Here is a 109,005-nt window from a genome sequence, read left to right as displayed (position 1 = left end):
TATCTGAAGAGATTTTGTTATGGTTCTACGGGCTCGCTGTAGAGTCCTTGATTGTAGGTAGATCTTGCTTTTTGTTGGGGCCCCATATTCTTCTTAAACCTTGTTCACTAAAGGAGACTTTTCTCTCTTGGGGTTCATGTGTCTTCAGTGGGTTTTGGAGTTCCGTGAGAAAGAGATGGGAGCAGACAGGAGAGACTGTAGCAAGCCAGCCAGGAGAGGTCTTTTCAGTCCAGGAGCAAACAGCCTTCTGCAGCCTCTCAGTTCAAACTGTTCAATTCAGAAAAAAACCCAAAGGGCCAAGCAGGTTAGTTATGTGACTAACTGGTTTCACCATGTCTGTTGTGGATTGTATTGGAGCAGGGGATAGCTCCTTTGTTTCAAGCACTATCTGTTAATATGCAAAAATGTCTTTCCAGCCAAGGGCCTGGCAACCCCTTGTCACAGACCTTCTCTTCTTCCCAGCAACGATGTGAAATTTAATGTCCATGTGGCAAAATTAATGCGCCTCATTCTTGGCAGGTGGGGGCCTGCATGACAATGGTAAAAGATAATTTCTTTCTTCAGTAATGTTAGTTGGGCATACGTTTCAGCCTTAGACGCCAGGACAATTCCCGTTTTCCAAATAGTGATGGCATTCTTGTATGCTCATCAGAGATGGCGCTCAGGGGCTATATTTAACATTTCATCTAAAAACAGCACCTCCAACAATGTAGCAAGTCTCTGGTGTGGGCATAACCCATAAATTTTGATTCAGGGACATGAATGCTACAACTGAGTCAAGAATGGCACCATGCTGTTCCTTTCTTTTTATCTTTGAATTTTATACCATCATCAGTTTACAATTTATATATTTCTTTCAATTGATCGTGTCTGTCCTATTACAAGTTTAGCATGGTAATAAATCAGGATATGCTTGCTATCTGTAGATGAAAAAAGATAAAGTGCATTATTAGGGTTAATTAGAAGATCATTTCCAAAACAAAACTTGTCTCAAATATAGTATCCAGAGCAGTCAGATGCTTGGATCACCTTTTTGAATGGGTAATATTTTGAATATGTCTAGAAATCTCCCCAGCTGTACAAGGGGAACAAGTGGCTGGCAATAAAAACAAGAGAATGCCAAACAAATATGGAGGCAGGAAATCAGAGTTTGTGCATAAGTGATGAAGCTGTGCAGCAAGCAAACCTCCTGTTTAATGGCTGGCAAAATGGAAATGCAACTGTATGAATTGGGTGCAAGGAAGATTGCCCTGTTTGGCATTGCAGGGCACCCTTCCCAGAAGTCTGCAATGTGGCACGCCTGGCAGGAAATCCTGAGCAGGCTCGACACTGTCCACATCACCCAGGAACAGATGCAGAAGATGATGACACAATGTATGGAATCTGGCTAGTATGATTACTCAGCAGCACCATTTACCAGGTACGTTGCACATGTAAGCATGTCATCTGTTAACCTGTTACACACTACCGCTGCCCATGCCAAGCCTTCACATAACCTTATTATTTGTCACATTACTTTCATAATGGATACCCATTCTTCAACTGAGCACAGATTCAAACTGCAACTTACGTTTAGGATAGTATGGCACACTCACATCTTCAATGAGTTCACACATAACAGTATTGTAACACAACTTGCTGACACAAAGTACAAAGACAAAATACTGCAGATATTGGAAATCTGAAATAAAACAGAAAGTGCTGGAAATATTCAGCAGGTCAGACAGAACTGGCGAGAGGTCACCGACCTGAAACATGAACTCTGTTTCTGTACCTGCTGAGTATTTCCAGAATTTTCTATTTATACTATTGGCACATAGAATGGACTACATTGGACACATGTCTGACACTGCTTTGGTGCTGCCCAATCTCCCTGATATGCATTCTTTCATATACGCATATGAAAAAGAAAGACAGGAGGAGACAACTGGTCCATCTTGCTTGTCCCATCCAGTCATCAGCCACCACTCCACTCCCACCACTGCCCAAACCCTCCCCTCCCCACACCAAGTCATGCAATCTTCTGGGACAGTCAAAAAGAACTTCACACCAATTGAGAAAAGAACTCTGGGGAACTCCTCTCCAACTCTGGATGGCAATCAAGCAAACTTCAAATGACAGGAAGAGATATCACCAATTATAACTAACTGTCACCTATCTTCTAGCACTTGAAAATTCTTCCACTCTCAAGAACTTATCTAGGCCTCTTTTAAAGGCCTGTAGCAAATCCATACTTACCACATGTTCTGGCAATCTATTCCAAAGGTGGATGACTGCAAAAAGAAATACTTGCTTGCATCTAACCTAACTCCATATTTAGAGGCTTTGGTGTTCCAAATGTTTAACAAGAGGAAATCATTCAAGACTGGAAGTCAGACAAGTAGTTTGACAATTTAGAGGCAGTAGAAGTGTTGGGAGAAATGGTAGTGAGGTAGAGTTGGGTGTTGTCATTGTACATATGGAAGCTGATCCTATGCCATAAAGGAGTAGGACACAGATGAGAAAAAGGATAGATCCTTGGGGGATTCCAGAGGTAATGATGTGGGGAGGGTTGCGAATCTATTGCTGGCGGAACTCTGGCTACGATTTGATAGACAGAATCACAGAATCATTACAGGAGACCATTTGGCCTGTCATGTCTGTGCTGGCTCTCCGAAAGACAAATTTACCGAGTGGCACTCCCCCGCCTTCTCCTCATAGCCCTGCACATTCTTCCTTTTCAGATGACAATCCAATTCCCTCTTGAATGCCTCAATTGAACCTGCCTCAACCACACTCCCAGTCAGTGCATTCCAGATCCTAACCACTCACTGTGGGAAAACGTTTTTCCTCATGTCGCCATTGCTTCTTTTGCCAATTACCTTAAATCTGTGCCCTCTTGTTCTTGATCCTTCCAACAATGTGAATAGTTTTTCCCTATCTACCCTGTCGAGATCCCTCATGATTTAGAATACCTCTATCAAATCTCCTTTCAACTTTCCCTTCTCCAAGGAAAACAGTCCCAACTTCTCCAATCTATCTACGTAACTGCAGTTCCTCATCCCTGGAAACATTCTCATGAATCTTTTCTGCACTCTCTCCAATACCTTCACATCCTTCCTAAAGTGCGATGCCCAGAACTGGACGCAATACTTCAGCTGAGGCTGAACTAGTGTCTTTTACAAGTTCAATATAACCTCCTTGCTCTTGTACTGTATGGCCTTATTAATAAAGCCCAAGATACTGTATGCTTTATTAACCGCTCTCTCAACCTGTCCTGCCACCTTCAACGAATTATGTACATATACATTCAGGTCCCTCTGCTCCTGCACCCCCCTTTAGAATTGCACCATTTATTTTTTATTGTTGTTACGACCAGGTGAGCATTGTGTCTAGGGGTCCCTTGCTGTCTTCACCTGGTCTTATTGTAACAGGGTTTAATTTTAAACACACTGTGTTTTGAGCTCCCCCTTTGTGAATCTTTGTTCACAACTTTCCAATTATAAGGCAAATAAATGAGCACAAACAGGCTTTCTTTAGTTTAAAGCAATTTATTAAACCTTAAAACTTAAACTCTAATACGGTTCATGCCTACAGATATACGACACGCTCACGCTAGCATGCACACGCAATATAAACATGCAGATAAGAATAGAAAAGAGCAGAAGAAAAGATAAGTAGAACAGTTTAAGGCAATATCTTGTTACTGTTTCTCGAGCTCGCTGTAGTCCTTGATTGAAGATATGGTCTTGTGATTCGTTGGGGCCCAGTAATCTTCTTAAAACTTTGTTCACATGGCAAACTCTTCTCTCTTTGAGTTTCGCGTGTCTTCAATGGTTTCAGTTCCTGGAGAAGAGATGAAGGCAGGCAGGCAGGCAGACAGACAGACGGGCAGGGAGGCAAGAGAGGAGATGTTTTCAGTCCCAGCAGGAGGTCTTTACTCCATTGGCACCCGGCTTTGTCTCAGTTCAAATTCCTGTGTTTGGGAGTTCAAATTCAAAAAGCTCCCAGGATGCTCAACAGGTTAGTCATGTGACTAGCTCCTTATATGGAACAGTCTCTTCAACATCCTTGGTTGGAGGTTCAAATTTCTCTGTCACAGCCAGTCAGCCATGTGACCAAAACTGGTCTGACCACTTCTGTGCATTGGAGGAATAGGGATTAGCTCCCTTTGTTTCTACATTGTCTGGTACTATGCAAATGTCCTTCCAGTCAGAGATGGTAATTTTTAAAGTTTGCCTTTAATGTGTGCCTCAGTCTTGGCAGGTGGGGTTGGCCTGACATTGTCTTTCCACGTTCTTCCTACCAAAATGAATTACTTCACACTTTTCTGCATTAAATTTCATCTGCCGCCTGTCCATCCATTCCACCAAATTGTCAATGTCCTTTTGAAATTCTACACTATCCTCCTCACAGTTCACAATGTTTCCAAGTTTTGTATCATCCACAAATTTTGAAATTGTGCCCTGTACACCAAAGTCTAGGTCATTAATATATATTAGGATCAGTAAGTGTCCTAACACCCACCCTTGGGGTGTTCCACTACAAACCTTCCTCCAGTCCTAGAAACATCCATTAACCACTGCTCTCTGTTTCCTGTCACTCAGCCAATTTCATATCCATGTTACTACTGTCCCTTTTATTCCATGAGCTATTACTTTGCTGTCAAGTCTGTTGTCCGTCACTTTATCAAATGCTTTTTGGGAGCCCAGGTACACCACATCAACAGCATTACCCCGATCACCCTTCTTTGTTACCTCATCAAAAAACTTCAGCAAGTTAATTAAACACAATTTTCCCTTCACAAATCCATGCTGACTTTCCCTAACCTGCATTTGCCCAAATGACTAGTTATTTTATCCCGATTCATCGTCTCTAGAAGCTTCCCCACCACTGAGGTTAAACTGACCGATCTGTAGTTACTGGGCTTAACTTTACAGCCTTTTTTGAACAGGGGTATAAAATTTGCAATTCTCCATTCCTCTGGCTCCACCCCTGAATTTAAGGAAGACTGAAAAATTATGGCCAGTGCCTCCATAATTTCCATCCTCAATTCCCGTAGTATCCTTAGATGCATCTCATCCTGGTGCCTTATGAACTTTAAGTACAGCTAACCTATCCAATAACTCCTCCTTAATAATTTAAACCCTTCAAGTGTCTGAATGTACCTGCTCAACATCTTCTTCCTTGGTAAAGACAGATGCAAAGAATCATTTAATGCTTCAGCCATGACCTTGCCTCCGTGTAAATCCACTTTTTGGTCCCTAATTGGCTCCACTCCTCCTTTTACCACCCTTTTACTAATAATATGCCTACAGAAGACTTTTGGATTCCATTTTATATTAGCTGCCAGTCTCTTCTCACACTGTCTCTTTGCTTCTCTTATTTGCTTTATCACTTCCCCTCTGAACCTTCTATATTTAACCTGGTTCTTGGTTGTATTATCCACATCTGTCATAAGCACACTTTTTCTCTTCCATCTCAATGTCTATCCCTTTTGACAAGCGTGGATCTAAACAAGGGTTGTCTCACTGAGGTCGATAACGGAGGCGAGGTGTTGGAGAAGGATAGTGTACTCACCCATATCAAGGAGGAAAATACAGCACAATCACAGTCACAGTTAATGAGAATGTAATTGGTGACTCTAATTACTGCCTATAAATTTGGGAAACAATAACATGTTCAAGGGCTTTGCAGAGGAAAGAGAGTTGGAGATGAGTTTGTACTTTGCAAGGACAGTCAGACCGAGGGTTGGTTTTGTGAGGATGCTGGCACGTGTTTTGTAAATGAAGGGGGCAGTATCTGTGGAAAGGAAACTATTGACAATGTCATCTAGCATGAAGGGACATTTGGTGGCCAGCAGTTTAGTGGGAATAGGGCCAAGGAAGCAGGAGGTAGACTTCATGGACAAGTGAGCACAGGGAGGACATGAGGAGAGATAGGAAATACATGGGTTCATGGCTATGGCATCAGGAACCTTGGGGGAAGTTTGGCTTGGTGGGCAAGGGGAAAGGCAAGGAACCAGTAAAGGTAGCTAAAGAGGACGTCTTAGTCTTAGTCTTAGTAACAAAGAGGTCCAAGAGCTCATTGCACTTGTGTTGAAAGTGAGGTGGAGGAGACAAGAAAGAGGGGTTTAAGGAGACCGTTTGTAGGTTTAAAAAGAAGTTAGCAGATACTGATGTTCTCAAGCATCCTGGAATAGTAGATGGCAGCCAATGACACTTAGAAAGCTGCCTTTACCAATATGTCAACACAAGGGCAAATGGGGCACAGAATGTTGCACCCCAAAATTGTTCCTTTTTAATCCCAATTGTGCGCCTGAGAAGTGGGCACAACAAGGACCGATGGCTCCTCCAGGAACTTCTGCAGGATTTAGAGGGAACATCACACTCAAAATTGGTTTTTACTTGAAGAACATCTGTGAGGTCTGTGGGATGGCAGAGAACCCCAGAATTCACAGCTGAAGCTGTACAAATGCTTCTGGATAAATTTCAGCAGAGCACAGAGGCACTGTTTAGTTCAGAGTAATCCAGACTCTCAAGAAGAGCAGCACAGCAACCATGGCAGAGGGTGTCCAGGGTATTAAATGCCAATATGACCACCCACACAAAAACTCACTACCAGAAAAGGTTTAGTTATATTCCCAGGGATACGAAGGTAAGGGAAGACAACTGTACCTTCCAAGAATGCACAGTACTAAGCATGCTAGTTAGTTAGAGTGACCTCCCCTTACTCAGTAGTAAAGTATTTCAATTCCCTATTAATACTTAGGATACAGCATAGCATTCATTACACCCACAGCCTTCCTCTGGAAGTGTTCTTCCAATCATAGCCACATGTGTAATTGCAATCCCCAAAGCAAAACCTCATGTGGAGCTAATTATTTGATGTCTGCATGTGTAATAATACACAATATGGGCTGCATGCTGGCATTTGATTCTACTGCATAGCACCATAGAATTTTTCAGTACAGAAGGAGGAAGCTCAGCCCATTGTGTCTATACTAGAAGTTCACTAAAGCAATCCAAAATGCCACCTCCGGTCCATCTCATGGTCATCAATGGTAATTCTCACTTTTTTTTCAAAGACAATAGCCCATAAATTGCAGGAGTATGCGGAAAGAGCAGGGGAGTGGGATTAATTTGGATAGCTCTTTCATTGATCAAAGAGCCTGCATTTTCAAGATGGGCTGATTGGTCTTCTTCTGTGCTGTATAATCTATGATTCATAACAGAAGAGAGCTAGGATAAGTAGCAGACCCCAAACTCCCATCTTCTGATTCCCTATGAGGAGGGAGGTCATAGAGATGATTGGAGATAGTGAAGCAGGTCAGTAATGAACTTCTATATCTCATCCTCCTCACCCCTCTGGACTTCACATTTCATTTCAGCAACCTATATCATGAAATCTTCATTACATTCCTTCCTAATGTTATATGAAATCTGCTCCTCTGCAGCCCATTCTAATCTCTCTTCCTCCTCTAGATGCACCCACAAAAGACCCACTGAATCCAGCCCTGTCACCACTTTACAGCATGCATGTTTGTCCTTGGCCCAGCATTCATATGGCAGCAGAGGAGGGGATTTAAAATTTAAAGTCTGCATAGCAATTTGGGTAAGCATGTTAATTATTTTAAATCTTCAACGAGTAGTACATGACTGCCGGCTATGCTATGGCCTCTATAGCTGAGGTCAGGCGCATATTTTAGCTGAGAACAATTAATAGTCCCATTCTATTTTAATTTGTGAATGAGTGAAGAACTGAACACTTTGTTTCCATTTTAAGACTTTTATTTTCTCAGAAAATATAATTATTTTTACAAACTTTCGCTACGAGAGAAATCTAGGCGGGGATTGTTTTGATATAATTTCAGGGTGGATTAAAGATCGGGTTAGTACGTTAGGGACACTAATGCATATGTAAAAGAAATCCCTCCAGGACAGGATGTCTGACAAGTTCTGCAATCCAGGACATAATTAAGGCGTGATTCCAGCAGAGGGACCACAAAACGGAGTGGAACCCAAATCCTCTGTTTAAAATTGCCCCACAATTGGGTTGTAGTGAACTTCCTTTGCGCATTCCTGTTATGTTAAAGAAGAACTTTGAAAAGCACCTGGTGGCCATTCTCTGGCACCCCTGGAAATCCCACCCAAAGCACCCAATTAGTTTGGCAGGATCTACAACTTCCGAGAGCAGGTATAGGACCCTTTCAGGGCCATAAGAAGGCCCCATTCAAGTTGAAAAGAGGGGTAGTTGTTAAATTACCTTTACTAAGTTGCCCCTCCATTTTCCTAACAAAAATGTTTTAGCTCATTTTTCTTTGGCACTATTTGGGACTCAGATGGCCTTTTCCAGAGGCATAGAGTGCCCCTTCAACATCTGTCCCCTCGGTAGTGTAGACAGATCTGTTGCACCAGTACAGGTGAACTAAAGATTTGTGACAGCGGTGAGCAACAGGACGATGCAAGTCCCACCATGCTACACCTCTGCCACCTCAAAAGAGGAGGCAGAATCTCTGCCCTAACATGTTTTCACTGAACACTGTACTGAAATTGAATTGAAACCTTCCATGGCTATAGAACCTGACTCTGACTCAGAAATTGTATTATGATTGACAGCTGAAGTGTAGAATCAGCATAGCGACACACTCTGGTTAGGCCACAACTAGATTCTTGCATCCCGTTCTGGTCACCATGATTTAGGAAGGATGTGAGGGTCCTTGAGAGGGTGCAGAGGGGATTTACCAGAATGGCTCCAGGGATGGGAGATTTTAGTTACAAGGTTGGAGAAGCTGAGGTTGTTCTCCTTGGAGCAAAGGAGATAGAGGGAAAATCTAATAGGGGTGTACAAATTTCTGACAGGTTTGGATAGGTTAGACAAAGAAAAGCTATTCGCATTAGCTCATGGTACAAGGACTAGGGGATGCAGATTTAAGGTTTTGGGCAAGAGATGCAGGGGGGATGTGAGAAAGAACTTTTTAATGTAGTGAGTGTTAATGATCTGGAACTTGCTGCCTATGAGGGTGGCGGAAACAGAGAAGATGAATGATTTCAAAAGGAAACTGGATGAGCACTTGAGGAATATAAACTTGCAGGGCTACAGGGATAGAACCGGGGAACAGGACTGATTGGATTGCAGTATAGAGATCCAGCATAGAGGTGATGGGCCGAATGGCCTCCTTCTGTGCCATTATAACTCTAAGACAGTCAAGGGCACATTTAATTTGCTCTGACACTTTAAAGATATATTTATATTCGTGTCATTGGAGTGTTTGCATCAGCAGTGTGGTCTTGCACAGCTGATTGCAAACCAAATTTCACCAGCCCAAAAGACCAACTAATTTTTGTTATTACTAATTTGCACTCTATAACAAGCATTGCAAATAACAAAAAAAATAACTTTAGAAAAATTAGATTTTGACTTTGTGTTCATACCAGGCAAAGTTTTGCAGAAAAGTACATTATCAGAAATGCATTGGGATACTCTACAAGCATAGTCTGCTGTAATGTGCTATTGTGAGCTGGTGCAGTGATAGTCCAAGCATCACACCAGCACTGCTAATAGCACTCCATCTATTGATCTCACTGTTCAGCAGTCTGTATCCAAAACACTGCAATGAATTTCAGATGGTGCAGAACAAATACTAAGGCCTCCAATGACATTGTCAGATTTGTACAAATGGCTATGTTAAATCCTGTCAGTCTGGAGATCACTGATGATAATGAAACACAAGCTATAACCTGCTGGGAGTTTACTGCACTCATATGTCATCTTAACTTTTATCAGTCTCCTACCAGTCCAGAGTACATTTATAATGGAGACTGAATTGAATCAGCTAGTGTCATTGTATCCTTGCAAATAGAGATTAATTTTTCATATACATCCATTATTCATACCATGTCTGGTCATGCATTCAGGAACTCAACATCTGTGATTAATTACTTTTTTTATCCCAATTGTCTCTTTGCATTACTCTGTTTTATGTGTGGTCATTTTATACGGCATTTGTCAGGGTTGAATATTTCACTTTGATATTTAAGAGTATATCACTAGATTACTGAGTGCAGTTGTAGTTTATTCTTACCTTTCAACCTCTTAAATGTCCTAGTGTGGATTAACTGACCAAATGTGTACTATGTAACTTTCAGGATTCACAGTAAAGCTGGAGCTCACTCTCAAGTGGTGACAAAAAGAATGCAACAGTGAGCAATGTTCTTGTTTTATTTTCTTATTAAATCCCTAAGGGTTTAAATTTTAAACCATCATCTGTAAAACAACTTTAAGGGAAAAAAGTTAAAAATAAATCAATTGAAATACAAAATATAAAACATTGTCAAGGAATTCCACACAGAGCAGTGGGGGGGGGGGGGGGAGCGGTGGGGGTGGTGGAAGTGAAATTCCCACTAGGAATGTAAAGTGTTGCTTTAAATATGCCATTTGCGAGCTGGTTTATACTATGGTTAACTACAAAACATTGGTGAATCCATTCCTATTTGCACCTACACAACTGGATTCAAGTGCAGCTCAGGAAGGTGTGTGGTTTGAGCTCGGTGCTGCTCTCTCATTGGCAGAAAAATTCTAAATCCATCTTTAATTTAGTTTAGAGGAGAGGGGAAGTGACTTCTGTGTAAATTCAGTCAAACAAAATTTGTCTATCATTTGACGGAGCGTCGGTGTTTTGTATTGTAATTATATACTTGTGGTCTGCGGGGCTCCATAGTACACAACAAAGTAGCCTATAGTGACAAAACATTAGGAGATCCCCACTACACAATATCATTGCTTACTTGTATCTGTTTTAACATTTTTCTGCCCTTTTCTGTTTCTGTTACCATATTCCCTCCTTTAGAACTAGACCACTGGGCTACATATGTCTCTGCAGCCCTCAGAATTGCTGCTCTGTGATCAGTTAATAGGAAAATGTGCTTTAGGGCTGCAATGGGCCACCTAACCCAAAGGTTCAAATCATATCAGGAAGCTTTACAAGCCCATGCATCTGATCAAATGTATTAGTTTGGCTGGACTGGATGAACAAAGGAAGTTAAGATCAAATTTTAAGCAAGATGTACGTCCGAAACTATGAGTAACATAGGTACATGAGTAGGTCATTCAGCTCCTCAAGCCCGTTCTGCCATTCAATAAGATCATGACTGATCTGTACCCTAACTCCACCCACCTTGACTCCATATGCCTTACCACTGTGGCTGGCAAAAATCTATTGATCACAAATTTTAAATTATTATTCTACTGTTTTTTGTGGAAGAGATTTCCACACTTCTACCAATAATTACGTGAAGAAGTGTTCTTTAACGTCTTGGTCTGATTTTAAGGTGATGTTCCTTTGTCTCAATGACTCTCCCACTGCAGAGAAAACTTCTCTATACTCTATCAATTCCTTTCAAAAACTGAAAAACTTCAATAAAATCACCCTTTAAATTTTTCTATTCCAAGGGAAACAAATCTAGTTTGTTTAATTTCTTCATAATTTAAATCGTGGAGCCATGGTAATCTGCTTCCAAGGCCAATATATCATTCTCAGGTGCAGTGGCCAGAACTGTACACAGTACCCCAGATGTGGTATATCCATGGCTTTGTATAGAATGTGGCAAAACCTCCACCCCTTTATATTCTAGTCCTCTAGGTTAACATTCTATTAGTCTTTTTGATTATTTTTTGCATGGGACTACTACATTTTAATGATCTGTGTACATGGACCCCAAAATCTCTTTGGATCTCCACTGTTCACAGCTTTTCACCATTTAAAAATAAACTGATCTATCTATCTTAGTTCTAAAATGAATGACCTCATACTTATCTATATTGAAATCCATTTGCCACAATTTCACCCACTCACTTAATCTATTAATGTCTCTTCGTAATTTTATGCTCCCGCCTACACTACTTACTTTCCGGCCTATTTTTGTTCCAATGGCAAACTTGGGTAAATGGCTCTTTAATTATGTTATCTAAGTCTTAATAAATAGAGTGAACAGTTGAGGTCTGTATATTTGATCTCATATGAATTTCACATTTCCTATATCAAGGTGCAAGTCTATAAATGTCTGCACATTAAATTTCATCTGTGATTTCTTATTTGAGACGCCTCATTTGTTTTTTTTAGAGATACAGCACTGAAACAGGCCCTTCGGCCCACCGAGTCTGTGCCGACCATCAACCACCCATTTATACTAATCCTACACTAATTCCATATTCCTACCACATCCCCACTGTCCCTATATTTCTCTACCATCTACCTATACTAGGGGCAATTTATAACATCCAATTTACCTATCAACCTGCAAGTCTTTGGCATGTGGGAGGAAACCGGAGCACCCGGAGGAAACCCACGCAGACACAGGGAGAACTTGCAAACTCCACACAGGCAGTACCCAGAATTGCTGGAGCTGTGAGGCTGCGGTGCTAACCACTGTGCCGCCCAATTTCTCCAGATTTTTTTAAAATCTCATCATTTTTCCCTGTACTGAGGATAATGATAATACTGTTAATATCTTCCTCCAAATATAAATAACCAAAACAATATAGACCCACAGCAGATTCCTACAGAAAAGGAAGAGGGGTGAGTATATGTCTTTAGCTGTTCCTGATGAAGAATTTTGTAGTGCCAGGAGCACATATCTGGAATTTGATTGCATGTTCAATTTGCAAGCCTTTGGTTTTCCATCCATTAGAATGAACAGACAAACGTATCACTTGTGTGAAAAAAGGTCTGAACCTGAAACGTCAATGTGGCTGCTCCCTCCACAGATACTGACTAATCTGCTGTATGATTACAACATTTTTTGTTTTTGATTTTGATTTCCAGCATACGCAGTATTTTCCTCATCACCTTCTGTATTCTACTGTCTAGCCAATTTCCCAAGCTAATTTGCTGTTAAGTTCAAGACTCACTACCTTCTTTAATTAGCTAAAGAACCTGATCAAATGCTTTCTGAGAGTGCATGTATATTAAATCCATGGGCTTACTCTCCTCCTCTAATTTTAGTGACCTCCTCAAAGAATTCCAGTGGATTAGTGAGGCATGACCTATTGCTTAAAAATCCATGCTGATTGCCACTTGTGGTTTCTGTGCTCTTTACATGAACACTAAAATGTCACGTAAATACAAAAGCACTTTTTCCACAAAGGATGTTTGGTTGGGCTAATTCGGTTGTTACATTTTACAATTCTGTATTTAAAATCTATGGTCAAGGTTATTCCAATATCCCTGGTAGGGGAATTTTCATAATCCTACAAAACTAAGATTGATATTGCACCATTATAAAATGCCTAAAAACACAAATATATGGATTTTCATGCAAGTTTTGTCTGGCTCATGTATCCAACGATGACAAAGTAAGGAAAGATATGCTCGTCTTGGGTGAAAATTCATAAAGAACTTGACATCCTTCCAATTCTCCTGAACAGGACCTTATTGTGATACATGGAATTCAACAAACATTGGCCACTGCATATATAGGTGAATAAGTTATTTTCTTTTCATGTTACAACGGTACTAAAATCTTCAAGGAAAACTCCATCCAGGCTCCACTAAAACACAGAGATTAACTACAATTCTGCACAATTCCTCCCCATTTACAATTGAAGGAACCCAAATAAAATATAAGCTTACTTCACTTAAAATAAAAATTACAATGTCTGCATTAGTTAGCACAGCACAACCTCACTTAATGAATAATTCCTGAACCTACCATTTTAAGAATCTTTTTCTCATCCTGGAGACAAAACTGATAGTTTTACCATAAACAAAGACTACATCTGTTTCTTCAGTAAACCTGAAACACAATCAGTGGAACACAATCCTTAGTTTTTATTTTGTAAGATGAATCAGACACTGATTTAAAAATTAGCTGCACAGTACAGAAGAAGTAAAATTGATAGGTCTTGTTTCCACCACCCCCCCCCCCCCTCCCCACCCCACCCCCCTCCCCTTCAACAGGTTTCTTCCTTCTCTTGGAGATGCTGGATCAGGGTAACTCCAGAAACAACAGCAATGAGAAAGTAATGGGCTAAATGTTACCTTAGGTGGATGGGAATTCACCACCGACGTGAAAGTCGGTGGCGAACCCGCTTCCGCCTAGCCCAGGGATCCGCCCCATATTTTACAGGTCCCCAGGCTTTAATTGTCCCGAGGCGGGACTTCTACCCACTTGAGGGAGGAGGTCCTGCCTCTGAGCTGCTGGCCAATCGAGCCGGCAGCTCTTAGTCCCAGCAGCGCCACTGGGAGTGGTGGCCACTGCTGGGACTGCAGCCCAGCCAACGCCAAGGAGCCTGGAGGGAAGGTAAGTTAAGGTTGCCTCACCAGGAGGATCAGTCCTTCCCTGGTGAGGCTGGAGTGGTCGTTTGGGGGGAAGGGGGTGTCTTGGGTCCCGGGGATGGGTTGGGAGGCGGGGGCGGCTCAAAATCGGGCACCCTGTGCCTGATTGCCATGGCATCCCCTGGGGCGCGGAAAGGCCGGCAGCTATCACTAGGCACCTTTCACGTCCCCAGCACGCTGCTTGCCACGGGCAAAATACCCGTGGAGGCGGGCGAGGGCCCTTAATTGGTCATTGAGTGGCCACTTAAGGGCCTTGATTGGCCTTGGGCGGGCGGGCCATTTCCCACCCTCCGCCCGGTGCCGTAAACTTGTCTGGAGGCAGAAGCGGGGCGGTTAGGCCTCCTGGAGCCTGGCTCTCAATTTTATGCCACCCCCACGCCACCATTCGATTCGCTGGGGCGGTGTAAAATTCAGCCCAATACCTCAGCCAAGTAGCTGAGAATGTGAGAAGTGGTGAAAATAATTAAAGACCATTCAGCCCATCAAACGTGTCCAATTGGTACGTTTTTCTCAGATAAAGAAAGACTTGCTTTTATATATCACCTTTCATGACCTCATGACGTCCCAAAGAGTTTTACAACCAATGAAGTACTTTTGAAGTTTGATCACTATTGTAATGTAGGAAACTCAGCAGCCAATTTGCCCACAGCAAGTCCCACAAACAACAGTATAATAATGACCAGATCATCTGTTTTAGGTGTTGGTTGAGAGATAAATTTTGACTAGAGCTTGACTGTTCTTCTTGAAATAGTGTTATGGGATCTTTTACATCTATCTGAGTGGGCAGACAGACCCTCGGTTTCGTGTCTTATCTGAAAGAGCACTGTCAACAGTAATAAATAAGACATTAATTGCAAATTAATTGACCCTTCTGTACTGTTTCCTCTTTTTGTCAATATTATCAGAAATGATTTCATTGAATACTAACACAGAAAGAACCCACACAACATTTAAAATGCAATATTTAATAGGTGATTTCTTTAAAGCACAATCAATTTTGAACCAAGACTTTTGCTTTTTATCCAGTTTTTAAAATTGTATTTGATTCCTCGCCCCTGATCCAATCATTATAATATTGGGCAGGCATTTAAAGAGAGGGAAATAACCCAAACAGTAAAGAGATGGTTATACCACTGAAAGTTATCCATTACTGTCTGCCAAATATAAAGGTTATATCATTTTACATGCAAGCAATAAGCTTGAAGTAGGCTAGAAATTGCAGTTGTTTATACTAATTTAAAAACACACTCAGAACACATTTCTTTCCTTAAAATGTTAATGGAGCCATCACCCCATAGCATCTCCATTAAAATAGCAAAGGTGAATTTGGTAAAAGTGCATTAAAGTTTGTACAGTAATACCACTGACAGTAACTCCTAGCCCACAACTTGCCAAATGCATATCTTCAATGTGTCTTCATTTCAATTCAGTGAGTGTCATCACATATTACTCAGAAGTGTGAAATAGGATCCAAAAACCCGTAGGCATCTCATTCAGTCTTGACACAAGTCAGGCCAAAGAGCAGAAAAAGGCTTGTGATTTTGAATAAGGCTCAAATGTGCCAGATCCTGACATTTTCTGCCTCTTCAGGGGCCCATTTGATGTAGAACCTCCACCCACCCCAAATATAGCCGCCGACATCAAAGGAGATGTGGTGGAGGAGGGGCTTCCTAGGGTAGGAGTTCCCTTAATTGCAGCAGGAAGACAGAAGGCATTCAATCCTGCTGGTTTATGGAAATGAGAATCCCTGAGGAATTATGTCAGTTTTGGGGTCTGATCAACTCTCTTTGCAAGAGAGCCAATAGGCCCTTTAAAATTACATTGAAAGGCAGGGTCACTGCAGAGTAACCAAGCAGTGGGCCTCTGCCACTTCTCCCCCCACCCCACTTCAATGAGATATGTGGATCACAGTGCCTTGAAGTTCTCTACCAGGTTTATGAACAGCTAAACAAGTATATACATTACAGAGCAAATTGCAGACAGAACCTTTGTCTAGGGTGTTACAGTTAGAGAGTGACTATGATTTCTAGTCACATGACTACATCCTGGTGCCTAGCCCACCAGCAAACTGAGTTCTTAATGGGACATTACTCTTGAAGCGACCATACGACATCGCCTTTCTTTCCTAGGCTAAGTCTCATACGCAACAAGTAAAAACACATAAAATTGGATGACATCAAAATTGATTCTACAGGGATAGAGATTATAAAATTTACAAATGCAGAAGCTCAAGAATCCATATATCATTTCGGTGGTTTGACAACTTTTCCCGATCTTGTTCTGGGGATGTGGATTTTACCCTCAGCTGTTTTTGGTTTGCAGACAGGTTGTTAATGTGTTGGCTGTTGTCCTGTTGTTCCATCACACCCTCATCGTCGGAGTGTGTTCTTTCGCGTCCGCTGTGCGCAATTGGAGTATTGCACACTTCTCTTAATTGGCTTCGGTTCCTCCTCAACACTGCTCCATTAGAAGTTGTAACCTCGTAGGACCTAGGCTCACTGCATACTTTGGATACCTCTGTAGGTAAACATGTTCTCATTGTGGGGTGTAGGACCCTGACCTTTTGTTCAACTTGTAGCTGAAGTAGTTCCGCCCCTACATGTCGGTCATGCACCATCTTCATTCCCCCTTGTTTTTTAAGCAGTGTCTCCTGCATCTCGGAGAATTTGGACAGATGATGGCTTGGCAGAGTCGTCCGTACTTGTCTGCCAAACATAATCTCTGCTGTTGACGGTCAGCCCATATCCTCAGGTGTAGCTCTGAGGTGTGGCATGGCAACACAAAGATCTTGCTTCATTGTCCTACACTTCAGAATAAGTGATTTAACTGTGTGAATCATTCGCTCGGAAAGACCATTAGATCTAGGGTAGTATGGTGAGGATGTCACATGGTTTACGCCCCATTTGGCACACATATCCCTGAAAGGTTTTCGCCTAAACTGTGGCCCATTGTCAGAAATAATTTCTTCAGGTACACCAAATAGATTGAATGTGGCACTCAATGGGCTGGATTTTACCAGCCCCTCAATGCCGTGGATCGTGGCGGGGAGGCCCATAAAATGCTAGTGGCCCGCCACAACCCACCTGCCGAGAAGGCCCCGCCAGATGTTAGCAGCGTTAGTGAGGCCTCTGTGTGACAAGTGGCAGGGCCTTCATTAAAATTTGGAAATTAGGTTACTTAAAACGCAAATTAACTTACCTGCTGTCGGCGACCGTGCCACACCGATTTTACGGCCGCCAGCCGCAACCCGCGTGCCATCAGACCTCCATACAGAGTTCCGAGGTGACACACTGGTGGGGAGGAGGGAGGAATAAAATTATCAGGGTGGGGGGGGTAGTGGGGTGAGTGGGAAAAACAATCCTTACTGGCTGTGGGGATGGTGGAAAGGGGTTTAGGGTCAAAGGAAATCAAGTTCGGGGGAGAAAGGTCGTGACTGAGAACTCACTTTTTTGAGGGGGGATAGGGCATAAAACTAGTTATTTATGCACTGGGGGAGGTGGGAGAGGGGATTTGAAGTTTTAATAAAATTTTATTTTAATTAAATTGCAACCGTGTCACATTAAAAATTTAAATATCACTGAAGGGCTTCAAGCCCTTTAACAATGCCACTGGCATCTGCGCAGTGGCACCGGACACCGTTGCCAGGGTCACAGCAGCCGCCCCTTCTTTGTCATCGGGGGTGGCCGCTCTGCCCCCTCCATTTAAATGAGCCCCCCACGTGTAATATCGCGGGGGCTCTGCTGATGCACTTCTGTATCGGAAAGCCGCCGACTTCACAACGCACCGCCGCGAAGCGCAGCGCGTTGATAAAATTCAGCCCAATGTGTCTGTGACGACCATGCATGTAGTGTCTCTTACCTGTCTGACATTTGGAAATTGGAGAAAAAAATCGGTGACTAAGATAAAGTCATCATTAATGGAAAATAGATCAGTGGTGATTTTGGACCAAAAGACTGATGGAATCTCGAGAGGATGTAAAGGTTCTTTACATTGTTGTGGCTGGTGGCTCTGGCATGCCTCACACATCCTCACAAGCTATTCGATGTCACTGTTAATCCCTGGCCAATAAACAGTGTCTCAGGCCAGTCGTCTCATTCCCTCTATGCCCATATGGCCTTCATGAAGTTGTGACAAGATGCCCTGTTGGAGAGCTTTGGGCACAATTACTTGTTTTCCTTTGAAGGTTACGCCTCGTGAGATACCGACTTCATCTCTATAAGGCCAAAAACATCTCAGCGTTTCTGGCACCTCTTTTAGTGTATCAGGCCAATCTGTGATGAAACATAGGTATAATAGGCTTATATAGGTAGAATTTAGATATAATTAATACACTATACCTTTTAGAATTAAAGATTGAATAACTGGTCAGTTTTCAAGACTACTGAACTACCTTTTAAGAGCAGAGTTAAACATTCATAAATATCCCTGTCACAATAGAATGTGAACCAGAAACGCCCTTGAAGTTAAAAAAATCCATTCCAAGGTTTTCCAAGGTCTCAGCTACAATGGAATTAGAAGATGAAACACACTGGGACATCTTATGTGAGGTCAGTACTGATAACTATAAACTTAATTAGTTGATAGTGTTAGTGATATAGACAGACTGACTCAAGAGGAAGGGTCATGGTCCAAAAAAAAGACAATTACAGATGGTAAATTACAAAATGAAATGGTACTTACAAAAACAAATGCCAAGTAAACCCAATTACAAACATTTTGACCAGATAAAAGCTCACAACTTCAAGAGAAGGGAATTTCCAGCAAATACATTAAGAGGGAATGGCAGCTAATGATATTACCATGTATGGATCTCAAAAGCAGGAAAAACACACACCGAAAGGTAACACCCACATTCTAAAAGATGAAATGAAAGATTAGAAACAATATAAATATGAGAGTTTTGAATCAAAAAAACAGAAGTATTGAATTCCTCACCAATGCTTCTCAACCTATGGTACGCGGGGAATTTAAGGTAAAAACTTACTTTAAATTTTGATGGATATTCTAAGATATTTTGCTGTAACATTGTCAAGGTTGAACTTTTGGATTCTATTTTAGAAATAAGATTATGTTTTATATCTCAGTAATATTTGATATTGCCGTATACTTAGCCACTTAAAGTGTATTGCATGTTCAATTCCTCAATAAATATATAAAAGTTAATAAATAGTCTCAAGTAGCATTCTGTATGCAACTACAAGAACCCCCTCTCTGTGTCTTCTTAAGTGGAGAAATACTTATTGAAGAGAGTTTGCCAGGCCCTTATAGTATCTGGGATATTTACGACTTCGCTATAATTCTTTTAAAAAATAGGCTATCTGAAAGATAGCAATATTCTCTGTTAGCTTTCTTTCTTTGATGGAAGACTAGTTCAGATCTTCAGACCCAAACAAGTGTTTGTAGGAAGCTGTCTGGTCTGAACTTAATTAAAGGAAACTTATAGGGATGTACACTTGATTTGGTTTAGTCCCTATAAGGGTTTAAAGTCATAAATCACTTCAAACCTTCTATGATGACTCTCCACAGTGCCTTCAGTTGTGGGTCATTGGCTGTTTCTAATTCCAGTTGGTCACATTTTTGCTGACCAAAATGCAATAAGTCAATTTTGAGCACATCTTCCACCTCGATGTCCATGCTATCTACTTGTAGATCCAGTGGAACTTTTTCATTCTTGTTCAGGTTTGGCAATCTGCTCAGAATATCCGAGGTGACCATTTTCGGACCTGATTTGTAGCAGATGTTGAAGTCGCACCCCTGTATTTTCACTAAGAGTTGCTGTAGTGGAGGTGGTGCACTTGTCAGTGGTTTGCGCCAGATTATCTCCACTGGTTTCTGGTTAGTTTCCACAGTGAACTGTTTGCTGAACAAGTGGGTGTGGAAGCTTGTGCTCCCAAACACCACAGAAAGTGTTTCACACTCTATGTTTGAGTAATTGGATTGTGATGAGGATGAACATTTGGAACCGAATGCAGTTGGTTTGCCTTCCTGCAGGATGCTCACTCCTTACCCTTTCTCTGAAGCATCGACTTCCAAGATTGTCTTCTTCCTTGGATCACAGTACTGCAGAGTAAAGGTTTCTGCTGACAATGCTTGTTTGAGAGACTCAAACATATGCTGATGGTCCTCCTGCCATACATATGGTAAGTCTTCATTTAAGAGCTCTCTCAATGATGATGCTTTGTCAGAAAAATTTGGTATGTATGGTGCCAAGAAGTTGAAAAATCCAAGGCACCTCTGTAGATCTTCCTTGTCTTGTGGGGTAGACACGTGCCTTACATCTTCGACTTTGCCTGGGTCAGGATGGATTCAGAAACCTGAATAGATGGAGCCAAAGAAGTTGATCTGACTTACATTCACCTGGCACTTCTTGCTGTTAAAACGAGCCTTTCACAATGAGCCACTGCCATCAGTGAATGAAGATTTCGATCATACTCTTCTTTGGTTTTGTCCATTACTACAATATCATCGGCAATGCATATACATCCAGGCATGTTTTCTATAATTCTGTCCATATGCTGCTGAAACAGATCTTGATTGACAGATAAGCCGAAGGGTTGTCTCCGGAAGCAATATCTTCCAAATGGTGTTCTGAATGTGGTGACTTCCTGAGATTGCTTAGCTAGGTGTACCAATTAATATCTATGTTTAGCATCCAACTTGGAGAAGAATTTGGCTCCTGTGAACTTGGGATTCAATTCCTGTAGCATTGGAATCTTGTGGGGGCATCTCTTTAGGGAGAGGTTTAGATGCCTCAGATCCAGATATACCCTGATTGCTCCATCCTTCTTTAGTTCGCACGTAATTGAGCTGCACCAGTCTGTATGATGATGCACACGACAGATGATACCATTGTGTTCCATGTCATCCAACTCGTGCTTAAGCTTTTCTTGTGGGCGCTGCACTTTCTTGGAGGGTCAATTGACGGAATTGCATCCTCTCTGAGATGCAGCATGGCATCGCCTTTGAAATCTCCTTTGGCGTCAAACCTGTCCGGTACATTTGTTGTAGGTTGTGGACCAACTCAATGCGGGTACCCTTGGTCTCTTCTGCTGTTATGGGTACCTTGGCGACCTCGTGGATAGTCACAATGTTGAGGTCCTTACACACTGGTAGTTCTGCCACTGCTGGTCCGCTTATGTCTACAGGTAAATTACTTGTGGTTTCCATATCGACTTGCCATAGCTGCATCGCATTGTTAGTGTGCTGCAAGGGATGGGTGACCCATTGCATGCAGTTGATTTTGCAGTTGTTGGTTGTATCATTGATTTCCATTGACCCCGGTACATATCCTTCAGGATTTGGATTGGTAGGATATTTGCACTAGCTCCCGTGTCAGTCTTAGTTCTGAGTGTGTTCTTGCCAACTTTTTTTGGGCACATGATATTGATGGTAGCAAAAGCTTCCAGTTGTTTGACTTCATCAACACAATGTGTCAGGTTTACAATGTGAAATGCCTGATCGTCTTTTGGCTGAAAATTGCTCCATTCTGAGCCTTTTTTCAGATCTATTTCATTGTTGACATTGCGGATCGGCTTGCGTTTACGCAGGTCTCTGCTGCTGTTGCCATGCTGCTGCACCATTCTTTTGTTTGTTTGTGTCCTATTGTAATGTCTGGCTGCATCTTTGGAGCCAGATTCCTTGCATAGGCAGGCCCAGTGTCCTTTTGCACCACACACCTTGCACAGGTCTTGAAATGCAGGACAACTTTGCAGTGACCGAGACAAACCACACTTACCACACAGCTTTCTTGCTTTTTTTGATATGGTTATCATTCCGATACTGTCGGCTGCAATTAGTGCTTGTTATCCACCTACAATGACTTTGTATTTCCTGCCATCTTCTAGCAACGTATCAATGCTATGATCTTTTTTTCCAAGAGGTCTTTTTGAAATGCTTCAATAGGTGTTGAGACAATCACCAGCTCTATTATACGCTCTGACAGCTCAGTTTCTGAAACATCACATTCGTTGCCCTTACTACGGCATCTACTGATGAATTGATCTATTGATTCCTGCGGCTATTGCCTGTAGGATGTCAATTCCAGGCGATGAATTTTAAAATTCACTGTTACCTGAAGCTGATCTTCTAGTACTTCCCATATCTTTGCATGATCTTTCTGGTCCTCTTCAGATAAGCCAGAGTATTGATTCTGTTTAACCCCTTATTTCCAACTGCTATCTGTATTTTTACATCTCTGGTTCTACAACCGCTTGGTCTATGAAGCATAACTGCATTCTTTATTTAAAAAGTTTGAACTCAGATAGGATATAAATCCCTTCCAGTTCATGCTGGGAAATTTGATATCCATCTTTCTGCTGTTCTTCTGCTTTCTGCTCTGTATTTAACTTTGTTCAGCTCTGTGTCTGCCTTCAGCAATGTATTTATGATGACTTTTCTATTTGTGGTTTGAAACTGGTTTTAAAACTTGTTCTATTGACTCTGCACTGTTTTCCCCTTTAAGAAATTCTCTTTTATTTAGACTGGCTGCTTTGATAGAGTAGAACAGGTGCTTTACAGTGTTTTCTGTTTACTTTGCTTTCAGAACTTTAGCTTGCATGTTTACACAGCTGTTCAATTGGCAGTTCAAGGGCTTTCCCCTTTGCTTTTATTTTTGCTAGAGATTGTTCATATTCTTCACAGTTGACTGGTTTAATGATTTTTGCTACTTCACTACTTTAATGGAGATTCTGCAGTGCTCGGGGTTTCCCACACTTTTTTTTCAGACGCCTCCTGTAATGGCATTTACCTCAATCAGCCGGGGAGAGTAATTGGATTTTCCCAGTGTTTTTTCTCTCTCCCACGGAGGCTTTTTTTAAAAATCAATTTTTTAAGCACATCAAAGCTTTTTTTTATATTGGGATTCCTTGGCTGTCAGCACAATGACTCACCAGATCAAAGGAATTTATTTGCAGCTGTCATTCAGTGCTCCGTCTCCCACAACTGGAGGTAAGTTTTTTCTTCTTTCCACTGTTTGAGCCAGTATTTCTTTCACTTTTTTCTGGTACTTGATTTAAAATTTCTTCACTGGTTTGCTGTTTTGCCCGTGATCTTCAAGATTACAGTTGGTCTTTTCACCACAACTGCCACCATGTCATGTGTTCTTTGTGTTATCTTAAGTAACACAATGAAATATGTGGATTCCAGTTTATTGAAGATTTCTAACAAGTTTATTTGCAGCTAAACCAGTATATACAATACAGATCAAGCTATGTACAGAAACTTTGTCTAGGGTGTTACAGTTACAGAGTGACTGTGGCTTCTAGTCATATGACTACATCCTATTACCTAGCCCACCAGTATACTGAGTTCTTAAAGGAACATCACTCTTGAAGCGATATACAACAATGTCCATAGTGGCATGGATGCATTGTGCTTTTATTTAGACGAAGAAACCTCACCAACCTCAAATAATGCGGCCAAGGCAGCAACAGCGATTGGTATCGCAACAGATATTTGGGTACATTATTTATAAGTTATAGATCACAAAATCAGACCTGCTAATGATTTCATATAGAATCAGTATATAGCACTTACAGTAATAAAAACTACATGCATGCATGATTGGTATATTAGAGATTTCCCTCATTAGTTTTCTGGCTTCCTCACAGGAGGCCAATAATTTTGTACGGTCAACGAAATAAGACATACTGGAACAAAGGAAAGTTGGCAAACTAGCACACGTAGAATTATAGAAGAGCTGACGTTGTAATTGAGAGAAGAATATGCAATGCATTTGTAGAGATTCTTTTCACAGGTAGTGTGAGGACAGTGTGCGTGGGTATCCCATGAGCCGCATCCTACTGATCCCACCATCTGGCTTAATCGTCAGTCGCACATGGGTTACAGTATCTTTCATTTCAATGGAGCAGAAGTGTTGCTGGTGTGGTTTCAGCTAAAATTGAAAGAAAAAGAATTGTGATTATTACAGACTTATAATGATGGAGAGGGACATTGTCTTCAAGTAAAACTGTTGGGTTAATTTATTGTTTTGGAGGTGATGAAGAACGAGATGAACTATGAGCTATTTCCCTCACAATGAGATCACATGTAAGTGATGCAGTAAAACATTTTGACATAGAATCAGACAATAGTGGATTGCTACAGCCGTTAGGCTCAATGCACTAGTGCTTGCTCTCATAATGAGCTATCTACTTAGTCCCATTTCCTTCTCCTTTCCCATACCATTTTAATTTTATCTTTCACTTGATTTACCCCACTGCATCATGTGTTTATAAACAAGCAAAAGGGATGAAAGAAGGTAATTAAACACTTTTTCAGTAAAACAATGCCCCTTAATTGAAACAACTCTAAAGCAAAAGTGCAATTTTATTTTAGAAGTACTCCGAAGTAATGAAGGAATTGTGTCACATTTGATGCCAACAGATCAGATCAAAGCTCTGCAGTCCTGCCACGTTCTGTCATGAATGGTGCCGGACAATTAAACAACTGACTGGAGGGGGAGGAGGCTCCACAAATATCCCCATCCTGAATGATGGGAGAGCCCAGCACATCAGTGCAAAAGAAAAGGCTGAAACATTTGCAACCATCTTCAGCCAGAAGTGCCGAGTTGATGATCCATCTTGGCCTCCTCCTGAGGTGCCAGTCTTCAGACGGTTCAATTGACTCCACATGATATCAAGGAATGGCTGAAGGCACTGGATACAGAAAAGACTGCAGGCCTTGACAACATCCCAGCTCTAGTACTGAAGACTTGTGCTCCAAAACTAGTCATACCCCTAACCAAGCTGTTCCAGTACAGCAACAACGCTAGCATTTACCCAAAAATGTGGAAAATTGCCCAGGTATGTCCTGTCCACAAAAGGCAGGACAAATCCAATCCGGCCAATTACCGCCCATCTCAATCATCAGCAAAGTTATGGAAGGTGTCACTAACAATGCTATCAAGTGGCACTTATTCAGTAATAATTTGCTCAGTTTGGGTTCTGCCAGGGGCACTCAGCTCCTGACCTCATTACAGCCTTGGTCCAAACATGGACAAAAGAGCTGAATTCCAGTGGTGAGGTGAGAGTCAATGCTCTTGACATCAAGGCAGCATTTGACCGAGTATCACATCAAAGAGCCCTAGCAAAATTGTTGTGAATGGGAATCGGGGGAAAACCCTCCACAGATTGGAGTCATATCTAGCACAAAGGAAGGTGGTTGTGGTTGTTAGAGGCAGAACATCACTGCAGGAGATCCTCAGGGTAGTATTACGGCCTAACCATCTTCAGCTACTTCATCAATTACCTTCCCTCCATCATAAGGTTAGAAGTGGGGATGCTCGCTGATGATTGCACAGTGTTCAGTACCATTCGTGACTCCACAGTATCTGAGCAGTCTGTGCCCGCATGCAGCAAGACCTGGACAACATTCACGCTTGGGCTGATAATTGCCAAGTAACATTTGTGCCACACAAGTGCCGGGCAATGACCATCTCCAACAAGAGAGAATCTGACCATCTCCCTTGATGTTCAATGGAATTACCATCGCTGAATCCACCACCATCAGCATCCTGGGGTTACTATGGACCAGAAACTTAACTGGACCAGCCATATAAATACCGTGGCTACAAGAGCACGGTTGGGAATTCTGTGGCGAGTAACTCACCTCCTGACTCCTCAAAGCCATTTACAAGGCAAAAAATAATAGTGTGATGGCATACTCTACACTTGATTGGATGAATGCAGCTCCAACAACACTCAGAAAGCTCGACACCAGGACAAAGCAGCCCGCTTGATCGGCACCCCATACACCATCTTAAACATTTACTCCGTCCACCACCAGTGCATAATAGCAGCAGTGTGTACCATATACAAGATGCACTGCCAAGCCTCCTACGACAGCACCTTCCAAACCCACGACTTCTTCCACATAAAAGGACAAGGGCAGCAGACACATGGAAACACCACCACCTGCAAGTTCCCCTCCAAGCCACACACCATCCTGACTTGGAACTATATCACCGTTCCTTCACTGTCGCTGGGTCAAAATCCTGGAACTCCCTTCCTAACAGCACTATGAGTGTACCTACATCAGATGGACTGCAGCGGTTCAAGAAGATGGTTCACCACTCAGGGGCAATTAGGGATCGGCAACAAATGCTGGCCTAGCCAGCGATGCTCACATCCATGAACAAATATTTTAAAAATGCAGGGAGGATAGGCAATGAGAAATTATAGTATCATAGTCATGTTGCAGCTGTACAGAACCTTAGTTAGGCCACACTTAGAATATTGCGTGCAATTCTGGTCGCCACACTACCAGAAGGACGTGGAGGCTTTGGAGAGGGTACAGAGGAGGTTTACTAGGATGTTGCCTGGTCTGGAGGGCATTAGCTATGAGGAGAGGTTGGAAAAACTCGGATTGTTTTCACTGGAACGACGGAGGTGGAGGGGCGACATGATAGAGGTTTACAAAGTTATGAGCGGCATGGACAGACTGGATAGTCAGAAGCTTTTTCCCAGGGTGGAAGAATCAGTTACTAGGGGACATAGGTTTAAGGTGCGAGGGGCAAAGTTTAGAGGGGATGTGCGAGGCAAGTTTTTTTACACAGAGGGTGGTGAGTGCCTGGAACTTGCTGCCAGGGGAGGTGGTGGAAGCAGATACGATAGCGATGTTTAAGATACATCTTGACAAATATATGAATAGGAAGGGAATAGAGGGATATGGGCCCCGGAAGTGCAGAAGGTGTTAGTTGAGGCAGGCATCAAGATCGGTGCAGGCTTGGAGGGCCGAATGGCCTGTTCCTGTGCTGTACTGTTCTTTGTTCTTTGTTCATAGAACACCCAAGATGTCATCAACAGAGATGAATCTAGTCACCAGTATTCCAAATGGTGGTTGATCACAGGTCTGGTATATTGCTTTCAAAAGCTCTATTTTTCAGGGGTGTTCTTTATGGGTTAGATTTTAGTCTTTACCACTTGGGCTTTAAGTATCACCAGGGCACAGCATAACAAGTGGGAGGATGGCACATCTGTAGCAAACCCTAATCTTCCTTCTATTTCTTTATAAATGAGATGGAGGGCCAAGACAACTGAAAGGGCTCAAAACAAATAAATCTCCAGGGTTAGAAGGTATTTGTACCAGAGTGCTGAGAAAGACCATAGAGGAAGTTTGTGACAATCATTATGAAAGAGTCAATGGACACTGTGGGTACCAACAGATTGAAAACAATGGTACCCAACTAATGTAGTGCCATATTCAAAAAGATGACAGAACAGACACAAGCAACTACAGACATATTAGAGTTACTTCAATTCCATGTACAATAATGGAATTAATTATCAACAGTAAAGCTGACTAAAATCCTAGCAAACAGCAGTCAACACAGCTTTGGAAGTGAAGATCCTGCCTGCTAAACTGCCCCGCCTTGATCTCATTGATGAAGTGACAACCCAAGTGGATATGGTAAATTCCACCACATTGCTTCCAAAAGGCATTGATAAAGTTCACATGAAAGGCTATAACATAACCTATAGAAGCAAGACTAGGCCATTCAGTCCCTCGAGCCTGCTCACTATTCAATTAGATTATGGCTGATCTGTACCCCAAATCCATTTTCCCAGCTTAGCTCTAAATCCCATGATACCCTTACCTAATAAAAACCTATCCATTTCTGTCTTAATAACCTCAAGATGCACTGCCAAGATAAGGGGCAGGAGGTTTAGAGGGGATTTGAGGAAAAAAACTTTACTCAGAGGGTGGTTGGAATCTGGAACACACTGCCTGAAGAGGTGGTAGAGGCAGGAACCCTCACAACATTTAAGAAGTATTTAGATGAGCACTTGAAACACCATAGTATACTGGGCTACGGGCCAAGTGCTGGAAAATGGGATCAGAATAATTAGGTACTTGATGGCCAGCACACACACGATGGGCCGAAGGGCCTGTTTCTGTGCTGTATAACTCTATGACTCTATGACTCAATTCTCCCAGCATCCACTGCCTTTAGGGGCAGAGAATTCCAGATTTCTAATGTCCTTTGTGTTAAAAAGTACTTTCCTGATTTCCGTTCTAAATGGCCTAGCTCTAATTTTGACATTATGTCCTTTGTTTTTGATTCCCCATCAGAGGAAATAGTTTCTTTGTAACTACCCAATAGGATCCTTTTAATATTTTAAACACCTCAATCAGATCACTCCTCAATCTGCTATAGTCAAAGGAACGCAAGCCAAATTTGTGCAGCCAGTCCTCATAATTTAATCTTCTAAGAGAGGTGGTGGTGTAATGGTAATGTCAATGAACTTGATAACCCAGAGACACAGGCTAATGCCCTGGAGACAAGGATTCCAATCCCACAACAGCAACAGATTTTTTTAAAATCTGGAATTGAAAGCTAGTCTCAGCAATGGTGCCATGAAACTATCATCAATTGGCATAAAAACCCATCTGGTTCACTAATATCCTTTCGGGAAGGAAATCTGCCATCCTTACCTGTGACTACAGACCCACAGCAATTTGATTGACTCATAACTGGGCCATTTCAGAGGGCAGGTGTCAAGGACAATTAGGGATGGGCAACAAATGTTGGCCTTGCCAGCGACGCCCACATCCCAGGAAGAATTTTTTTAAAGCCTAGTATCATCCAAAGCTGTAGGGATTCAGGATGAAACTTTGGAACTGATAAGAAATTGGCTGAAGAGTAGAAAACAACAGATACAGATTAGAGGCGTCATGTTGAGGTGGGAGAAATATCAAATATTCTATTGCTCGATTTTGGGTCTGCTGTTTCTAAATTACATCAATGAAGTGTATTTAGTGCCAGAACAAAATGCAAATTGGTCAAATTCACAGAAAATCAAACTAGGAGGGAAAGTGAAAACAGAAGAGGCAGCCTAAAAATAATTACAAATGCAGTAAAATAGAATGTGAGTGGGCTAAACAACAGCAGTTAAAATTTAATGCAGATAAATGTAAGGTACTCCATGAAAGAAGCAAATATGGGTGATACATATAATCTATGAGCTACGAAAGAGATCTTGGTGTCTTATTAGACTTAATGTTCAGCATGTTTTTTTTTTATTCGTGCATGGGACGCAGGTGTCGCTGGCTAGGCCAGCATTTATTGCCCATCCCTAATTGATCTTGCGAAGGTGGTGGTGAGCTGCCTTCTAGAACCGTTGCAGTCCATGTGGCGTTGGTACATCAACAGTGCTGTTAGGAAGGGAATACCAGGATATTGACTCAGCGACAGTGAAGGAATGGCGACATAGTTCCAAGTCAGGATGGATGGTGTGTGGCTTGGAGGGGAACTTGCAGGTGGTGGTGTTCCCATACATCGGCTGCTCTTGTCCTTCTAAGTGGTAGAGGTCACAGGTTTGGAAGGTGCTGTCTAAGGAACCTTGGTGTGTTGTTGCAGTACATCTTGTAGATGGTACACAGTGCTGCTATTGTGCGTCGGTGGTGGAGGGAGTGAATGTTTGTGGATGGGGTGCCAATCGAGCGGGCTGCTTTGTCCTGGATGGTGTCGAGCTTCTTGAGTGTTGTTGGAGCTGCATCCATCCAGGCAAGTGGAGAGTATTCCATCCCTCTCCTGACTTATGCCTTGTAGATGGTGCACAGGATTTGGGGAGTCAGGAGGTGAGTTACATGCCGCAGGATTCCTAGTCTCTGACCTGCTCTTGTAGTCACGGTATTTATATGGCTACTCCAATTCAGTTTCTGGTCAATGGTAAATCCCAGGATGTTGATAGTGGGGGTTTCAGTGGTAATGCCACTGAATTAAATTAATTTTTTAAAAAAGGGAGGCGAGTAACTCACCTCCTGACTCCCCAAATGAGTCAGAGTTACTCACCTCCCTTTTTTTTTATTAATTTAATTCAGTGGCATTACCACTGAAACTCCCACTATCAATATCCTGGGATTTACCATTGACCAGAAACTGAATTGGAGTAGCCATATAAATACCGTGACTACAAGAGCAGGTCAGAGACTCGGAATCCTGCGGCATGTAACTCACCTCCTGACTCCCCAAAGCCGGTTCACCATCTAAAAGGCACATGTCAGGAGTGTGATGGAATACTCTCCACTTGCCTGGATGGGTGCAGCTCCAACAACACTGAAGAAGCTCGGCACCATCCAGGACAAAGCAGCCCGATTGATTGGCATCCCATCCACAAACATTCACTCCCTCCACCACTGACACACAGTTGCAGCAGTATGTACCATATACCAGATGCACTGCAGCAATGCACTAAGGCTCCTTCGGCAGCACCTTCCAAACCCGCAACCTCTACCACCTAGAAGGACAAGGGCAGCAGATGCATGAGAACACCACCACCTGCAAGTTCCTCTCCAAGCCACACATCATCCTGACTTGGAACTATATTGCCGTGCCTTCACTGTCACTGGGTCAAAATCCTGGAATTCCCTTCCGAACAGCTTGCACCAAGGACTGCAGTGGTTCAAGAAGGCAGCTCAACACCATCTTCTCAAGGCAAAATAGGGATGGGCAATATATGCTGGCCTAGCCAGCGATGCCCACATTAAAGGCCTTCTCAGGTCTGGGGAAAAAAACCCATCCCGAACCCGACAGAACCACATCAGACCCGAGCCCGACCCAACCCAAGCCCTTCCATTTTTCCCGCACCCAACCTGACCTGCGCGGGACCCGACCCGAGCCCGACCCAACCCGAGACCGACCCGATCACCGGAATGTTCACTTTCTCCAGCTGACAGCATTCGTTTTACATCCATAGTGCACTCCCCGTATTTACCACTTTTGGATGGATGGAATGGAAGGAAGCTGCAGCATGAGCACGATGATGTCATAGAGACGCTCACTGCACAGACTCAGAGTCTGTGGTGTCCAGATGCATGTTTCCCTCCTTGACGTCCCAGACTCCCAGCTCAGGCAGGCTTTGCAAATTTTGACGCTTACTTACTCAACTTCCCTTTTCCTCCCAGCAGAGAAAAAGGTTCTGTGTGTGTCCGACCCGGACCCAGCCCCGGCCCGACCCGACCCCGAAAGCGGGACCCGGAAGAGCAACCTGACCCGAACCCAACACATGTCGTTGGGTCCCGTCGGGTAGCACGCCTTTAGCCCACATCCCATAAATGAATTTTAAAAAATGTCAAGGTGAGATGGTTAAATTCTCTCTTGTTGGAGATGGTCATTGCCTGGCACTTGTGTGGAGCGAATGTTACTTGCCACTTATCAGCCCAAGCCTGGATATTGTCCAGGTCATGTTGCATTTCTACACAGACTGCTTCAGTATCTGAGGAGTCATGAATAGTGCTGAACATTGCGTAATCATCAGCGAACATCCCCACTTGTGACCTTATGATTGAAGCAGCTGAAGATGGTTGGGCCTAGGACGCTACCCTGAGGAACTCCTGCAGTGATGTCCTGGAGCTCAGATGATTGCCTCCAACAACAACAACCATCTTCCTTTGTGCTTGGCATGACTCCAACCAGCGGAGAGTTTTCCCCCCAATTCCCATTGATTCCAGTTTTGCTAGGGCTCCTTGATGCCATACTCGGTCAAATGCTGCCTTGATGTCAAGGGCAGTCACTCTCACTTCACCTCTTGAGTTCAGCTCTTTCTTCCATGTTTAAAACAAGGCTGTAATGAGGTCTGGAGCTGAGTTGGCCTGGTGGAACCCAAACTGAGCGTCAGTGAGCAGGTTATTACTAAGTAAGCGCCTTTGACGACACCTTCTAACCAACGCAGAGCAGCAATCAACAAATGCTGAACTACATAGCCAATAAAGAATAGAATACAAGTCACCACTCTGGCCAGAGCAACACCTTGAGCATTGTGACCAGTGCTAGCGGCTGGGAAACAAGAAAGGCATTCAAGCGCTGGAAGCAATGCAGACAAGAACTACAAAGCAGGTCTCTAATTTCTGGATGTCTGGGGTCCGAGTCATGAGGAGAAACAAAAGTCTTTTCAGCCTAGAAAAGAAGCATCTGAGAAGTGATCATTTAGAGGTATGTGAAGTATTTAAGGGAATAAAAAAAGTTAATCTGGGATACTACCTTAAAATAAACTGCAGGAAGAAGACAAGAGGACATTGGTTCAAACTGTTCACAGGGAAAGTGATTAACACTTCTGTGGAGAATGGTGGAGGCAAAAGCTCCACAAGCATTTAAAAAAGAACTAGATGCAGCAATGGTGGGGGTGGTATTTCTGGATAAATGAATTAAGATAGACAAATGGACTTCCTCAGCCATAAGTATCCTGTGATCTTGTGAAAAATCAGGTGGGCCCAGTTCCAGTGGGGGATGCTCCCTGCCCGATTTTCCTCTCTGCATTCCACCCATATGGTAAAGGCAAAAATCCACCTCTATATCAAATTTATGAATCTATAAATAAGATCACAACTTCCTTTCAAAGCAAAGTCTTCAATTGAATGCAGTTAATTTTTAAGTTATTTCAAATGATTATCATAAATTGACAAAATGTATGATGATCTACACTTATAATGTCCCATCTGTTCAACCCACAGAGCAAGGAGAACAAACTGCAGGACACAGTGGACAGGAACAAACAGCAAAGGACTGTCAACACCACACATGTTGGAAGCTAGGTCCAATATGGAGGCATTTCATGACAATCAAATATATTTCCCCGCAGATGGGGAAATATATCATGAGATTCAGGGCAAGAAATGCAAGGCTGACAGAGATGGGAGGCAATGAGTGGAAAACAGATGCAATGTGCAGGTCAATTGTGATGCCCTCTCCTCTTTGAATTGAAACAGACCTTAATGGACCGACTTGCCAATGGAACATGTTATAACACATGGTCTGAGGCAAGCAGTCAATTGCCTATATACACATGACAGTGCAAGATAGTATGACTAGGTTGCAACTTGATTGGTGAATGCTTGGAGACAAACACAGTGATTCATAGCTGAGCACTACTCAGAGAGATTATTGGGTGCAGGAGGACGTTCTCCAGCAGTGGAATGTGTGGTGAACTATGTGTGGGGAAATACAAGGGTAGCTGGGTGTCACTCACATCAGGAGTAATTCACATTGCAATTCAACTCTACTAACAGCAATAGGAAATCAATGCAACCTGAGCACTGAGAATCTCCAGAATGTGAACAGTAATCCACAGCCTATGATAGAATTTCTTAGGTATGTGTAGTTAGCAGTGACACCGTAAAGGTTAAAGGAGTTGTTAATCAAAGACACATTCTAATATTTATTGGCAGTAACTGAACTGAGCCTTGCTCTTTAAGGAAGGTGAAAGGACATAGCTGAAGGGTACAAGACTTGAGTTATATGAATTAAATAGTTGTTGATTATATTCCTACGGTTAAGTACAGACAAAGCATTTAAATTCCCACTTATTTACTATTGGTAAAGAATTAACCCAGTAGCTAACCTAATAAAGGAAATCTGCATTTTTTTCAGCTCCCCTTTCCCTGAATTACAAGAGGGAACAATTATTTAAAGATTACCCTGTTCCTCATTTGAAAGAAATCACTAACTATATTAACTAACTAAAGCAGCTGTACAGTCAAGAGGAAGACATAAATCTGTGAAAGCCCTAAAGTTGCTGCCTCATGCAACCATCCATGAAACAGCCACCTAACAGAATAAACAACTGCAAAAAAAAAGCAATTCTCATTCCTGACAGAGATCTGCAATATAGTACATGAATAAACCCATTCCTTATCCCCACTGTGCAGGATTCTGAACAGGTAGGAGGTTCAGAAACATAAGATGATTCTGAGGAACGTCCACCAGAGAGTTAAGACCACCACATGTAAAAAAATAACAAGTTTTGAATCTTGTAGTGGAGCAGTTTATGGAACACACCTCCTTCTTCTAACTAGACATGCAAACCACTGGATGTTGTACTGGAGGTGGGGCTCCCAGTGCCGGGCCAAAAAGGTCAGGGATGGGGGGAGCTCCGGTCTATAAAATTAACGTTGCAAGAGCTGGGATCCTCGTCTCTTTGAAGATGTGGATCTCACCTCCAAGAGCTGCCGCCAATCAGAGGGCCAGCAGCTCAGCAGTATTGGCAGCACCACTGGGTGCGGCGGCCACTATTGGTACAGCAGAGGCCTTGGAATCAGGTCCACTGCTGGAACCCCAGACCACAGGTAGGTGAGGAGGGGGTCACCGGGGCCAGTCCGGAAGTCCCAGCAGGGGCTGGTGAGGGTTGTGCAGAAGAGGGGGGTGGGCGTCCCTGGGGTTAAAGTTGTTCCCGGTGGGGTTCCTCCGTGGGCCACAATTTGCCCATGGAGTAGGCCACCCCTCCCGAAGCCCACAGGGAGGGCGCCTCATGTTGCAAGGCATCCTCCCAGCGTGCCGGAGGCATCCCGCACCACTGGGAAGATCTCAGCAGTGGCAGGAAGAGGCCCTTAATTGGCCTTTAATAGGAGACTTATGGGCCTCAATTGGCCTCTGGGTAGGAAGACCGTCATCGGCCTATCCGCTCCCTGGAAGATCAGTTGGCAATGGGGAGGCGATGGGCCCTCTACCCCCTGCCCCCCTCACCACCTGTCATGATACTCCATGCCCCCCCACCTCAAACTCTGCCTCAGGGAGCCACACAAAATCTTAGCCCATGGTCTGCTTGCACTGAGATCCAAGCAGATTTTACAAAAAGAGGACCTGTTTTGAATGTTTAATCATGACATTTTCTTGACTGAGCAGTAAGGAGACTGACATGAAAAGTGAAAAAAAAAGAAAGAAGACCTTTCCTGGTTTTGGAATCATGTGAGCAATCCAGAGGAAAGAGGAAGATCTCTTACTCCAGGACTGCATAAGCTCATCATAGGCCACTTACGTGCAGATCATGGAACCTGGGAGCTGCACACGAAGTTTAAATCGAAGGTCTCATTCATTTATCTATATCTCAAGTTGCAGATATTCTCATGTAGGATTTATCCATCAAAGAGGCAACAGTGCAAAGAACAGCCCTTCAAACAGGTCAAAGAGGCGAATTGGAAACACAAGTACAGATATGGTTGAGTTAACCTGGGTTTTGCGGGCCAGACTGTCAGGGTGAAAGGACAATATGACCAGACGGCCATGGTTAAAAAATATACAAAATGGGTGCAACAGACCTTTAATCTCAGACATTTAGGACCCTTCCCCCTAAAACACCATACAATGCACAGCAATAGACTCCAACAGGCAGCCGTCCTGTGCCATGACCATAGAGAAGTTAGAAGGGAGAAAGGAGAAATATACATTTTACAGTAGAACCTGTAAGACCACACATTATAGCACAGCTTTTTGCTTTCGGTGCATACAATTGTAAATTGCCAAATCTAAAGCCAGACAGAAGGTACAATCAGAGTTTACATTCTGAGCTTATATTGCTGTTTATGGAAATTCTTTGAAATTATTTTAATAACTTATTGCCTTTGTGTCACAGAAACTATTTTTAAATAATAGACTTTTGCTATCTGGTTTATATTTCAGTAATTTCCAGACAATCCTCGCATCAAACAGATTACCCAGTCCCAGATATACAACCCAAGATAAATTACATTGCTAGGTGAAGCCACTCTTTTTTTTAATGTGCTTTTCCTGCTTCTTTTATTGAGTATTCAGCATTTGGGTAACCTGTTTCGATGTCTCAAACTTCCGTCAGCCACTAGGTGATGGGTGAGTCGTGAAATTACTCTTCACTCCACTCTCCCGTAATTAGAAGACAAAGGTTGATAACTCAGGTTTTCATAGAATCATGCAGCACATTCGGCCCACCAACCCTGCCAGCTCTTTGAAAGAGCTATCCAATTAGTCCCACTCCCCTGCTCTTTCCCAAAAGCCCTGCAAATTTCTCTTTTGCAAGTGAACAATTAACAGTGAACCCGCTTCCTACTACTTCGGGACTTTGGGGTCCAATATTGCTTTATGGAATAACTGCACACCTCCCCACTATTTCTGACTAGGCAACAGTGGGTGAAATCTGTGAAAGTCCAACTTCTAACCACATATACCTTAGTAACTGGCAGCAGTAATTTCCATTTCAAATCAAGACACCCTTTCCAATTCATCCCAATGCTTTCTTTTTCCTCTTCTGGAGTTATGGCACATCCTTCAATTTTGCAACTATCTGGGAAGTTACCTGATGAGAAAAAGATTAAGAATGTGCAGTTTAAGTGCATTGTTCACATTTTTACCCCAGTTTTTACCTCAGCTAAGGCTGGCAAAGTCAAAGCTGCTGCAAACTATAGGGGCAATTTTAACTCCCCCACACAGGGAGGCATCTTAAATTTTAAAAACAGGAACTCACCCCTAAAAACCGCAAATGCACCGACTTCCAGTTTAACGCAAGTGGGTTGTGGAGGTAGGGGGAGGGTCAGGCAAGTAACCTGCTTTCAAGAGTCAGCTAAGTGGATTTAACGGCTACGGGCAATGTTTCCCGGGCTCGGAAAACCTGTCAGCTGAGGAGAGGCGGGAATTGTTGGATCCAGCACTGCTCATGTATCAGAAGTGCTTCACCCACGCCGCCCTCAAGCTAACATGCTGCAATCTGCCCCTTCCCCGCAATCAGCCGACCTGCTCCCCGCAATCTCCACAGCCCTTTCCCATGTACTGATGCAATCTATGTCTCCTCCTCTGCAATCTCCCCCTGACCCCCATGATCTCTACCCCTGCCCTCCCCACCGCCCACCCTCCCAACACTACTGTTCCCACGATCTTTCCAATCCCCAGCTGTAACCTTGTACAGCAGGCTTTCCCAACTGCTAGCCTTTCAATCTGGCTGGCTGCCAAGCAGGAAACTTTGTAAAAGAATTCAAATGAGATCCTGCCATTAAATTCAACAGGACCTCCGCCTTTCCCGACCACTCCCTCCCTGTCTCCCGTAAATAACGGGGGCCATTGATGTCAAAATTCATCTGCAACAAGCATCTGTGGAACAGTATTTTGGCCTGTGGACCACAGACATACAAATAAAGATCAGAAACCTGCTGTGATGTTGCACTGTGTTTCATTTATCACATGACATACTTAGTGAATGCAATCGGCTGCAAGGGTAGTGCCTGATTCAGGAATTCACAAAGCAAGCTTCACTTTGGAGCTCAGCCTAAAAATGGAGTCGCATTGAAATAGAAACAAAGGAAAAACAGAAAGGACTCGGCAATCCATCTGGCCCATGTCAAAAATTTAACAGCTCCCAAATGGCCACTCCCTCAAATATCCATCCAATCATCCTTTACTTTTTTCCAGACAATCTGCTTCCACAGGCTCACTGGACAGTCCAATTCACATGTGCAGCACCCTCCCCATGAAGTAGTTGCATCTAAACATTTCATGAACTTCTCTTCTCGTTCTAAAGTTTGTGGAAATTTAAATTGTATTATCAGTGTTCACTGTATCTGTTCCTTTAAAAAGCTTGAATACTTGAATATTATCTCCCCTGAGCCTTTTCTTTTTCACCGAAAACAATCCCAGGCCTTGGACAGAGTTATAATCACCTCCTGAGATTCATTCTCCATCCCTCTACCTAAATATCCCAACATACGTTTAGGCTTTCTTACTGCTGCCATTCATTGCCCTGTTGGTTTCAGGGTGATATTCATTTATACCTACAAATCTCTCTCCTATGTTGTGTCCTGTGACCATTTAGTTTATAGTCCACTGTTTCCCTTCCCTGGTCTGACTATTTTATCCGTCCACATTAAATGACATTTGCCACTCATCAGCTCATCTTCCCAGCCAACCCCAATCTTTCTCTAATAAATACAGTAAGTGCTGGAAATACTCAGCCGGTCAGACAGCATCTGTGGAGAGAGAAACAGAGTTAACGTTTGAGGTCGATGGCCTTTCATCAGATCTTTCTGTATTTGGTTTACCTGCTCCCTGCTGTCTGAAATCCATTCCTCAATTTGATTTCTGTCTTCAACTGAAAAGTATTTATGTACACTAAAAACAGCAATGATCACTGCTTGAGACCCTTAGTCATACCCAACCCCCAACTGCCTGCCCAAATGGAGCATAGGTACTCCATAGGGGCAGCACAGTGGTGCAGTGGTTAGCACCGCAGCCTCACAGCTCCAGCGACCCGGGTTCAATTCTGGGTACTGCCTGTGTGGAGTTTGCAAGTTCTCCCTGTGTCTGCGTGGGTTTCCTCTGGGTGCTCCGGTTTCCTCCCACATGCCAAAGACTTGCAGGTTGATAGGTAAATTGACCATTAGCAATTGCCCCTAGTATAGGTAGGTGGTAAGGAAATATAGGGACAGGTGGGGATGAGGTAGGAATATGGAATTAGTGTAGGATTAGTATAAATGGGTGGTTGAAGGTCGGCACAGACTCGGTGGGTGGGCCGAAGGACCTGTTTCAGTGCTGTATCTCTAAAACTTAAAAAACATTATCACCTTATGGAATCTGTGCTATTTTTCTTCAGATATACATCCGAAATTAGGCCTTCTGATTGTGGGGACTAATTGATTTTTCTAGAAAAGTTTTGCTGAAATACTAAATATATCATATCCACAAAAATTCCATTGTAATTAGGACTTTCATTTCCTCAAATGAAATGGGTATGATATAATCGGGATTACAGAGACATGGCTGCAAGGTGACCAGGGATGGGAAATGAACATCCAGGGGTATTCAGTATTTAGGAAGGACAGACAAAAAACAAAAGGCGGTGGACTTGCATTGCTGGTTAAAAAGGAAATTAACGCAATAGTGAGGAAAGATATTAGCTCTGACAATGTGGAATCTGTATGGGTGGAGCTGAGAAACACCAAGGGACAAAAAACATTAGTGGGGGTTGTATATAGACCCCCAAACTGTAGTGGTGATGTTGGGAACGGCATTAAACAGGAAATTAGAGATGCATGCGATAAAGGAACATCTGTAATTACAGGTGACTTTAATCTGTATATAGATTGGGCAAATCAAATTAGTCACAATACCGGAGAGGAGGAATTCTTGGAGTATATACTGGATGGTTTTCTGGATCAATACATTAAGGAACCAACTAGAGAACAGGTCATCCTAGACTGGGTATTGTGTAATGAGAGAGGAATAATTGACAATCTAGTGGTGCGAGACCACTTTGGGACAAACGACCATAATATAGAATTCTTCATCAAGATGGAGAGTGACATAGTTGATTCTGAGACAAGGGTCCTGAATCTTAGTAAAGGAAACTACAAAGGTATGAGGCGTAAGTTGGCCATGACGGATTGGGAAACGTTACTTAAAGGTTTGATGGTGGATAAGCAATGGCAAACATTCAAAGAGCGCATGGATGAACTGCAACAATTTCCCTGTCTGGTGCAAAAGTAAAACGGGAAAGGTAGCCAAACCATGGCTTACAAGGAAATTAGAGATAGCATTGGATTCAAGGAAAAGGCATATAAATTTGCCAGGAAAAACAACAGACCTGAGGATTGGAAGCAGTTTAGATTTCAGCAAAGGAGGACCAAGGGATTGATTAAGAAGGGGAAAATAGAGTACGAGAGCCAAGCTTGCGGGGAACATAAAAACTGACTGTGTAAACATGTCTATAGGTATGTGAAGAGAAAAAGATTGGTGAAGACAAATGTAGGTCCCTTACAGTCAGAAACAGGGGAATTTATTATGGGGAATAAAGAAATGGCTGACCAACTAAATGCATACTTTGGTTCTGTCTTCACAAAGAAGGACACAAATATCATACCAGAAATGTTGGGGAACACAGGGCTCAGTGAGAGAGAGGAACTGAAAGAAATCAGTATTAGTAGAGAAATGGTGTTGGGGAAATTGATGGGATTTAAATCCCCAGGGCCTGATGATATGCATCCCAGAATACTTAAAGAAGTGGCCCTAGAAATAGTGGATGCATTGGTGGTCATCTTCCAAGATTCTATAGACTCTGGAACAGTTCCTACAGATTGGAGGGTAGCTAATGTAACCCCACTATTTAAAAAGGGAGGTAGAGAGAAAGCAGGGAATTATAGATTAGTCAGCCTGACGTCGGTAGCGGGGAAAATTCTAGCGTCCATTATCAAAGATTTTATAGCAGAGCACTTAGAGAACAGTGGTAGAATCGGGCAGTGTCAGCATGGATTTACGAAAGGAAAATCATGCTTGACAAATCTATTAGAATTTTTCGAGAATGTAACTAGTAGAGTTGATGAGGGGGAGCCAGTGGATGTGGTTTATTTGGACTTTCAGAAGGCTTTCAACAAAGACCCACATAAGAGATTAGCATGTAAAATTAAAGTGCATGGGATTGAAGGTAGTGTATTACGTTGGATAGAAAATTGGTTGGCAGACAGGAAACGAAGAGTAGGGATAGATGGGTCTTTTTCCGAATGGCAGGCTGTGACTAGTGGGGTACCTCAGGGATTGGTGCTAGGACCCCAGCTATTCACAATATACATTAATGATTCAGATGAGGGAACTAAATGTAATATCTCCATATTTGCAGATGACACAAAACTGGGTGGGAGGGTGAGTTGTGAGGAGGATGCAGAGAGGCTTCAGGATGATTTGGACAAGTTGAGTGAGTGGGCTAATGCATGGCAGATGCAGTATAATGTGGATAAATGTGAGCTTATTCACTTTGGTAACAGAAACAGGAAGGCAGATTCTTATCTGAATGGCTATAAACTGAGAGAGGGGAATATGCAGCGAGACCTGGCTGTTCTCATACACCAGTCACTGAAGGTAAGCATGCAGGTGCAACAGGCGGTAAAAAAGGCAAATGGTACGTTGGCCTTCATAGCAAGAGGATTCGAGTACAGGAGCAGGGATGTCTTGCTGCAATTATACAGGGCCTTGGTGAGGCCACACCTGGAATATTGTGTGCAGTTTTAGTCTCCTTATCTGAGGAAGAATGTTCTTGCTACAGACGGAGTGCAGCGAAGGTTTACCAGACTGATTCCTGGGATGGCGGGACTGACGTATGAGGAGAGATTGAGTTGATTAGGATTATATTCGCTGGAGTTCAGAAGAGCGAGGGGGGATCTCATAGAAACCTATAAAATTCTAACAGGGCTTGACAGGGTAGATGCAGGAAGGAACTTCCCGATGGTGGGGGAGTCCAGAACCAGGGGTCATAGTCTAAGGATACGGGGTAAACCCAACAGGACTGAGATGAGAAGAAATTTCTTCACCCAGAGAGTGGTGAGCCTGTGGAATTCGCTAACACAGAAAGCCAAAACATTGAATGTTTTCAAAAAGGAGTTAGATATAGCTCTTGGGTTTAAAGGGATCAAAGTGTATGGGATGAAAGCCGGAACAGGTTACTGAGTTGGATGATCAACCATGATCATAATGAATGACAGAGCAGGCATGAAGGGCCAAATGGCCTACTCCTGCTCCTATTTTCTATGTTTCTATGTTTCAAAGAACTGCAGTAATTTTTAGACAAGACATCCGTTCCACAAATACCTGGTGACTCGCTCAGACAATACAGTACCTATCCTTGTTCCAGACCCAATGTCTTTACCAAGGTACAGTCTACTCATACACCAGCCTACACTGATAGATAGTGGCTGACACTTTTTTGATACTGCCTGTACCTGCTCTGGTACAAGTTCAAACTCTGAATGTCCACCTTCTATACCTATGGATTTCCCTGTTCATGGTCTCCTGCTCTTCGTCCCAGTTTCTCCTACATGTCCTGCCACAGACTTGACACTGCTTCCATCCTGCTTGACGTCTCATGTTGCCAATGACCATAAGTTATGTGCAGCTTTGCTGATCACTCCTTCAGTTCCCTTAACTACAGGTTGAAATAAAAGTCATTAACCTAACTTGAGAAAGCAATAGAATTTGTAAGAAATTTTCATTGCTGCCTAACAACCGATAACAATAGAAAATGCCAGCTGTGAGTTATTGTGAATTACACTATTGATCCCCGGAACTTGCACTAAAGTTAAGGAATGGTACTTTAAAGCGCAAACACCTATATTTTACAGACATATAGGGTATGCAAGACCAACAACTCTTAGAGGAAATTCTAGAACTGTTTCCCCAAATGGGCACTCCTGATGAAGAGCAGCACTAGACAGCATTCGTCAGGAAATTGCAGAGCCACAATCTGTTATTTTTCAGTCATTTAAATTGACAGATGGAAAATTAGAGGTTCCGAGCCCAACATTTCTCAACTAGCATATCCCATGAGTGCCATTCCGTGCTGGGAGTATCCTGATTGGGAAATCAGCACTTACTTCCCTTCAGCTGAGAGGAAGATAACTCTCCTAATGCTTGGTAAAAGTATTTCTTAGTTAAAGCATGAGTGAAGTTGTCACTTGCTGCTCAATAGGTATACTCAACAATATTCAAAGGAAATGTCTGCACTCTTGAGAATGGTACCAATTGCATACCATTACATTGAACGTTTATTTCAATTACCAAAAGGAAAATGTAGATATTTAGTGGGAAGAGGGGAAAAAAAACAACTTTCAAATTCTGTAAGTGGTATATTTTTCTTGATTAATGTCAGTGCAGCTCAGGGGATTGCACTCTCACCTCTGAACAAGAACTTTTTGGATTCAAGTCCTGCTTCAGAAACTTAAGCATAAAATCCAGACTGACACTCCCAGTGCAGTACTGAGGGAGTGTTTCAGATGAGACCTTAAACCGAGGTTGGAGAGTTCTGAGATGCAGAGGGATCTGGGTGTCCTAGTGCATGAATCGCCAAAAGTTAGCATGCAGGTTCAGCAAGTAATTAGGAAAGCTAATAGAATGTTATTGTTCATTGCAAGGGGAATTGAATACAAAAGTAGGGAGGTTATGCTTCAATTATACAGGGCATTGGTGAGACCACAGGTCTCACAGTACTCACCAGTACTGGCCTTGTTATTTAAGGAAGGATGTAAATGGGTTGGAAGCATTTCAAAGAAGGTTTCCTAGACTAATACCTGGAATGGGTGAGTTGTCTTATGAGGAAAGGTTGGACAGTCTCGGCTTGTATCCTGTGCATTTTAGAAGAATAAGAGGCGACTTGATTGAAACATATAAGATCCTGAGGAGTCTTGACAGGGTGGATGTGGAAAGGATGTTTCCCCTTGTGGGAGAATATAGAACTAGGGGTCACTGTTTAAAAAACTCAAGGACCGAGGGCCCTACCCCTGCTCCTAATTCGTATATTGATATGTCCGTATGCCCTTTCAGATGGGCGTAAAAGATTGCATGGCATTGTTTCGAAGAGCAGGGGAGTATTCCCCAGTGTTCTGGCCAACATTTATCCCTCAACCAACAATATTAAATCAATGTTCTGAAGAAGGGTCACTGACCCGAAACGTTAACTCTGCTTCTCTTTCCACAGATGCTGCCAGACCTGCTGAGTGAATCCAGCATTTCTTGTTTTTGTTTCAGATTTCCAGCATCCGCAGTATTTTGCTTTTATAATATTAAATCAATTATGTGGGAACATAGGAACACAAGTAGGTCATTTAGTCCCCTGAGACTGTTCCGCCGCCATTCAATTAGATCATGGCTGATCTGTACCACCAATCCATCTCTACTCCATCTACACTGTCCAACCCTGAGTTGTCCAACATATGGCCTGCAGGCCAGATTCCAGCCACCAAAGGTTTTGATCCAGCCCTTCAATCATGGTGCATTTTGATATGGCCCACCAATCGTGGTGCTGTCAATCAGGCAGTGCTGGCCAATGGGAGCATCGGGGGCAGAAGGTGAGCATGCTGAGACTGTGTGGGGAGGGGTGAAAACACTAAGACTGTGGGAAGGGGTGAACACACTCGACTGTGGGGGGGGGGTTGGTGAACACACTGAGTCTAGGGAGGTGAAGACGCTGAGACTGGGGAGGTGAACACACTGAGGCTGGGAGGGGGGGGGGTGAACAAGCTGAGACTGTGTGTGTGGAAGGGGGTGAACACACTGAGAATGCGGAAATGGGGGAACACACTGAGACTGTTGGGGAGGGGTGGTGAACAAGCTGAGACTGTGTGTGTGGAGGGGGGTGAACACACTGAGTCTGTGGGGAGGTGAACACACTGAGACTGGGGAGGTGAACACGCTGAGACTGGGGAGGTAAAGACGCTGAGACTGGGGAGGTGAATACACTGAGACTGGGGAGGTGAACACACTGAGACTGGGGAGGTGAACACACTGAGACTGGGGAGGTGAACACACTGAGACTGGGGAGGTGAACACACTGAGACTGGGGAGGTGAACACACTGAGACTGGGGAGGTGAACATGTTGAGACTGGGGAGGTGAACACACTGAGACTGGGGAGGTGAACACACTGAGACTGGGGAGGTGAACACACTGAGACTGGGGAGGTGAACATGTTGAGACTGGGGAGGTGAACACACTGAGACTGGGGAGGTGAACATGTTGAGACTGGGGAGGTGAACACGCCGAGTCTGGGGAGGTGAACATGTTGAGACTGGGGAGGTGAAGGCGCTGAGACTGGGGAGGTGAACACGCCGAGTCTGGGGAGGTGAACACACTGAGACTGGGGAGGTGAACATGTTGAGACTGGGGAGGTGAAGACGTTGAGACTGGGGAGGTGAAGACGTTGAGACTGGGGAGGTGAACACGCTGAGACTGGGGAGGTGAAGACGCCGAGTCTGGGGAGGTGAACACGCTGAGACTGGGGAGGTGAAGACGCTGAGACTGGGGAGGTGAACACGCCGAGTCTGGGGAGGTGAACACACTGAGACTGGGGAGGTGAACATGTTGAGACTGGGGAGGTGAAGACGTTGAGACTGGGGAGGTGAAGACGTTGAGACTGGGGAGGTGAACACGCTGAGACTGGGGAGGTGAACACGCTGAGACTGGGGAGGTGAAGACGCTGAGACTGGGGAGGTGAACACACTGAGACTGGGGAGGTGAAGATGTTGAGACTGGGGAAGTGAACACACTGAGACTGGGGAGGTGAACACACTGAGACTGGGGAGGTGAAGACGCTGAGACTGGGGAGGTGAAGACGCTGAGACTGGGGAGGTGAAGATGTTGAGACTGGGGAAGTGAACACACTGAGACTGGGGAGGTGAACACACTGAGACTGGGGAGGTGAAGACGCTGAGACTGGGGAGGTGAAGACGCTGAGACTGGGGAGGTGAAGATGTTGAGACTGGGGAGGTGAACACGCTGAGACTGGGGAGGTGAAGACGTTGAGACTGGGGAGGTGAAGACGCTGAGACTGGGGAGGTGAAGACGCTGAGACTGGGGAGGTGAACACGCTGAGACTGGGGAGGTGAACACGCTGAGACTGGGGAGGTGAACACACTGAGACTGGGGAGGTGAAGACGTTGAGACTGGGGAGGTGAACACGCTGAGACTGGGGAGGTGAACACGCTGAGACTGGGGAGGTGAACACACTGAGACTGGGGAGGTGAAGACGCTGAGACTGGGGAGGTGAAGACGTTGAGACTGGGGAGGTGAACACGCTGAGACTGGGGAGGTGAAGACGCTGAGACTGGGGAGGTGAAGACGCTGAGACTGGGGAGGTGAAGATGTTGAGACTGGGGAGGTGAAGATGTTGAGACTGGGGAAGTGAACACGCTGAGACTGGGGAGGTGAACACACTGAGACTGGGGAGGTGAAGACGCTGAGACTGGGGAGGTGAAGATGTTGAGACTGGGGAAGTGAACAGATTGAGACTGGGGAGGTGAGTACGCTGTTTTGATTAATAGTATGATAAATTTCTGATGGCTTTGTTTCCTATATTTGCTCACTGACCCCCTCTGTAGGACAAAAATTGTAATGTGGTCCCTCACACTAAATGGTTGGACAACCCTGGTCTAACCTATTATCTGGTTATTATCTCATTGCCTTTTGTGGGAACTTGCTGTGTTCAAATTTTTCTACTTTTCCTACATTAGAACAGCGACGTCACTTCAAAAGTTCTTTATTGTCTGTTAAGTACTTTGGGACATCCTGAGATCTTGAAAAGCACTACATAAAAGCAAATTCTTCCTTTCTTTATTAAGTCACACTGCACATTGTTTGCCTTGAAATTAGGTTCTATGTAAATAAGGAAACAAACATTTACCTCAATTATCTGAAATTCCTTTGTCTCCGATTTTAAAACAGGCACTAAGATTTTAAATAAATATGTTCGCGCCACCATTAAAAGAACAGGTATAGGAATATCATGTGACCGTGCTAAGCCTTTGTGCAATGATATTCAAAGAACTTAATTTCAAGGTATTTATGTGACAAAATGGCATAAAACATAGTCTGCTATTTTTTATTGTTTGTCTTTTCGCTATACCTTTGAAGTGGCTTGTATCAATCTCAACTTGAGTTATTATGCCAGGATGTCCAAGCTTAAAAACAGCCCATTCATAACCAGGTACCTGTAAAACACCCTGTTCATCTGCCTAGAAAGATAGAGTACAAATAGCCAAAATCAGTCATCATCATGTTCAGAGACTACAGTTTAGAAAAACCAGTAGTGTATAGGTGACACAGAGTGAGCTGCACAGCTGAGCATCATTGGATGGACCATCCTACCTTTAGCACTGGTGGTCTGTCCAATCTCCTGGCTGTTTCCCATCCATCAGACATAACGCTGGATCTTCCAATGCCTTCAGGGATACATTATGGGTTTTAAAAAGTTATGAATATTCAAGTAGTAAAAAGAGAACTTCAAGCAGAGAAAGGATGATTTAATTTGCCTTTTACTGAAAATGGTACAGGAGATTTAAAAAGGCTCATCGAAATCGTCAAGCAACATTAACTATAATATCTGTGGTTAGTCTGTCTCATACATACCATTAGGAAAAGGACAGAGAAATTGTTGAATGTTCAAAAAATAAAATTTTGGTGACATTAAAATCAATATACCATGGGACAGTAGAGATAGTTTCATTTCTATGAAATGTATATTTAAAATATATATTTAATGCATGCATTGGTGGTTAAAGAATTACTATTATTGGTGATAGCATTAATTCTTCTACCAACAGTTAGCCAAATAAAATTGCGTAATTTCTTTTTAAAGTAATACTATTAGAAATGATGTTACACTCCTGTTATATCTGACAAAACTGCTATGTTAAAGACTGTAGCTGCAAATTCTACATTAACTACCAATTACTATTTTTAAGGCAGTACAAACTGCAACAACTGATATACATGAGACTGATGATAGCCTAAGGAGAGATTGGACTGGCCTCATTAGGGAATTGGTTTTCTAATTATTGTAATATGGGAAGTATCCCTAAAATGAATTAGAGAACTTTAAATGCGTATACTTGGTTAAATTGCATAAATTAAAGCATACAGCACCTTAAATACAATATCTTAAAGAGAATGTATTGCAATTACCTATAATGTTATTAGGGTGTCCAAAATGAGCATCATTGTATCCCAAGCATACACCTCCATTGGTCATTGCAACCAGATCTATTGTCTGCTTCTGTGAAACTGCTGACCAATCTCTGTGGCCTACGCCATAAACCCTTAGTCGTGCAATCCCACCATCTCAAGAAAGGAAACAAGGGATGTTAAATATCTCAGTGTACTTAGTCAGATATATTAAAAAGCATATTGCATGAGAAAAGAGGAAAAATATGAGCACAATCTATTTTAACACAGTAATTGCATAATGTACCCTACTCTTTCCTCACACTGTGCGTCTAGTGGGAGTCTAAACATTCCCTCTATCACTTATTGTGGCACCCGAGGTCCAGGATTGCAGCAGGTTGTCGACTCCTCATGCTGTACAGAATGGTCATGGGAACTAAGCAGCCCTCATCTCATCACATTTTGCTGCTTATTGTTGCCTTCCACATTCCATTGGCTGTGTGGAGGGTGTTGGTGGTGTTGGGGAGGGGTTGGTTGGAGGCGTGATATGAGCTGATGTCCTGAGAAGTGGCAGCAAAGTGCAGCTGCATCTTCTGGGTAGCTTTGTCCTCTTCACTACCATCATCTTCCTATGTCGGCCATTGCTATGATGGAGGGTAGATGCTAGGAATGAATGAGTATTACTCATTTGGGATTAAGGAGACAGAAAAAGGGGTGGAAGGTTATGTCTGTGTGGTGGTTCACAGGGATGTCCGAGTAACAATGTGGATGCTCAGACGGCAAACTAGCAGCAGCAAAATGCCGCTAACCTCGCCATCTCCTACAGCAAGAGCTAAGTACTGCTGCACAAGCTCCGTGGTCTTCTCCTCAAAGTGAGTAAGGTTGGGGAAGTCCTCACTGTGGCGGACATTGTATGCCAATTTATCCTGTGCAGAAGATAGAATAAATCAGTGCAGGGATACCAAGTGACATGAGGGAGCTGAAATAAGAGTTGTAGGGGTATGATGCCGTTAAAGTAGAGGAAGGGGTTTTAGAGTTGCTCATGTAAGTAATTGATGCTCAGGGATCTGGGTAGCCATGGTGCTAGATGAAGATAGAACCATCATAAACCAGAGAGTATTGTGAAAAGTTAGTTGTGGAAGTGTTACTTTAGGATGGTAGAAAATGTGCTGGTGCCCACGGTGAGCAAGGAAGGAAACGCAGGTGTCCAATTACCCTGCTGAGGATGTGAAACCTTTGCAGCACTGCTCTGCAGTACTGGGGTGAGGGAGTCGGCAGTCAGTGATAGTCCTAAGTGGTTTAATGGTGTTTAACTAGGGTGTTTCAATCTGTTCACTGCCTCAGCTAAGTCCCATTTGTGCTTTTAGTTTATTATTTGCCAGTTATTCCTGTTAGACTTTCATGGACCTGAAGGTTTTGAAAGGGTGGTTCTTAGTGATATTGCCTCATTGGGGGATAAATTCTAATATCTATGACTTTCAATAATGTGACATTTGTGTAAATTATTGGAATATGAATTTAAATTTTATATGTGACTCCCGAGGCTCCATGATACACACCAATGCAGCCCACACTGGCAAAAATCCCTTGACAATCACAGATTTAAAGAATTAGGACACAAGTTTATCATCTCCTGATCACCACTTTCTGGTTTAGTTTGTCTTCTCATTTCAACCTTGGTGGTGTTCTACAGTAGAGATCACTTTGATTCTCCTTGGTTCCTTAATATTTAATAAAAAGCCATTGAATGAATACCTGGGTACATGTTAAGTCTGATGTGAGTCCATCGCTTCAGTTGCTGAGCGGGAAAGTAATTGTGGCAAGTGTCAACATAGCCAGGTTGCAGGATTGTCATTGGAACCAACTCAGTCCAAGACTCTGATGTCAGCTACCATAGAAGGTATAATAAATATGAAAAAGTTGTAAACTTTCTTCCAGTATACATCTTATTTTTAGGACAAGAATACACATACTTCTAGTGAACTATTCTCGAATAAAAATCAAATTACGTTTCTAAGTTGTATTAAAGGCAGCTTACAGATGCTGCCACCCAACTCCCAATTTATGAAAAAGTGCCATTACTGTTCTCATGGGTGTGCAACAGTTAACCAGTGTAAAATCACACAAAAATATACATAATGGCCTAGATTTTGCTGTAGCAGGGCATCTAACAGCATCTGGCATTATTTAGACTTTGTGCACATTTAGATTTTAACATTTTGTGTGTCGCAGTTGAGCTGTTAACAGTGCAATGAGGGAAACAGGGCACCTGAGACTTGAGTGAACAGGACAACTAATTATGCATCTCCTTAAAACATCAGATTGAAGGATTCAGAAATAAATAGCAGAAGGACTGAGAAGAAGGTAAAGTGGGTGTATGCAATGTCAAATCAAGTGCAAAAAGAAAAATAAATAGAGGGAAAGAAAGATTGGATTTAGAGAGAGAAGAAAGTTGTAATGTGTTCTTTGTGTTATCTAGTTCCTTGAAGATCTCTAAAGGTTTATTAACAGCTAAACTAGAATATGCAATACAGAGCAAACTATTTACAGAACCTTTGTCTATGGTGGTAAAGTTGTAGAGTGACTATGGCTTCCAGTCACATGACTATATCCTGGTAATTGGCTTCATTATCATGCTGAAATCTTAAAGGGACATCACTCTTAAGGTGATCATAGAACATCCCCTTTCTTTCCAAAGATAAGTCTTGTATGCTACAGGCAAAAACACATAAGACTGGATAACATCAAAATTAGTTATACGGGGATAGAGATTATAAAATGTACAAGTGCAGAAGCTTAAGAGTCCATATATTGTTGCGGTGGTTTGACAACTCTTCCAGATCTTGTTATGGTATACCCTTCTGGGGATGTGGATTTCACCCTTGTCTCATTTTGGTTTGCAGGTGTGTTGTCAATGTGTTGGTTGTTGTCCTGGTGTTCCGTCACACCCTCATCGTCGGAATATGTTCTTTTGAGACTTCAGTGCGCAATTGGAGTATTGCACACTTCTCTTAATTGGCTTCAATTCCTCCTCAACACTGCTCCGTTAGATATTGTAACCTCGTATGACCAAGGCTCACTGCATACTTTGGAAACCTCTGCTCTTTGGTAACCTTTGGTAACTATGTTCTCATTGTGGGGTGTATGACCTTGACCTTTTGCCCTATGTGTAGCTGAGGTAGTTCCACCCCTGCATGTCGGTCATGCGCAATCTTCATTTTCCCCTGTTTTTCAAGCAGTGTGTCCTGCATCTCGGAAAATTTGGATAGATGATGGCTTGGCAGAGTCGTCCGCATTTGTCTGCCAAACATGTTTTTTGCTGGTGACGGTAAGCCCATATCCATAGGTGTAGCTCTGAGGTGGAGCATGGCAACACGAAAATCTTGTTTTGTTGTCCTACACTTTAGCATAAGCGATTTAACTGTGCAAACCATTCGCTCAGTGAAACCATTAGATCTAGGGTAATGTGGTGAGGATGTCACATGGTTTACACCCCATTTCGCACACATATCCCTGAAAGGTTTACCTGTATACTGTGGCCCATTGTCAGAAATAATTTCTTCAGGTGCACTGAATAGACTGAATATGGCACAGAACGTGTCTGCGACAAACGCACTTGAAGTCTCTTTTACCTGTCGGACAATTGGAAATTTGGAGACTAAGATAAAGTTGCCTCCATTCACAGTAAATAGATCAGTGGCGATTTTGAACCAAAGGACTGATGGAATCTCGTGAGGGTGTAAAGGTTCTTTACATTGTTGTGGCTGGTGGCTCTGGCATGCCTCACACATCCTTGCCAAACTTTCGATGTCACCGTTGATCCCTGGCCAATAAACAGTGTCTTGTGCCAGTCGTCTCGTTCGCTCTATGCCCATATGGCCTTGATGAAGTTGTGACAAGATGTCCTATCGGAGAACTTTAGACACAATCACTTGTTTTCTTTTGAAGGTGACACCTCCCAAGATACTGAGTTCATCTCTGTCAGGCCGGAAGCGTCCGAGAATTTCTATCACCTCTTTTACTATATCTGGCCAACCTTCTATGATGACTCTCCATAGTGCCTTCGGTTATGAGTCATTGGTTGTTTCTGATTGTAGTCGGTCACATTTGTGCTGACCAAAATGCAATAAATTGATTTTGAGCACATCTTCCACCTCGATGTCCATGCTGTCTACTTGCAGATCCAGTGGAATTTCTTCATACATGTTCGGAATTGACAATCTGCTCAGCGTATCCAAGGTGACCATTTTGGTAGCCGGTTTGTAGCAGACATTGAAGTTGTACCACTGTACTTTCGCTAAGAGTCACTGTAGTCGAGCTGGTGCACTTGTCCATGGTTTACGTCAGATCACCTCCAGTGGTTTGTGGTCAGTTTCCACAGTGAACTGCTTATGGAACAGGTAGGTGTGGAACCTTGTGATCCCAAACATCAGAGCATGTTTTTCAGGCTCGATGTTTGAGTAATTGGATTGTGCTGGGATAAACATTGGAACCAAATGCAACTGGTTTGCCATCCTGCAGGATGCACGCTCTGAGCCCTTTCTGTGAGACACAACTTACAGAATTGTCTTCTTCCCTGGATCGTAGTACAGGTTTCTGCTGACGATGCTTGTTTGAGAGACACAAACATATGCTGATGGTCCTCCTGCCATTCATATGGTACATCTTTCTTTAAGATCTCTCTCAATGATGTTGCTTTGTCCGAAAATTTCAGAATGTGTGGTGCCTTGTCTTGTGGGGTAGGCATATGCCTTACGTCTTGGACGTTGCCTGAGTCAGGATGGATTCCGAAACTGGAATAGATGGAGCCAAAGAAATTGATCTGATTTACATTCACCTGGCACTTCTTGCTGTTAAAAACAAGCCCTTCGCGATGAGCTACTGCCATCCATGAATGAAGATTTTGATCATGCTCTTCTTTGGTTTGGCCCATTACCGCAATTCCATCGGCAATGCATATACATTTAGGCACGTTTTCTATAATTCTGTCCAGATGCTGACGGATGATGCCATTGTGTTCCATGTCATCCAACTCGCTGCACTTTCTGGGAGGGTGGATTGACAGAATTGCATCCTCTCTGAGGTGCAGTACGGCATCGCCTTTGAAATCTCCTATGGTGGCGAACCTGTCCGGTTACATTTGTTGTTGGTTGTGGACTGACTCAATGCGGTCTCTTCTGCTATAGTGGTTACCTTGGTAACCTCGTGGATAGTCACAATGTTGAGGTCCTTACACGCTGATAGTCCTGCCACTGCTGGTCCACTCATGTCTACAGGTAAAATTAGACTTAATTTGAGGAAATGAATATGGGCAGGTGGAAGGTGTGGCATTTTGGTGGTAGTGATCATAATTCAGTTAGTTTTGACACAATTATGGACAAGGACAGAGATAGAACAGGAATTAGAGTTCTCAATTGCAGCAAGGCCAATTTAACTAAACTGAGCAAAAATGGACAGGAAACAGCTACTTGAAGGTAAATCATTGTCAGAGCAGTGGGAGGCATTCAAAGGGGAGTTCAAGGCGTTCAGAGTAAATATGTTCCCACAAAGATAAAGGATGAGATGTCCAAATCTAGAGCCCCATGGACGTCAAGGAGCCTACAGGGCAAGATAAGACAGAAAAGGAAAGCTTATGTCTGACACTGAGAACACAATACTACAGAAAGCCAAGAGGAGTGGAGGGGTGAAATCAAAAAGGAAATTAGGAAAGCAAAAAGAGGGCATGAAAGAATATTGGCAAGCAAAATCAAGGTGAACCCAAAGATATTTTATCAATATAATAAGAGTAAGAGGATAACTAAGGAGAGAGTAGGGCCCATAAAAGAACAAAAAAAATTTCACTCAGAGGGTGGTTGGAATCTGGAACACACTGCCGGTAGAGGCAGGAACCCTCACAACATTTAAGAAGTATTTAGATGAGCACTTGAAACGCCATAGCATACAAGGCTACGGGCCAAGTGCTGGAAAATGGGATTAGAATATTTAGGTGCTTCATTGCTGGCACAGACACAATGGGCCAAAGGGCCTGTTTCTGTGCTGTATAACTCTATGATTCTATGACTCTATGACCCTATGTGTAGGGGTGGAAGATGTTAGTATGGCTCTTAATGAATACTTTGCAACCGTCTTCACAAAAGAGGGGGACGATGCAGATATTGTAGTTAAGGAGAAGGAATGTGAAGTATTGGATGTGATAAACATAGGGAGAGAGGAAGTATTAATGGGATTAGCATCCTTGAAAATTGATAAATCACCAGGGCCAGATGAAATGTACCCTAGGCTGTTAAAAGAAGCAGGCCTGACCATCATTTTCCAATCCTCACTGGATAAAGGTGTGGTGCTGGAGGATTGGAGAATTGCTAATGTCCTACCTCTGTTTAAAAAGGGAGCGCAGGAGAGACTGAATAATTACAGGCCAGTCAGTCTAACCTCAGGAGTGGGAAAATTATTGGAATCTATTCTGAGACACAGGATAAACAGTCACTTAGAAAGGCACAGGTTAATCAAGGATAGTCAGCATAGATTTGTTAAGGGAAGATCTTGTTTGACAAACTTGATCGAATTTTTTGAAGTAACAAGGAGGATAGATGAGTGTAGTGCAGTTAATGTAGTCTACATGGATTTTAGCAAGGCTTTTGACAAGGTCCCACATGGCAAACTGGTTAAAAAATAAAATCCCATGGGATCCAGGGAAATGCAGTAAGGTGAATACAAAATTGGCTCAGTGACGGGAAACAAAGAGTAATTGTTGACGGGTGTTTTACCGACTGGAGGGCTGTTTGCAGTGGAAACTGCAGGGCTCAGTACTGGGTCCCCTGCTTTTTGTGGTATATATTAATGATTTGGATGTAAATGGAGGGGATATGATCAAGAAGTTTGCAGACGACACAAAGATTGGCCGTGTGGTAGATAAGCGAGGAGAAAAGCTGTAGGCGGCAGGAAAATATTGATGGTCTGGTCAGATGGGCAGAAAAGTGGCAAATGGAATTCAACCCAGAGAAGTGTGAGGGGATCCATTTGGGAAGGTCATACAAGGCAAAGGAATACACGATAAATGGGAAAATACTGAGAAGTGTAGAGGAAGTGAGGGACCTTGGAGTGAATGTCCACAGATCCCTGAAGGTAGCAGGACAGGTCGAAAAGGTGGTTAAGAAGACATATGGAATCCTTTCCTTTATTAGCCGAGGTATAGAGTATAAGAGCAGGGAGGTTATGTTGGAACTGTATAACTCATTGGTTAAGCCACAGCTTGAGTACTGTGTGCAGTTCTGGTCACCTCATTACAGAAAGGATGTAATTGCACTAGAGAGGGTACAGAGGAGATTTACAAGGATGTTGCCAGGAGTGGAAAAATGCAGCTATGAGGAAAGATTGGATAGGCTGGGGTTGTTCTCCTTGGAACAGAGAAGACTGAGGGGAGTTCTGATTGAAATGTACAAAACTGTGAGGAGCCTGGATAGAGTGGAGGTGCAGGGTCTATTCACCTTAGCAGTGACGAGGGGGCATAGATTTAAAGTGATTGGTAGAAATACGAGAGGGGAGATGAGGAAAAACTTTTTCACCCAGAGGGTTGGGGGGGGGGTCTGGAACTCACTGCCTGAAAGGGTATTTGAGGCAGAAACCCTCAACTCATTCAAAAGGAGCCTGGATATGCACCTCAAGTGCCAAAATCTGCAGGGCTACAGACCAAATGCTGGAAGGTGGGATTAGAATAAGTGGAATCTTTTTTCAGCCAGCACAGACATGATGGGCCAAATGACCTCTTTCGGTGCCTTATACTTTCTATGATTCTAAAATATTTGTGGTTTCCATGTCGACTTGCCATAGCTACATTGCATTGTTAGTGTGTCACTGCAAGGGGTGGTGACCCATTGTCTGCAGTTAACTTTGCAGTTGTTGGTTGTATCATTGATTTCCAACAACCCAGTACATATCCTTCAGGATTTGGACTGTTAGGATATTTGCACTAGCTCCCATGTCAATCTTAGTCCTGAGTGTGTGCTTGCCACCTTTCTTTGGGCACATGATATTGATAGTAGCAAAAGCTTCCAGTTGTTTGACTTCGTCAACACAATGTGAAACACCTGATCATCTTCTGGCTGAGACTCGCTCCACTCTGAGTCTTGCCTCAGGTCTATTTTGCTGTGGACTCCATGTATCAGCTTGCATTTACGCAAGTCTCTGGCACTCTGTTTTGATATTATCCAATTTTATATGTTTTTACTTGTAGCCTACGAGGCTTATCTTTGGAAGGAAAGGGGATGTTATATGATCATTTTAAGAGTGATGTCCCTTTAAGAACTCAGTTTGCTAATGAGCTAAGTACCAGGATGTAGTCAGGTGACTAGAAGCCATAGTCACTCTGCACAACAACACTCCGGACAGAGGTTATGTATATAGTTTGCTCTGTATTGTATGTACTACTTCAGCTGTTAATAAACCTTCTAGAGATCGTCAAGGAACTGGAATCCAGGGACCTTGTTGTGTTAATAACACAAAAAAACTCATGACATCTAATGCAGGGAAATAGCATTTAATCTCCGACAAACCTTTCTGATGGCTTCAAATTCCTCCTCTGAAGCAGCAGTTCCTATTTTCTCCCTTCTTGGATGTAAGTCTGGAACCTCATCTAGTTAATAAGATATATTAAAGATATGTCATTTCAACATACCCAATGGAAGCGCAATGTGCAACTGGCATCAGATGTGAGGATGGAGGGGTATTAGGAAATTGAGATTAAAGAACATGATTTGTGATGGATTACACTTTCCCTGCAGATTGACCCTGGAGTAATAAAAGATTTGGCCATCCAAGGGAGAGACAATAATTTCATGTACTGACTGACCAGCTCTGTCATGCCTCATGCACACTCAACTCAGTGGCACATGCATTTTAAGACTTAAAGGTGGGTGTTGTACAGCAGGGTTGTGAGATCCTAAGGGATCTGATGGGAATGAGTGCAAGTGATAGGGGAGGTGGTGGCATAGTGGTATTGTCATTGGACTAGTAACCCAGAGACCCAGGGTATTGCTCTGGGGACAAAAACAAGAAATGCTGGATTCACTCAGCAGGTCTGGCAGCATCTGTGGAAAGAGAAGCAGAGTTAACGTTTCGGGTCAGTGACCCTTCTTCAACACTGCTTCTCTCTCCACAGATGCTGCCAGACCTGCTGAGTGAATCCAGCATTTCTTGTTTTTGTTTCAGATTTCCAGCATCCGCAGTATTTTGCTTTCATTTTATTGCTCTGGGGACATGGGTTCAAATCCCACCACAGCAGAAGGTGGAATTTGAATTCAATTAATAAATCTGGAATTAAAAAGCTGGTCTAATGATGGCCATAAAACCATTGTCGATTGTTGTAAAAACCCATCTGGTTCACTAATGTCCTTTAGGGAAGGAAATCTGCTGTCCTTACCTGGTCTGACCTACATGTGACTCCAGACCCACAGCAATGTGGTTGACTCTTACATGCCCTCTGAAATGGCCTAGCAAGCCACTCAGTTGTATCTAACTGCTACGAAGTCAATAAAAAGGAATGAAACCGGACAGACTACTCGGCATTGACCAAGGCACCGGCAACGACAACGGCAAACTCAGCCCTGTCGACCCTGCAAAGTCCTCCTTACTAACATCTGGGGGCTTGTGCCAAAGTTGGGAGAGCTGTCCCATAGACTAGTCAAGCAACAGCCTGACATAGTCATACTCACGGAATCATACCTGACAGACACTGTCCCAGACTCTGCCATAACCTTCCCCGGGTATGTCCTGTCCCACCGGCAGGACAGACCCAGCAGAGGTGGTGGCACAGTGGTATACAGTCGGGAGGGAGTTGCCCTGGGAGTCCTCAACATCGACTCTGGACCCCATGAAGTCTCATGGCATCAGGTCAAACATGGACAAGGAAACCTCCTGCTGATTACCACCTACCGCCCTCTCTCAGCTGATGAGTCAGTACTCCTCCATGTTAAACAGCACTTGGAGGAAGCACTGAGGGTGGCGGGCACAGAATGTACTCTGGGTGGGGGACTTCAATGTCCATCACCAAGAGTGGCTTGGTAGAACCACCACTGACCGAGCTGACCGAGTACTAAAGGACATAGCTGCTAGACTGGGTCTGCGGCAGGTGGTGAGGGAACCAACAAGAGGGGAAAACATACTTGATCTTGTCCTCACCAATCTGCCTGCCGCAGATACATCTGTCCATGACAGTATTGGTAGGAGTGACCACCGCACAGTCCTTGTGGAGACGAAGTCCTTCCTGTCTTCACATTGAGGATACCCTCCTTTGTGTTGTGTGGCACTACCACCGTGCTAAATGGGATAGATTTCGAACAGATCTAGCAATGCAAAACTGGGCATCCATGAGGTGCTGTGGGCCATCAGCAGGAGCAGAATTGTACTCAATCACAATCTATAACCTCATGGCCCGGCATATCCCCCACTCTACCATTACCATCAAGCCAGGAGACCAACCCTGGTTCAATGAAGAGTGCAGGAGGGCATGCCAGGAGCAGCACCAGGCATACATCAAAATCAGGTGTCAACCTGGTGAAACTACAGCACAGGACTATCTGCATGCCAAACTGCGTAAGCAGCATGTGATAGACAGAGCTAAGCGATTCCATAACCAATGGATCAGATCTAAGCTCTGCAGTCCTGCCACATCCAGCCGTGAATGGTGGTGGACAATTAAACAACTAACAGGAGGAGGTGGCTCCACAAATATCCCCATCCTCAATGATGGGGGAGTGATGGGGGAGCCCAGCACATTAGTGCGAAAGATAAGGCTGAAGCATTTGCAACAATCTTCAGCCAGAAGTGCCAAGTTGATTATCCATCTCGGCCTCGTCCTGAAGTCCCCAGCATCACAGATGCCAGACTTCAGCCAATTCGATTCACTCCGCGTGATATCAAGAAACGACTAAAGGCACTGGATACTGCAAAGGCTATGGGCCCTGACAATATTCCGGCAATAGTACTGAAGACCTGTGCTCGAGAACATGCCGTGCCCCTGTTCCAATACAACTACAACACTGGCATCTACCCTGCAATGTGGAAAATTGCCCAGGTATATCCTGTACACAAAAAGCAGGACAAGTCCAACCTGGCCAATTACCGCCCCATCAGCCTACTCTCAATCATCAGTGCCATCAAGCAGCACTTGATTAGCAATAACCTGCTAAGTGATGCTCAGTTTGGGTTCCGCCAGGGCCATTCTGCTCCTGACCTCATTACAGCCTTGGTTAAAACATGGACAAAAGAGCTGAACTCAAGAGGTGAGGTGAGAGTGACTGCCCTTGACATCAAGGCAGCATTTGACCGAGTATGGCATCAAGGAGCCCTAGCAAAACTGAGGTCAATGGGAATCAGGGGGAAAACCTTCCACTGTTTGGAGTCATACTTAGAGCAAAGGAAGATGGTTGTGGTTGTTGGAGGTCAATCATCTGACCTCCAGGACATCACTGCAGGAGTTCCTCAGGGTAGTGTCCTAGGCCCAACCATCTTCAGCTGCTTCATCAATGACCTTCCTTCAATCATAAGGTTGGAAGTGGGGATGTTCGCTGATGATTGCACAACGTTCAGCACCATTCATGACTCCTCAGATACTGAAGCAGTCCATGTAGAAATGCAGCAAGACCTGGACAATATCCAGGCTTGGGCTGATAAGTGGCAAGTAACATTCGCTCCACACAAGTGCCAGGCAATGACCATCTCCAATAAGAGAGAATCTAACCATCTCCCCTTGATATTCAATGGCATTACCATCGCTGAATCCCCCACTATCAACATCCTAGGGGCTACCATTGACCAGAAACTGAACTGGAGTAGCCATGTAAATACCGTGGCTACAAGAGCAGTTGAGAGGTTAGGAATCCTGCGGCGGGTAACTCACCTCCTGACTCCCCAAAGACTGTCCACTATCTACAAGGCACAAGTCAGGAGTGTGATGGAATACTTTCCACTTGCCTGGATGGGTGCAGCTCCAACAACACTCAAGAAGCTCGACACCAGTGGCGCAGTGGTTAGCACAGCAGCCTCACAGCACCAGCGACCTGGGTTCAATTCTGCGTACTGCCTGTGCGGAGTTTGCAAGTTCGCCCTGTGACCGCATGGGTTTTTGCCGGGTGCTCCAGTTTCCTCCCACAGCCAAAGACTTGCAGGTTGATAGGTAAATTGGCCATTCTAAATTGCCCCTTATAAATTGCCCCTAGTATAGGTAGGGGAATATAGGGAAGGTGGGGATGTGGTAGGAATATGGGACTAGTGTACGATTAGTATAAATGGGTGGTTGATGGTTGGTACAGACTCGGTGGGCCAAAGGGCCTGTTTCAGTGCTGTATCTCTAAATAAATAAAAAATAAATAAATCCAGGACAAAGCAGCCTGCTTGATTAGCACCCCATCTACAAACATTCACTTCCTCAACCACCCATGCACAGTGCCAGCAGTATGTACCATCTACAAGATGCACTGCAGCAACGCACCAAGGCTCCTTAGACAGCACCTTCCAAACCCGCGACCTCTACCAACTGGAAGGACAAGGGCAGCAAATGCATGGGAACACCACCACCTGCAAGTTCCCTCCAAGTCACACACAATCCTAACTTGGAACTATATTGCCGTTCCTTCACTGTCGCTGGGTCAAAATCTTGGAACTCCTTTCCTAATAGCACTGTGGGTGTACCTACCCCACATGGACTGCAGCGGTTCAAGAAGGCAGCTCACCACCACCTTCTCAAGGGCAATTAGGGATGGGCAATAAATGCTGGCCTGAAAAATAAAGTGATGATAAAATTCCGGTTCAGTGTTAACCCTCTTGCCTAAGAAGGGCACGTGTTCAAACCCCAGTCCATCATCTGAGAACATAATCTAGGCTGACACTTCAATGAAGTACTGAGGGTGTGCTGCAGCATTGGATGTGCCATCTTTTGGATGAGATATTAAAACAAGTCCGCATTTAATCTCTCAGATGGACATAAAAAATTAGATAGCACAATTCAAAGAAGCGTGGGAGATTATTCCAGGGTCCTGGCCAACATTTATCCCTCAAGCAACACCACCACCAAAAAATAAAGTAACTGATCATTCATCTCATTGCTGTTTGTGGGATCTTGCTGTGTCTAAATTATCTGCTATTTTTTGCCTACAAAAGCAATTCATTGGCTGTAAAGTGCTTTGGATTATCCTGTCTATGTGAGATACACTAAATAGAAGCATGTTCCTACTTTTTTTTATCGAAAATACAAATATAACCAGATGAATAGGAAATCCAGTCTGGGTGCCACAGTATGTTTGCAACTAAACTTGCACGTATGTTAGTTATTAGCAAGAAACTGAAAATGCATTGGGCTGAATTTTATGAGCCCTTTAGGGATGGGCAAGGTGGCGGAGGGCCCATAAAATTACGACAGAAGGTGAGGGAGGAGTGCCCGTCTGCTTCCTGATGCATTGAATTTAGTCAGGGGCTGGGAAGACTGAGGATGCCTTCCTGTCCAGAGGACAATCGAAGCCCTTAAATTGGCCAATTAATGACCACGTAAAGGCCTCTTCCCACCATTGCTGGCATTTTACATGCAGAGGCCACCCAGTAACACCAGGCGGCCTCCATGTGGGCCAATGGGGTGGGGGGGGGGGGACCTCCAACCTGGTCAATTTGTGGCCCATGGAGGCCACCCCAGCAGCAAAGGATGCCCCTGTGCCACCACCCACCCCCTTGCCCTCAACAAACCACCCCTCGCTGGGGTCTGTCTGACTGGTCCCAAGGAGCCCGCCACCACTTACCTGCAGTCAATGGCTATTCCTGGTTTGGTAATCATTGCAGTTCCAGGAGTGGTCACCGCTTCCGGTGGCGCTGCTGGGATTGCTGAGCTGCTGACCCTCTGATTGGCCAGCAGCTCTTGGAAGCAGGATCCCTGTCCTTAGAGGGAAACCCCACCGGCTGCATAGAATTCACCCCATTGTGTCTGATTGTTTGAACAAAAATAACTGAGCCCAAGATCAAAGCAGTTCATTTCAAGTTGAACTGTCCTAAATTGCAAATAAACTGTTACTTATTATGGTTTACACTTTTGCTACTGTCTCAGAACATTCTTGTTTACTTACGCCATGTATGCATATATTCACAAGTTATATATGAACTGTCACTTTCCCAAATGATTAAAATGTCCACAAATAGTACCATTTGACAGTTCTGCAGTATTATAAACTGAATAAATATTGACCATTAAAAGGTTAAATTAATAGTGCATTCTGCACATTGTTGTATCTATAGCTGAAAATAAAAAGGTATTTAGTACTATATCAGCTGCGAATTGTAGCAGGGAAGAGATTGAGTTCAATAATTTCAGAGCATGACAGCCCCCCATTTTACTTTTTTTTGCATTTATTTCATTTCATCTTAGTTTGTTCAGTTTGCTTACCCACTGTTTTTTTTCAGGTTTGCACTTGCTGCTGTTCAATATTCAGTGTATTAACACCTAATCTGTACTAATGCTTTGTCTTTCAACACACCATTAACATATTGTTTGCCTTTGCTCCGTGACCTTTTGGTCAGCTATGTGGCCTGGTCCAATCTAGACCTCCTTTGTTATCTCTTGCCCCACCCCCACCTGCTTATAACCTGTGACTTTTCTAATATTTGTCAGTTCCAAAGAAGGGTCACTGTCCCGAAACGTTAACTCTGCTTCTCTTTTCACAGATGCTGCCAGACCTGCTGAGTGGTTCCAGCATTTCTTGTTTTTATTATATAAGAGATTGAAACTAGTTCACTTGATGGTATATCTCAATGTGTCAAGGAAAAACATTGGTACGGTAAATCCCCACAATGATTATCACAGCAGGAGTTCTTGATTTCAAGTGGAAAGGGTCTAAGGGAGACAAAAAGGTTCCTCAGAGATAAATTGGAAAAATCAAGCATCTCAGAATCACACAGAATTGTTACAGCACAGAAGGAGGCCATTCAGCCCATTGTGCCTGCACCGGCTCTCTGAATGAGCAATTCACCTCGTGCCACTCCCCCACCTTCTCCCCATTGCCCTGCACATTCTTCCTTTTCAGTTAACAGTCTACAGAGTTGGACCAAAATCCCTCCTCCTAGCAACACCACTTGCAGAGACCTGCAAGAAGCTGTCTTCTCCCCCACTTAAGTCACAAATGCTATGTAGCATGGGGTGGATGCTCAAGAGGGGTAAAAAGTTGTGAGGGATTAAGTGGAAATTATTATTCATATACTTTTGCAGAATTGAGGTTTTATCTAAATACCACTAAATGTTGTAGAGTCAAACAAGTTACTGCTTACTAACCAGCATTTAGGCATGCTGCTGCAATCGACACACGAGGAGCATAATTGCCAGTAAAGTAAGAAGTATCTACATCAAATCCATGTATGACTCCGGACACACCCAACTTGATAATACACCAGTCATGACCTAGGAAATACAAACATGTGGACGTACAATGAATAACTTTAATACATCAGAGGAAACAAAAGCTGCAGCAGAATCAGACTTAAAGCACAATTTGAGGGATTCTGATTTCCGAATGATGCAATCAATTGCATAGACATCATCAGGGGTACTATCATACATTCATGTATTTACCTGGAATAAAAATAGGCAACTCCAAAGTCAAGCCACCTGAACTGGGTATATTTGAGGGGGAAATAATATATAAAGTGGTTCAAATTTGATCAATTTCAATTCGTAAATGAATACTAAGTTCATTCCTAGCAGAAATACATTTCTTCAAGAGCAAGTTAATAAGAGGCAACAATGTTGAGGCAGATGGAGGACCAGAGGAGAGAAAGTTAGAAATTACAATGGGTGCCGGTGAGGTAAATGTGGAGTCACTTTTTTAATGGTGGAAGGTGAAGCTAGCGAAATTGTCAGCTGAACATTCTGAACATACTTAAATAATGATGGACAATCTAATTTTGTACGGTACTGAAGAATTCGGGATAAGGAGGTAATTCTTATGGGCAAGAATGTGGTCCAATCTCTTCAATGAATTTCTATTCTAAATATCCTGAAAAATCAGATTCATATAGCTTGGGGCATTACCTTGTTTGAAGCTTTCAAAACCATTACCCAGATTCAAACTCAGCTTAGCTAATAGCTGTTGTTATTATTATTAGTTGCTGCATGATTAACTCTCCAATATACACATCTGACCTTCAGTGTAACACTAATATCAAAGGCCTCTGCTGTAATACTTAATTTTTATTCTCTTTCGATCCCCTCTAGTTTTATTCCTCCTTCTTTCTTCAAAGCGCTGGGTCATGCTAGAGTAAAGCTCCATAAGTGCCAGGTATTTTCCAGTTTCCCACCCAAGTAGCTTTCCTTCATGTGTGAACCCATGAGTAAGTGTTGGTAAACTATTTCACCATGGAGAAATCACAGCCAAGCATACTGACTGGGGTTTTTTGTCCATTATCATGTCTCTAACCCTGCCGTTTGCTGTGATCAGCTAACTGAACACAGACAAGGATCAAACACGGAATCTTCCTGGTTTGTGTTGCTCAGTTCCACAATAGCTAATACAGTATCAAATGGAGCCAATGGGGGGAGCCCTTTCTTATCTCTTTATTAAAGAAACCACATAACAGGTGATTACTTTTTTTTATAGGCTACACAGGCTTCTGCAGAGGCTTAATGTACTTGGCATGGCTGTTATCCATAGTTTGTGAGCTTTAATAGAATTCCTTTGTTATCAATTTGATATATATCAAATTAAACAGAGCTGTTTTTACAGAATTCCATCCACTAAGGCTCTTGAAAGAAACACCATAAGCTTTCCTTAAAATTAAATCTGTGTACTTTAGATTTTAACTTACCTGGAATTCGTTTTCTTCTGGTTTCCCAGCCATCCATCCATTTGCCAAAATTTGTAAAATTTTGTGCTTTCCATTGTGGTACATCTCGCTATAAAATAATTTGTTTTAATATTTGAGATATAGGAATTGAATGTGTGCACTATTTAAGACATTTTTTCCTGGACCTGATTTCAAACCTAACCAGACTGATCGGATGAAAGTCTCATCTCTAAGAATCCTACATAAAATGAGTTTGCTTAAGCTTAATAGGGGCGAATTTATGTATGCAGGGGTTATCCAGATTGTCTGTCACCTCTTCAGTGGAAAAGCTTTGGAAACCCCAGAACAAGGACATTGACAGTAGACAAAGGGGAGAACTTGGCAGAAATTTAGCCTAATCTTCCGAGTGAGCAACGGTGTACAGCAAAATACTATCCGTAATTGATGCTAAATAGGAAGTCTCAGAGAGGCTACAGTTTGAATGGTATGGGAAATGGAAAACATCACACTGGTGAACTACACAGTATTTTTCTGAAGTTAGAGTTGGCTTTTCTCAATTGGTAGCATTCTCATCTCTGCGTTTGAAGGATTCAAAGCTAACAACCAGACCTTAGCACAGCACTTGTGCTGACTGTTTGGGATAGAAATGCAAAGTGCAGAAAGATCATGGACAAAGGGCTGGATGCAAATACTGTGGAAGATATCTCACAAAGAAAAAAAAGGCATGTCCAGTGTGGGGAAAGCAGTGTTCTCACTGCAAGAAGCCAAATCATTTTGCACACAAGTGTTTGACTAGAAGGAAGCCCAACAAGCAGGTACAGATGGCCACTGGAGAGATAGCAGCCAAAGATTCTGGTGAATCACTATACACCATACAACAGGTTGGTTTAGTCAGGTCGATAGATGATAAATGGTCTGTGACTGCAGAAGGAGAAAATCAGGTCACCATAAAGTGCCAGACAGACACCGATGCGACATGCAACATCATGACATTCTTAGACCTGTGCGAAGTGGCTCAGTGGTTAGCACCACAGCCTCACAGCTCCAGGGACCTGGGTTCGATTCTGGGTACTGCCTGTGTAGAGTTTGCAAGTTCTCCCTGTGACCGTGTGGGTTTTCGCCGGGTGCTCCGGTTTCCTCCCACAGCCAAAGACTTGCAGGTGATAGGTAAATTGACTGTTGTAAATTGCCCATAGTGTAGGTCGATGGTAGGGAATATGGGATTACAGTAGGGTTGGTATAAATGGATGGTTGTTGGTCGGCACAGACTTGGTGGGCCGAAGGGCCTGTTTCAGTGCTGTATCTCTAAATAAATAAATAAACTATATGATAGCACCATACTGATGCCAAGAGGGCAAGTTACTCTGACAGCCCAATGCAATGTCAAGAATGAAGATCTGGAGTTCCAGATCATAGACGGCAATCACTCATCTCAGCGGAAGCAAGTGTAAAGCTCGAACTGGTAACCCTCAATGTGCAAAAAGAGATTTGCAACATGTTGCAACACACTAAACCATTGACCACGGAACAGATCCTAGAGAAGTACAATGATGTATTTACAGGTTTAGGATGTCTTCCTGGAGAATTTCATCTCAAAGCAGATGAGAGGGTAAGACCAATTCAATCTCTGCTGAGGAAAGTTCCAGCTGCCTTCAAGTCCAGCCTGAAATACAAGATAGAAGAGCTGGAAAAGAAGGGAGTGATCAAGAAAGTGACAGCTCTTACAGAATGGATTAGCAGCATGGCAGCAGTGAAACAACCTGGAAAGCAGAGAGTATGCATCGAACCAAAGGATCTAAATGAAGCTCTGAAAAGATCTCACTACCCTATACCAACCACAACTTGCAAAGGCAAAAGTCTTCACTACCCGAGATTCAAAGTGTGGTTACTGGCAAGTGAAGCCGAATGAAAGCAGCAGCTTTCTAACTATATTCTGGACACCATTCATGAGATACAGATGGTTGTGCATGCTGTTTGGAATTTCCACAGCTCCAGAGGAGTATCAATGCAGACAGCATGAGATAGTTACTGATCTTCCCAGAGTGGAAGCTATAGTGATCTGTTAGTTTATGGATGTGGAGACACAATGGAAGAAGCCATTGCTGACTTTGATCAAAATCTAGTGTGACTGCTAGACAGAGCTCGCCAGATGAACCTGAAGCTGAACAAGAATAAAATTGCAATTAAAGATGCCCGAAGTCAATTACATAGGTCGTGTACTGACAGCGAAAGGTCTTTGCCCGGATCCCGAAAAGGTGAGAGCTGTTGCAGTGATGCAGCGACCAACAGATGTAAAAGCAGTGCAACGATTTGTTGGATTCATCGACTATTTAGCAAAATTCTTGAGCAATTTGTCATTGGAGTGTGAACCATTACGTCAACTCACTGCCAAGGATGTGCAGTAGTACTGGGTCACAGAACAAGAAGTAGTGTTCACTAAAATCAAGCAACCCGTGACGGCAACACCAATGCTGAAATACTATGATGTAAAAGATGAAGTGACCCTGCAGTGTGACGCCAGCGAGACAGGACTTGGAGCAACCCTAATGCAGTAAGAACAACCGATTGCATTTGTATCCAGGGCGTTAACATAAATGGAACGACAGTACACTCAGATCAAGAAAGAGTGCCTGGCCATTGTCTTTGCTGTAAACATTTTGGTCAATACCTACTTGGAAGAGACAAAGTGACAGTCGAGGCCAAAAGACAAGCCACTTCAAAGCATTTTCCTCAAGCCGCTATTATCTGCTCCAAAGCGTCCGCAAAGAATGTTACTCCGGTTACAGAGATATCATCTGGATGTGACATACAAGCAAGGGAACCAGATGTACATCACTGACATGCTGTTGAGAGTTGCACTCCCTATAAAGAAAGTAGAGGGTGCTACGACAGAGTGTGAAATCTTCCAGATCCAACATGAAGCTGCAGCTCGACATGTTCTGGAAGTCATCAACCCAGCAGAGACATTGAATCTGACAGACAAGCGCCTTGCTCAAATCAAGTGAACTACCCAACAAGATTCAACCCTCCAAGTGTCTAAAGAAGTAGTGATGAAAGGATGGCCTGAAAGCGTCAAGGACACTCCTGTGATCACAAGAGTGTTGGGCATACATAGATGAATTAACAGCCTAAGGTGGCATCTTGTACAAAGGAAATAGAGTCATTATCCCTAAGGAGTTGAGAGGAGAGATGCTAAAGCACATCCATGCAAGCCACCAAGGAATTGAGTTGAGTCTGGGGAAGGCAAGAGAAGTGCTCTACTGGCCAAACCTGAGCAATGAAATCAAGGACCACATCAGCCAGTGCAGTGTGTGTAAGGAGTACCAAGATAAGCAAGCTAAAGAGCCACTGATGACACATGACATCCCAGACAGACCATGGATAAAGCTGGGGGTAGACTCTTCACTCTCGCAGGAACTGATTATGTTGTCACTGTAGACTATTATTCTGACTGGCAGGTAGACCAGTAGATCTCAATGACTACCGGTGAGATTGTAGAATGCCTGAAAACACACTTCAGCCTTTACGGCATTCCAAACATTGTGATGAGCGACAATGGTCCTCAGTTCACGAATTCAGCCACTTGGGCATCTCACAGTGTAAATGATAATGCATGCAATTTTTTTTGTTTGTTTTTTTTGTATGAAAGGGGGGTGTTTGGGATAGAAATACAATTCTATACTAATGTGCCTCCTGGCTTGCTGTAGTCATGTGACCTCTACCATGTGGCACTTACTGCAAGCACCATTACTAGTTCAGTTCAATAAAGACACAGTACAAGCAAGACTGTTGTCCTGTGAGCTCGTAACATCGACATTCCAATGCAGAAGAGAGAAAATGCTGTATTGGCAGTTGTGCTGTCCTTCAGATGAGATGTCAAACTGATGCCTGTCTGCTTGTTCCAGAGATTCAAGTGGACATTGAAAGCGCCAGGACAGATTTTTCTCATTAGTATTTGGACATCTATCTCAAGCAGAATGCACAGATGGAAACTGGGGTTGGCGGGGTGCAGGAGGTTCAGATACTTTTAACAGAGCTCACCCAATTCCCATACATTTACACCTATGCATTAAAAATCAGGCAGACTCCATTCCCAGTGCACAATCCTCCCTACCTGATTTCCTTCTATGCACTCCACCAAGGCCATTGCTTTTATGTCTAAGCGCTAAAGTGGTAAATAAGTTCCCTGTTCCCCCACCCTGTATCACCAGATGAAGAAGAGCAGGGTCCTTCATTCCTCCTTCAAACAAAACTAACAATCACATTTATAGGTCAGTCATCTCATTGCATTTTGTGGGATCATGCTTAGCACATTGCATGTTTGTAATGATGCTTGAGGCAACAAAAATAATAATGATATAAAAGGCTCATGAGAACTAGCAGGGGAAAAGATACAAAAAAATTTGAAGTGTTTAGAAATAGGTGAAATAAAGTTGCCTGCACAATGCTGTCTCCTTTCCATGGCCTTTGTATACTTAGCATTACTGAGCAATCCTGGGCACTTACTTCACATGGGAGGCAGGATGGTGTTGGCAAAGAATATGGAAACACTTAGAAAACAATTACATCCAGCAATGGGGGGAGTGGAAAGTTGTCTGGATGGATGAATTAATATGGGTTGAATGGCTTTCCTTATCCATAATGTCTTGTGCTTCACAACATTAGCTTTAGTTTATTTTCCACATAATACAAAAAATGTCAATTGGGAGAGACAACCAGGTTCCTACTAATGAAGCAGTGATTTCCAAAAGGTCCGAACCCCTACTAATAATGAGAAGAAAGGTGAACTGGTTATAATGAAATATTCACCTAATTTGTTTTTCATTGATAACAAGGTCTTTGTAAGCCCTACTGTAAATCCCTAATAAGATTGCTAGGGGTAAGATGAGGTAAAGCAGATTATGTTACGTCTACCTTACACTGTACGGCATTTTATCATTTTATCAAGATATTTCACTGGTCCAGCCTTTCCCAAGCAGTACAAGTCGATAACATTATTTCCTTCCACACTGCTTGTCACTATAAAATATGGTGTGTTTAATTGTGTGTGAAAAATCTAATTCCTCAACTGGTAACTCTCAGTTAAGGCCACAGCCAATCAGATTGTGGATACTGATCACTCCACTGCTGCTAGGTAAACATACGAATTAGGAAGAGTAGGCCACTCGGCCCATCAAGCCTGCCATGCCATTCATTAAGTTCGTGGCTGAACTGAATATTCAACATTCCTGCCTACCCCCAATAACATTTTACCCCCTTGCTTTTCAAGAATCTATCTACCTCTGCCTTTAGATTTAGATGTAGGTGAGCACTTTGGTGATAGTGACCACAATTCGGTTAGGTTTACCTTAGCGATGGGCAGGGACAGGTATATACCGCAGGGCAAAAATTATAGCTGGGGGAAAGGAAATTATGATGCGATTAGGCAAGATTTAGGATGCGTAGGATGGGGAAGGAAACTGCAGGGGATGGGCACAATCGAAATGTGGAGCTTATTCAAGGAGCAGCTACTGCGTGTCCTTGATAAGTATGTACCTGTCAGGCAGGGAGGAAGTTGTCGAGCGAGGGAGCCGTGGTTTACTAAAGAAGTTGAAGCGCTTGTCAAGAGGAAGAAGAAGGCTTATGTTAGGATGAGACGTGAAGGCTCAGTTAGGGCACTTGAGAGTTACAAGCTAGCCAGGAAGGATCTAAAGGGAGAGCTAAGAAGAGCAAGGAGAGGACACGAGAAGTCATTGGCGGATAGGATCAAGGAAAACCCTAAGGCTTTCTATAGGTATATCAGGAATAAAAGAATGACTAGAGTTAGATTAGGGCCAATCAAGGATAGTAGTGGGAAGTTGTGTGTGGAATCAGAGGAGGTAGGAGAAGTGTTAAATGAATATTTTGCGTCAGTATTTACAGTAGAGAAAGAAAATGTTGTCGAGGAGAATACTGAGATTCAGGCTACTAGGCTAGATGGGATTAAGGTTCACAAGGAGGAGGTGTTATCAATTTTTGGAAAGTGTGAAAATAGATAAGTCCCCTGGGCCAGATGGGATTTATCCTAGGATTCTCTGGGAAGCTAGGGAGGAGATTGCAGAGCCTTTGTCCTTGATCTTTATGTCGTCATTGTCGACAGGAATAGTGCCGGAAGACTGGAGGATAGCAAATGCTGTCCCCTTGTTCAAGAAGGGGAGTAGAGACAGCCCTGGTAATTATAGACCTGTGAGCCTTACTTCGGTTGTGGGTAAAATGTTGGAAAAAGTTATAAGAGACAGGATTTATAATCATCTTGAAAAGAATAAGTTCATTAGCGATAGTCAGCACGGTTTTGTGACGGGTAGGTCGTGCCTCACAAACCTTATTGAGTTTTTCGAGAAGGTGACCAAACAGGTGGATGAGGGTAAAGCAGTGGATGTGGTGTATATGGATTTCAGTAAGGCGTTTGATAAGGTTCCCCATGGTAGGCTATTGCAGAAAATACGGAAGTATGGGGTTGAAGGTGATTTAGAGCTTTGGATAAGAAATTGGCTAGCTGAAAGAAGACAGAGGGTGGTGGTTGATGGCAAATGTTCATCCTGGAGTTTAGTTACTAGTGGTGTACCGCAAGGATCTGTTTTGGGGCCACTGCTGTTTGTCATTTTTATAAATGACCTGGAAGAGGGTGTAGAAGGGTGGGTTAGTAAATTTGCGGATGACACTAAGGTCAGTGGAGTTGTGGATAGTGCCGAAGGATGTTGTAGGGTACAGAGGGACATAGATAGGCTGCAGAGCTGGGCTGAGAGATGGCAAATGGAGTTTAATGCGGAAAAGTGCGAGGTGATTCACTTTGGAAGGAGTAACAGGAATGCAGAGTACTGGGCTAATGGGAAGATTCTTGGTAGTGTAGATGAACAGAGAGCGCTTGGTGTCCAGGTCCATAAATCCCTGAAGGTTGCTACCCAGGTTAATAGGGCTGTTAAGAAGGCATATGGTGTGTTAGCTTTTATTAGTAGGGGGATCGAGTTTCGGAGCCACGAGGTCATGCTGCAGCTGTACAAAACTCTGGTGAGACCACACCTAGAGTATTGCGTGCAGTTCTGGTCACCGCATTATAGGAAGGATGTGGAAGCTTTGGAAAGGGTGCAGAGGAGATTTACTAGGATGTTGCCTGGTATGGAGGGAAGGTCTTACGAGGAAAGGCTGAGGGACTTGAAGTTGTTTTCGTTGGAGAGAAGGAGGAGGAGAGGTGACTTAATAGAGACATATAAGATAATCAGAGGGTTGGATAGGGTGGATAGTGAGAGTCTTTTTCCTCGGATGGTGATGGCAAACACGAGGGGACATAGCTTTAAGTTGAGGGGTGATAGATATAGGACAGATGTCAGAGGTAGTTTCTTTACTCAGAGAGTAGTAGGGGCGTGGAACGCCCTGCCTGCAACAGTAGTAGACTCGCCAACTTTAAGGGCATTTAAGTGGTCATTGGATAGACATATGGATGAAAATGGAATAGGGTAGGTCAGATGGTTTCACAGGTCGGCGCAACATCGAGGGCCGAAGGGCCTGTACTGCGCTGTAATGTTCTAATTCTAAACAGTGATTGATATAAAACATATTCTAATTAAAGAAACAGTACGATTCAATTACTTTTTTTCCTTCATAAGATAGTAATTTTACTTTATTGCAGTGATGGATCACTTTGACAAAACATCCACACACATACACAACACAAATCAAACATCCCACTAGTACTAGGAAATAAGCAGAGTTGGAGGGAGATGTGCAGACTGGAGGCACAACGAGTTGGGAACTGATTAACGTGATAATTTGTTGAACCAATGAGTGCCAAAAAATCATTTGATAGATCATATTTCAATAATTAATTTCTACTGTGGTGTAAGTTAGTTGGATATTACTGTGACTAAAGGATTATTGATTTGAAATCCTTGTTACTAGTTGCAGTATGTAAGGGGTTAATAACTTCAGGAAAAAACAGGAAATGTCCAGCCAGTTTGATTCGGTGTGGAATCCAGATAGTTGCCTGGATGGGTATTAATTGGGAATACTGTACATCTATCAAGATTTTGTGACTAATTTCTAACAAACAAAAGATGATTCCAAATGCTAATGTCAAGTTGAATGCATAAACATTGGAGTGGCCTGCATCTGCCTAGTGCCACTTTCATGCTTAAAAGTGACAGGGTATTCAGACGAAAAGTTAAAAAGAAACCTACTGCTCACTGGCCTCCCAAGACCCACTTGACTCAATTTTTGAGTGGCCAATGCTCCCCCGTAGAACAGCCAGATGCCTAATTCATATATTTAAATTGGGGTTGTATGCCTGTTGCAGGCCTCCAGCACAATTTTCAAGTACCAATAGAGGAGCAAGCTCTCACACACACTGTCCATGCATACTAAATGTAGAATGGTCTAACCAGAAGACCTTAAAGGGATAAAAACAGAAAGTGCTGGAAATACTCAGGTCTGGCAGCATCTGTAGAGAAAGAAGCAGAGTTAACGTTTCAGGTCTGTGACCTTTCATCAGAACATAGGTCACCTAGTTCTGGACTCACCCACAGAGGAAATATCCTTTCCACTTCCATCTTGTCAAGAGTGCTCAGGATCTTATAAACTTCTATTAAGTCTCCCCTCGCTCTTCTAAACTCCAGTGAAAACAAGCCCAGTCTGTCCAACCTTTCCTCATAAGACAACCCACTCATTCCAGGTATCAATCTAATAAACTCCCTCTGAACCGCCTTCAAAGCATTTACATCCTTCCTTAAATAAGGAGACCAAAACTGCACACAGTGTTCGAGATGTAGTCTCACCAATGCCCTGTATAACTGAAGCATAACATCCTTACTTTTACTTTCAATCCTCTCATAATAAAGGATAGCATTCCATTAGCCTTCTTTATTTCTTGCTGTACCTGCATACTAACTTTTTGTGACTCATGCACTAGAACACCTAAATCCCTCTGCACCTTGGAATTTTGCAGTCGTTCTCTGTTTAGGTAATACTCTGCTTTTTTTTCCTCCTGCCAAAGTGAACAACTTCACATTTTCCCACATTATACTACACCTGCCAGATTTTTGCCCACTCACTCAACCTATCTATATCGGTTTGCAAGCTCCTTATGTCCTCTTCACAACATACTTTCCTACCTATCTTTGTGTCATCTGCAATTTTAGCTACCATGCCATTGCTCCCCTCATCTAAGACATTGATATTAATTGTTTAAACAAAGTGGCTCCTGACAACGCAGCAGCCCGCAAACATCAGCAGAGTGCTCCAAGCTGAGAACATGTGCAAATGGTCTCCTGCTCTCAGTGAGATGCTGCGTATGCGTAGCTTATACTTGTCAGAACTAATGGGCGCATGCGCAAGAAAACTCGCTCCCCTCGCCTTCTTCTCCCCACTCAGCTATTCTCTCCCGCCCCACTGGCCGCTCTCCCCCCTCGGCCACTCACTGCAAGCCTCAACGCTTTCTCCCCCTCCCCCATTCTCCCCACCGGCCACTTCCCCAACCCCCTCAGCCGCTCGCTCCAGACCTTGCCACTGCTCCGCCCCGCTCCCTTCGGCCAATTGTTTCCCGCACCCCCCCAACCCCCCACGCCACCCTGTTCTCCAGCCGCTCGCTCCCCGCGTCCTGTCTCTCTTCCAGATGCTAGCTCTAGGCTGTGCCACTTCCCTCCTCTCGGCCACTTGCTCCCATGTTCAATTGTTCTCCTCGCGCCGCCCAAAGAAGCAAGATGGGCCGCAAGGGGTGACAAGGCAACATAGGAGCAGCCAGAGTGGAGTGGGGGTGCGGGGAACAACTGGCCGAGGGGAGGGGAAAGGGGGAACAGTGGCGAGGTCTGGAGTGAGCAGCTGATTGAGGGAGGGAACAGCAAGGCTGTAGCCAACATGAATGTGTGGATTGAAAGAAGGGGAGATTGCGGAATGGAGACGGAGGTTGGGGGGGATGGGGCAGAAATTCAGAGTTATTTCCTCCATAAACTTCACTGTGTAAATGTTGACTTTACTGTCCCATAGAAAGTTGCTTTACATTCCAAATTTCAATGGCAGTATCATACCAGAGCTCTTCTGTCTTTGTTAAAAAAAATCAATACAGTTGACCAGGAGACATCTAAGAAATTATACAAATGAAGCAATGGCAGGAGGGAGCGGGGGACTGTTGGGGGTGGGATAGGGATGGCGATGGCAACCTTTAAGGGGATTTTCAGGTTAAAGTTGTCTTTCTGTGATGAATTGAGCAGCGCCATCTTTAATCCTGGCAGCTGCCTGACTGTCACAGACAGTGATATTTCAGTGGAAGAGACTGCATTTGCACATGTGCTAGTACTGCGCCACCTAATGGTTGCATTGTCAGCAAATGCAGCCTTGTTTAAATGGTCAAAACTTTTGAATCATAGGCAGGTTTCTGGCTGGTTCCCCAACATCGTTAGTGGCTGAATACTCTGATAGATCAGCCAAATGCATGTCTTTAAAGATGCAGGTTTGTTAAAGTAATTTGTTCTGCCATGTCTTCAAAGGGTTTTGAAATAGGTCAGGGAGAATCTCTGAAACAAATCAAAACTTCAGGTATCCAAAATTGACAGGGGGAGGAAGGTTGTAGGGGACTTGTTGACTAACAGCTGTGTCTGGGACGTGTGAGAAGGAGCGGTAGCAATCATTAACTGTAATCTTTTAGACAGAAAATACCATGGCCAGGGGTTTACAATGATGCTTTATGCTGGGATACCTGCATTTGGCTCATCTGTCAGTCTGCAGCCAGCAAAGAAACTGACTCCATGGCAGTGGTTTGCCCTGTAAGAAGTAAATATCCATTTTCAGGTTTAATGTATGTTGATAGATAGCTTAGGGAGAAGTGTCTTTATTGGGTTGACAGGTATTCTGAAGGATAGTGAAGTTTGTAACTTACTGTAACTAAACAGTTTTGCATTGAATACTGTTCATTTTCTTGGTCTTTGTTAAATAAGCTTTTTTGTTTCACAGCCTTAGTTTTGGTCTGATAGAGCAAACATCTACCTACCAATGAGAGAGGAATCATGTGGCAGCACTTGGTACATTCTAGTGAGCTGGTGTACAGTGGTGGGGGTTCTCTGTTTGATCCCTGGATCTCGCTATCATTTACCTACATATTGGACAGGTGAAGGCACACTCTGGATCATAGTGGAAGTGAGGTCCAGTACCAAAGTGGCTGGTGACAGAGAATTAGAGTAGAATATCCAGCATAAACCCCACCCCCCAAAAAAAAAATACAGGAGGTACCACAAGCACAAGCAATACTTGTACCTTAAATCATAGCCAATAGAAGCCTGACACGATCCGTATTTGTTTGTATTTGTTTCATGCATCTGTGATCACCCCATTATGATTTGCTTATTGGCGCCTAGATTGCATTATGTGCGATGGCAAACAGGACATTTACTCCGTCTACTTTAAGAAAGTGGCTCATTAACAATGGCAGAAATTAGCCACAGGAAGCAGATCTTCCACCTTTGGTCTCAGCTCCTGTGAGGAGGAAATCCTGGAACATATATGGGGTGAATTTGATCTTTGGCAATAGTACATTATAGGTGATAGCGAATCTACTGCTTATTTTACAACATCTAATTTTCTTTTCCATTGCCTTCAATATGAAAGAAAACTGGGCATTGCTGAAAAACAATTTCACCCCTGTAACCTGTTACTTCAATATGTTATGAAACCCTAGTTCATTTTTCAAACATTTCCAAATTCTCTCAAGGCACATGACTTGTGATTCCTGATTTATGACATTTTAAAGGGTTTAAGTCATACCCATGTTGTTCATAATAGCTGGGGTTAGTTTTGAAACTGTAGGTTTTGTCTAGTATTATCTGCCGCAAAACACACATGCAATAAAAACACCATTATCGAATAGCAAGTTTCACAAAGATTAGATGGATCACTTCGATTTACTGCCCAATTCAGCACTTGCAAAATAATCTGAAATATTTGATGCTTCATTCTCACCTTCAAAAGATTCTCTGCGGCTGCAAACCAATCATCTGTTGCAAACAGGACCTGAAAAATAAGAAAGTTGGTAGCACATTGGACTTTACCAATGATCCCTCATGTAATAAGTTTCTTATCTGTATCAACGAGAGAAGAAATTGAGCAGTTACACAGTTCCCTATAGGTATTGAAAGAGCATCTGCAGGAGTCACCCCAGAATGCTCACACACATCAGCAACAGTTTGAACAAAGGTTACCTGCCCACTATTGTCGGTAAGTATAAAGGTGAGAAGATACGATGGCCTAAATGGAGAAAGAAAAATGCACTAAAAACAGGAAAGGGAATAAGAGAAAAATAGGCAAACAAAAATTGACAGAACATGCAAATTTAGCATTCATTTTGTTAGGTAACATGCTTTTCTATTTGTTCATTTATTCCTGACTTTCCCTTTCTCCTATTGTTGGAAAATAATGGGAATGGTTTACAGCAGTCTGAAGTGTCAATGTAATATCAGATTATGTACTACAATGTCATGTATACTAGTAAAATATATATACAATGACCAATTCAGCTACATCTGGCCATTTAAGATAACCTCATAATTTTGAAGTCCAATGTCACAATTTGATGCACTACCTGTCAGAAATTATGGGTGATAACTTAATCCCAACCTCTCATTGTCAAACACACCATTTGAACGTCATTCTGATGGTATATGCTACCCTATGAATCCCTGTATTGGATTACTGCTTCATGATACATGACCTGTCAGTCAATATCGTCTATGAAAACTGAGTACTGAATTAATTGTTGGGTTGAGTAATCAATTATTTGACCCACAGAAAAGAGTCAAATAAATTTCCTGCTTCATGTATGTTTTCAACTTTGTGTTCTGAGAACATCAATATCCTGATATTAGTATGTTTCCACAAGAAATCATCTATGTTTTCTGCTGAGAGCAAACTATCACCATTTTAACTTGTTAGCACCAGAAGCAAGGCAAATCCTGACTTATGTTTGTTAATACTGCTTTCATACTTAAGTGACTTAATAAATACTTAACAAGTATATGTAACATCAGATAGCATTACCAAGCTATTCAGAGTGTAATTTCAGTGATACTGCAACCTATTTTAGTCTAAGAGTGTAAGACAGTTTTAAGGGTTAGAAATTGTGTTGCATTGTGTCATTTTTCGGGCATAAAAGAGGCACAAAGCACACCAGTTTAGCTGTGGAACAGTCTGCATGTAATCTGCACAGCCATTTGTTCCACTGATAAATTTGTGAGCCCTTATTTTTCGAACCACCCAGGCAGACATCTGAAAGAAGGTTAAATACATTAAATACATTAGTGAGTGACCACAACCCTGTTGAAGGACTCCTTTTCAAAATGCATCAGCAATGAGCCAAGCAGGCGTTGAGCCTACCCCACACAGTCCCCACAGCCACCAATGTCAGGAAACTGTAAAAAAAATTGTTTTAAAAATGTCGCACTTCCAATGGACCAAGAAAAACAAGAGTACTCTCCTGATTCCGCAAGTATCGTTGTTGCTTCCAACACTGGAACCTGCTCCAACCCTCTCTCAGGGCTTAGCTGAGGGCCACGGCTCACGAGGCAGGCACACCTAAGTTGGCATTTCCTATCTGACAAACTGCCTGTAGAAGCATGCCCAGTGCCGACAGCTCACACTGAATATGCTGATGAGCCCAGAGGACAAATTTCAACAAGGGGCCCAGAAATCTTTTTACCCTTAAACAGTTAAGAACTGTGTAACTGCGGCCTGAAAGGAAAAGTGGTAATAGCACTTAATTCTCCAGAGTGAGCTCATTTGCATAAGTATTCAGAACCGAGCTGCAAGTCTCAGAACACACTAGAAATGGGACAGGAAAATTGCATGCAAGTCAAATTTAAAAGAATGGGACAATTAAAAGGGTTTATCACAATAGAGGGAAATGAATTCTGAAAAGCTTTGGCGTGCTTCAGAAGACAGCTTATCCAATCAACAGCCTTCAGCAAGACTGAAGAGGCTGGAAAAATGAAAGAAAAGGGAACTGTAAGTACTGGGATGAGTCCTACAAACAAGTAACAGAGTAGCCCTTGACCTGAATCTCTATTTGATATCCCTCGAAGTGGAGATGCTGCATGAGGTGCCATTCCCATTGGTTAACACTGTGTTGTGCCTGCAGGAAGAAGCAGTCAAGTTTCATGTCACAACTGGCCATTACTGTACGTACCACGCTTATGTTGCAAAGTGCATTTGCAGCAAATAGTCCAGTTCTGCATCTGCCTCTCTGCTAATCCAGACCTTAAGAAGAAACCTCCCCATGGTGGTTGCTAGGTAGGTGAGCCAGGTCTATTCCCAGGATCTCCTGGCCTCCCATCTTCCACCTTACGTAACTTACGTATCCTGACTCACATCAAGTTTCATTCATTCACCACCCCTATGCTCGCTTACCTACACTGATCCTCCTCCAGCAACGCTTCAGATTTAAAATTCTCAGCCTTGTGTTCAAATTCGTCCAAGGCTTCACCCCTCATTATCTCTGTAACTCATCCAACCTTACAACCCTTCAAGAACTCAAGAACTGTCCAAGCATTCTCCAATTCTGGCTTCTTGTGCTTTCCCAATTTCCTTAAGCTTGCCTCTCCAATGGTGGTCATGCCTGCAGCTTTCTAAGCCTTAAGCTCTAAAATTCACTCCCCAAACCTCTCCACCTCTATACCTCTTTCTGCTTCTTTAAACCACTACTTCTTTGACTAAGCTATTGGTCGTTTGTCTTAATATCTCCCTCTGTGATTCGGTGCCAAATTTTGTCTGATGCTCCTGTGATGTGGCTTGGGATGATTCCCTACATTAAAGGTGTGATATAAATGCAAGTTGCTGTTGTTGACCTGTACTAATGATTAGTGGCATCTTGCCAGGTATAGCCATTCAGGCAATACTGCTCTTTTAATCACCTTGGCAGGGCTTTGTCCATGCAGTATGACACACCATGTGAAATGCTGTGATAGGTGTGCTTCTGAAAAATAATCCCGCCCAGTGGTTTATCAGGTATTTACATATAGCAGTAACACCATTGGGAGTTTACTATAAAAGCTTCCTTTGGTCAGAAGTGTTCTCTAAAGCCTTCATTTCCATTCTGCTCTCTATCGCCTGCAATGATGTGGGGAAGAACATATTGCAGCTGTATAGCTCATCAGCATGCCTACCTGTCCCAAGACACAATAGTGTATACTTTCCAGTCAGGTATTACTTGGGCCATGCATTATTAACTCCCAGCCAAGTGTTAGTGCACTAACCCAACCTAATTTTGCATGGGCAGCTTCATTTGCACAATGTGAGCAAGCTCCCAGTTCATACTGGGCAGATACTCAACCATCCCTTTTTGACAGCTGGTGAATTGAAGGTGGTACTGCATGAAGTGGCAGAGAGAAGGTGATCCTTTTTTGCCACTTCAAGGGACCCTCCCTGTACCACAACATTTCAGCATACATGAAAGGAGGTGGAAGCAGAGAAGTTGACAACACAGCTGACTATAGAGAAACCCATTCTGCCAATATTGAAGAAGTATCAAAAAAGAGTTCCAAAATACCTGGTCTCCTAAGCAACTAAATGCAATCAGAAAAAAAAGTAAAGCAAAAAAAGTGGGAAGAACAGCCACAAAAATACATCTCTTTTAAATGCACCAAAAAAGGCCTCTCAAAATGATGGCAAACACAAGGGGACATAGCTTTAAGTTGAGGGGTGATAGATATAGGACAGATGTCAGAGGTAGTTTCTTTACTCAGAGAGTAGTAGGGGCGTGGAACGCCCTGCCTGCAACAGTAGTAGACTCGCCAACTTTAAGGGCATTTAAGTGGTCATTGGATAGACATATGGATGAAAATGGAATAGTGTAGGTCAGATGGTTTCACAGGTCGGCGCAACATCGAGGGCCGAAGGGCCTGTACTGCGCTGTAATGTTCTAAAAAAAAATGCACACCTGCATGCAGCACAGCCCCCAGCCACCACGTGCACACATTTTACATGAGCAGGCTTATGACTCAAGTGATATTTGGGCACAAACGCTCAGAAATTATGTGGAGATTTAAGTGACATTTTGGGGCTTCACTTTGATGTTGCCACCAGAAAAATGGTAGGTTCTTCTGGAGCCACGTGAAACCCAGACAAGAGAATTAGTTGGGCATTGATCCAGTATAAGTGATTTGTTGCACCAAACAGAAACCATCGACAATCAACATTGCTATTCAATAGTAGATCTTTGATCAATAAGCAGTGGATGTTAAAATTAAGACAGAATATAAAAATATTTTCGAAGGTAGAAAATTCAGAACAACATTAAAACATCAACTGACAAAGTCACCAATTTTTCCCCCATTTCTCTGCCCATTTTAATGCCAGCCTGCAATGGTTCTGTTATAGAAAATATGCCTCCTTTCTCCATTGCCATAATGGATATAAAACCTTTACAAGCCCAAATTCCATGCCCAATGGAGTATTTGATTTGATGTTCAACAACCGCTATATATTAGCAGCTTGGAGTGTCAGCTAGGCTCAGTTATTTTTATTCACTCTCGGGATATAGGTGTTGCTGGCAAAGCCACTATTTATTGCCCATCCCTAGTTATCATAAGAAGATATAGGTAACAGTTCTTCTTGGACTGCTACAGTCCTTGTGGTGAAGACACTCCCACATTGCTGTTAGATAGGAAATTCCAGGATTTTGTCCTAAAGACAATGTAGGAACAGCACTATATCTCTAAGTCAGGATGGTGTGTGACTTGGAGAGATATTTGGAAGTGATGGTGTTCTCAAGCACCTGCCGCCCTTGTCCTTTGAGTCATAAAGTCATAGAGTTATAAGGCACAGAAACAGGCCCTTCGGCCCATTGTGTCTGTGCCAGCCATCAAGCACCTAACTATTCTCATCCCATTTTCCAGTACTTGGCCCGTAGCCTTGTGTGCTATGGCGTTTCAAGTGCTCATCTAAATACTTCTTAAATGTTGTGAGGGTTCCTGCCTCTACCACCTCTTCAGGCAGTGCGTTCCAGATTCCAACCACCCCTCAAATGAAATTTTTTTACTCAAATCCTCTCAAAACCTCCTGCCCCTTACCTTAAATCTATGCTCCCTGGTTATTGACCCCTCCACTAAGGGAAAAAGTTTCTTCCTATCTAACCTATCAATGCCCCTCATAATTTTGTATACCTCACCCCCCCCCCCCCCCCCCCGCCCCGCCCTCAGCCTTCTCTGCTCTAAGGAAAATAACCATAGCCTTTTCAGTCTCTTAGTTATCTGAGGTGGTAGACGTTGTGGGTTTGGGATTTGCTGCAGTGTGTCCTATAAATAGTACACAGCCATGGTATCCCGGTGGCGGAGGGAATGGTCATTTAAGCTAATTAAATGAGGTACTGCTTTGGAACATGTGAATTTGCAGGCAGAAGGATTGGGAAAAAGATATAAAAGAGTGGGTGTTAGGAGAGATACCCGAGAATTTGATGAGGTCTGATCAGCCTTGAAAGTACTCAAGCTTGAAACTGATATGTGTTTTTATTTCTGGTGAGCTCCCAAGGTGTAGCCATCAGTATATGTTTAATTGTCAATTAAAGTTATTACTGTATGCTTAATTCCTATGAATATTGTTATGACCAATGCGGGAGAAATGCACTGCTAATTCAGTCCCACTACTCCACAGGTCACAGCATATAAATAGATTTTCCCACCTACCAAAGAATAGCTAAATTAGACACTCTATTTGTCCCCCAGAATAAAGTAAACCAAACCAGGTAGCTTTAAACAAAAATACACATGAACTATTTATTAGAAAAGAAATAATAAGTCTTAACTACTAATGAGATAAATCTATATATCTGAAAAGTTCCTTAGTTCCTTTGCCCTCATGCACACACATACATTAAAAACAAAATTAACCAGGAAAAAGAAACTTTGGTTTACAACTGTTTCTTAGGAATAGAAGGAATAATAAAAAAATAAATCAGTTCATCACATTCTGGTAGGATGTTTTCAGTGCAGTGAGGTGTCCCAGAGTCAAATAGTTAGATGCCACTCAAAATCTCTCCAGGCGAGATTGATGAACAGTCTTTGATGGGTAGGTAGGCAAGGCAATTCAACCACAGCAGGCATCACACAGGTCTTTCAGCAAGGCTGCAGCAATCGGTCTGTTCAGGACTCACAGCAGCAATGCAGCAGTAGAAGCTTTGCTCAGGTTCCAGGATTTCCCAAAACACAGGAGGCAACAGGAATCTCATTGAATGCAGGAATTCTTCAGAGATGGGAGGCAATAGGATTTGGCCACCTTTCAAATACAGGATTTTTTTTCAAGAGATGCAAGTCTCCTTTACAGAGAGAGGTCTTTTTCTCTAGTCTCCAGGCAGGTCAGGTCTAAGTTTCAAAATGCCTGCTCTTTGTTTTTTTTTTAAAAGTCCAAAGTGAAAGCAAAAAGCCTTCCTCAGCTGTTCACATGACCAGACACAGTGTCTCCTTCGTATTTCAAAGTGTTGCTTTGAGGAGGTCAAACCCCTGGCTTGCTTCTTTGAAACTGCTTGTATACAAAGTCACCATCCAAAAATTCCTGTTATTTGCAGGTGTCCAAGTCCCTTGAAAATCTTTTTTTCAGGTTTTTGTAACAATATCAACCTCTTGTAAAAATATCAACAATAAATTCTTTGAATCCTAATATTTTGAGGTGTAACGTAGAAACTTATACGTAAGCCCACCCATTCTCTAATACCAGGTATGAAATCAGTGCGAAAGAAAAGGCTGAAACGTTTGCAACATCTTCAGCCAGAAGTGCCGAGTGGATGATTCATCTCAGCCTTCTCCTAAGTCCCCAACACCACAGATGCAGTCTCCAGATAATTCAATTCACTCCACATGATTTCAAGAAAAGGCTGAAGGCACTGGATACTGCAAAGGCTATGGATCCTGACAACATCCTGGCTGTAGAACTGAAGGCTTGTGCTTCACAACTAGTCGCACCCCTAGCCAAGCTGTTCCAGTACAGCTACAACGCTGACATCTACCTGACAATGTGAAAATTGTCCAGGTATGTCCTGTACACAAAAAGTGGGACAAATCCAATTATTTCCCCATTAGTCTACTCTCAATCATCAGCAAAGTGATGAAAGTGTCGTCAACAATTCTATCAAGTGCCAGTTAAACAGCAATAACCTGCTCACCAATGCTCAGTTTGGGTTCCGCCAGGGCCATTGGTTCAAACATGGAAAAATGAGCTGAACTCAAGAGGTGAGTTAAGAGTGATTGCCCTGGATATCAAGGTAGCATTTGACCGAGTATGGCATCAAGGAGCCCTAGCCAAACTGAAGTCAATGAGAATCAAGAGGAAAACTCATCACTGGTTGGAGTCATACTTAGCATAAAGAAAGATGGTTGTGGTTATTGGAGGTCAAACATCTCAACCCCAAGACATCGCTGCAGGAGTTCCTCAGCGTAATGACCTAGGCCCAACCATCTTCAGCTACTTGATCAATGACCTTCCCTCCATCATAAGGTCAGAGGTGGGAATGTTCGCTGATGATTATATCCTGTATATTACCATTCGCAACTCCTCAGATACTGAAGCAGTCCATATGCACAAGATCTGGACAACATTCAGGCTTGGGTTGATAAGTGGCAAGTAACATTCGCGCCACACAAGTGCCAGGCAATGACCATCTCCAACAAGAGAGAATTTAACCATCTCCCCTTGACATTCAACAGCATTATCAACACTGAAAGCCCCACTATCAACATCCTGGGGGTTACCAATGACCAGAACTGAATTGGAGAAGCCACATAATACTGTGGCTACAAGAGCGGGTCAGAGACTGGGAATTCTGCAGTGAGCAACTCACCTCCTGATTCCCCAAAGCCTCTCCAACTTCTACAAGGCATAAGTCAGGAGTGTGATGGAATACTCTCCACTTGCCTGGATGGGTGCAGCTCCAACAACACTCAGGCAGCTCGACACCATCCAGGAGAAAGCAGCGCACTTGATCTGCACCCCATCTACAACCTTAAACATTCACTCCCTCCACCACTGACATACAGTGGCAGCAGTGTGTACCATCTACAAGATGCACTGCAGTAACTCACCACACCTCCTTCGACAGCACCTTCCAGACCTGCAACCTCTTCCGCCTGGAAGGACAAGGACAGCAGAAGTATTGGAACATCACCACCTGCAAGTTCCCCTCTAAGTCACACACCATCCTGACTTGGAAATATATCGCCATTCCTTCACTGTCACGGGATCAAAATCCTGGAACTCCTTCCCTAACAGCACTGTGGATGTGCCCGCACCAGATGGACTGCAGCATTTCAAGAAGGCAGCTCACCACCACCTACTCAAGGGCAATTCAAGATGGGCAACAAATGCTGGCTTTGCCAGCAACACCCACATACCATGAAAGAATTTTTAAAAACAACCAGTGAAGATTTTTTTCTCCCGATCCCCACTGACTTCAATTTTACAAGGCCTCCTTGGTGTCACACTGGGTCAAATGCTGCCTTGAAGTCGAGGGCAGTCATAATCACATCATCTCTGGAATTAGACTGTTTTATCCATTTTTGCACTGAGGCTCTAATGAGATGTGGATCCAAACTGAACTTCAGCGAGCAAGTTATTGGTGAGTAAGTGCTCCTTGAAAGCACTATTAATGACTCCTTCCATGACTTTGCTGATAATTGGGATAGGCCAAAAGGACATTAATTTGCTGGGTTGGATTTGTCCTGCTTTGGGTCATTTCTGGGCATTTTCGACATTGTCAGGTATATGCCAGGTTTGCTGGAAAAGTTTAGCGGGCTCGCAGCAGTTTCTGGAGCACCATTCATCACTACAGCTAGAATGCTATTGGGGCCCATAGCCTTTACTGTATCCCGAGCACTTAGTCATTTCTTGATGCTGCCTGGAGTGAATCGATTTAGCTGGAGATGGTGGGGACCTCAGAAACATGCCGAGAAGGATAAGTCACTCGGCACTTCTGGCTAAAAATAGCTGCAAATGCCTCAGCCTTGTATTTTGCATTCAGGTTAGTTTAAGACCTGTCTTGATTCAAAATGTAGTGGGTTCAAGTCCCAACATAGATTTAAGAGCAGGCTGAGGGAGTGCCTCATTGTCAAAGATGCTGTCTTTTGCATGAGACATTAAACTGAGGCCTGTTCAACTAGATGCCAAAGATCCCACTGCACATTCGAAGAATAGTAGGGAATTCTCCCAGTGACTTCACTAACTTTCCAAACACATATTATCATGGTCATTCACTCATTTATTTGCTGTTCATGGGACCTTGCTGTGTGCTAACCAGTTGCCACATTTCCCTACATAACAAGAGTAACTGCACTTCCAAAGTAATCGAATGGCTTTAAATCACTTTAGGAAATTGAGGGCATGAAAGTTCTTATATAAAAGCAACTTATTTATTTCTTCATTCCACAGTGTCCTTGTCAAATTCATGAGTACCAATGTAAGCTTACCTTTGCTCCTGTTGTTTCACAAGCCAGGTCATTCAACTGGACAAAGTCCGGAAGCTTTTCTGTATTTTCCTGGATTGGGCGAGCTGCCATTGTTCAGTCGGTTCTAACATTAAATGTTGTATTTCTTCCTTGATTATAATGCTCTCGACAAATCAAATTACTGCAACAAAACATGAAGCAACCTTTTCCTTTTGTAAATTAGAAATTCAAATTAATCCAATGTGAAAACAATATTAAGATTGAAATAGTTTCCTTACAGCCAGCACTTGTAGTATTGAATGCATTAAATGAGCGATGGCACAGTAACACAGATCCTTATGTTAAGGTGTGATAAGATGTGATTTCATGCCTGCAATCTTCTTTCCATTAAGTACCTGATCTCGAATATAAAATAAAAACAGAAAGTGCTGGAAATAATCAGCAAGTCAGGCAGCATCTGATCTCTGTTGTCCTGGTATTAGAGGCCAGGCCATTCAGCACTAGGAAGGAAGTAGCACCAGGGGGTTGGGTCTCCTCAGCCGTTGACAGTCATAAGGCAGTTTTATTTTACTATAGTGCGGTAAGCTTCTGACATGTGGGTCTCAAACAGTCACTAACATTCCCCAGTGTAAATCATCTGCCATGCCTTGTTCCAAAGGAAGTGGAGGTTTGCTTTGGTGTGAGTTTGCAAATCATCACAGCAGCCCACTTTATGGATCTACTGATGTGCAGGAGACCAGCAGCAGACTTTAAATGAAAAAGAGTAGAGCGATGTAGGGAAGTTGTTTTCATATCGCTCTCCCAGAGCTGTTTTGATCACCTACAGAGTAGTAGTAACAGAGGACTAAGAGAAGGTCGCTTGCCTGGACTGCGGATGCGAGAGGCATAGAGCAACCATAATCGAGGGCATTGGCCTTGAAATTCAATGGTGCCCACCCATTTATCAGTTGCAAAATTGGCACCGAAGCCTCCAATATGGCATGTCCTCATTAAGTGCACTGCCTACATTTTGGTAAGGGCAGAAAAGGGTTGTGCCTGAAACAGGTGTTTGTGTATATAAATAGAGGCATTCTCACTTTGACACTCACTTTTAACAATTTGGGTGCCCTAAATGGAGCCTGTGCCAGACCAGCTGTGTTTAGAAAATGTGATCTACAGGTGATCTAACCAGTGGTCCTTGAACAGATCACTGAAGACAGCCACCAAAAAGCTAGGTGTTCCCTCTGCCCAGAACACACCAACCTGCCAGCACAAACCAATTTCTAGGTCGCTGAGCTTGGCGAAAGAGCCACTGCTTACTGTTACTTTTGCCTCCAAGGACACAGGCTGGAAAAGCAACATTCAGTGTTTGTATTTATATAGATCATGAATTACTTCTGTACAATAATACTTCACGTGCATATCACTCTCCCTTCGTCCACTACTGGTGGCAAAGTATTCAGATGCTGCTGTCAGACTTTGTGCAATTCCCTTTCTAAACTGCTCTGTCACTCCATCTATTACCTCATTTAAAAACCTTCTAAAACCCATCTCGTCACTAAGCTTTTAGTCCCCTCTCATCCCCTGGCTCAGAACCTTATTTTACATGTCTATCTGTGAAGTACCTTGGAATCTTCTTCACCTTAAAAGGTGCTACCCAAATGCAACTTGTTTTACCGTACATTGCACAGTACCTTGTCATCCTTTTCCTAACTACTTCACGATACTGTATATGATTAAATCTTTCCACTATTTGTTCACACATTAACTGATGCATAAAATTCCTTTAATGTATTGACCCTTTATAGGCTAATGAGCTTTGCCTTTTAGCAATCGCTGTTCCAGCTTGAATAGATTTTTAATGGGCTTTTCTAACTTTCCATATAAATAGGAATTTTATAATGTTTTGTGGAAAATCTAAATAAAATCAAAACAAAAGTAACATCAAATGTTAAAAGGACACTGAAGATAACAAAAGTTTATAAAAAGAAAATCTCATCATAAGTTCCGATCCTAATATTTGACTTTATTCAGATGTATACAAATTACAATTACACTAACTCCAAATTTACATTAATTTGGAATATGCAAGTTATGCATTTGACATACCAGTTATCCTTTGAAAAGCCAGTTTCGAGCCTTGCTATCCAGCCAGTGACTTTGAAATGCAAATATGTTGCCGTCTACGCAACAGCCCAACTATAAACCTGCAGAGCAAAGTTATAATCGTGCAGTCATTGACCTGAAGGTAACCAGCTGTATCATCTGGTAGTGTAAACCATGCAAAATGGAAAACAGACTGAAGATCTGCACTTTATCAGCTTTGTTTTCTTATACACAATATACAAAGTTAAAATTCCTTTCCATCCAGCTTTGATGTGAACAGTTTTTTAAACAACTCTTCAATCAATACTGTTATACGTAGTGCTGTTCTGTGTAACACAGGCTTTTATACCACCCTGACCCAACCTTTGTACAGAACAGGATTCCTGAGTTTTATAACATACGGTAAAAATTAAAGTAGCACACTTCAGAAACTCACCGCTAAATGTCCAGTGATGTTAAAGGAGCAATGTAACCGTGGTACAATTCTTCTGAGATAACTTATTTTTAAACAGAGGACTGATGATCCACATAATGCCGAAAAAATCTAGTTGCTTAATCTTTTTGAAACTTTTTCTTTGATATAGGAAATGGAAGAGGGGTGGAAATGGAGAAACAAGCGAAGAAGAGGATGATAATTTAAAAATCTGTAATTGACACATTCTTCCCCCTGCTCTAAATAGCTATATGCACTTCATAGACAGCGAAACAAGGTTTTGTTTGCAGTAGGGAGGGGGAAAGGGTCAATTCAGCAGTGTTTTGTTGCCAACGGTGCTGGGGGGAGGATGGTCCTGGGCTTTGTTAGATTTGGGAATGGTCTCAGGGAGATGGGAAAACTGGAGTGGGAGTCGTGAAGTTTGACAGTGCTACAGTGGCTGGGTGGGGGTTGAGTTTTAGGGATGGGGTTTGACAGTGGGGGCATGGGGTTTGACAGTAGAGGTTAGGTTCTGACAGTGGGGGTTGAGTTTAACAGTGGGGATTGAGTTTAACAGTGGGGATTGGGGTTTAACAGTGGGGGTTGCGGTGTAACGGTTGGGGTTGGGTTTAACAGTGGAGTTTGGGGTTTGACAGTGGGGATTGGAGCTTAACAGTGGGGGTTGCGGTTTGGCAGTGGGGCTTGGGGTTTAACAGTGGGGGTTGTGGTTTGACAGTGGGGTTTGGGGTTTGACAGTGGGGGTGGGGTTTGACAGTGTGGGGGCTGGGGTTTGACAGTGAGGGATCTGGAGTTTGACTGTGGGAGGGAAGGAGGCCCTACTGCCTGGGCTGTGCAATTACATCTCGACTTCCAGTGGTGGGTAACTACACCTCGACTGCCCGGGGTAGGTAATTACACCCTGACTGCCCAGTGTAAGACCCCCTCACTGGTCTAAAGGTTTTTGTCTTTACTCTTGATATCAATGGCACAGAACAACTTGGATACTGTTTCACTAAATGTGATACACCTTTATTAAATCTCTAAGCAATAATACAACTAATAATCATGGAAAAGGACAAAGATAAAACGGGAGTAAAAGTTCTAAATTGGGGGAAGGCAAATGTTACCAAACTGAGAGGTGATCTGGCAAAAGTGGATTGGATACAGCTACTTGAAGGAAAATCAGTGGCAAACCAGTGGGAGGCATTCAAAAGCGAGATACTACAGGCACAGTGCAGGCATGTCCTCACAAAGATAAAGGGTGGTATGGCCAAATCTAGAGCCCCCTGGTTATCTAGAAGCATACAGGGTAAGTTAAAGCAGAAAAAGAAAGCTTATGGCGGTCACAAAAAACTTACTACTTTAGAAAGCCTAGAGGAGTGTAGAAAGTGCAGGGGTGAAGTAAAAAGGAAACTAGAAAAGCAAAGAGAGGACATGAAAAATTATTGGCAGGTAAAATCAAGGAAAACCCAAATATGTGAGATCAGTACAGTAAGAGCAAGAGGATAACTAAGGTAAGTATAGAGCCTATCAGAGATGTACAAGGTAACTTATGCATGGATGTGGAAGATGTGGGGAGGGTTTTTAATGAGTTTTTTGTCTCTGGCCTCACAAAGGAGAGGGATAATGCAGAAATTGTAGTGAAAGAGGAGAAGTGTGAAATATTAGATACGATAAGCATAATGAGAGAGGAAGTACTAGAAGGTCTGACATCCTTGAAAGTGGATAAATCACCAGGGCCGGATGGATTGCATCCCAGTTGGTACAAGTTACCCTTGTCTGGTGCTCAGGGAATGGCACCTACATAAGTGGCTCACTCAGAGGTGCACATCAAGAACCCCCCACTTTTGTGGCATGCAACTGTCTTTTGACATGTGTCGCCCTTTTGTCATGCCATTGTTTATATCTGCCCCCTTGCCCCTCCAGGCAAAGATGGCCCACAAACCTAGGGAGTCCACCCGCACCGGAGGAGGTCCTGCCAATCTGCTGGCACTGATGGATTCCGAGGAGGAGGCCCTGCAGCTGCCGCCAAGACAGCAGGCACGCTCGTTCGGGCAGATTGACATCAGGCTCCAAAGTGAGCAGACGTCCAATTGATATTAAAGATGGGCACTGTGTACTATTGGTTCAGTAATGCAATGCTGCTGACATTGTAAGGTGTGTTACAGCAGAACTGACAATGTCCTTTCCCCATTGTGTCTTCCAGTTGAAAGAAGAGTTGGACCCAGCTGGGCACGTGCCATCTGCCACCTCGGAGGAAGAGCCAGACTCTGAGGAAGCACTGTCTCATGGCACTAATGCACCTTCCACCAGCGCCGATACTGTAACCTCGGTGGGTATCCATCTGGCCTTAGAGTGTGGGTCACAATCTGGTGAGAGCACTGCACACGTGCCCGAGCAGCTGACTGAGGCTGAGACAGCCATGGCCCCTGACAGTCAAAGGCCCGTGAGTGGCCAAGCCCATGCTGAGCCCCAGGCTACTGATGACCCTCCACTGATGACAGACCAGGGCAGGCCGCAGCTGTTGGAAAAGCTATGGCAACTGCAGGTGGAGATGCCAGAGGCCATGCGCAGCCTTGAGCGGACAATAGGGGAGTCTATCCATGCCATGACTGCAGCCATGTGAGCACCTGGCATCATCCATTGAGGCGGCAGCCCTCGTGGTGATCCAGAATCAAATGACAGGCTCAGACCTGCTATCCCTCGCCACTACCATCACATCCATTGAGCAGTGGCTGGGCACAAGAGGAACCAAGGGCTTGGAGAATGCCCCTGCTCCTGGTCCCTCCCGGGAGGGCAGAGGGGTTCCAATGAACCCTGAGATGGAGGAGGCGAGCCAGCGGACCATATCTGGGGTCCTCCATCCAGGCAATCCCAATGTGGATGCTGGCCCCTCCACCTGTGAGTGAAGCCCCTGCAGCCATGATACCTGAGAAGGATCCTGTGATGACGCAGGAACCTCCCAGCCAGCCGGGGCCCTCCAGGCCTCATGTGCGCAGAGGACGACCGCTGAAGCCATCCACAGCCAAAGGGCAATCTGAGCAGCTGCCTTCCTCCAGTCAGGCTGCTGGTGCAGAGGTTGCACTGAGAAGGGTCACCCCCAAGCATTTCAAGAGAACACACTGACACAAATGGGAATGCATGGGTGTCACAGCAATGTAAATACGTCTTTCACTAAATGTTCCGCACCAACATGTGTGTCCTTTTCTCTGTGTGAATGATGTGTGCCAGCATGTAGCGTCAATCTTACATCCCTTGGCACCATTGGCTCTTCAGGAGTGCTAACGTATGCAATAACATCATTGCCATGCCACCATTACTCATTAGCGTCTCCACGGATGCAGTGACATGGACATTGGCTCAGATAGCTACTGCCTCTAATGGCTTACACAGGGATGCTGCAGATGTGGACTGGTGCACAGCAGGTGAGCTAGGGTGATGTGTGGCTTGCAGAGCTCATGTCGGTTCCTATGGAGCAGACAGCCTTTGAAGCCACTTCCGTACATCCCCTAGCTCACTGCTAGCCCTACATGCAGAGCCGGGGTGCCATCTGTCCTCCCATGTGTCTTTCATGTTGTAGATCCTCACAGTCCGAGAAGGAATCCTGTTGACGTCTCTCCTCATCATGCCAGGCCTTGACCCTATTGGGTGCGTAGTTGTGCAGAGCAGCAAAGAAAGGAGCTGGCCTTTTCAGTCCATAGTACAGGGCATCACCCTATCCATACAGGCATTGGAGGTGCTCTTTCAGCATGCTGATCTCCTGCTCAACGGTGGCTCATGTAGCTCAGTGGCTGGCGTTGTAACTCTCCTCTGCAGCAGTGGTGAAGTCTCTCACTGGTGTCAGGAGCCGTGTCAGCAAAGGATAGCCCTTATCTCCAAAAAGCCACCCCTCCATCTGAGCCAGTTCAGTGAATAGTAGTGGCAGCCAGGACTGACGCAAGATCCAGGTTTCATGGCAACCGCCTGAAAAGCGGTCACACATTCGCAGCAAGCATCTGCGGTGATCACATACCAGCTTCAACTAGATGAACCATACCTATTTTCATGTGATAAATAAAGTTGAACCCTTCATGTATTGGAAGGTTCCTAACACGGCATGGATTGGTGTTGATGGGTACATCAGCTGCTTTCCTGGATCATGTGGCGTGCCATGGCATTGCCCATCTTGGCCAACACTCAGAGTGGCACAGCATGACCACATCAAGATCCTACCAGCTGAATCGATTGACCCCACCATCCATAGAACCTTAATGTTCCTGCCCTTTCTGGCACCCTCCCCACACACAGGGTGCCTAGTGTGCCATTGCCCCCTCAAAAACACAGAGTGTACACTGTTAACAGAGGGATGGTACACGGTACCTCCCTTCATGCCAGCAGAGCTTTCCTTCCAGTAATCCCAGACCCCTTCCCTTTAAGAATGCAGAGTGAGACCCCTGTGTATCCCCCCTCCCTTTTCTCTTTAAGAATGCAGAGTGAGACCTCTGTGTATTGCCCCCCTTCCTCCCTTTAAGAATGCAGACTGAGACCCCTGTGTATTCCCCCTCCCTCCTCCCTTTAGGAATGCAGAGTGAGACCCCTGTGTATCGTCCCTCCCTCCTCCCTTTAGGAATGCAGAGTGAGACCTCTGTGTATTGCCCCCCTTCCTCCCTTTAAGAATGCAGAGTGAGACCCCTGTGTATTCCCCCTCCCTCCTCCCTTTAGGAATGCAGAGTGAGACCCCTGTGTATCGCCCCTCCCTCCTCCCTTTAGGAATGCAGAGTGAGACCCCTGTGTATTCCCTCTCCCTCCTCCCTTTAGGAATGCAGAGTGAGACCCCTGTGTATCGCCCCTCCCTCCTCCCTTTAGGAATGCAGAGTGAGACCCCTGTGTATCCCCCCTCCCTCCTCCCTTTAGGAATGTAGAGTGAGACTCCTGTGTATCGCCCCTCCCTCCTCCCTTTAGGAATGCAGAGTGAGACCCCTGTGTATCGCCCCTCCCTCCTCCCTTTAGGAATGCAGAGTGAGACCCCTGTGTATCCCCCCTCCCTCCTCCCTTTAGGAATGTAGAGTGAGACCCCTGAAAAGAAACTTACCTTCTGCCGTGAAACCTTCTGCCTCTGTGGACCCGTTGGCTTTTCCAATCGTGAACGGAATGGCAAGTGACGGCCACCCATTCATCGAAAAATCAGGAAGTGACAATGGAGAGATGGCGAGCTGCATAATCAGCAAAGGTAAGTATTGTTTACCATATGCTAATTGTGGTGCCGCCACCATGCGGCAGGTGGGGGGGGAGTGGTGGGGGCAACACCAAGATCCCGCCGCCGCCGGTAATATGCAGCGGGACCTTCTTGACGTTGCGGGTCGAGGCGGGCTTCTCCCCGTAGCATTTTACCGGCTCCTGCACCGCAACCCACAGCATCGAGGGGCCGGTAAAATTCAGCCCAATATATTTTCTGGGATTTATCAATCTCTTCCCGCAGCTTGACCAGATGTTCTGGGGGAATATCATAACCTAATCTTTCCACATACATCCGCAACTCTCCTTTACTAGTGTCCCAGGCTTTAATTTCAGTGCTGTTATGACTGTAAATATTCACCAATTCTCTTTCCCCAACCCTCATGGGTCCCTCAGGAATAAAACAAAATGTAGGAAGGGTTACTGGGCATTTCAAATTTGACCCATACTGATACCATTTCCTGTTTGTGGTAACACAATACTCTCCCTCCCCTACATAGGCTACCTGAGTAGGCTTAAAGATTGCCTGCACTTTCTCCATGGTACAATTTACTTCTGTAATGTTAAACCCACAGATCAACTGACCATGCTTTTCATCCTAAAGGGACACATCACTTCACCCCTTCAAGTCTTACAACTCTCCAGATGGGTTCCCATTATATAATCACCCAAATTCACTGCCCCAATATTCTCCACCCTATACATTGGAAGTGGTGTCACCCCATTCGGTACTACCGGAAAGTACCAATTCCATCAGCTTAACACTTTCCTTTATACAATCTAGCTGTACAGGATATACTTGTACCAAACCTCTGAGCTGACACACAGTGACGTTGTTTTCATATTTAGTCAATGTTTCCAGATGATTATTCGTGACCCAAAAGGGCACTTCCCCTGTGTGAATTTGCCTCAGATTTTCCCCGGCCTGCTCTACCAGCCAGGACCCATACATGATACACACACCATTCCGGGCAGCCTGATCAAAAACATTCCTATCCTCCTGGATGAGTTTATTTATAGCCCTAGTATGATTTTCCAATTGTTCCACCACCTTTACTAGGTGGACTGTCGTAGTGTGATCCTCTTTTAGCTCAGAGTCCTGGTTGATATTTTCTCTAATCAAAATGTCCTTAATTTTCCCTTTAAGGCTCTGCATCTCTACCTCCAGAGAGACCAAATCTAACCTATTTACTAATGAAGGCCTGTATTAAATAATGTGGCTGCATCACTGACTAACTCTCTTTTCCTCCTTGATTTAATCCCTTCCACTGCAGACTTGTAGTACTGTTTCCAATTCACTGTCCCTGTCTCTGGGCCAATGGTTTGATCCAGCATATGTCCCAGCAGTTTCTCATACAGTTTCCTTGTCTTCTTCTCCCAAATCACCCAGACAACCCTATCTATGTCGAATTCAACATCACCGGTGCCACCTCATGGCTTTTTTTCCTAAATATACTTTATTCATAAAAATCTGTAAAAAATGCATTACAAAACAGTTCAAAACAGCACCAAGTTGACAATACAAAGAGTGCAAAGGAGATTAGTTTCCTTCAATACAGAAGTGAGTTGTCTCACAACCCTTCCTTTCATTTTACATGTCAGTACATTTTGCAGCAAACCCATATTTGCTGGATACAGCCCGAGGGGTTTCCCATGGATCCAGACCCTCAGTTCACCTTAGTGGGGGGGACCTTACACAGTGGTCTTTCCCCGTTGAGACTTTGCAGTGGCTGCCCCAAGCTTTAGTGCGTCCCTCAGCACGTAGTCCTGGACCTTGGAATGTGCCAGTCTGCAACACTCGGTCGTGGACAACTCTTTGCGCTGGAAGACCAGCAAGTTTTGGGCAGACCAAAGAGCATCTTTCACTGAATTGATAGTTCTCCAGCAGCAGTTAATGTTTATCTCAGTGTGTGTCCCTGGGAACAGCCCATAGAGCACAGACTCCTGTGTTACAGAGCTGCTTGGGATGAACCTCGACAAAAACCATTGCACCTCTTTCCACACCTGCTTCGCAAAGACACATTCCAGAAGGAGGTGGGCAACTGTCTTTTCCCCACACAGCCACCTTGAAGGCATTGTGCGGAGGGGGTGAGACCCGGGTGTGCAGGAAGGATCTGACAGGGAGGGCTCTTCTCACCACCAGCCAAGCTACATCTTGGTGCTTGTTTGAAAGTTCTGGTGATGAGGCATTCTGCCAAATGACTCTACGCACAGCTTGATGCAGCCACACACATAGGTGGTCATCATGATGAGGGCGACGTTGGCTACATTTTTCCCACCCTTATCTAGGGGTTTGAACATCGTGTCCCTACGGACTTGGTCCATTTTGGATCCCTAGATGAAGCGGAAAATGGCTCAGGTGTACGTGGCGCAGCAGTGGGCCAGACCTGCGCCACGTACAGCAACAACGTGAGCGTCTCGCACCTGATGACCAGGTTCTTACCCATAATGGTGAGAGATTGCTGCTCCCACATGCTCAGCTTATGGTATACCCTGGCTACTCGCTCCCTCCAGGTTTTGGTTCATGCCCTGGCCCTTCCGAACCACATTCCCAGCACCTTCAGGTAGTCTGTCCTGATGGTGAAGGGGACAAAGGATCGGCCAGCCCAGTTCCCAAAAGAACATGGCCTTGCTCTTGCCGTAGTTAACTTTGGCTCCTGAGGCTAGTTCAAACTGGTCGCAGATTCTCATCAGTCTGCGAATGGACAGCGAATCCCAGCAGACTGATGGCGACATTGTCCATGTACAGGGAGGTTTTACCCTGAGTGCCTCCGCTGCCCGGGATTGTCACCCCTCTTATGCTCGCATCCTTCCTAATAGACTCAGCAAAGGGTTCAATACAGCAAACAAACAAGACAGGGGAGAGAGGACAGCCTTGTCTGACTCCAGATTGGATCGGGAGACTTTCTGATTCCCACCCATTGATTGAGACTGCGCTGCTGATGTTTGTGTAGAGCAGTTTGATCCAATTGCAGATTCCCTCCCCAAACCCCATTTTGGAAAGCACATCCATCATGAAGGTGTGCAATATCCTGTCAAAAGCCTTCTCCTAGTCCAGGCTGATGAGGCAGGTGTCCACCCTCCTATCCCGTACATAGGTGATCGTGTCCCTGAGTAGCGTGAGACTATCAGAGATCTTCCTGCTGGGTACAGTGCAGATCTGGTCAAGGTGAATCACTAACTCCAGAGCAGACTTGACTTGACTGGCGATGACTTTGGACAGAATCATGTGGTCAACATTAAGCGGTGAGATGGGCCGCCAATTTCTGATTTCTGCCCTCTCCCCCTTCCGCTTGTAGATGAGGGTGATGATGCCTTTCCTCATGGATTTTGACATGTTGCCGGCCAGAAGCATACTCTCGTATATTTCCAGCAAGTCTGGGCCGACCCAGTCCCACAGGGCTGAGTACAACTCAACCGGTAAGCCATCGCTTCCGGGAGTTTTACTCGTCTCGAAGGACCTGACGACCTTTTTCAGCTCGTCCAGAGTTAACGGCTTGTCCAGTTTCTCCCTCATGCTGTCATCTAAGACCTCTGTGATAGATGACAGGAAGGACTGGGAGGCTGTGCTGTCTGTGGGCTTCACGTCGCACTACCAGCATAAAAGGATTTGCTGATCCTTAGTAAGTCGGACTGCGAAGATGTTACTGAGCCATCCTCTTCCTTAAAGCTGCTGATCACAGAGCTCTCTCTGTGTTCCTTTTGGAAGAAGTAATGTGAGCACGTCTCATCCTGCTCAATGGAGTGGACTCTGGACCGGAGGATGATCTTGGAGGCCTCCGTGGCAAAGAGCAAGGCCTGCTGGCTCTTCACCTCATGGATGTCCTCCTTGACCTCATGGTGTACATCACAATACAACATTTTCCCAATAGGTATCAAAACTAAACCATTCTTTGGGTCTGTGGTCTGTCAGAGACACTTCACAGTACTTTCTGTGCGATTAAAGGCTGGGGCTTTCGCTTCCACCCAAACATCTGTTGTCTCCTCTGGTGTCGCCAACCATATCCACCCTTTCATAGTCTAGCATTCTCCCTATTCCTGACTCTACTACCTGCAGCTTTGGGGATATTTTTCCTCTTATTTTTGTTTTGTGTAATTTGCATTACTTTCAGTTCAACACTAGTTCCTTCACCTGCAGATCATTAACATTACGATCAATTTATTTAATTCTTTTCAAATAAAACTTTAAATTTTTATTTATCCATAAAAACCACCTAATTATGTGAGTTTCTTGTAAATGTTTAAAATACCAACTCATCCGAATGTAACATTAAATTCTAATTTCTTGTTCCCAGGCTCCCAATTGCCACAATGTTGTGACAAATGTCCTTAACTCCTTGAAGCTGTTGGAGATCCCATTCCATTGGCAGCTGCCTGTAACCTGTGATCAAATGGAATAATATCCAACAAAATCAAAAACTTAAAATTTTTATAATGCTCAATATATATAAACGTGTGTGGTTAGCTTAAGCTGCGAGTAGGAAGGGTTAACTCTCTGCTGCTTTGAAAGAGGGCAGGACAAAAGCCCTCAGACTGACGAGCCAACAAAGAGTTGCAATGGCTTTTGTCGAGGTTCATCCCAAGCAGCTCTGTAACACAGGGGTCTGTGCTCTATGGGCTGTTCCTGGGGACGCACACTGAGATAAACATCAACTGCTGCTGGAGGACTATCAATTCGGTGAAAGACGCTCATTGGTCTGCCCAAAACTTGCTGGTCTTCCAGTGCAAAGAGTTGTCCACGACCGATTGTTGCAGACTGGCACATTCCAAGGTCCAGGACTATGTGCTGAGGGACGCACTAAAGCTTGGGGCAGCCACGGCAAAGGCTCAATGAGGAAAGACCACAGTGTAAGGTCCCCCCACCAAGCTGAACTGAGGGGCTGGATCCATGGAAAACCCTTTGGGCTGTATCCAGAAATATTTGTTTGCTGCAAAAAGTATATGGCATGTAAAATGAAATGGAAGGGTTGTGAGACAACTCACTCCTGTATTGAAGGAAACTGATCTCCTTTGCACTCTTTGTATTGTTGACTTGGTGCTGTTTTGAACTGTTTTGTAATGTATTTGTTACAGATTTTTACAAATAAAGTATATTTGGAAATTTAAAAAAACTGACGAGCCAACAGAACAAGCTCTGGCTCTTTTGAACTGGGTCTTTTACCAAACAAAGGAAATATCTGAATCTTTCTTCTTAGCCTGCTCTTTTTTTTCAAACTCTTTTTTTTCCAACAACCTGCTCAGATTTCAGAACGTTCTGCTCAGTATGTTTTAAACCATTGTTTCAATTGCTCCAAAATTCCAAGCTCTCCATTTTTTTAAATCAAGCATTGCAGCTTAGCCAAACCAGTTCAACCTGTTTTCTCACGAACAAAGGAAGACTTTTTAAAAAAACTTTTACTGATTCCTTTTCCCAACTACTTCAGGGCAAGAACTCCAATGGTTCCCAAATAGAAACTTTTAATTTTTGTGAAAAAGTCTTCAACCCAAATTCCAATTTACGCTGTTTAATATTAAAACCACCCTATACTAACATGTGTGAATTTGTTTCCGGATTAGAATCCCACATGGTTAATAAACCCCATTCAAGTTGGGATCCTGGCCAGCAATCCCATCTCGAATCTCATAACTTAAAATATCTACTTCAGTTAATTCAAACTTCCCTTCCAACCCATCTCACAATTTTACTGTGAATTTTCAAACTTAAAGTGCTGAAGCTACTACCACAAAATCACAATTTCAGGGAGAGAAAACACTGAAGCTTGCAGCACACAAAAACATTGTCCGCACAAAAAAATCCATTTATTTTACACACAAGCTGAGAAAAATAACACGTGCTTTTAAAAAAAACCGAATTACATTACCCATCTTCTTTCCTTAAACTTCTGAAGTGCCTGTAATTAAAACTCCAAACAAAAGATTAATTCCCAAGATACGCATTAAAGTATTTAGTCCAAAACAAAAGGAAGCCTGTTTGCACACAAAAGCCTTGCGTTCACAGGTTCTTAAAGGGACAGAATGCTAGGACTTCTTACATTTCACTGCAGCCCTCTTCTTTTACCAGGGAGAAGTAATAACACAATTAACTCCCAACACTAATTGCTTCCTATAGACCCACAACTTAACTATACAGGACATTTAATTGACACAGGCACACTCAGTAATCACATGGACACTTTCATATCCCTCTGCACCCATATGAGTACCTGGCAAGTTATTCTACTTATAATAAATAGTCTGTAAAGTTAAGGTATGGCTGGGTAATTCTGCTGAGTGGAATATACAGCCTGTGGCATGTGGAAGGCGGACATTGGGACCGGTTCTAGGGCAGGTGGGACCTGTTCAAGATGGACGGGTTGCATCTTAGCAGGACTGGGATGAATATCCTTGCAGGGAGATTTGCTAGTGCTGTTGGGGAGGATTTAAACTAAATTTAGAGGGGGATGAGAACCTGAGAGGGAGCTCAGATTGGAGGAAGCAAAACTGGTAACTTGTCTGGGGTGTGGGAACCAGGAGCAAGTATTAGAGAGGAATACCAAGTGCACAGAATACTGGGGAAGATAGATAGCACAAGAGCAGGGAATATATGTTATCAGGTGGGGTCAGAGTAAGGGAGAAAGTAATAAAGTCTGAATCAGGATTAATGTGCATGTACGTGAATGCACAGACTGTTGTTATTAAGATTGGTGAAGTATAGGCACAGATTGCCATGTGGAAATATGATGTTATGGCTATAACAGAGACCTGGCTCAAAGAAGGGCAGGGATCAGTGTTAAATATTCCTGGATACAAGGTGTTCAGAAAAGAAAGGAAAGGGGGAAAAAGGAGGAGGGGTGGCAGTAAGGAGAGCATTGCAGTGCTGGAGAAAAAAGATGTCCCAGAGGGGTCAAGGACAGAATCAATTTGGGGCTAGAGCTAGGGAACAAAAAGGGTGAAGTTACATTGCTCGTGTTGTCTATAGACCCCCAGTTAGTGGGAAAGACGTGGAGGAACAAATTTGCAAGGAAATTACAGAGAGTTGCAAAAATTATAGTGTAGTTATAATGAAGGACTTTATCCAAACATAGACTGGGATAATAGTAGTGTAAAGGGAAATGAGGGCTAGAGTTTCTAGAGTGTGTTCAGGAAAATTTTCTACAACAGTATGTTACTAGTCCAATGAGAAAGGATGCACTGCTAGATCTGATTCTTGGGAATGAAGTGGGTTAAGTGAATCAAGTATCAGTAGGAGAGCATTTAGGGGATAGTGATCATTGGATCATAAGGTTTAGGCTGACTATGGTAAAGGAAAAAGAGCAAACCAGGGTAAGAATAATTAACTGGGGGAAGGCAACTTCAATGCAGTAAGAATGGAGCTGGGGCAACTAAATTGGAGTCAAAAGCTAGCAGGAAAACTGGTAGATGAACAATGGGCTACCTTCAAAGAAGAGATAGTTTGGGTACAGTCAAGGTATGTTCTCTTGAAGGGGAAATGTGCGGCAAACAAATCCAGAGCTCCCTGGATGACAAAAGAGGTAGAGATTAAGATAAAGAAGAAAAAGTGTGCTTATGACAGATGTCAGGTAAAAAATACTATTGCGATTCAGAGAGGAAGTGAAAAAGCAAATAAGAGAACCATAGAACCATAGAAAAATTACGGCACATAAGGAGGCCATTCAGCCCATCATGTCTGCACCAGCTGAAAAAACTAGCTGCCCAATCTAATGCCACCTTCCAGCACCTGGTCCATAGCCTTGCAGGTTACAGCATTTCAAGTGCATGTCCAGGTATCTTTTAAATGAGTTGCAGGTTTCTGCCTTCACCACCATTCCTGGCAGTGAATGCCAGACACCCACCATCCTCTGGGTGAAAATAGAAACAAAGACAGAGCACGAAAAGAGATGCACAGCTTGCATTAAAGGAAATCTCAAAGTTTTCCATCGGCATATAAATCGTAAAAAGGTGGTAAAAGGAGGGGCCGAATCGGGACCAGAAAGGGGATTTACACATGGAGACAGAGGGCATAGCTGAGGTATTAAATGAACACTTTGCATCTGTCTTTACCAAGGAAGGTCACAGGAGAGGTACCAGTGGATTGGAGGACAGCGAATGTGGTACCATTATTCAAGAAGGGTAGCAGGGATAAACCAGGTAATTACAGGCCGGTGAGTCTAACATCAGTGGTTGGGAAACTATGGAAAAAATTCTGAGGGACAGGATTAATTTCCACTTGGAGAGGCAGGAATTAATCAGGGATAGTCAGCATGGCTTTGTCAGGGGGAGATCGTATCTAACTAACTTGATTGAATTTTTCGAGGCGGTGACGAAATGAGTAGATGAGGGTAAAGCAATTGATGTAGTCTACATGGACTTCATAAGGCTTTTGATAAGGTCCCTCATGGGAGATTGGTTAATAAGGTAAGAGCCCATGGGATCCAGGGAAATTTGGCAAATTGGATCCAAAATTGGCTTAGTGGCAGGAGGCAGAGGATGATGGTCGAGGGCTGTTTTTGTGAGTGGAAGCCTGTGACCAGTGGTGTACCACAGGGATCTGTGCTGGGACCCTTGATGTTTGTAGTGTACGTTAATGATTTAGACGTGAATATAGGAGGTATGATCAGTAAGTTCACAGGTGACACAAAAATTGGTGATGTCGTAAATAGTGAGGAGTCATAGAATTATACAGCACAGAAATAGGCTCTTCAGAAAGAAGGATGATATAGATGAGCTGGTAAGATGGACGGAGCAGTATCAAATGGAATTTAATCCTGAGAAGTGTGAGGTGATTCATTTTGGGAGAACTAACAAGGCAAGGGAATATACAATGGATGGTAGGACCCAAGGAAGTACAGAGGGTCAGAGGGACTTTGGTGTTCTTGTCCATAGATCACTGAAGGCAGCAGCACAGGTAGATAAGGTGGTTAGGAAGGCATATGGGATACTTGCCTTTATTAGCCGAGGCATAGAATATAAGAGCAGGGAGGTTATGATGGAGCTGTATAAAACGTTAGTTAGGCTACAGCTGGAGTACTGTGTACAGTTCTGGTCACAACACTATAGGAAGGATGTGATTGCACTGGAGAGGGTGCAGAGGAGATTCACCAGGATGTTGCACGGGCTGGAGCATTTCAGCTATGAAGAGAGACTGAAAAGACTAGGGCTGTTTTCCTTAGAGCAGAGAAGGCTGAGGGGGGATATGATTGAGGTATACAAAATTATGAGGGGCATTGATAGGTTAGATAGGAAGAAACTTTTTCCCTTAGCGGAGGGGTCAATAACCAGGGGGCATAGATTTAAGGTAAGGGGCAGGAGATTTAGAGGGGATTTGAGGAAAAAAATTTCACCCAGAGGGTGGTTGGAATCTGGAACGCACTGCCTGAAGAGGTGGTAGAGGCAGGAACCCTCACAACATTTAAGAAGTATTTAGATGAGCACTTGAAATGCCATAGTATGCTAGGCTACAGGCCAAGTGCTGGAAAATGGGATTAGAATAGTTAGGGGCTTGATGGCCGGCACAGACACGATGGGCCAAAGGGCCTGTTTCTGTGCTGTATAACTCTAAGATGCAACCCAGGCAATGTTGAAAGAGGACACTAGAGGGGTTTAAAATTGATAAAGAGGAAGTATTAGATTGATTTCTGTACTTAAGGTGGATAAAACACCAGGACCAGATGAGATGCATCCGAGGATACTGAGGGAAATGAGGGTGGAATTTGCAGAGGCACTGTCCATAAATTTTCAGTCTTCCTTACACTCGGGGGTGGTGCCAGAGGACTGGGGAATTGCAAACGTTATACCCTTGTTCAAAAAAGGGTGCATAGATAAGCCCAGCAACTACAGACCAGTCAGTTTAACTTCAGTGGTGGGAAAACTTAAAAGAAAAAATAATGCGGGACAAAATCGATAGTCACATGGACAAATGTGAGTTAATTAAGGAAAGCCAGCATGGATTTCTTAAAGGAAAATCATGTTTAAATTACTTGCTGGAGTTTTTTGGGGAGGTAACAGAGAGGGTTGATGAGGGCAATGCTGTTGATATGGTGTACATGGACTTTCAAAAGGCATACAGTCCCACACAACAGACTTGTGAGCAAACTTGCAGCTCATGGAATAAAAGAGACAGTAGCAACATGGATATGAAATTGGCTGAGTGACAGGAAACAAAGAGTAGTGGTTAATGGATGTTTTTTGGGCTGGAGGAAGGTTTGTAGTGGAGTTCTCCAGGGATCAGTGTTGGGACCTTTACTTTTCCTGATATGTATTAATGGCCTAGACCTTGGTGTACAGGACACAATTTCAAATTTTCCAGCTCATACGAAATTTGGAGGCATTGCGAACTGTGAGGAGGATAATGTAGAACTTCAAAAGGAGGTAGACAATTTGGTGGAATAGGCAGACAGGTGGCAGATGAAGTTCAATGCAGAGAAATGTGAAGTGATTCATTTTGGTAGGAAGAACATGGAGATACAATTTGGAATAAAGGGTACAATTCTAAAGGGGGTGCAGGAGCAGAGGGACCTGGGTGTATATGTGCATAAGTCATTGAAGGTGGCAGCACAGGTTGAGAGAGTGGTTAATAAAGCATACAGTATCCTGGGCTTTATTAGTAGGGGCATAGAGTACAAGAGCAGGAAGTTATGTTGAACTTGTATAAGACACTAGGTCAGCCTCAGCTGGAGTATTGCATCCAGTACTGGGCACTGCAGTTGAGGAACGACGTAAGGACATTGGAGAGAGTACAGAAAAGATTCATGAGCATGGTTCCAGGGATGAGGAATTTCAGTTATGAAGATAGATTGGAGAAGTTAGGACTGTTTTCCTTGGAGAAGGCTGAGAGGTGATTTGATAGAGGTATTCAAAATCATGAATGGTCTGGACAGAGTAGATAGAGAGAAACTGTTCCCACTCGTGAAAGGATCGAGAACGAGAGAGCATAGATTTAGTAGTAGATTTGGTAAGAGAAGCAAAAGTGACATGAGGAAAAACTTTTTCACGCAGCGAGTGGTTAAGGTCTGGAATGCGCTGCCTGAGAACATGGTGGAGGCAGGTTCAACTGAAGCATTCAAAAGGGAATTAGACAGTTATATGAAAAGGAAGAATGTGCAGGGTTTTGGGGAGAAGGCAGGGGAATGGAACTGAGGGAATTACTCTTTCAGAGAGCCGGTGCGGACACGGGCTGAATGGCCTCCTTTTGAGCTGTAATGATTCTGTGATTCTGTGAATTCCTATAAACTCAAAGTGCCAAAGAACACATTAAAACTCACACACATATATTGTTACTGGAAGCTTCCTTTGCATTTTCCATTCTTACAACATTCAGCTTGACAACTTGAAACTTAAGTCAGAACTCAAAAAGAAGCAAGAAAAATAAATAAATACATTAGAGGTTCTGATCCCTCTTTCCTTCAACTGCTTTTACCTTTCTTTTTACAGAACCCCCCAACCCCCTATTCCTGTTTATCGTCCGGGGGTTCCGGCTCTCTCTCTTCCTCTCGCTGTGTTGTTAACCCATTAATAACCGCATCCCATTCACTGAGCTTCTTATCTCTCTCCTCCAGCTCCTGCTTGAATTTTGTTTTCTCAGCCTCATCTTTCCTTTACTGCCGTTGATATACCATCAGCCAAACTGCCTTCATCGAGTGGGCCCCTGTGTCCACTGTTCTGCCTCATCTACCGGATCATCCCCCTCCAGGATAAACCGAACCCACCTCTGTTTAAGAGATAATTTCTCTGCCACGTACTTCGTGACTAACCCATCCATAGTATGTTCTACCATTTCTTTATCTTCAAGATTCCTGCCTGACTCGCCACTTGTAAGACCTGGTCTAAAGGGTCATGTCTTCATTGATAATAACAATGGCACACAACAACTTGGATGCTGTTTCATTAAACATGATACACCTTTATTAAATCTATAAGCAATAGTGCATACTCACAATGACATTGGTTGCTTAGGAATCCCGCGAGCTAACGTCCATCTCAGGTGGTCAGTCCTTCGATAGATCTTCAAGCGCGACTTCAGAATGGCTGACCAGGCCACTCTACTGACTGGAGTAACAATGTCCTTGAGGACTGTGGCTTTATACCCCTTCCTTACTCTGGCCCTTGGCATATAAGGCAATACCTTAAATCGGATCATCCAATTGGGTTATTAATCCAACCCTGGTCATCCACATGGTCATATGCTTCCCTCAGCGTTGGGGGAGGGGGTTCCAGTTGCATGCCAATAATGGATGTGATTACTGTATCTTGGGGCAGGAAGAAAGGGGTATCTGGAATGAGCTACCTGAGGAGGTGGTGGAGGCAGGAACAGTAGTGACATTTAAGAGGCATCTGGACAGGTACTCGAATGAGCAAGGCATAGAGGCAGATGGAATTAATGCAGGCAGATGGGATTAGTATAGATAGGCATTATGGTCGGCATGGACACGGTGGGCCGAAGGGCCTGTTTCTATGCTGTACGACTCTATGACTCAGGCCATTTACACATTCTTGAGTGGCCATTGTCTAGTTCCGTTTCTGTAGACGCAAGTGTCTGTGAAAATCCACCACCTCAGGGACATGCACACACATACACACACATGTCAGGGCGTGTGTCTGTTTTAGTTAAAACTATCCCAGCAATAATGTCTTCGGTCAGAATTCTCCCTTCGTAGCTTCATCTTCTTACCACCATGAGACAACCTCTGCCCACAGGAGTCTACCACAACCTGTTTACTTTCATTAATATGAAAGAAATAAAAGCATGGTTTGCATGATTAAGAGTGATTAATACAATTAATGTAACCAATGCATTGGCTTACACTGGGGTGGATGATGACACCCCTACTGCCCAGGCTGGGTAATTACACCCCAACTGCCTAGGGTGGGTAATTACACCCCAACTGCCCAGGGTGGGTAATTACACCCCAACTCCCCGGGGTGTGTAATTACACCCCTACTGCCTGGGCTGGGTACTTACACCCCAACTCCCCGGGGTGGGTAATTACACTCCTACTGCTTGTACTTGGTAATTATATTCCGACTGGCCAGCCTGGATAATTATACCCCTACACCCAGGCTGGTTAATTACACCCCGACTGCTTGTGCTTGGTAATTGTATTCCGACTGACCAGCCTGGGTAATTATACCTTTACACCTGGGCTGGGTAATTATACCCCTACACCCAGGCTGGGTAATTACACCCCTACTGCCCAGGCTGGGTAATTATACCCCTACACCTGGGCTGGGTAATTATACCCTACTGCCCAGGCTGGGTAAATATACCCCTACACCCGGGCTGGGTAATTACATCCCTACTGCCCGGGCTGGGTAATTATACCCCTACTGCCCAGGCTGGGTAAATATACCCCTACACCCAGGCTGGGTAATTACATCCCTACTGCCCAGGCTGGGTAATTACATCCCTACTGCCTGGGCTGGGTAATTATACCCTACTGCCCGGGCTGGGTAATTATACCCTACTGCCCAGGCTGGGTAAATATACCCCTACTGCCCAGGCTGGGTAATTATACCCCTACACCTGGGCTGGGAAATTACATCCCTACTGCCCAGGCTGGGTAATTATACCCCTACACCCAGGCTGGGTATTTACACCCCTACTGCCTGGGCTGGGTAATTATACCCCTACTGCCCGGGCTGGGTAATTATACCCCTACTGCCCGGGCTGGGTAATTATACCCCTACACCTGGGCTGGGAAATTATGTCCCTACTGCCCAGGCTGGGTAATTATACCCCTACACCTGGGCTGGGAAATTACATCCCTACTGCCCAGGCTGGGTAATTATACCCCTACACCCAGGCTGGGTATTTACACCCCTACTGCCCAGGCTGGGTAATTACATCCCTACTGCCTGGGCTGGGTAATTATACCCCTACTGCCCGGGCTGGGTAATTGTACCCCTACACCTGGGCTGGGAAATTACATCCCTACTGCCCAGGCTGGGTAATTATACTCCGACACCCAGGCTGGGTAATTATACCCCTACACCTGGGCTGGGAAATTACATCCCTACTGCCCAGGCTGGGTAATTATACCCCTACACCCAGGCTGGGTAATTACACCCCTACTGCCCAGGCTGGGTAATTACATCCCTACTGCCTGGCATGGGTAATTATACCCCTACACCCAGGCTGGGTAATTACACCCCTACTGCCCAGGCTGGGTAATTATACCCCTACACCCAGGCTGGGTAATTATACCCCTACACCCAGGCTGGGTAATTACACCCCTACTGCCCAGGCTGGGTAATTATACCCCTACTGCCCAGGCTGGGTAATTATACCCCTACACCCAGGCTGGGTAATTACACCCCTACTGCCCAGGCTGGGTAATTACATCCCTACTGCCTGGGCTGGGTAATTATACCCCTACACCCAGGCTGGATAATTATACCCCTACTGCCCAGGCTGGGTAATATACCCCTACACCCAGGCTGGGTAATTACACCCCTACTGCCCAGGCTGGGTAATTATACCCCTACTGCCCAGGCTGGGTAATTATACCCCTACACCCGGGCTGAGTAATTACACCCCTACTGCCTGGGCTGGGTAATTATACCCCTACACCTGGGCTGGGTAATTACATCCCTACACCTGGGCTGGGTAATTACACCCCTACTGCCCAGGCTGGGTAATTACGCCCCTACTGCCCAGGCTGGGTAATTATACCCCTACACCTGGGCTGGGTAATTACATCCCTACACCTGGGCTGGGTAATTACATCCCTACTGCCTGGGCTGGGTAATTATACCCATACACCTGGGCTGGGTCATTACAACCCTACACCCGGGCTGGGTAATTAAACCTGACTGCCCGGGCTGGGTAATTATACTCGGCCCCCGGGCTGTGTAATTGCATCTGGTGCCTGGGGGTGTAATTACACCCTGTGCCTGAGGGTTGGGTAATTACAGCCGGTGCCCAAAGGGGGTTAATTAAACCCAATGTCCGAAATGGTTAATTACACCTGTGCCCAGGATGGGGTAATTACACCCAGAGCCTGGGGTGGGGAATTACAGCCCGTGCTTGGGGTGGCTAATTGCACCCGGTGCCTGGGTGGGTAATTACACCTAATGCGCAGGGTGGATAATTGCAGCCAGAACCAAGTTTATAGCAACAGCTCTTGGTGATGTACAGCTTTCATAATTCATGGGTTAGGGAAGTTGACCAAATAAAACAGAATTGGGGAATTAAAGTCTTATAGACGGGAAGTAAAATTATGACAAGATGCTGGTGGATTAAAAATGCTACAGGTGGGAATGTAGGTGAAAGTGCATCCCCACATCCCTTGAATTTCTATAGCACCTTTCATGATCTCAGGCTGTCACAAAGTGCTTCGCAGTCAATGAAGAATTTTCTAAGTATAGTTACTGTTGTAATGTAGGGAAATACAGAAGACAATTTGTGCACAACAACATCTCACAAATGGCAATGAGTTAAATGACCAGACAATCTGTTTTTAGTGGTGTTGGTTGAGGAATAAATGTTGGCCAGGACATCGGGAGAACCCTTCTGCTCATCTTAGACAAGTGCCGTGTGATCTTTTACACCCGCCCTTGATGGCAGGCAGTGTATGACTTTATCTGGGAGTTGGGCAACTTGCACCTGGCCTGCGTCCAGTAGAAATTGAGTA

The 109,005-nt window shown here is 43.8% G+C and overlaps 1 protein-coding gene across 5 annotated transcripts; it reads right to left on the bottom strand.

The window, feature by feature from the left end:
• Positions 1 to 23,458: 23,458 nt before the first annotated feature.
• allc (allantoicase) lies at positions 23,459 to 87,877 on the bottom strand. 5 transcript variants are annotated; one of them, XM_068022338.1, is made up of 12 exons: positions 87,775 to 87,877; positions 85,708 to 85,867; positions 76,229 to 76,279; positions 64,292 to 64,379; positions 62,763 to 62,888; positions 56,011 to 56,090; positions 49,217 to 49,349; positions 47,483 to 47,638; positions 46,667 to 46,740; positions 46,425 to 46,533; positions 36,227 to 36,354; positions 23,459 to 24,206 (listed from the first exon to the last, which is right to left on the bottom strand). In XM_068022338.1, exons 2-12 carry the CDS (start codon positions 85,795 to 85,797, stop codon positions 24,063 to 24,065), a joined length of 1,179 nt encoding a protein of 392 aa, XP_067878439.1. In that variant the 5' UTR covers positions 85,798 to 85,867; positions 87,775 to 87,877; the 3' UTR covers positions 23,459 to 24,062. The 5 variants fall into 5 exon arrangements, with proteins under 5 accessions (XP_067878439.1, XP_067878449.1, XP_067878458.1 ...); XM_068022348.1 differs by having other exon boundaries at positions 85,708 to 85,895; positions 87,775 to 87,864; XM_068022357.1 differs by having other exon boundaries at positions 85,708 to 85,889; positions 87,775 to 87,842.
• Between the last annotated feature and the right edge of the window lie 21,128 nt (positions 87,878 to 109,005).

Source organism: Heterodontus francisci, chromosome 3, assembly GCF_036365525.1.
Source record: "Heterodontus francisci isolate sHetFra1 chromosome 3, sHetFra1.hap1, whole genome shotgun sequence".
Classification (NCBI taxonomy): domain Eukaryota; kingdom Metazoa; phylum Chordata; class Chondrichthyes; order Heterodontiformes; family Heterodontidae; genus Heterodontus; species Heterodontus francisci.
The sequence above is the reverse complement of the archived record's forward strand: the minus strand, read 5'-3'. Positions and strand labels throughout refer to the sequence as shown.

Bases quoted from the DNA above. Each gene is read 5' to 3' on its own strand.
- allc (XM_068022338.1), bottom strand. From the start codon at position 85,797: ATGGCAGCTCGCCCAATCCAGGAAAATACAGAAAAGCTTCCGGACTTT. The intron at 56,091-62,762 runs GTTAGTAAGCAG...CTTATTAACTAG, and splicing joins AGCAGCATGCCTAAATGCTG to ATGAGGTTCCAGACTTACAT. The intron at 36,355-46,424 runs GTATAGCGAAAA...TTTTCTCATCAG, and splicing joins TGATACAAGCCACTTCAAAG to GTAACTTCCCAGATAGTTGC.